The sequence below is a fragment of the Hyla sarda genome, chromosome 2, assembly GCF_029499605.1.
Source record: "Hyla sarda isolate aHylSar1 chromosome 2, aHylSar1.hap1, whole genome shotgun sequence".
Classification (NCBI taxonomy): domain Eukaryota; kingdom Metazoa; phylum Chordata; class Amphibia; order Anura; family Hylidae; genus Hyla; species Hyla sarda.
In genome coordinates this window covers 165,653,198-165,797,376 of record NC_079190.1, presented here as the reverse complement: position 1 = coordinate 165,797,376, position 144,179 = coordinate 165,653,198, and the positions used below count along the sequence as shown (strand labels likewise).

Genomic DNA, 144,179 nt, shown 5'->3' with positions numbered 1-144,179 from the left:
TGAGTGTTATCTTTATACAGAGGATGAGGAGCGTCTGGCAGAGTGAGGAACCCATGATGTCCAGGCGTCAAACTTTACAGAGGAAGATGGAGCTGGAAGAAGACATCTGGACCAGATGAAGAAGAAAAGGAAAGTCAACAGAGAAGACGTCTCCTGTGAGTCATTTTATGTTTGTGTATTCTCCTGACGGTCCCATTAGATCTCTCGTTACTTCTAAGTTTTGCAGTAATAATGGATGACACTGTACCCCAATTTGAGGCTCCAGCTGTTACAAAACTACAACTCCTATAATGCCTGAAGCTCTCCAGACATAATGGGTGTTGTAGCTTTGCAACAGCTGGAAAGAGTGACTTGAACTGAAGTGATTTTAGACCATGCAGCCATTTTATTTTAACGGGGGACTGACTCCTGTGACACCCACCAAAAAAAAAGGGGGACATAGTCTAATATACCCAGGCCTATTTTTGGTCTCAGTCTGTGACAGGCCCGCAACAGGTCTCAGTGGAAGGGAAGGGGGACTATCGGGGGGAGGGGGGGCCGGGGGGGCCCATCATAATGAAGTGCTACGTCTTCCAGGCAGTCTTAATCTGGCCCTGATCACCACATATAGGCGGTTGTGTACCGATCATATGCGATACAGCTGCAGGGGAATTCGCTGACCACTTGTTGTTATGGTCACGTCTTCGGAGCGACAACATTACGACACATAGGCGGTGGTATACCCATTATACCCGCCACGTCTTCAGGGGGACCCATTGCATACTTGTTGTTACTGACACGTTTTCAGAGCAACAACATCACCACACATAGGCGGTTGTATACCGATCATATGCAATACAGCTGCAGGGGAATTCACTGAATTCACACAGTTATGAAAAGACCTGGTAAAGGTTCAGGCATGGTGGTTCTCGAATAGAACTACAGGTTCGAGGGTTACGTAAAGCACTGTCACGTTTACAGGCACGATGGATGTGAAGTTATCTGTCAATCGCGGCAGGACGTCACCCCGGGGTTCAGTTTTGAGGCAGAAGTTCGCAGTTTAAAGTTGGGTCAGGATGCAGGTTGGGGTTATTTGAGTGTAGTCGATGGCACGTAGGACCTCTCAGGTGGATAGGCACATTGTCTACGCATAGTCTTGCCCTGTCTACAGGTACGATGGCGATGCAAGGTTCGATTACCCGCAACAGGCAAATGCTTTGGAGTACAGTTGGTCGGTAGTTCATGGTATAGCTGTCGGTACAGTTCGGTTAGTCTTAAACGGGTATTCCAGGCCAAAACTTTTTTTATATATATCAACTGGCTCCGGAAAGTTAAACAGATTTGTAAATTACTTCTATTAGAAAATCTTAATCCTTCCAATAGTTATTAACTTCTGAAGTTGAGTTGTTGTTTCCTGTCCAACTGCTCTCTGTTGACTCACGTCCTGGGAGCTGTACAGTTCCTATGGGGATATTCTCCCATCATGCACAGCTCCCGGGACGTGACATCATCATTGAGCAGTTAGACAGAAAACTTCAGAAGCTAATAACTATTGTAAGGATTAAGATTTTTTAATAGAAGTAATTTACAAATCTGTTTAACTTTCCGGAGCCAGTTGAGATATATATATATATATATATATAAAAGGTTTTGCCTGGAATACCCCTTTAAGGTAAGTTTATCGAGCTTAGTTCTGGTTACAGGTAAATATGTACATTATGGTCAAGGTATGTCATGGGGTCAGGTTACTTGTGTGTCAGTTGAATAACAGTTTCCGTTTTTGGCCTCTAATATAGGGATCGGATGGTGTAGTTAGGCCTGACAGCCAGGTATTAGTTTCTCTTGGTTTAATGAAACATGACAGCATATTTAGCTTGTATGCTAGCATGGTCCAGAGTCAGTGCTGGCTTATTCTTCAGAGTAGGTATAGTGGTCATAGCCATCCATCACTAGGTAGAGCCTTTGTTCATAATTTGTTGGTTAATTCTTCTGTCATAGAGGCTGTATTAGGTTTTTCAGGGTCAGTGAAGTTAGGGGGTGGTGCTGTTTATTAGGGATCGACCGATTATCGGCTTGGCCGATAATATCGGCCGATATTAACGATTTTGGACATTATCAGTATCGGCAATTACCTTGCCGATATGCCGATGATGCCCTGCCCCCCTGCCTCGCCTCCCCAGCCAGAGACCACCACCCCCGCTGCCCCATTGCCTCCCCCATCCCTGGTTTTATAATGACCTGTTCCCGGGGCCCGGGGTCCGCGCTACTCCTGGCTCCTGAGACGTCCTGCGCGCTGTGCAGCACAATGACGAGTGACGTCCTCAATGCGACGTCACCGTCAGTGTGCACAGTGACAGCTCAGGACGCCGCCAGAGCCAGAAGTAGCACGCACCCTGGGCACCGGTAACAGGTAATTATAAAACCAGGGATGGGGGAGGCAATGGGGCAGCTGCGGTGGTGGTTGGACTAGGGAGAACCCCAGGACAGGCAGGGGGAAAGAAGCGGGTGGCAGCGGCCGTCTCTGACCCAGCAAAAGCCGCTGCAGTTCATTGATTTAAAGCGCCCGCTTTAAATCATTGATCTGCAGCGGCTTCTGTGGGGCCGGGTGGTAATAGCCGATAACTTATACCGGATTATCGGTATAAGTTATCGGCTATAGGCCAAAAAGGTCACAGATTATCCGTATAGGTATCGGCCCTAAAAAAAACTATATTGGTCAATCCCTACTGTTTATGAGGTTATGCATTCTACTACTTAACCTACCAGGTCAGGTGTTTTATCCTCTAAAGGCCTGCCCCCAGTAGCGGCGATGGGCACAGTTCAGCCGTTGTTGTTTGGTTTAACCTTCCATGCAGGTACGTAGAACGTTTCTGACGTGAACAGGATGGGAAGTTGCTCTAACCACGTCACAGTTCGTTTCTCACATAAGGTCATTGATCACCACTTTGGGAGGTAATCATCGGGAATTCTCAGGTCACTCTTTTTGCATTGGGGCAGCATCTCCACCATCACAACACAAGGTTCCACTGCACATTTTACAGGAGTTAGGCAGGTCGAAGTCAGGCTGCTATGCTACTTATGCCCCAAATCCCCACAACGAAATGACTGTTGTCTTCAGATACTTGGTATTGCAATTCCAATAAATTATTTTATTCCTGCATGGTTTTGTGTTTTTGCCCTCTAAAGGCTAACCCTCGGTCGTGGTTTTTGGGCACAGTTCAACCACTTTACTACAGTATACAGTGTTATGCACTGTGTTATTAGTTTCCTTACAGGAACCACTGAAGAAGAATTATCTACTGGTGTAGGTAAGTCTTGCCGGTCACGTGTGGAGCCCCAACCACAAGTGATAAGCCTATCAGGCTGTATTTGTGGGAGGGGCGTTGAATATTTAACGCATGCCCCAGTCACACAGGTGCGTGCATATTTATGGGAGGGGCGTTGTATATTTAACTCACGTCCCCCCCCCCCTGTCACACAGGTGCGTGCGTTTGGCAAAACCCACCTTCCCCCCTTTCTTTTCTTTATCAGTTAATCGGGTATGCCCTCTAAAGGCTAACCCTCGGTCGCGGTTTTTGGGCACAGTTCAACTGCTTTACTATACAGTGTTATGCATATGTGTTATTAGTTTCCTTACAGCACCAACTGAAGAAGTATTATCTAATGGTGTAGGTAAGTCTTGCAGGTCATATGTGGAGCCCCGACCACAAATACTGTTATTCAGTATGACATGCAGATTACAAGCATCGCTTTTAGAATCACTGCCGCAGAGCGGCACAATGACAGAGCCTGGAGGTGGCATTAGTATGAGGAGACCATATAGTGGCTGAATGACACAGCGTGGAGGTGTTGGCAGCATGAGGAGACCAAATAAAGGCTGAATGACACAACTTGGATGAGGCTGAAGCATGAAGAGACCATTTAGTGGATGAATGACAAAGCGTGGAGATGATGGCAACATGAGTAGACCATATAGTGGCTGAATGACACAGTGTGGAGGTGTTGGCAGCATGAAGAGACCATATAGTGGCTGAATGACACAGCCTGGAGCTGGCAGCAGCATGAGTAGACACTAGGGCTTCACAATCCCTAAGATTAAAAGATGAATTTTGACATTTAAATTGAAGATTTATGGTAGCTAGTGCTACCATAACAACATTTTTATTCCCAGACCCAGGCCCGGCAGCATCTGTAAACCATATATTTCCTGAATGACACAGCCTGGAGTGGGCTGAAGCATGAGGAGACCATATAGTGTCTGAATGGTACAGCCAGGAGTTGGCAGCAGCATGAGAATACACTAGGGCTTCACAATCCCTAAGATTAAAAGATGAATTCTGAAATTTTAACTGAAGATTTTGGGTAGCTATTGCTACCATAACAACATTTTTATTCCCAGACCCAGGCCCAGCAGCATCAGTAAACCATATATTGTGTGAATGACACAGCCTGGATTTGGCTGAAGCATGATGAGACCATATAGTGTCTGAATGGCACAGCCTGGAGTTGGCAGCAGCATGAGTAGACACCAGGGCTTCACAATCCCTAAGAATAAAAGACGAATTTTGAAATTTAAATTGAAGATTTAGGGTAGCTAGTGCTACCATAATAACATTTTAGGCCCAGACCCATGCCCAGCAGCATCAGTAAACCATATATTGGCTGAATGACACAGCCTGGAGTTGGCTAAAGCATGAGGAGACCATATAGTGTCTGAATGGCACAGCCTGGAGTTGGCAGAAGCATGAGGAGACCATTGAAATTTATGATTTTGACATTTAAATTTAACATTTAGAAATTTAAATTAAGGATTTTGAAATTTAAATTGAACTTGAAAAGATTGAAATTGAACTTTTAACTCCCAAGTGTTAGTGTCCCGGGTTACATGTAACATGGCAGCACAATGGTGGCATCAGTAGGAAGAGACCATATAGTGGCTGAATGACTGCGTGGAGTTTGTGGCAGCATGGGGAGACCATATAGTGTCTGAATGACACAGCCTGGAGTTGGCGGCAGATGAGGAGACAATATAGCCTTACAATCTCTAAGAATAAAATATGAATTTTGAAATTTCCATTGAAGATGTATGGTACCTAGTGCTACCATAAACATTTATAGGCAATGTCCTAGGCCCAGCAGCATCACTTAACCATGTAGTTGCTGAATAACACAGACTGGAGCTGGCTGAAGCATCAGTAAACCATATATTGGATGAATGGCACAGCCTGGAGGTGGCTGAAGCATGAGGAGACCATATAGTGGCTGAATGACACAGCCCGGAGTTTGCTGAAGCATGAGAAGAGACCCTATAGTGGCTGAATGAGACAGCCTGGAGGTGGCAGCAGCTAGTGTTGCTCGCGAATATTCGCAATTCGAATTTTATTCGCGAATATCGCATATTCGCGAATTCGCGAATATTCGCGAATATAGCGCTATATATTCGTAATTACGAATATTAGTTTTTTTTTTTTTTTCACAGTACACATCACAGTGATCACCCCTCTCTGCTTCCAGCTTATGTGGTGTAAGAAGGCTCTAATACTACTGTGTGAGACTGGCGTGCGAATTTTCGCATATGCGAAAATTTGCATATGCAAATTTTTGCATATACAAATTTTCGCTTATGCTAATTTTTGTATATGCAAATTTCCGCATATGTTAATTTTCGCACATGCGAATATTCGCATATGCGAAAATAAAACGAGAATATTACGAATATGCGAATATTCGCGAATATGACGAATATTCGTCCATATATTCACGAATATTCGCAAATTCGAATATGGCCTATGCCGCTCAACACTAGCAGCAGCATCAGGAGTCCTGAAAGTGACCCGGTGAAAGGGTAGTGCGGTGGGTTGTGATACCAGTACCCGGTGACAAAAGTGGGTGAAAAAAGGTCTGATGCAGAGGAATTTTTGTAACTGGGGAGCAGCGCCTTAAATCTGTTTGGCACAATCCATATTTGTTAAGTGTTGGTGTGGCGCCATGGTCAATCTACTCTCATGCTTCAGGCATTGGTGGTTGGAAATCCTGGATGATCCGTGCCTGATTCATCTTCATAAAGGTCAGTCCATCTTTTTCATGGACAGACAAGTTTTCCTTGGGGTGACTATGGCCCCCGCCGCACTAAACATCCGCCCTGATGGCACACTACTGGCTGGGCAGGACAGCTTTTCCAGGGCAAACTCTGCTAGTTGCGGCCACAAATCAAGTTTGGCTGCCCAGAAGTCCAGCGGATCTTCAAGGTGTGTTTGCATGGGCATGTCTGTTACATTATGCGCTCAGGCCGCACACGCTGGCCGTCAGCGCATGGTCCCGTTACCTGCTGCTGACGGCGGGGCTGGGACTCGCAAAGCGGGATGCGTCCGCATGCGAGCCCCAGGCCGTCACTAATCTCAATGGTGTAATTCACCTGAGGCTTATTGATAAATTCCTCCACCCTCCTCACTTCCCTACCGGATCTTTGTAGCCTGAAAGAAAGCATTCGTGAGAGTTGCGTACTGTGTATCGGATCCTTTGCTCTGTGACCTGACCTTGCTCCTCTTCCGCCTGCCTACTGACCTCCTGGTACGTCCTGGATACGCTACTTTGATGCCTGCCTTGACCTTCTGCTATCCTGACTACGAGCTGCCTTATGCCTCTTGTGCTTCGCATCTCCTCAGCCGCCTGTGTGGTTGAGCCGTGTCAGGGGTAGCGACCTGAGTGCCACCTGCCACAGCAAGTCCATCATGCTTTGCGGTGGGCTCTGGTGAAAACCAGTGGCACCATAGACTCCGCTCCCTGGTACGGTCCGAGTCATCTGCCACACAGGTCCAGCAGATCCCCATCCACCGGAGTTCCTGTCTTCTGAAACTTGAGTGTTACAATGTCAAGGTATGCCACCACCTGCTGGTTCAAGTCCTGCTCCAGGTGAACCTGCTGCTGATGAGTTGCTTCATTATGCGGGTGAAGAAAGCTACTCATCAGCGACTGTAAACTCAGGCTGCTGATGATGGAGCTGGTGCTGCTCCTGCCACCCCACCCTTCCCCAGCAGCCATGGCAGTGGAAGGTGAGCACAGGGCCCCCCCGATTAGGATCTACGTGAGGATGGACGATGGCGCCGATAGGCATCGGCCAACTGACTACAAAGGATGCCTCTGTAGTAGGTCATTTTGTCCTCCCTCTCAGTGGGTGTAAAAAAGGCCTATATTTTGTGGGGTAGCGAGGGTCCAATAAGGTGAAGATCCAGAAGTCTTCACACTGCCGAATGATGACAATTCGGCTGTCACTACGCAAGCAAGTGAACATGCATTGTGCCATTTGTGCAAGTGACTTGGAGAAACTCCCTGCCTCCATCTCCACTGCATACTGCCATGGTGTGCCTGGGTCCTCTGTCTCGCCTTCCTCATAACCCTCTAGCTCCTCTGGCTGCTCTTGCTCCTCCTCCCCTGTCAGATTACTAGAAAAACCGCCCATTTGGCGAAACCTAAACTGTGCTCCACTGTGCCCCTCCCCCTCATCCTCTTCCTCCAGTTCAGCCCCCACAGGGCTCATGTGGCTGTAAGATGTAGGCGCCATGTCTCCAGTGCCCTGACTAGCCATCATTTCCAACATGTGTTGAAAGAAATGAAGCAGTGGAATGATGACGTTCATCCTGTAATTCTGTCGCCTTACTAATAATGTGGTTTCCTCAAAGGGCCTGTGCAAACGGCAGGTGTCACGTATGAGCTGCCACTGGTTGACATTGAAGTTACACAGGGGAGTATCCCTATCCGCTTGTATCATCAAGAAATCGGTGATGACTTTTCTCTGTTCGTACAGTCAGTCCAACATAAAGAGGGTGGAATTCCAACGTGTGGCCACGTCACAAATCAGACTATGTTGGGGGATACTGTTCTGATGCCAAAATTCAAGGAGGGTGTACTTTGGAGTGTACGAGTGGCTGAAGTGCATGCTTACCATTGTTAGGAGGTCTTGCAAATGGGGGGAACACTTCAGTAACTGCTTCACAACCAGATTGAACACGTGTACCATGCAGGGCACATGGCTCAGCCTTTCCAGTTGCAGTGCATACAAGATGTTCTTCCCGGTGTCAGTCACCATGGTTCCCATTTCCAGTTTTCATGGAGTAAGCCATGCTCCGATTTCTTTACGAATTACTTTTAGAAGTTCCTCCCCTGTGTGAATCATGTGAAGAGCAGCGTGACACCACCGTTCCCTGCACACATGGTATGCTGAGACTGAGACTTGTCTGGGCAGTGGAGGCTGAGGACACGGTGAAGGATGAGGAGGCGGAGTCGCACACTGTCACAGGACCAACGGCTTGAGGGCGTGGAGGAAGCTGCGTGACCTGTCCAAGTTGGGGTTGTAGCTGTGCAGGAAACACATTCACGTCGGTGCTACCATGCTCTTTGGTACACATCGACAGGCTTAAGTACTGGACCACCTTCTCTTCCACAAAATTATGCAAGGCTGGTACTGCCTTCTTCACAAAGAAATCACAGCTTTGCACTCTCCACCTCGGCTCGGCACAAACCATCAGTTCTCTGAAAGGTGCAGATTCCACCACTTGAAAAGGGAGGGACTGCAGCACCAGCAACTTAGACTTGAGCACATTCAGCTTCTGCGCCGTTGGATGAGTGGGCACATACCGTTGTCTCTTGGGCATGGCTTTCACCGATCGATTGTTGGCAGAATGGCTGACTAAAAGTAGGAGAAGCAGGAGCATCTGGAGCTACAGAAGGAGGGTATGACACACAGCTCCCTTTGGCTGAGGTGGTGGAGCCTTGGCTGGCTGAAAGAGGGAGCGGCGTGCCACTGGGTGATGCAGAAGGTTGGACAACTACTTGGAGCCATGGTTCTCCCAGGCCGCTTTACGGTGGCGAAGCACATGTTGATGCAGGGCCATGGTGCCAACATTAGGACCTTGGCCACGCACCTTCTGCCGACATATCTTGCATGTGGCCATATAAACCTCAACTAAATACTTGATGAAAAACTGCCACACCGCCGAGTAGCTGATTTTCCCACCAACAGTCCGCACTAATTTACTACAGGTTTGACTCCAGAATTTCCACTTCTGCCACCATGCTAACTGCCAACCATGCTACCGCCTTGCTGGCTCAGCGGCTGCCTCATGGGCAACCTGCAACCCTCTTCTCCTGATGATGATGAAGCCCCTTCTGCACCTGGCTCCAAATTGGGATCAGCTTCATCATCATCAACAAGTGTCTGCACGTCACTGATGTCCTCCTCAGGTTCCTCAACAGTGTCTGCTTCAGGACCCTGAACCCTAGCAACACCGCCTCCCACGTCACTCTCCTCATCACTACTTGCCCACCTAGCGAAGGAAGCGGCGGATGTCTCCCCCAATTGTTGGCTGGGCAGTAGCTGCTGACTGTCCTCTATTAGATCGTCTTCAATGAATAGTGGAGCTGAACCCACAGCATAAGAAACTTTTGTAGGGGAGGAAACAGCATAGGAAGGAGGCAATTGGAGGAAAGACTGCTCCCGGGCCATGCCAACTGAGGGATGTGTCTGAGGAACCCACCGACTGTTGACTGGGGGTATCAGATATCACTTGTGATGAAGTGGATGACCGTGTTAACCAATCGATAACGTCAGATGGGTTGCTGGTTGAGACACAACCGCTAGAATAATGGGAGCTCAGGCCTCTTGCTGCGAATCCTGCTGCCACTCGCCCCTAGTCTGCTGCGACCTCTGTCTGAAGGATTCAGGCCTCTGCCACTCCTCTGTGCATATCCTGGCACTTCTTTAGTGTGTATATGATGTGAGTACAATATGCTTCACAACGCTTAAAACAGTATTTGTCTAGAACAGCAGCAGGTGTGCACTTTTGGCTGGCCTTTCACAGTATCTAGGCCCTTGACAGATTAACAGGTGCAAAATAGTACACTACTTAGATTTAGGTATGTGGTATTCACTGATGAGGGCAGAAAAATGCTCTACAGTACACTTAAAAAAGTATCTGACTAGAACATCAGCCGGTGACTACTTTTGCCTGTCCTTTCACAGTATGTAGTCCCCTGACAGATTAACAGGTACAAAATAGTACACTACTTGGATGTACATATGCGGTATGCACTTATGAGGGCAGAAAAATGTGGTACAGTACCCTTAAAAAAAAAACGTATTTTTGTAAAACACCAGAAATACACAACAGCGTTGCAGCCAAATAAAGCTGTGTAGTAAACACAAAATTGCACTCTGTCAAAGACTATTAGGAATGGACTGCTGTGTTTTATACCTTCTACAGACTAGTATAACCAGCAGATGATTTTTTGTTGGACAAAGACACTGAATTGCGCTGAAAAATTATTCCTGCCTCCTGTGCTAAGGTTTTTGAAGTTGAGGCAGCTTGTTGAAATGTGAGAGGCAACACACAGCTATCTGCCCCTCTCTGTAATACTATGCCAAATAAAAGTGACTGGGAGGTTAATGCTTGCAGCCAGTGGTGTAGCTATAGAGGTTGCAGAGGTCGCCATGGCCCCCCTTGCCATATTTGCATGATGGCCGCCTGTCGCCAACCTTACTAAGGAGTCAGTGCTGCTGCTAGACATTCCCGTCCGGCAGCAGCAGAGACCAGATAAGAGCAAGGACAGCGCAGCGCATAATGCCCTGACTGTCCACCCCTACCTTGCCCTTTTTTTTTTTTAAAGTGGCCCTGGCAGCTCTGATCTCCACGGGGCCCCCTTCTCTGGTGGCAATGAAGGGGGCCTCTCTCAGATCAGTCCCCCGGCCCAATGTAAAGTCAGCCAGGGCAGGGACACTGCCGCTTTAAGAGCAGCAGACGTCGCAAGTATGCACCTGACGTCACGGTCCCTGTCCAGGCTGCGCAGAAAGAGGAAGACGTCCCGCCACCGCCTACAGCTGTTTCATCTTCTCCGCAAGGTGAGGAGGTGGACGGAGGGTCAGAGGTGAGAGTGGCTGCACCGGGCGGGTCGGGCACGGCGGGGGGAGCATTTGCTGGTAACATGGAGGAGGACAGAGAAAGGGGGGTTCCAAAAGGAATATGGAGGAGGACAGAGAAAGAGGGGGTGGGGGTGGTGGTTGTAAAAGGAATATGGAGGAGGACAGAGAAAGAGGGGGTGGGGGTGGGGGTAGTAAAAGGAAAATGGAGGAGGACAGAGAAAGGGGGGTTGGAAAAGGAATATGGAGGAGGACAGAGAAAGAGGGGGTGGGGGGTTGGAAAAGGAATATTGAGGAGGACAGAGAAAGGGGGGTTGGAAAAGGAATATGGAGGAGGACAGAGAGAGAGGGGGTGGGGGGGTTGGAAAAGGAATATGGAGGAGGACAGAGAAAGTGGGGGTTGGAAAACAAATATGGAGGAGGACAGGGGGTCTGAAAACTAAAGAGTCTGGAGGAGGACTTAGCTCTTGTCCACACTGCGGACATTCTGCTGGCAGAATTCTGCTGCAGAAATCCGCTTGCAGCAGAGTACTATTGTTTTCAATGGGATTCTGCTGCTCTGTGCATACTATGGAGTCACTGCAGCGGAATTCTGCTGACGGAAATCTGCCCAAAGAATGAACATATTAATTCTGCCAGATTGCGTTGCTGTCTAAGAGACGGTGCGCATCCTGTGGTCCTAATGCTGATACTTTGGCGGTGCCTGCTGCAAGTGGACACTCTGCTTACTAAATGTCTGCAGTGCGGACAAGCCCTTAGGGGTCTAAAGGAGAGGAAAGATAGGTCTGAGGGGACTTAGAGGGTCATTTTCAGGGTTATGATATCTGGCAAGGAATATTTAGGGGGCGCAGTGTTTGACAGGGTTATAATAATTTTTGTTTTCATACAGAGAAAGAGGATCTGCTGACAAAGTGAGGATCCACTAATTTCCTGACATCAGACTTGGCAGAGGAAGAAGAAGTTCTGGCTTCTGGACCAGATGAAGAAGGAAAGGAAAGGAAAGAGACAGAGAAGATGTCTCCTGTGAGTCAAATCATTGTTTAGTCTGTCTGTTTCCCATCATTGTTGTAGTCACTTTAAGATTTGAAGAGTTATTTGTCAAGCTATACCCCAATCTGCGGCTTTCCAGTTGTTACAAAACTACAACTCCCATAATGTCTGAAGCTCTCCAGGCATGATGGGAGTTGTAGCTTTGCAACAGCTGGAAAGCCACTTGAACCAAGGGGATTTTAGACTATTCAGCCCATTTTATTTTGGTGGTGGTCTAACTGCTGGGACCCCCAAAAGACATGGGCTGCATAGTTTAATATGCCCAAGCCTATTTTTGGTCCCAGTCTGGCCCTGCTTACTACATTAAATGAGTGAAGAGGAGGAGGAGCAGGGCACACACAAGCCCCATCCAGGAACCACTGCCCTTCCTCCTCTAGTGTGTTGTGTGCCCTGCACTTGAGAATTCAACTGACATGACTCTTCATCCAAACCACAATCCTGGCCAGCCCGCCGCAGCTGGTATGGCCGCTTTTCCCTTAAAGGGAATCAATCAGCACATTTTAGCATATATAATGCTTGGCAATACGTTATATATGATTAAATCATTATCCTCACCTTCCCCAGGGATGCTAAAGATGTTATGTTGTAAAGTCCCCCAGGGCTGCCCGGCAAGTAGTCCCTTGGGCGGGGACTTTCACTTAACAGCTCTGTTGGCTGCGGCCGTGGCCCCGCTTTGATGGCTTGAATGATTGCTCGCGTCACAGCTCAGCTCCATCTGCTTAGGGAACAGAGTGGTGACGCGAGCTGTCATTCAAGCTGTCGGGGCGGGGCCACGGCCGCAGCCAATGGAGCTGGTATTACAACCTAATATCTTCTTCATCCCTGGGGGCAAAAACTTCCCCCGGTGATGGTGAGGATAATGATTTTAGCATATATAACACATTGCCAAGCATTATACAGTAGGGATCAAAAGTTTGGGCACCCCAGGTAAAAATTTGTATTAATGTGCATAAAGAAGCCAAGGAAAGATGGAAATATCTCCAAAAGGCATCAAATTACAGATTAGACATTCTTATATTATGTCAACAAAAGTTAGATTTTATTTCCATCTTTTACACTTTCAAAATAGCAGAAAACAAAAAAATGGCGTCTGCAAAAGTTTGGGCACCCTGCAGAGTTAATATCTTGTACTGTCCCCTTTGGCAAGTATCACAGCTTGTAAACTCTTTTTGTAGCCAACCAAGAGTCTTTCAATTCATGTTTGAGGTATCTTTGCCCATTCTTCCTTACAAAACTCTTCCAGTTCTTTGAGATTTCTGGGCTGTCTGTCACAAACTGCTCTTTTAAGGTCTATCCATAGATTTTCAATTATGTTGAGGTCAGGAGATTGTGAAGGCCATGGCAAAACCTTCAGTTTATGCCTCTTGATGTAATCCCTCGTGGATTTCGAGGTGTGTTTAGGATCATTATTAGTGTTGAGCGGCATTGGCCATATTCGAATTTGCGATATTTCGCGAATATATGAATGAATATTAATCATATATTCGCTAAATTCGCATATTCGTAATATTCGCATTTTATTTTCGCATATGCGAGAATGAGCATATACAAAAATTTGCATGTGCAAAAATTTGCATATGCAAAAATCAGCATAAGCGAAAATTCGCAGACGCGAAAATTAGCATATACAAATTTTTGCGTATGCGAAAATTTGTACGCCAGTCATGTACCAGCCTATCCTTAATTGACCTACCCCTTCAAAAAGTTATCGCTGGGCATGATGAAATACAATCTTGAAGATCCTGGTCACTACGCAGTATAGACCAATATTGTTTCAAAATATTTTTCACCCTCACTGATTGGTTATCATAAGTGCTAATTAATCTAACTATGTTATCCTCTACAGTCCTATTTTTTGGGGTCAACAAATTTTGTCGTTCTGACACTAAAGCCCTCTTAAATGATGTTGTTAGGGTCTCCAGGGAGTAACCTTGCTTCGTAAACCTATCCCTTAGATCCCTTGATTGCCTGTTGAACCCTTTCATCGACGAACAGTTCCTTCGTATCCGCAAAAATTGTCCAGTAGGGATACTTCTTCTCAGGGGTACAGGATGGAAACTGTCCAATCTAAGTAAACTATTCATCGATGTATGCTTCCTATATGTAGACTTCTCAATAAAACCACCCTCTCCTCTTCTAATAAGTATGTCCAAAAATGGCAGTTCGTCCCTATTGATCTCAAACGTAAATTTTCAACTAAGGGAGTTGTGAGTAAGACTTTCAACAAATTCTTTAAATAGACCTTCACTTCCGGACCAAACAACGAATACGTCATCAATATTCCTGCCCAAAAAAATAATATGTGGATTCCACCTACTGTCCTCCTCCCCAAAAACAATGGTACTCTCCCACCAGCCCAAGGTTAAATTTGCATACGAGGGAGACACTGGGCTCCCCATAGCAGTACCCCTGAGCTGGTGGTAGTACCGAGAATCGAAAATAAAATAATCATGGGTCAAAATGAATTCCAGCAGTTGGACGACGTATTCACTGTGGGTCCGGAAGTGAATGCCCCTAGTCTGTAAAAAATAGGAGAGAGCCCTCAATCCGTCTACATGCCGGATCGAACTGTAAAGGGCCTCTAAATCTATGGATGCAAGGAGCATATCAGAATCAAGTTGAATACCGTCTATCTTTTGTAGAAGGTCACTAGTGTCCCTTATATAAGTTACATAGTTACATAGTTACATAGTTAGTACGGTTGAAAAAAGACATACGTCCATCAAGTTCAACCAGGGAATTGAAGGATAGGGGTGTGGCGCGATATTGGGGAAGGGATGGGATTTTATATTTATTCATAAGCATTAACGTTATTTTGTTCCAGGAATATATCCAACCCTGCTTTAAAGCTGTTAATTTGTCCTGCTGTGACCAGTTCCTGAGGTAGACTGTTCCATAAGTTCACAGTTCTTATGGTAAAGAAGACGTATCGCCCCTTGAGACTAAACCTTTTCTTCTCCAGACGGAGGGAGTGCTCCCTCGTCCTTTGAAGGGGGGTTTAACCTGGAACAGTTTTTCTCCATATTTTTTGTATGGGTCATTAATATACTTATAGACATTTATCATATCCCCCCTTAAACGTCTCTTCTCAAGACTAAACAATTGTAACTCCTTTAATCGCTCCTCATAGCTAAGATGTTCCATGACCCATATTAGTTTAGTCGCGCGTCTCTGCACCCTTTCCAGCTCCACAGTGTCCCTTTTATGGACAGGTGACCAAAACTGAACATATTCCAGGTGAGGCCGTACCAATGCTTTATAAAGGGGCAGTATTATGTCCCTGTCCCTTGAGTCCATGCCTCTTTTTATACATGACAATATCCTGCCGGCCTTGGAAGCAGCAGCCTGACATTGCATGCTATTCTGTAGTCTGTGATCTACAAGTACACCCAGATCCTTCTCTACCAGTGACTCTGCCAGTTTAATCCCCCCTAGTACCCAGATGCATAACTTTACATTTACCCACATTGAACCTCATTTGCCAAGTGGATGCCCAGACACTCAATCTATCCAAGTCATCTTGTAGCCTATACACATCCTCTATAGACTGTACCGTGCTACAAAGCTTGGTGTCATCTGCAAAGATAGAAACAGAGCTGTTAATGCCATCCTCTATATCATTGATAAATAAATTAAACAACAGCGGTCCCAGTACAGAACCTTGGGGACCAATCAGAGTACGAATTATTGACCACCACTCTCTGGGTACGATCCATGAGCCAGTGTTCAATCCAGTTACAAACTAAAGTTTCCAAACCCAAAGACCTTCTTTGTCAGCTCCTTCTTCATTAGTATATACAGAACTAAAGAACCCATTCAGTAGCTCTGCTTTCTCTTTATCGCCTGTGACAACCTCCCCATTATCATTATTAACCCCTACAGGACCCATGACATAACGTTACGTCCCGACACCCTGGGTCTTAAGGACCAAAGACGTACAGTTACGTCATGGGCAGTTCGGGTCCAGGCCGTGCTCTGGGCAGGGATTGGACCGGGATGCCTGCTGAAATTATTCAGCAGGCATCCCGTGCAAATGCCCAGGGGGGTCATTAGACCCCCCGATGTCGGTGATCACGGCAAATCGCAAGTGAATTCACACTTGCGATTTGCGCAATTCCGGGTCATTACGGGTCTATAGTGACCCGGAATGTAAGGGGGATCGTGGGTGTCTAAGACACCCAGGATCCCCCTGAAGCGATAGGAGTGTGGTGGCAGGGGTGCCACCCCTCCTATCCCTGCTATTGGTGGTCTAGACGCGACCACCAATAGCAGATCGGGGTGGGGGGGTTAACTTTCATTTTCCCCGTCCTGCCCACCCACAATAGGCGGGGCAGGACAGGGAAACGACGGGGACCGGCGCCGAAGATCCACTTATCGATCCGGGCGGGCAGCGAAGGCTGCGGGCGACGGAGATCGGCGTGCGGCGATGACGTGCGGCTGGATCCGGCAGAAGCTGATGAGTTGCCTACCAACATCTGCAGGGTATAGTTTGAAACCATTATACAGTGGTCTCTAACTGTAGCCCTCCAGATGTTGCAGAACTACAACTCCCAGCATGCCCAGACAGCTGTTTGGGCATGCTGGAATATGTAGTTTTGCAACAGCTGGAGGGCTACAGTTTGAGACCACTATATAGTGACCCCTAAACTGTAGCCCTCCAGATCTTGCAAAACTACAACTCCTAGCATGCCCAAACAACTGTTTCCTGTCTGGGCATGCTGGGAATTGTAGTTTTGCAACAGCTGGAGGACCACAGTTTGGAGATCACTTTGCAGTGTTCTCTAAAACTGTAGCCCTCCAGATGTTGCAAAACTGCAAATCCCAGCATGTCCAAACAGCAATCAGCTGTCTCGGCATGCTGGGAGTTGTAGTTGCATACCTCCAGCTATTGCATAACTACATCTCCCATCATGCCCTTCGGCAATCAGTACATGCTGGGAGTTGAAGTTTTGCAACAGCTGGAGGCAGACTGGTTGGAAAATACTGAGTTAGGTAACAGAACCTAACTGAAGGTTTTCCAACCAGTGTGTCTCCAGCTGCTGCAAAAGTACAACTCACAGCATGCACGGTCTGTCAGTACATGCTGGGAGTTGTAGTTTTGAAACAGCTGGAGGTTTGCCCCCCCCCCCCCCCCCCCCATGTGAACGTACAGGGTACATTCACACAGGCAGGTTTACAGTAAGTTTCCTGCTTCAAGTTTGGGCTGCGGTAAATTTTTCGCAGCAGCTCAAACTCCTAGCGGGAAACTCACCGTAACACGCCAGTGCGAATGTACCCTAAAAACACTACTCTACCATATAATAAAGCGTAAAACACAACATATACACCCCCATACACTGTCCCCCCCCAATAAAAATGAAAACCATATTGTATGGCAGTGTTTCCAAAACGGAGCCTCCAGCTGTTGCAAAACAACAACTCCCAGCATTTCCGGACAGCCACTGACTGTCCAGGCATGCTAGGAATTTAGCAACAGCTGGAGGCACCCTGTTTGGAAATCACTGGTGTAGAATACCCCTATGTCCACCCTATGCGATCCCTAATTTAGTCCTCAAATGCGCATGGAGCTCTCTCACTTCGGAGCCCTGTCGTATTTCAAGGAAACAGTTTAGGGCCACATATGGGGTATCTCCGTACTCGGAAGAAATTGCACTACAAATTTTGGGGGGCTTTTTCTCCTTTTACCCCTTATGAAAAGGAAAAGTTGGGGCTACACCAGCTTGTTAGTGTAAAAAAAATAAAACATTTTAGACTAACATGCTGGTGTTGCCCTATACTTTTTATTATCACAAGCGTTAAAAGGAAAAAAAGACCCCCAAAATTTGTAACGCAATTTCTCCTGAGTAAAGAAATACCCCATATGTAGGCGTAAAATGCTCTGCAGGCGCACAACAAGGCTCAGGAGTGACAGTGCACCATGTGCATTTGAGGCCTAAATTGGTGATTTGCACAGGGGTGGCCGATTTTACAGCGGTTCTGACATAAACGCAAAAAAATAAATACCCACATGAGATCCCATTTTGGAAACTACACCCCTCACGTAATGTAATAAAGGGTACAGTGAGCATTTACGCCCCACAGGTGTCAGACAGATTTTTGGAACAGTGGTCCGTGAAAATGAAAAATTTTATTTTTCATTTGCACAGCCCACTGTTCCAAAGATCTGTCAAACGCCAGTGGGGTGTAAATACTACCTGCACCCCTTATTAAATTATGTGAGGGGTGTAGTTTCCAAAATAGGGTCACATGTGGGGGGGGTCCACTGTTCTGGCACTACGGGGGGCTTTGTAAACGCACATGGCCCCTGATTTCCATTCCCAAAATTTTTTCCAAAAGCTCAATGGCGCTCCTTCTCTACTGAGCATTGTAGTGCGCCAGCAGAGCACTTAACGTCCACACATGGGGTATTTCCATACTTAGAAGAGATGGGGTTACAAATTTTGGGGGGTCTTTTCTGCTATTAACCCTTGCAAAAATGTGAAATTTGGGGGGAAACACACATTTTAGTGAAAATTTTTTTTTTTTTACATATGCAAAAGTCGTGAAACCCCTGTGGGGTAATAAGGCTTACTTTATTCCTTGCTACGTTCCTCAAGGGGTCTAGTTTCCAAAATGGTATGCCATGTGTTTTTTTTTTTTGCTGTCCTGGCACCATAGGGGCTTCCTAAATGCGACATGCCCCCCGAGCAAAATTTGCTCTCAAAAAGCCAAATATGACTCCTTCTCTTCTGAGCATTGTAGTTCGCCCGTAGTGCACTTCAGGTCAACTTATGGGGTACCTCCATACTCAGAAGAGATGGGGTTACAAATTTTGGGGGGTATTTTCTTCTATTAACCCTTGCAAAAATGTGAAATTTGGGGGGTCAAGTTTCCAAAATGGTATGGCATGTGTTTTTTTTTTTTTTTTTTTGCTGTTCTGGCACCATAGGGGCTTCCTAAATGCAACATGCCCCCCTAAAACCATTTCAGAAAAACGTACTCTCCAAAATCCCCTTGTCGCTCCTTTGCTTCTAAGCCCTCTAGTGCACCCGCCGAACAATTTACATAGACATATGAGGTATGTACTTACTCGAGAGAAATTAGGCTACAACCATAAGTATACATTTTCTCCTTTTACCCCTTGTAAAAATTCAAAAATTGGGTCTACAAGAACATGCGAGTGTAAAAAATGAAGATTGTGAATTTTCTCCTTCACTTTGCTGCTATTCCTGTGAAACACCTAAAGGGTTAAAACGCTGACTGAATGTCATTTTGAATACTTTGGGGGGTGAAGTTTTTATAATGGGGTCATTTGTGGGGAATTTCTAAGATGAAGACCCTTCAAATACACTTCAAACCTGAACTGGTCCCTGAAAAATAGTGAGTTTGAAAATTTGGTGAAAAATTGGAAAATTGCTGCTGAACTTTGAAGCCCTCTGATGTCTTCCAAAAGTAAAAACACATCAATTTTATGATGCAAACATAAAGTAGACATATTGTATATGTGAATCAAAATTTTTTTGGGGAATATCCATTTTCCTTATAAGCAGAGAGCTTCAAAGTTAGAAAAATGCAAAATTTTCAATTGTTTCATCACATTTTGGGATTTTTCACCAAGGAAGGATACAAGTTACCACAAAACTTTACCACTATGTTAAAGTAGAATATGTCACGAAAAACTATCTCGGAATCAGAATGATAACTAAAAGCATTCCAGAGTTATTAATGTTTAAAGTGACAGTGGTCAGATGTGCAAAAAACGCTCTGGTCCTAAGGAGTAAAATGGCCTGGGCCTTAAGGGGTTAAGGGGTCCTACATGCTCTTTCCTTGGTTTTTTTGCATTTATATATCTAAAAAAATATTTAGGATTAGTTTTGCTTTCTTTGGCCACCTGTCTCTCATTTTGAATTTTGCAGTTTTTATTACATTTTTACAGATTTTATTAAGCTCCTTTGAACTGTTTAAATGTTATAGCTGACCAATCAGATTTGTATTTTTGAAGGCTATTTTTTTTTGTTTATTGCTCTTTTAACATCATCTGTCAGCCAAGTAGGATTTAGTTTTAATTGTTTATATTTGTTTCCCTTTGGTATATATTTAGCTGTATAGTTATTTAGAGTTGATTTAACCCCTTAAGGACGCAGGACGTAAATGTACATCCTGGTGAGGTGGTACTTAACGCACCAGGACGTACATTTACGTCCTGTGCATAACCGCGGGCATCGGAGCGATGCCCGTGTCATGCGCGGCTGATCCCGGCTGCTGATCGCAGCCAGGGACCCGCCGGCAATGGCCGACGCCCGCGATCTCGCGGGCGTCCGCCATTAACCACTCAGGTGCCGGGATCAATACAGATCCCGGCATCTGCGGCAGTGCGCGATTTGAATGAATGATCGGATCGCCCGCAGCTCTGCTGCGGGGATCTGATCATTCATAACGCCGCACGGAGGTCCCCTCTCCTTCCTCCGTCCGGCTCCCAGCATCTCCTGCTCTGGTCTGTGATCGAGCAGACCAGAGTAGAAGATGACCGATAATTCTGATCTGTTCTATGTCCTATACATAGAACAGATCAGTATTAGCAATCATGGTATTGCTATGAATAGTCCCCTATGGGGACTATTCAAGTGTAAAAAAAAATGTAAAAGTAAAAGTAAAAAAAGGTGAAAAATCCCCTCCCCCAATAAAAAAGTAAAACGTCTGTTTTTTCCTATTTTACCCCCAAAAAGCGTCAAAAACATTTTTTATAGACATATTTGGTATCGCTGCGTGCGTAAATGTCCGAACTATTAAAATAAAATGTTAATGATCCCGTACGGTGAACGGCGTGAACGGAAAAAAAAAAAAGTCCAAAATTCCTACTTTTTAATACATTTTATTAAAAAAAATTATAAAAAATGTATTAAAAGTTTTTTATATGCAAATGTGGTATCAAAAAAAAAGTAAAGATCATGGCGCAAAAAATTAGCCCCCATAATGCCGCTTATACGGAAAAATAAAAAGTTAGAGGTCATCAAAATAAAGGGATTATAAACGTACTAATTTGGTTAAAAAGTTTGTGATTTTTTTTAAGCGCAACAATAATATAAAAGTACGTAATAATGGGTATCATTTTAATTGTATTGACCCTCAGAATAAAGAACACACGTCATTTTTACCATAAATTGTACGGCGTGAAAACGAAACCTTCCAAAATTAGCAAAATTGCGTTTTTTGTTTTAATTTCCCCACAAAAATAGTGTTTTTTGGTTGCGCCATACATTTTATGATATAATGAGTGATGTCATTACAAAGGAAAACTGGTCGCGCAAAAAACAAGCCCCCATACTAGTCTGTGGATGAAAATATAAAAGAGTTATGATTTTTAGAAGGCGAGGAGGAAAAAATGAAAACGTAAAAATTAAATTGTCTGAGTCCTTAAGGCCAAACTGGGATGAGTCCTTAAGGGGTTAAAGATGTCCCATTTACCTTCTGTATCAGTATTTGAGAACACCTCCCCCCAGTCTATGTCCTGTAGTGCAGCTCTATGTCCTGTAGTGCAGAAATTTGCCTTTTTAAAGTTATATGTTTTTGCCTTCCCCGCCTGTCTTTGTTTTCTACATTTTAAGTCAAAAGTAACTATATTGTGGTCGCTATTACTAAGGTTTTCCCGCACAGTTACATTACCAACCAGCTCTGCATTGTTGGAAATAATCAGATCCAACAAGGCATCACTTCTTGTTGGGTCCTCCACAAACTGGCCCATAAAATGATCCTGCAATAAATTTAGGAATTGTCGCCCCTTTGTAGTTTTAGCCAACCCCGGACCCCATATCTACATCTTGATAGTTAAAATCTCCCATTATTACCACTGTACCTGCCTGGGCAGCCCTCTCTATTTGTTTATGCAGCTTACCTTCTATCTCCTCAGTGATGTTAGGGGGTCTGTAGATTACACCAAATATTATTTTTTCAGTATTTCCCTCCTTTTGTAATTCTACCCACAGTGATTCCACATCCTCAGAATCATCACACACTATGGCATCGTTCACACTGACTTTCATACCACTTCTTACATACAGACAGACTCCACCACCTTTTCTGTTCATTCTATCCTTGCGAAACAATGTAAACCCCTGCAGATTAACGGCCCAGTCATGCGAGGAGTCCAGCCATGTCTCAGTGACCCCAACTATATCAATATGTTCCTCCAGTATCAAGGCCTCAAGCTCCCCCATTTTATTTGCTAGGCTTCTGGCATTTGTGAACATACACTTTACATTTCCATCCTTTATGTTATTGGGGTTAATAGGATTCAAGGGTGTAAGTTTTATTTTCCTATAAAGCCTATTCCTATTAACTATTCTAACCCCTCCCTCTGCTCCACCCCCAGGTACATTTATAATTCCCACCTCTTTATCTGCACTATCTTCCCCCTCTATGTTGTAGATTCCCTCCCCCCAGTCCCTAGTTTAAACACTCCTCCACCCTTCTAGCCATCTTCTCCCCAAGCACAGCTGCACCCTCCCCATTGAGGTGCAGTCCGTCCCTACGGTAGAGCCGGTAACTGACAGCGAAGTCAGCCCAGTTCTCCATGAACCCAAACCCCTCCTTCCTACACCAGCTTCTGAGCCACTTGTTTACCTCCCTAATCTCCCGCTGCCTCTCTGGTGTGGCTCATGGTACAGGTAATATTTCAGAAAATATTACCTTGGAGGTCCTTGCCTTAAGCGTGTGGCATAAGTCCCTGAAATAATTTTTAAGGACACTCCACCTACCGCTTACTTTGTCATTGGTGCCAATATGTACCATGACTGCTGGGTCCTCTCCAGCCCCACCCAGCAACCTGTCAACCCGATCCGCAATAATCCGAATTTGAGCGCCAGGAAGACAACACACTGTTCGGCGATCCTGGTCTTTGTGACAGATCGCCCTGTCTGTCCCCCTAATAATTGAGTCCCCCACTACCAGTACCTGTCTAGCCTGCCCTGCACTCCTCCCTCTCCCTCCTTACTGGAGCAGACCCCCCCCCCCCCAGGCGGTCAGAGGCAGAGTCCTGCTGCAGTACTGCTAGCTCTGGAATGACATCCCCCTCATCTGCCAATCGGGCAAACTTGTTGGGGTGTGCCAGTTCAGGACTAGCCTCCCTGACACTCTTCCCTCTACCCCGTTTTCTAACTGTAACCCAGCTAACTGCCTGACTGTCCTGCACCTCCATCCCATTATCCTCCCCCACCTCTACCCCAGAGATTACTTGCTCAGTGAGCAGGAGACTCCTCTCCATGTTTTCACTGCATCTCAGTGTTGCCAGTTGCTCCTCTAGATCCAGGATCTGGGCTTCCAAATGAACAACTCGCACACACCCTGCACAACAATATGCACCCTCAAACTGCTGTTCAAGGATTGCATACATTGAGCAAGTTGGTAAAGTTGGTAAAGAAGACACATATTCTCACAATATCTGGTCTAAATAGATACCCGCATTCTGAGTAATGGAATTTACTCCTGAGACCATGGGTTGCCCTTTTAACGGGGACACCTCTGAATCTTCGGGAGTGCATAAAAGGTGGGAATCTGGGGGTTATTTGGGCACATGAAGCTACATTCTTGACCGGAGATCAACTGATGGTCCACGCCCCAAATCAGTACAGTATATACTCAAGTATTAGCCGTACCGAATATAAGCCGATGCCCCTAATTTCACCCCAAAAACCTAGGAAAAGTTATTGACTCGACTATAAGCCTAGGGTGGGAAATACATCATCCCGCCCATGTCATCATCCCCCCCCCATCATCATTCAGATCCCATCATCATCCCCCTCATCATCATCCCCCTCCTTCATCATCACCACCTGTCAATCCCTTCATCATCATTCAGACCCCCCCCCCCCTTTTGTTTTCTACTCACCTCCCCAGTTGTCGCTTTCTCGGTGGGAAGGAAGGGTGAGCTGGTCCGGTCCGTCCATCTTCAGCGATCTATGCTGCAGGGACCATCCGGTGGGGAGGGTTAGTCATTCTGGGCTTTCCATCTTCACCGGGAGGCCCTCTTCTCCGCTCGGGGCCGGCCACGGACTAGTGACATTGCATTGACGACAACACGCAGGGACGTCCGTGCACAGCAGACGTCCGTGATGTCCTTGCGCATGAGCGTCCCTGTGCGGTGGCATCAATGCAGCGTCACTAGTTTGGGGCCGGCCCGGATCAGAGAAGAGGGCCTCCCGGTAAAGATGGACAGCCCGGAACAACTAACCCTCCCCATCGGACGGTCTCTGCAGCATAGATGGCCGAAGATGGATGGCCTGGCCCATCCCCTCACATCTAAGCCAGAAGTGTTTTTTGTTCACTCGAGTATAAACCAAGGGGGGCGTTTTCAGCATGAAATATCGTGCTGAAAAACTCAGCTTATACTTGCGTATATACAGTAATTGTTCAAGTTCCTCCTTAAAGGAATCAGTGGGGTGCCTCAAGATGACATGATAGGATTCACGATCTTTAAGTAATGCCAATGTCATCTCCCTGTATCCACATGTGTCCAAAACCACCAGATTCCCACCTTTATCAGATGGTTTAATAATTATATTAGAATCTCGTTCTAATTGTTTAAGGGCAGTCAATTCTCTATCCAAAAGATTAGATGGAATTTGTTCATTCCATGAAGGTATCCTTTCAATTTCTCTAGTTACCATGTCCAGGAATATATCCAAATTAGATGATTCCATGAGGGGGAGGGCATCCTCGTGCTTTTACATCTCAAATTAGTAAAAGGTCCCTGACCAATACCCCTCTCATTTTCAGCCAAGAGATCTGTCATAATTCTAACATAGGGTAAATCTATTCAAGTGAATGATAGTACTGCTCTACAGTTCTGGTACGCAAGAGTCTGTAGTAAAGGATCACGGCTTAAGCCAGGCACATAAGCTTACGCAGAATGGTTACTGGTAGCTCTTGGCTAGTCTGCCAGGTGAATCTCTTGAACGTTAAAGTAAAACCTGCAAAACAATAGTGGTACTGCACAAAACAATGTTAGTCTCACGACTTAAATGGGCACTGTCACCAACTTTTATTTTTGATATGTTGTAGTACTTATGTATTACAACATATTTCTAATATAGTTTAATTTTTTTTTTTTTTTTTTTTTTTATTAACACTGTATTTTCCGTTTGAAAACCGGCCACTAGGGGTCTCCCTCCTAGTGGCCAGCTGCAGGCTAGCGTGACATCACGCCTGAATTCAGACTGATGCCGGCCAGGCATCGGTCCTAATTCCTTCATCCTGTGCTCGCTCCCTGCCTGGCAATCAGACAGGCGGGAGTGATCGCTGAGAACAGAAGAAGCGCGCATTGGCTCCCCTGCTCCCTGGCATTGCACGCCGGCCCTGCCATCCCTTCGCTGCTGTCCTGCACTTACTTTTCACGCCGGCCCCGTTGCTGCACTGTCCTGTTATGTTGGAGCGGGGGGATAGGAGCGGGTTGCGTGGCGGGGTTCAGGTAGCAGGGTTGGGGGGGGAGCGGGGTTCGGGTTGTGCCACGGCCATGTATTGTTTTTAACACAGGGTGCCTCCAGTTTTTTCCCCAATACAACTCCCAGCATGCCCTGACAGCCAATAGATGTCAGGGCAAGCTGGGAGTTGTGGTAGTGAAACAGCTGGAGGCACCCTGTGTAGATGAACTAAGGCTAAATCACTGACTGGTGCCTGCTGGGGAAGTCTGCTTGGTAGTGAGCACACTACCAGGCAGACAAAACTACATTTTTTATATAGTAAAAAAAAAAAATTAAAGGCAGGGAGGGGGTTAGGGATAGATGGGAAATAGGCAGGGACAGAGAGGGGGAAAAAAGGGATGGTGGGAGCTACCCTTTAATAGTAGGAAAAACAAGATTAACACCTGTGAGCTCTTCCCGAAAATTTGCCATCCCAGCCTCGCCTGTCAGGGTGCTTTTGAGGTTGGGACATGAAGCGGGGACCACGGGACTGTGCCACCTCTAAGGGACTGACTCATGTGTTCCAAGACACTTGAGAAAGCTTGGAATCAGTGATGGTGGGGCTCACTGTTACCACGATCTGTACCGCAGCAGCTTGCGCCACTGGGGGACAAAGTGTTGGTGTCTGTTGAGCAGGCCAAACCTCCTCAATGCTGGGCACATCTGTAGATGACTTCTTCTGGGTTTCTGGACGGTACTTAGGTGCCATGACTGGCGCCTCGGACAGGTACGCTTCCTCCATGTCTTGACCTCTGACTTGTGGAGGTAGTAAGCCGAAGGGATCCGACTCCCAATCTTCCGAGGGCAAGCAGACAAAGGAGAGCTGTGTGGGGTTCTTCAGTCTTGTCACAGCTGCCCCCCATTCTCCTCTTGCACTGCGTACTGGGGTGTACTCCACTATTTCCCTGCTCTCCAAGGAGTGTAGGTGTGTGGGGAGGTAGTCTCTCTTGACTGCCCGATGATTCACAAGGACGGTGCCCCCATGGTAGAAGTCCATTAAGGTTCCAAACCCCCAGACTCTGTCAAATTTAACCCCTTGGGGACCGAGCCCATTTCGACCCTAAGGACCAGAGCATTGCTTGCAATTCTGACAACTGTCCCTCAAAGCATTAATAACTCTGGGATGCTTTTACTTTTGAATTTGATTCCAAGATTCCAAATAAATTATATATTGATTCACATATACAATATGCCTACTTTATGTTTGCATCATAAAGTTGACATGTTTTTAATTTTTGAAGACATTAGAGGGCTTCAAAGTAAAGCAGCAATTTTCCAAATTTTCATGAAAAATTCAAAATATGATTTTTTCAGGGACCAGTTCAGTTTGAAGTGGATTTGAGGGCCTTTCTGTAAGAAACTCCAATTATGGACCCGTTATGAAAATTGCACCCCTTAAAGTATTCAAAATGACATTCAGAAAGTTTGTTAACCCTTTAAGTATTTCACAGGAATAGCAGCAAAGTGAGGGAGAAAATTCAAAATCAAATTTTTTTACACTAACATGTTCTTGTAGCCCCATTTTTTTTTTCATTTTTACACAGGGTAAAAGGTGAAAAATTCCCACAAAATTTGTAACCCAATTTCTCTTGAAAGCTCTGCGAAAGCACTACAGGCCTCAAAAGGGAAGGAGCGACAATGGGATTTTGGAGAGCAAATTTTGCTGTCATGGTTTTTGGGGGGCATGTCATATTTAGGAAGCCCCCATGGTGCCAGAACACTATTTTGGAAAATACACCCCTCAAGGAGCATTAAGGGAGGGGTAAAGTAAGCCTTAATACCCCACAGGTGATTGACAAACTTTCGTTAAAGTGGGACGTGAAAATGAAAAAAATTGATTTTTAACACTAAAATGTTACCCCAAACTTTTCATTTTTGCAAGGTGTAATAGGAGAAAATGATCCTCAAAATGTATAATGTCCTTTTCTCTCGAGTAAGGAAATACCTCATATGTGGCTATAAAGTGTTCTTTGGGTGTGCTAGAGCAGGGGTCCTCAAACTACGGCCCGCAGGCCACATGCGGCCCGCGGAGCGCATTTACCCGGCCTGCTGGGTGTTTTCGCCTTAGGACATCCCTGTGTTCCGAAAGATGCTTTCGGAACACAAGGATGCCTCTGTGAAGTCCCTGCGGCCCGCGTTTACTTTAAAAACATGGGAACCGCCGGGAGCAGGCGCACGCAGCGACGTCACTGACGTCCCATGCGTGCACCCATGGCAACCGAGCGCGGAGCAGCGGAGAAAAAAAGAAGAAGCAAGGATGCGCATGCTGGTAGTAGGTAAGTGTTTACCAGCGGTGCGTCCCTTTGGTGTTCTGACCACCGATCCTCCGGTCCTGCTATGGACGGAGCGGTGGTCGGAACACTGAAATGGGGCAGTACACAGGCATACAGCCTCCAGCCATACTTTATGGCTGGAGGCTGTATGCCTGTGGGGGAACATCCTGCCAACGTAATTTGGGGGACTATACTGCCAGCCTAATGTGGGGGAACATACTGCACCTAATGTGGGGGAACATACTGCCAGCCTAATGTGGGGGACTATACTGCACCTAATGTGGGGGAACTATACTGCCAACGTAATTTGGGGGACTATACTGCCAGCCTAATGTGGGGGACTATACTGCACCTAATGTGGGGGAACTATACTGCCAGCCTAATGTGGGGGACTATATTGCATCTAATGTGGGGGAACATACTGCCAACGTAATGTGGGGGACTATATTGCACCTAATGTAGGGGAACTATACTGCCAGCCTAATGTGGGGGACTATTTTGCACCTAATGTGGGGGAACATACTGCTAACGTAATGTTGGGGACTATATTGCACCTAATGTGGGGGAACTATACTGCCAGCCTAATGTGGGGGACTATATTGCACCTACTGTGGGAGAACTATACTGCCAGCCTAATGTGGGGGACTATATTGCACCTAATGTGGGAGAACTATACTCCCAGCCTAATGTGGGGGACTATATTGCACCTAATGTGGGGGAACTATACTGCCAGCCTAATGTGGGGGACTATATTGCACCTAATGTGGGGGAACTATACTGCCAGCCTAATGTGGGGGACTATATTGCACCTAATGTGGAGGAACTATACTGCCAACGTAATGTGGGGGACTATATTGCACCTAATGTGGGGGAACTATACTGCCAGCCTAATGTGGAGGACTATATTGCACCTAATGTGGGGGAACTATACTGCCAGCCTAATGTGGGGGACTATATTGCACCTAATGTGGGGGAACATACTGCCAACGTAATGTTGGGGACTATATTGCACCTAATGTGGGGGACTATATTGCACCTAATGTGGGGGAACATACTGCAAGCCTAATGTGGGGGACTATATTGCACCTAATCTGGGGGAACATACTGCAAGCCTAATGTGGGGGACTATGTTGCACCTAATGTGGGGGAACTATACTGCCAGCCTAATGTGGGGGACTATATTGCACCTAATGTGGGGGAACTATACTGCCAGCCTAATGTGAGGGACTATATTGCACCTAATGTGGGGGAACTATACTGCCAACGTAATGTGGGGGACTATATTGCACCTAATGTGGGAGAACTATACTGCCAGCTTAATGTGGGGGACTATATTGCACCTCATTTGGGGGAACATACTGCAAGCCTAATGTGGGGGACTATATTGCACCTAATGTGGTGGAACTACAACCTAATGTGGGTGAACTATACTGCACCTAATGGGGGGGGGGGGGAACTACAACCTAATGTAGGGGAACTACTACCTAATGTGGGGGACTTTACTGCCAACCTAATGTGGGGGAATTGTACTGCACCTAATGTGGGGAACTGTACTGCACCTAATGTGGGGGAATTGTACTGCACCTAATGTGGAGGAACTGTATTGCCAACCCTAATGTGGGGGGACTACAACTTAATGTGGGGGATCTATACTGCCAACCTAATGTGGGGGGAACTGTGCTGTGTACTTAAAGTGGTAGTCCACTAATAAGATATATAAGTGTGCATAGAAATTTATTCATGTTTTGTTATCTATAGTCCGGCCCTCCAACGGTCTGAGGGACCGTGAACTGGCCCCCCGTTTAAAAAGTTTGAGGACCCCTGCGCTAGAGGGTTCAGAAGGGAAGGAGTGACATTGGGCTTTTGGAGAGCGAATATTGCTGAAATTATTTTTGGGGGACATGTCGGATTTAGAAAGCCCCCATGCTGCCTAAACGGCAAATAAAAAAAAACACATGTCACACTATTTAGGAAACTACACCCCTCAAGGAACTTAACAAGGGGTACAGTGAGCCTTAACACCACACAGGTGATTGACAAACTTTCATTAAAGTGGGACGTGAAAATGCAAAAAAAAAATTTTTCAATAAAATGCTGGTGTTACCCCAAATTTTTGATTTTCACAAGGGGTAATTGGAGAAAAAGCCCCCAAAAAATTGTAACACCATTTCTTCTGAGTATGGAAATGCCCCATATGTGGATGTCAAGTGCTCTGCTACAATGCTCAGAAGAGAAGGAGCACCATTGAGCTTTTGGAGAAAAAATTTGGTTGAATGGAAGTCGGGGTCCATGTGCATTTACAAAGCCCCTGTGGTGCCAGAACAGTGGACCCCCCACATGTGACCCCATTTGGGAAACGACACCCTTCACAAAATATAATAAGGGGTGCAGTGAGCATTTACTGGTGTTTGACAGACCTTTGGAACAGTGGGCTGTGCAAATGAAAAATAAAACTTTTCATTTTTACGGACGACTGTTCAAAAAAACTGTCACACACCTGTGGGGTGTAAATGCTCACTGCACCCCTTATTACATTCCGTAAGGGGTTTAGTTTCCGAAATGGGGTCACATGTCAGGGGAGATCCACTGTTATGGCAGCACGGGGGCTTTGTAAATGCACATGGCTCCCAACTTCCATTTCAACCAAATTCTCTCTACAAAGCACTGACAGACTGTGCATGCTGGGAGTTGTAGTTATGCCACAGCTGTAGGCACACTGGTGACGGAACACAGAGGTAACAGACTTACTCAGTTTTTCCTCACCATTGAGCCTCTAGCTGTTGCAAAACTACAACTCCCAGCATGCACGGTCTGTCAATTCATACTGGAAGTTGTAGTTTTGCAACAGCTGGAGGCACCAGTGTTGGGAAAAAGACTCTAGCTCAGTGTTTCCCAACCAGTACACCTACAGTTGTTGCAAAACTACAACTCCCAGCATGCACTGACAGCCGAAAGGCCTGCTGGGAGTTGTGGTTATGCAACAACAGAAGAAGAACAGTTTGGAGACCACTGTGTAGTGGTTTTTAAACTGTGGCCCTCCAGATGTTGCAAAACTAAAACTCCAAGCATACCCAGACTGTCCAGGCATGCTGGGAGTTGTAGTTCGGCCACATCTGAAGGACCAGATGTTGCAGAACTACACCGCCCAGCTTGCCTGACTGTCTGGGCATGCTGAGAATTGTAGTTTTGCAACATCTGGAGGGCTACAATTTGGAGACTACAGTATAGTGGTCTCCAAACTGTGCCCCTTTAAATGTTGCAAGACTACAACTCCCAGCATGCCCAGAAGGGCCAGATGTTGCAGAACTGCAACTCCCAGCATGTCTGATAGTGGTCTTTAAACTATGGCCCTCCAGATGTTGCAAAACTACAACTCCCAGCAAGCCCAGACAGCCTTTGGAATTGAAGTTTTGTAACTTTGAGAAGGCCACAGTGAAGATCACTTATCATAGACCTTTACTGCAGTCTCTTCCACCGTCTGTGCCGCCACCCACCATCCATCCATGCTGCCCAGTAATCCGATTGTTCCCCCCTTGTCCCACTTCTTCTCCATGCCCCCCCCCCCAGCCCCCCCAACACTCTTCCATCTGTGGGCACAGAGGGGGGAAATTAACTTCCCCCCCCCCCCGCCCCCAACTGCCATTGGTCAGTCCTGACCGACCAATGGCAGGGGATAAGAGAAGGTGGCACCCCTGCCACCTCACTCCTATCCTTTAGGGTGATGGGGGCTGTGCCGCTTATTTTCCTCGTGATCGGGTCACCAGAGAACCGATCAGCCTGGAAAAAACGTGATTCACCAGACAGAATTGAATCAGGACCTACTTAGGAATTGCCACGAGATGCCTGCTGAATGATTTCAGCAGATATCCCGTTCCGATCACCACCCGGTGAGCGGCGGTGATCGGAAATGTGGGGGGTGTACAGGTACGCCCTCCGTCCTTAAATACCAGGACGTGAGTGCGTATCTTTATACCCTCCATACCCAACAGGTTGAAGGGGTACTCCCCTGGAAAACATTTTTTTTTAAATCAACTGGTGCCAGAAAGTTAAACAAATTTGCTTGTTTTTTTTTGTTTTTGTTTTTTTTTATTTATATTTTTTGGGGATCTTTTGTCCTCAGATCATCTATGGCTCACAAGGCGTAGTCTGCTTCTGCAGGTGCGGCAAAAGGCTTTATCCGTTGGAATGTCTCTAAAACGTCCAATGGTTTTATCACAGGCATCACAATGATAGGTGAACTTGTAGTTGATGACATAGTCATGGTACATTGTTACCTTTGGCAGCTCAGGATGTTTTCGGGTGTCTCTATCCGCATGGGCCTGCCAGAGGACACCATGACCGTCAGTTCTGCTGCCGTCTATAAGCCATGTGGCCGCATGGCACATCTCGTGAGCTAATACGTCCCTTACTCGGTCTGCAGAATCACAGATCTTGTCAGATAGTTCTATTCTGCTATATGGCTGGTCACCATAAATGCCGTGCAGGCACTGACCTACTGTGGACGTCAGTCTTTTATTCCATGTGATCTTGATGTCAGGAAGCTTATCGTCAAAGATGGATTTGTTATACAAACTAAAAAGTTTGCTTGCCAGCTCCATCTTGTTTTCTTCAAAATCAATGACATACTTGGATGTCGGCGATGTTATATATTGCAGAAAATTAGGTTTCTGCCTCTTCCTTTGATGGAACTCAGGTGAGTTCTCTTCTCCTCCTCTTACTCGCTTTCTTTTTGTCATTCTTTTCCAAAAGAAATCGCTCAGAACGGTCCTCGGTCTGCAAACTCCTACACACACTCTCAGCGTAACATTGGGTGATTGGAGTATTGGTAGTTTTCACCATTGTGACATCACACATGTGACATCATGATGACATTACTGGTCATGTGACTTCTTCTTTGTTAAGCTGTGACTTTAGTCTCCATTTGATAATATACATATCATTTAAACAGGCACATGGGTGATATTTGGCGTGATATAAGGTCATGTACACCATCACAAATAAACTTTTCATGGTTTCCATGGATATAGAAAGAAATATGATTTTTTTCCCAACTGATTTTTTTCTACAGCTCTTATGCAGGTCATGTGTCTCCATGTTATTAGACAACAAACTGTGTAGTCTGCTCCTGCAGCCATCTTCCCTTCTATCTGTCCTCTACATCTGGCCAACCCACCAAACATACTAGGGGGGAGATTCATCAAAACCAGTGTAGAGGGAGAGTGGTGCAGTTGCCCATAGCAACCAATCAGATCGCTTCTTTCATTTTTAACAAGGCCTTTGAAAAATGAAAGAAGCAATGTAATTGGTTGCTATGGGCAACTGGGCAACCTTTCCTCTGCACAGGTATTGATAAATCTCCCATTATATGTTAGCACAATGTAGGGGACACATAGAAGTGAACATGAGACAACAGGATTCTAAAGAGATGTTTATGTCTGTACCATGGAGACACATAGGCAGCAAAGACGCTATAGAAATAAGATTATAGGGAATTGTTCATTAAGATCTATTGTAAAGTTGTTTCATTCTTAGAGGTGGCCATATCCTTGTTTTTTCTTTTTATATATATTTTTCTTTACAAAAGTCATGGTAAAAAGACAATTTACCAAATTACATAAATACATATAAATACATGGTGGCATAGTAGGCCCTAGGCTACAAGGGGAAGCAAATCTGATGATGCATCAGATGGGTACAGCAGGAGAGTAGCCCCTATCTCCTTAAGGACCCATGACATCCTGGGACGTCATGGCACCCTGGGCTTTAACCCCTTAAGGACACATGACGTTCTCATACGTCTCCATTTCCGAGTCCTTAAGGACACATGACGTATGAGAACGTCATGTGTTTTACCGGCCCCCCGCAACCATCTGGAGCGGAGCCGGTCCCCGATGCCTGCTGAAATTGTTCAGCAGGCATCGGGGCATATCGCCCAGGGGGGTTATGACCCCCCATGTCGGCGATGGCCGCAGATCGCTGGACAATTCAGTCCAGCGATCTGCGGCGGATTCCGGGTCAATCGGGTCTCCAGTGACCCGGTGACCCGGAATTATTGGCTGATCGGGGCCGTCAGAGACGGCCCCGAACAGCCAGAGCCAGCAGGGGTGAGGTGGCACTGGTGCCACCTCACGATCACCCTGATTCGTCGGCCGGATTACCGGCCGACCAATCAGGGCGCCTGCTGCGGGTGTCACTCCCGCAACCCGCTCCGCCCCTCTTCCGGAGGACGTGAGCGGGTGCGGGACGTGCACCCCGGGTGCTGGGGACCCCGATCCCCGGCGCCCCTGTTGGGATCGGGGCCCCAGGAGCAGCGGCGGCGGAGACGACGAGGGACTGACCTGGTGCAGCGAGGATCGTTGGAGGTGAGTGACAGCCTCCTGCTGTTGCTTAGCAACAGCTCCCAGCATGCAAAAAGGGCATGCTGGGAGCTGTAGTTATGCAACAGCAGGAGGCAGACCACCACAACTCCCAGCATGCCCTTATGGGCATGCTGGGACTTGTAGTTTTGCAACAGCTGGAGGCACATTCTTTCTATGGAAAAGTGTACCTTCAGCTGTTGTGTAACTACAACTCCCAGCTTGCACAATCAGCTAAAGTGCATGCTGGGAGTTGTAGTGGTGCATCTGGTGGTTGCATAACTACAACTCCCAGCATGCCCGTTGGCTGTCGGTGACTGCTGAGAGTTGTAGTTTTGCAACAGCTGAAGGCACACTGAGTTAAGTAGCAAACCAGTGTGTCTCCAGCTGTTGCATAACTACAATCCCCAGCATCCCCAGCCAAAGTAGTATGCCTCCAGCTGTTGCATAACTACAAGACCCAGCATGCCCTTCCGCTGTCCGTACATGCTGGGGGTTGTAGCTTTTGCAACAGCTGAAGGCACACTGGTTGCAAAACACTGAGTTTGTTACCAAACTCGGTGTTTCACAACCAGTGTGCCTCCAGCTGTTGCAAAACTACAACTCCCAGCATGCACTGATAGACCGTACATGCTGGGAGTTGTAGTTTTGCAACAGCTGGATGTCCCCCCCCCCCCCCCCCAATGTGAACGTACAGGGTACACTCACATGGGCGGAGGATTACAGTAAGTATCCGGCTGCAAGTTTGAGGTTGAGGCAAAATTTCTGCCGCAGCTCAAACTGCCAGCGAGAAACTACTTTGAACCCCCCGCCCGTGTGACTGTACCCTAAAAACACTACACTACACTAACACACAATAAAATAAAAAGTAAAAAACACTACATATACACATACCCCTACACAGCCCCCCTCCCCTCCCCAATAAAAATGAAAAACGTCTGGTACGCCACTGTTTCCAAAATGGAGCCTCCAGCAGTTGCAAAACTACAACTCCCAGCATGCACTGATAGACCGTACATGCTGGGAGTTGTAGTTTTGCAACAGCTGGATTCCCCCCCCCCCCCCAATGTGAACGTACAGGGTACACTCACATGGGCGGAGGATTACAGTAAGTATCCGGCTGCAAGTTTGAGCTGCGTCAAATTTTCTGCCGTAGCTCAAACTGCCAGCGAGAAACTACTGTGAACCCCCGCCCGTGCGACTGTACCCTAAAAACACTACACTACACTAACACAAAATAAAATAAAAAGTAAAAAACACTACATATACACATACCCCTATACAACCCCCCTCCCCAATAAAAATGAAAAACGTCTGGTACGCCACTGTTTCCAAAACGGAGCCTCCAGCTGTTGCAAAACAACTACTCCCAGTATTACCAGATAGCCGTTGACTGTCCAGGCATGCTGGGAGTTTTACAACAGCTGGAGGCACCCTGTTTGGGAATCACTGGCGTAGAATACCCCTATGTCCACCCCTATGCAAGTCCCTAATTTAGGCCTCATGCGCATGGCGCTCTCACTTTGGAGCCCTGTCGTATTTCAAGGCAACAGTTTAGGGCCACATATGGGGTATCGCCGTACTCGGGAGAAATTGGGCTTCAAATTTTGGGGGGTATTTTCTGCTATTACCCTTTTTAAAAATGTAAAATTTTTGGGAAAACAAGCATTTTAGGTAAAAAAATATATATATTTTTTTACATATGCAAAAGTCGTGAAACACCTGTAGGGTATTAAGGTTCACATTAACCCTTGTTACGTTCCCCGAGGGGTCTAGTTTCCAAAATGGTATGCCATGTGGTTTTTTTTTGCTGTTCTGGCACCATAGGGGCTTCCTAAATGCGGCATGCCCCCAGAGCAAAATTTGCTTTCAAAAAGCCAAATGTGACTCCTTCTCTTCTGAGACCTGTAGTGCCCCAGCAGAGCACTTTTCACCCCCATGCGAGGTGTTTTCTGTATTGGGAGAAATTGGGCTTCAAATTTTGGGGGGTATTTTCTGCTATTACCCTTTTTAAAAATGTAAAATTTTTGGGAAACCAAGCATTTTAGGTAAAAAAAATATATATTTTTTTTACATATGCAAAAGTCGTGAATCACCTGTAGGGTATTGAAGGTTCACTTTACCCCTTGTTACGTTCCCTGAGGGGTCTAGTTTCCAAAATGGTATGCCATGTGTTTTTTTTTGCTGTCCTGGCACCATAGGGGCTTCCTAAATGCGGCATGCCCCCCAAAAACCATTTGTCGCTCCTTCCCTTCTGAGCCCTCTACTGCGCCCGCCGAACAATTAACATAGACATATGAGGTATGTCCTTACTCGAGAGAAATTGGGTTTCAAATACAAGTAAAAATTTTCTCCTTTTTATCCCTTGCAAAAATGCAAAAATTGGGTCTACAAGAACATGCGAGTGTAAAAAATGAAGATCATGGGGGACATGTATCAAAGATTTTACCCCTGTTTTGTGTGTATTTTTTTGCGCAAAATTTTGCGCAAGCCCTTTTTTTGCGCAATTTTTTTGCGCACGTTTTGGTAGAGCATGTCCTCCAGATGTGACCTAATCAGGGTACCTTGGAGTGACCTCTATAGTACACATGGATTTATTAACTGCGTACTTTTTTTTTACACCAAAAATTTTGCCGCAAGAGCTGTTTTTTTTTGCGCAAATATAAACCATCTTGGACTTAACGTAGCAAGATGCTCTAAATCATTGATTCTATTTTCCAAAGAGTGGATTTAGGAGATTACTATATTTACCCGCAATTTATGAAGCTCATTGCACTTGATTGATAAATTTAGCTCTTCTGCACATAATTTAGAATTCGGGAAAAGGGGTAAAATGCTTCTACCATACACAAATAATGATACATGTCCTCCTTTGAATTTTCTCCTTCACTTTGCTGCTATTCCTGTGAAACACCTAAAGGGTTAATACACTTACTGAATGTTTTTTTGAATACTTTAGGGGGTGTAGTTTTTATAGTGGGGTCTTTTATGGGGTATTTCTAATATGAAGACCCTTCAAATCCACTTCAAAACTGAACTGGTCCCTGAAAAATAGTGAGTTTGAAAATTTTGTGAAAAATTTCAAAATTGCTACTGAACTTTGAAGCCCTATGGTGTCTTCCAAAAGTAAAAACTCATAAATTTTATGATGCAAACATAAAGTAGACATATTGTATATGTGAACCCAAAAAAAATATATTTTGAATATCCATTTTCCTTACAAGCAGAGAGCTTCAAAGTTAGAAAAATGCAAAAGTTTCATTTTTTTCATCAAATTTTGGGATTTTTCACCAAGAAAGGATGCAAGTTACCATAAAATTTTACCACTAAGTTAAAGTAGAATATGTCACGAAAAAACAATCTCGGAATCAGAATGATAACTAAAAGCATTCCAGAGTTATTAATGTTTAAAGTGACAGTGGTCAGAATTGCAAAAAACGCTCCGGTCCTTAAGGTATAAAATGGCCTGGTCCTTAAGGGGTTAAGGACACATGAAGTACCCAGGACGTCATTGCATTTTCCGGTCCCTGCCGTGCGCCGGGCAGAGATCGGAAGCGGATCCCTGCTGAAATCCTTCAGCAGGGATCCAGGGCAAACGCAGAGGGGGACCATGTCGGCGGCGACAGGTGAGTTCCTCTTCAACCGCGGTCGGGCCCTTTACAGCAATGCACGTCGCCGTAAAGCGACATGCATTGCTGTATTGGGACCCTGTATACTAGTGTTGCTCGCAAATATTCGCAATGCAAATTTTATTCGCGAATATCGCATATTCGCGAATATTCACGAATATAGCGCTATATATTCGTAATTACGAATATTCGTATTTTTTTTTTCACAGTGCACATCACAGTGATCATCCCTCTCTGCTTTCAGCTTGTGTGGTTTAAAGAAGGCTCTAATATTACTGTGTGAGACTGGTGTGCGTATTTTCGCATATGCGAAAATTTGCATATGCAAATTTTCGCTTATACCAATTTTTGGATATGCTAATTTTGGCATACGCGAATTTTCGTATATGCGAAAATAAAACGAGAATATTATGACTATGCGAATATTCGCGAATATATGACGAATTTTGGTCCATATATTCGCGAATATTCGCGAATTCGAATATGGCCTATGCCGCTCAACACTACTGTATACTACAACTTCCAGCATGCCCAGACAGCCCTTGGTGTCTGAGCATGCTGGGAGTTGCAGTTTTGCAACATCTGGAGGTCCACAGTTTTAGGACCACTTTGCCCTTTCAGATGTTGCAAAACTACAACTCCCAGCTTGCCAAGACTGTCCAGGCATGCTGGGGGTTGTAGTTCTGTAACATCTGGCCCTTCAGATGTTGCAGAACTACAACTCCCAGCTTGTCTGGACAGTCTTGGCTTGCTGGGAGTTGTAGTTTTGCAACAGCTGGAGGCCCACTGGTTGCAAAAGTAACAAACTCTCAGTGTTTTGCAACCAGTGGGGCTCGAGCTTTTGCATCACTACAACCCCTAGCATGCACGGACAGCCAAAGGGCATGCTGGAAGTTGTAGTTTTGCAACAGCTGAAGGTCAAACTCCAGCGGGAAACTCGCTATGATCCCCCGCCCGTGTGACTGTACCCTAAAAACACTACACTACACTAACGCAAAATAAACACTACATATACACATACCCCTAAAAAACACTACATATACACATACCCCTACACAGCACCCCTCCCCAATAAAAATAAAAAATGTCTGGTACGCCACTGTTTCCAAAACAGAGCCTCCAGCTGTTGCAAAACAACTCCCAGTATTGTCGGACAGCCGCTGACTGTCCAGGCATGCTGGGAGTTTTGCAACAGCTGGAGGCACCCTGTTTGGGTATCACTGGCGTAGAATACCCCTATGTCCACCCCTATGCAAATCCCTAATTTAGGCCTTAAATGCACATGGCACTCTCACTTTGGAGCCCTGTTGTATTTCAAGGCAACAGTTTAGGGCCACATATGGGGTATTGCCGTACTCAGAAGAGATGGGGTTACAAATTTTGGGGGTCTTTTCTACTATTAACCATTGCAAAATGTGAAATTTGGGGGGAAACACACATTTTAGCGTTTTTTTTTTTTTTTTTTTACATATGCAAATGTCGTGAAACCCCTGTGGGGTATTAAGGCTCGCTTAATTCCTTGTTATGTTCCTCAAGGGGTCTAGTTTCCAAAATAGTATGCCATTTGTTTGTTTTTTGCTGTCTGGCACCATAGGGGCTTCCTAAATGCAACATGCCTCCCAAAAACCATTTCACAAAAACGTACTCTCCAAAATCCCCTTGTCGCTCCTTTGCTTCTGAGCCCTCTACTGCTCCCGCCGAACACTTTACATAGACATATGAGGTATGTGCTTACTCGAGAGAAATTGGGCTACAAATATAAGTATAAATTTTCTCCTTTTACCCCTTGTAAAAATTCAAAAATTGGGTCTACAAGAACATGCGAGTGTAAAAAATGAAGATTGTGAATTCTCTCCTTCACTTTGCTGCTATTCCTGTGAAACACCTAAAGGGTTAACATGCTGACTGAATGTCATTTTGAATACTTTGGGTAGTACAGATTAATGGGGTCATTTGTGGGGTATTTCTAATATGAAGACCCTTCAAATCCCCTTCCAACTTGAACTGGTCCCTGAAAAAAAGCGAGTATCAAAATTTTGTGAAAAATTGGAAAATTGCTGCTGAACTTTGAAGCCCTCTGATGTCTTCCAAAAGAAAAACTCGTCAATTTTATGATGCAATCATAAAGTAGACATATTGTATATGTGAATAAAAAAAAATAATTTGGTGTATCCATTTTCCTTACAAGCAGAGAGCTTCAAAGTTAGAAAAATGCAAAATGTTCAAATTTTTCATAAAATTTTGGGATTTTTCACCAAGAAAGGATGCAAGTTACCACAATCTCGGAATCAGAATGATAAGTAAAAGTATTTCAGAGTTATTAATGTTTAAAGTGACAGTGGTCAGAATTGCAAAAAATGCACTGGTTCTAAGGTGTAAAATGGCCTGGTCCTTAAGGAGCTATAGTAGGGGGTTAGACATAAATCGTACAGATCGCTTACACAATAATCAAACATGTGTTAGGTACAATGTGGCAACACCCGTGGGATTAACCAGGGGTGTGATATAGTATGCAGATGCCAGACACGGGCAGGTGTCCGTACAGTATGGTTACAGATATTTATATGTACATGTGGGTGAGACCAGAAATCCAACGTGTTTCGCTACTCTGTGTTCATACAGGTAGCTCCTCAGGGATTCAAAAGGAATACTAGGAGAAGGGTTACTAAAGACCCTACACACGGTTACTTAGTGTCATCACATGTATTGAAGCTTGAGAAAGTGCGTACATGTAGTAATCTTCAATGGTTGTGTATTATAGGTGACAGAGGTCTGGACAGTTCTGTTAAGGATAATAATCTAGAATAAAACATAGAGAGGTAGGTAAGGCACTGAGATTATAACTGACGTGCATTGAGAATGTATGGACGTTAAGAGCAATGCACAATGGACTCTTCCCCAGTTATTTGTTCACCAGCCCTGTGAAGGACATTCTCCAAATGCCCCAGGAACTGTTTGTGTTTTCTCCAGGCCTCAGTGGCCACTACCTGTCATCCGTCCTCCAGGACTGGGCACCAAGGACGGCTGTTTTGTGAAGAGGGGAAGTTTGTGGTGGCCCAGTACAGCAGTTGCACCCCAGTACCCTTTCTGCCCTGTCAGGCATAGTCCATCCAGTGACCCCTGGGCCCCTCTTCACCTGTGCCCTATGTATATTCCCTTAAAGGGGTACTCTGGTGGAAAACATGTTTTTTTTTTTAACTGGTGCCAGAAAGTTAAACAGATTTGTAAATTACTTCTATTAAAAAATCTTTATCCTTCCAGTACTTATTATCTGCTATATACTACAGAGAAAGTTATTTTGTTTTTGAATTTTTTTTTCTGTCCACTGTCTGTCCACAGTGCTCTCTGCTGACACCTCTGTCCGTATTAGGAACTGTCCAGAACAGGAGAAAATCCACATAGCAAACCTATGCTGCTCTGGACAGTTCCTGATACAGACAAATGTGTCAGCAGAGAGCACTGTGGACAGAAAAAAAATTCCAAAAACAAAAGAACTTTCTCTGTAATATACAGTGCATAGTGAAAGTATTCGTCCCCCTTGAACTTTTTGACCTTTTGCCACATTTCAGGCTTCAAACATAAAGATATAAAACTGTAATTTTTTGTGAAGAATCAACAACAAGTGGGACACAATCATGAAGTGGAACAAAATGTATTGGATATTTCAAACTTTGTTAACAAATAAAAAACTGAAAAATTGGGCGTGCAAAATTATTCAGCCCCTTTATTTTCAGTGCAGCAAACTCTCTTACAGAGGTTCGGTGAGGATCTCTGAATGATCCAATGTTGACCTAAATGACTAATGACGATAAATAGAATCCACCTGTGTGTAATCAAGTCTCCGTATAAATGCACCTGCACTGTGATAGTCTCAGAGGTCTGTTTAAAGTGCAAAGAGCATCATGAAGAACAAGGAACTCACCAGGCAGGTCCGAGATACTGTTGTGGAGAAGTGTAAAGCCGGATTTGGATACAAAAAGATTTCCCAAGCTTTAAACATCCCAAGGAGCACTGTGCAAGCAATGATATTGAAATGGAAGGAGTATCAGACCACTGCAAATCTACGAAGACCTGGCTTTCCCTCTAAACTTTCAGCTCATACAAGGAGAAGACAGATCAGAGATGCAGCCAAGAGGCCCATGATCAGTCTGGATGAACTGCAGAGATCTACAGCTGAGGAGGGAGACTCTGTCCATAGGACAATAATCAGTCGTATACTGCACAAATCTGGCCTTTATGGAAGAGTGGCAAGAAGAAAGCCATTTCTTAAAGATATCCGTAAAAAGTGTCGTTTAAAGTTTGCCACAAGCCACCTGGGAGACACACCAAACATGTGGCCTGACGAAGCGCTCCGGCGCAATAACGGCCCATCGCCACTAGCTACCCACGTGTCTCACCATCTCCCTCCCTCCACTGAATCCCGTTTTTTGTTCTGCCAAACGAATAAAGAAGTCTGGTACAGCAAATTGGGTGAGTGCTCCGTACTTTGGACTTATCTCTGTATATTCTATACCTGTTTACTACACGTATTAGCACCTGGACCCTGGCTGCATTCTTCTTAGGGAACCGTACCCAGCTGGAGATCATCCTTACGTGTTCACACACTCAACAGGTAGTGCCCGATACTCTTTGTTTCTGGACAAACATGTGGAAGAAGATGCTCTGGTCAGATGAAACCAAAATCGAGCTCATCACCCTGAACACAGCTCATCACCCTGAACACACCATCCCCACTGTCAAACATGGTGGTGGCAGCATCATGGTTTGGGCCTGCTTTTCTTCAGCAGGGACAAGGAATCTGGTTAAAATTGATGGAAAGATGGATGGAGCCAAATACAGGACCATTCTGGAAGAAAACCTGATGGAGTCTGCAAAAGACCTGAGACTGGGAAAGAGATTTGTCTTCCAACAAGACAATGATCCAAAACATAAATCAAAATCTACAATGGAATGGTGCACAAATAAACATATCCAGGTTTTAGAATGGCCAAGTCAAAGTCCAGACCTGTATCCAATCAAGAATCTGTGGAAAGAACTGAAAGCAAAAGCTCACAAAAGCTGAAAGCAAAAGCTCACAAAAGCTCTCCATCCAACCTCACTGAGCACGAGCTGTTTTGTAAGGAGGAATGGGCAAAAATTTAAGTCTTTGGATGTGCAAAACTGATAGAGACATACCCCAAGTGATTTACAGCTGCAATCACAGCAAAAGGTGGTGCTACAAAGTATTACCGTATTTATCGGCGTATAACACGCACTTTTTAGGCTAACATTTTTAGCCTAAAGTCTATGTGCGCGTTATACGCCGATACACCCCCAGGAAAGGCAGCGGGAGAGAGGCTGTCGCTGCCTGCTTCTCTCCCCCTGCCTTTCCTGGGGTCTAGAGCCCTGCTGCCGGCCCTTCTCTCCCCCTGGCTATCGGTGCCGCTGCCCGTTCTGTCCCCCTGACTATCGGTGCCGGCGCCCCATTGCCGGCGCTGATAGCGAGGGGGAGAGAAGCGGCGCCGACAGCCAGGGGGAGAGAAGGGGCAGCGGCACCCATTGCCGGCGCCGCTGCCCTGTTGCCTCCCCCCATCCCCGGTTGCATAATTACCTGTTGCCGGGGTCGGGTCCGCGCTGCTTCAGGCCTCCGGTGTGCGTCCCCTGCGTCGTTGCTATGCGCTGCACGGCGTGGCGCATGACGTCAGTGCGCCGCGCCATGCAGTGCATAGCAACGACGCAGGGGACGCACACCGGAGGCCTGAAGCAGCGCGGACCCGACCCCAGCAACAGTCAATTATGCAACCGGGGATGGGGGAGGCAATGGGGCAGCGGCGCGGGCAATGGGTGCCGCTGCCCCTTCTCTCCCCCTGGCTATCGGCGCCGGCAATGGGGCGCCGGCACCGATAGTCATTGGGACAGAACGGGCAGCGGCGCCGATAGCCAGGGGGAGAGAAGGGCCGGCAGCAGGGCTCTAGACCCCAGGAAAGGCAGGGGGAGAGAAGCGGGCAGCGACGGCCTCTCTCCCCCTGCCTTTCCTGGGGGTGTATCGGGGTATACACACGCACCCTCATTTTACCATGGATATTTCGGTAAAAAACTTTTTTTACCCAAATTTCCTTGGTAAAATGAGGGTGCGTGTTATAGGCCGGTGCGTGGTATACCCCGATAAATACGGTAACTTAAGGGGGCTGAAAAATTTTGCATGCCCAATTTTTCAGTTTTTTATTTGTGAAAAAAGTTTGAAATATCCAATAAATTTTGTTCTACTTCATGATTGGGTCCCACTTGTTGATTCTACACAAAAAATTACAGTTTTATATCTTTATGTTTGAAGCCTGAAATGTGGCAAAAGGTCCAAAAGTTCAAGGGGGCCGAATACTTTCACTATGCACTGTACAGCCACTAATAAGTACTGGAAGGAAAAAGATTTTTTAGTAGAAGTAATTTACAAATCTGTTTAACTTTCTGGCACCGGTTGATTAAATGAAAAATATTTTCCACCGGAATACCCCTTTAAAGGGGTACTCCGGTGAAAACCTTTTTTCTTTTAAATCAACTGGTGCCAGAAAGTTAAACATATTTGTAAATGACTTCTATTAAAAAATCTTAATCCTTCAAGTACTTATTAGCTGCTGAATGCTACGGAGGAAATTCCTTTCTTTTTGGAACACTGATGACATCACGAGCACAGTGCTCTCTACTGACATCTCTGTCCATTTTGGCAACTGTGCATAGCAGATGTATGCTAAGGGCAGCATGGTGGCTCAGTGGTTAGCACTGCTGCCTTGCAGTGCTGGGGACTTGGGTTCAAATCCCACTAAGGACAACAATAAATAAAGCGTTATTATTATAATGACGTCAGCAAAGAGCACTGTGCTCGTGATGTCATCAGAGAGAATTCCAAAAAGAAAAGAATTTCCTCTGTAGTATTCAGCAGCTAATAAGTACAGGAAGGATTAAGATTTTTTAATAGAAGTAATTTAGAAATCTGTTTAACTTTCTGGCACCAGTTGATTTAAAAGAAAAAAGGTTTTCACCGGAGTACCCCTTTAAGTGCCTATTTTATCCAGTTTATTGTACATAAAATGGGTTATGCCTTTAAGTAATGTTGCTGTCTGGAGGGTGACCTATGGGACCCCTCCAGAGTCTCCCCATATAAGCCCTTGGTGGAGCTTGCTCAGTCTCTTGTGCTCTTTTCCTGCTTAGCTGAGTTGCAGGGATGACAAGTCCTAGGAGTGTTTCTGGAGTTCAGAGGAGGCCCAAAGTCTACCACTACCCCCCAGGTCCAAGTCCAAGCCTAGTAAGCTACAAAAGAAGTCATAGTCAGTCCCAGTCTAGTCAGTCAAAGTCAATTTATATTAAGTCAGCGTGGCTTTTCATCAAATTGTCCAAGTCCACCATAAGTCCCAGCAAGCCCTGAGGTCTCTGAAGTTACTGGTCACCTCCATGGGCCTAGCCAAACTGTAAAGACTGTTATACCTGTCTGACTCAGTAAAGCTGCCGTTGTTCCGTAACTTGGCATCTGAGTCATTATTTGCCCCTGGGCCTAGCCCAGGATCCAACGGCCTACCTTTGGGTGGTGAAGCAGTTAAACCAGGCCCTGACGTCACGAACACAAGGGGTTAATGCCATCTGCCCCTAGGGTAATTCCATCTGCTCTACATCATCACACCCTCACCACACAGACATTTTTTGCTTCTCACTTTTGCAAGAGATCCTTACCCTGTATACCAAGAAAAGCTCTGTAACTTCTAAATATGAAACTGCTATACCCTGTGCTGAGCACCGTGCCCCGAAAATTCATTGTAACGTACACTATTCATTTTAACACACACTGTGCCCCTAAAATAAATTATAATATATAGTATGCTCTCTGAAAGTGAAGGAGTTATACAGTATCATAAAACTTATTCCCTTTTTGCAGGGGATCGTCGGGGGTCCGACAGGATAGGGGATAAGTTTTAGACCGTGAGGGGTCTGACCGCTGTGGCCCCCAACCCCCCCCCCCCCCCCCCGCAATCTCCTGTATATGGAGCCCCGGTCTCTCCCAGAGCGGCATGTCACAAACCTCACCCGAAGTCTCCTCCATATATCTCTATGGGAGAGCTGAAGATAGCCGAACAGCTCTCCCATATATGGAGGGGGTATGGCTGCCACTGCTTCGGATTGGGGTCGTGTAATATTGATAATAGATGACATAGGAATTCTCTCCTATGGTAGGGTCACACATTGTATTTTGCTGAGTACTTTCTGCAGTTGATTTTGCTACCCATTGACTTCAATGGGTAGGAAAATATGCCGCAGCAAATGCACAGTAATATAAGGCATTATAATTGTGTGACCTTACTTTTAATGTGCAACTGTCACCTCCGTATGAGGAATGGAGGTGCCAGCACCATTAGTTAAGGCATAGAGAGATTAAACAGACAGTACCTTAGTTTCCTTGTAAACTTATATCTGCACTGTCTTGTACTTTGGCCAAACAGTGAGAGAAGCCAACCGACTCTTGCAGGGGCACGTTTGCTCAGGTGCCTCTGTGACACAGCTTGCCCCTAAAACTGGTCGAAATACAAAACATCCGCAGATATAACTGTCGCCAACTCTCATACCCCATGTCGTCTGATCCTTCTGCTCCCCTGCATGTGAACCCGACTGTCTTGAACAACAATAAAGAAGCCCCTGATACACATCCCAGGTGAGTGCTCCACATCTTTCTTATATATAGCCGCGGATATAACTTTGCAACTGCAGGCAAAAAAAAAGAAGGTACCGTATGTTTAATCTTCCCATGCCCTAAGTATAAGGGGGCCTGCACCTCTGTACCTTGTTGGAAGGTGACAGTTGCATGTTAAAGGGGGATTCCAGGAAAAAACTTTTTTATATATATCAACTGGCTCCAGAAAGTTAAACAGATTTGTAAATTACTTCCATTAAAAAATCTTAATCCTTCCAATAATTGTCAGCTGCTGAAGTTGAATTGTTCTTTTCTGTATGACAACAGTGCTGTCTGCTGACATCTCTGGTTGTCTCGGGAACTGTACAGAGCAGAAGAGGTTTGCTATGGGAATTTGCTTCTACTCTGGACAGCACCCGAGATACGTGTTATCAGAGGGCACTTAGACAGAAAAGAAAAACTCAACTTCAGCAGCTCATAAGTACGGAAAGGATTAAGATTTTTTAATAGAAGTAATTTACAAATCTAGGTAAAGAAAAAATAGGTTTGTGAGATGTACTCTATCTGTTTGTGGTGACTGAGAACTTCAGTCAAGGTATAATCTCTTATATACCCAAATGGCAATTAGTACGAGAAAGGAAAAAAGGTGACTGGTTCTCTAGGTCTATGGGGATTACTGTAGTGGTTTTCTGGTGAGATTGGGTGGTGGAGTGGTAGGGTGTTGTCAGTGTGTCTGTATATATGGGATGATGGTTATGGTAGTGTGTTATATATTGTGAATGTGATATGTATGGTGATGAATGTACTAGAGTGTATGGCGGTGTATGAGATGCGTTGAAAATGTATGACAGTGTGTGTGAGTGTGTGTGTATGATGTGTGTATGGCTGAGGCGTGTATGTTAGTGTAGCTGTGATAGAGGTTAGGTGTGATGGATGAATGTGAAGAGGACAAAGAGGAAAAAAAAAAATAAATAAATAAATAAAAAATATAATAATAAAAAATAAATTAAAAAATAAATAAATTAAAAAAGTACTGTGCCCTAGCACTTATGTTTTCCAATACACAATAAAAAATAATAATCAATAAAAAACAAATTAATAAATATAGTACTACACTGATAATACCAAGTCAAATAATTATACCCTAGAGTCAGTATTCAATAGCCATAAAGTCAATAGTTTAAAGCACTGGACAGAAGCTCTGCTTCTCAAGTAACTGATGTTAATATTCACGTATATTGTCCAGTATGTCCCACTGGACCATGTACCCAATTGGCCAATGTACAGTATCGGTGCTGCGACCGAAAAGAAGTTAGTAAGTTATCCACCGTACTGCGACCGTACTTATGCAGTGTCTTTAATGCACAGGTGAAATAAACAATCAATTGTAAAGTGAAACAAAGTTATGGATATAGCGGTACTGCGACCGTGGGGACAATCTCGTCCCGTAGAAACACTGTATCCAGTAAAGCAATATTGCGGCTGTCATATGAGAAGGATTCAAGCCTGTAGTAGTATAGCTGTTGGCGGTGCTGCGACCGTGCTGGATACAGCAGAGCGGGAAAGCCGCAGCATGTGCTGCGGTCCCGTGGTGGGACAGACAGAGGAGGCTCCAGCAGTTGCAAATATAGGTAAGCAGATAAGGGGGAGAAGATGTCAGGTACTATGTACCGCTCACCCGGTGCTTCCTGTAGCTTCTGCGGTGTCCGCCCTCTCTGCAGGTGAAGAAATTATGCTGTACCGGCCAGCGGTGACCAGAGCTGGTGGTGATGGGCGTGTGTGTGGTCCCGTGCGTGCTTGGATGTTTTCCTTGGTCTGTGCTTAGCCTCAGGGTTAGATTAGTTGTTGCAGTGCTTGAGAGTAGTAGTGCTTGACTTGTTATGCTAGGACTAGACGCGTTTCGGACCTGCTAGGTCCATCCTCAGTAGTCTAATGATCTGCTGCCATGATGGGCCTTAAATACAGTCCAAGTACAATTTTGGAGGGAAACAGAAAAAACAGGGAGGCGGATCCAATTTTGGAAAAACCGACATGGATCCAGGCTCAGGATAGAGAAATGGTGGGAAACAGTAGGCAAAGAGAATAGGAAGTAAAGATACACAAAAAAAATAAAAAATTGGGAGGGAAACAGGGAAACAGAAAAAACAGGGAGGCGGATCCAATTTTGGAAAAACCGGCATGGATCCAGGCTCAGGATAGAGAAATGGTGGAAAACAGTAGGCAAAGAGAATAGGAAGTAAAGAGACATTGGGAATTGCTACAACAAGACAAAGCCTTAAATCCATTTTTAACAGACAAACCTAAATTTAACAGACAAATCTAAAATGGTCACCGCAAGCCGGTACAGCATAATTTCTTCACCTGCAGCGAGGACGGACACCGCAGAAGCTACAGGAAGCACCGGGTGAGCGGTACATAGTACCTGACATCTTCTCCCCCTTATCTGCTTACTTATATTTGCAACTGCTGGAGCCTCCTCTGTCTATCCCACCACGGGACCGCAGCACATGCTGCGGCTTTCCCGCTCTGCTGTATCCAGCACGGTCGCAGCACCGCCAACAGCTATACTACTACAGGCTTGTATCCTTCTCATATGACAGCCGCAATATTGCTTTATCGGATACAGTGTTTCTACGGGACGAGATTGTCCCCACGGTCGCAGTACCGCTATATCCATAACTTTGTTTCACTTTACAATTGATTGTTTATTTCACCTGTGCATTAAAGACACTGCATAAGTACGGTCGCAGTACCGTGGATAACTTACTAACTTATTTTCGGTCGCAGCACCGATACTGTGCATTGGCCAATTGGGTACATGGTCCAGTGGGAAATACTGGCCAATATACGTGAATATTAACATCAGTTACTTGAGAAGCAGAGCTTCTGTCCAGTGCTTTGAACTATTGACTTTATGGCTATTGAATACTGACTCTAGGGTATAATTATTTGACTTGGTATTATCAGTGTAGTACTATATTTATTAATTTGTTTTATATTGATTATTATTTTTTATTGTGTATTGGAAAACATAAGTGCTAGGGCCCAGTACTTTTTCCATATATTGTATGTCATTTTATAACAAATAAATTGTTTAAGCATCCAAGTACAAACCATTCCACTTTTCCTTCTTTCTCTCTCCACCTTTTTTTTTTTTTTTTTTTTTTTTATTTATTTATTATTATATATATATTTTTTTCCTCTTTGTCCTCTTCACATTCATCCATCACACCTAACCTCTATCACAGCTACACTAACATACACGCCTCAGCCATACACACATCATACACACACACTCACACACACTGTCATACATTTTCAACGCATCTCATACACCGCCATACACTCTAGTACATTCATCACCATACATATCACATTCACAATATATAACACACTACCATAACCATCATCCCATATATACAGACACACTGACAACACCCTACCACTCCACCACCCAATCTCACCAGAAAACCACTACAGTAATCCCCATAGACCTAGAGAACCAGTCACCTTTTTTCCTTTCTCGTACTAATTTACAAATCTGTTTAACTTTCTGGAGCCAGTTGATATATAAAAAAAGTTTTTATCCCTGGATAACCCCTTTAAGATGCATATAAACATGAGATAATGGTAGAACCAAATGGACAATTCTGCCTGACCTTAGTCTGCAAATGTCAAGCAAACTATCGTTTACAATGGCCGACAGCAGACTACTGTTTGCCAAACACATGATCAGCCACATCTGATTTTTATGCTTGTGTCAGCTAAAAAAAACTATTACATGGCATAATTTTAGTTTTTTGCAAGTTACATTATTGCACATTATTTTTTATTTTTTTTTGCAAGTTACAGGCAGAATTATTCATACAAACAATCCCATGGGACTTGTATTAGCTATGTTGTGGCTGATGCATACGGCCAGCCTCAGCTGTTCTTTGAACATGTTTTGCCTGTAGCGTTTCCCTTAGATATAATATAATTTCCGCAGTCATCTCAGCTGTAGGCCTCTGTTACATATGTAAATTGGTTATCCTCCATAAGGATGAAATCTGTATTTCTAGTGCCACCTATTGGAGGGTACTGGTTGGTTGGGTAAGGCCTTTGATGTAGCTCCTGCAGGGTAGGACCCTGCCATGTACAATTAACCCAAGAGTTTAAACAGCTGTATACAGAGGGATGGTTCTTTCTTTGGGGGGGGTGGGGGGGGAGAGGTAGGGTTGGTAGTCTTCTTATGTAGTTAAGGGGTCCTGGGGTCCCCACAGGCACAAGGGCCTGGGTGCAACTGCTACCTATACACCCCTATACAGTCCTACCGACAATCCCTTATCATGTTTTAAAGCAATTTTGTGGATCAGTTTTTGACTTTCAGGAAAGATGCATCCATACTTGATGCTGTGCTAGAGACACATCATTCTCCCTTGTGCACGCAGGGCCGCTGTCAGGGGAATACAGTCAGTTCCTAGAGGGCCCGGGCCTCCTGCTGCAACCACCTGCCAGTGCTTTTTTAAATTTTTCTTTTTTTTCTTTTTTAAATCTAAATTTACCTGCTGGTTCACACCATCCAGGTTCTGGTGGGTCTCATTCCATGTTTTTCTCAAGTTTGTTTCTGCAACATCATTTGCATTATATGACAGTATTAACCCCTTGGGGATGGAGCCCATTTTGACCCCAAGGACGGGAGCAACTTTTTTAGAAATCTGACCTCATTTTATTCATTAATAACTCTGGGATGCTTTTACTTATATATTTGATTCCGAGATAGTATTTTCGTGACATATTCTACTTTATGTTAGTGGTAAATTTTTGTCGATACTTGCTACATTTCTTCATGAAAAATTCCAAATTTTTGGGAAAAATGTCAAAATTTTGCATTTTTCTAACGTTGAAACTCTCTGCTTGTAAGGAAAATAGACATAACAAATAAATTATACACTGATTCACATATACAATATGTCTTCTTTATGTTGGCATCATAAAGTTGACATGTTTTTACTTTTTGAAGACATCAGAGGGCTTCAAAATATAGCAGCAATTTTACATCTTTTCACAAAAATTTCAAAATGAGAATTTTTCAGGGACCAGTTCAGTTTTTAAGTGAATTTGAGGGTCTTTATGTTAGAAATCCCCTATAATGGACTCCCTTATGAAAACTTCACCCCTCAAAGTATTCAAAATGACATTCAGAAAGTTTGTTAACTCTTTAGGTGTTTCACAGGAATAGCAGCAAAGTGAGGGAAAAAAATCTCAATTTTTTACACTAACATATTCTTGTAGCCCCATTTGTTTCATTTTTACAAGGGGTAACAGGTGAAAAAGTCCAACAAAACTTGTAAATCAATTTCTCTCGAGTAAAGAAACACCTCATATGTGGATGTTAAATTCTCCGTGAGAGCACTACAGGCCTCAGAAGGGAAGGAGCGACAATGGGATTTTAGAGAATAAATTTTGCTGTCATGGTTTTTGGGGGGCATGTCACATTTAGGAAGCCCCCATGGTGCCAGAACAGGAAAAAAAACACATGGCACACTATTTTGGAAAGTACACCCCTCAAGGAACATAAAGTGAGGGGTAAAGTAAGCCTTAATACCCCACAGGTGATTGACGAACTTTCGTTAAAGTGGGACGTGAAAATGAAAAAAATGATTTTTAACACTAAAATGCTGGTGTTACCCCAAACTTTTCATTTTCGCAAGGTGTAATAGGAGAAAATGATCCTCAAAATTTATAACCCCATTTTTCTCGAGTAAGGAAATACCTCATATGTGGCTATAAAGTGTTCTTTGGGCGCGCTAGAGGGTTCAGAAGGGAAGGAGCGATATTGGGCTTTTGGAGAGTGAATATTGCTGAAATGATTTTTGGGGGACATGTCGGATTTAGGAAGCCCCCATGCTGCCTAAACGGCAAATAAAAAATAAAAACACATGTCACACTATTTGGGAAACTACACCCCTCAAGGAACTTAACAAGGGGTACAGTGAGCCTTAACACCCCACAGGTGATTGACAAACTTTTGTTAAAGTTGGACGTGAAAATGCAAAATTTTATTTTTTTATATAAAATGCTGGTGTTACCCCAAATTTTATATTTTCACAAGGGATAATAGGAGAAAAAGCCCCCCAAAAACTTGTAACACCATTTCTTCTGAGTATGGAAATGCCCCATATGTGGATGTCAAGTGCTCTGCTACAATGTTCAGAAGGGAAGGAGCGCCATTGAGCTTTTGGAGGGAAAATTCGGTTGAATGGAAGTTAGGGGCCATGTGCGTTTACAAAGCCCCCTGTGGTGCCAGAACAGTGGACCCCCCACATGTGACCCCATTTGGAAAACGACACCCTTCACGGAATGTAATAAGGGTTTAGTGAGCATTTACTGGTGTTGACTGACCTTTGGAACAGTGGGCTGTGCAAATGAATAATAAAACTTTTCATTTTTACGGACGGGTGTAAATGCTCACTGCACCCCTTATTACATTACGTGAGGGGTGTTGTTTCCTAAATGGGGTCACATGTCGGGGGATGGTTCACTGTTACGGCAGCACGGGGGCTTTGTAAATGCACATGACCCCCAACTTCCATTCCAACCAAATTCTCTCTCCAAAGCACTGACAGACCGTGCATGCTGGGAGTTGTAGTTATGCCACAGCTGTAGACACACTGATGAGGAAACACAGAGGTAACAGACTTACTCAGTTTTTCCTCACCAGTGGGCCTCTAGCTGTTCCAAAACTACAACTCCCAGCATGCAAGGTCTGTCAGTTCATACTGGGGTTGTAGTTTTACAACAGCTGGAGGCACACGGGTTGGGAAACAGACTCTAGATCAGTGTTTCCCAACCAGAATGCCTACAGCTGTTGCAAAACTACAACCCCCAGCATGCACTGACAGCCACGAAAGGCTACAATTTGGAGACTACAGTATAGTGGTCTCCAAACTGTGCCCCTTTAGATGTTGCAAGACTACAACTCCCAGCATGCCCAGACTGTCCAGGCATGCTTGGAGTTGTAGTTCTGAAACACCTGAAGGGCCAGATGTTACAGAACTACAACTCCCAGCATGTCTGGACAGTCTGTGCATGCTGGGAGTTGTAGTCTTGCAACATATGATGGACCACAGTTTGGAGACCACTACACAGTGGTCTTCAAACTGTGGCCCTCCAGATGTTGCAAAACTACAACTCCCAGCAAGCCAGACCGCCTTTGGAATTGAAGTTTTGCAACTTTGAGAAGGCCACAGTGAAGATCACTTACCATAGATCTTTACTGCAGCCTCCTCCGCCGTCTATGCCGCCACCCACCATCCATCCATGCTGCCTGGTAATCCGATCGTTCCCCCCTTGTCCCACTTCTTCTCCACACACACACCCCCCCCCCCCCAGCCCCCCTATCGCTCTTCCCGGACTTCCATCGGTGGGCAGAGAGGAGGAAATAGACTTTCACCCCCGCCCCCAACTGCCATTGGTGGGTCAGTCCTGACCGACCAATGGCAGGGGATAGGAAAAGGTGGCACCCCTGGCACCTCACTCCTACCCTTTAGGGTGATCGAGGTTTTGTCGCTTATTTTCCGGGTGATCAAGTCACCAGAGAATCGATCAGCCCGGAAAAAACGTGATTCACCAGTCAGAATTGATTCAGGACCTCCTTAGGAATTACCACCGGATGCCTGCTGAATGATTTCAGCAGATATCCCGTTCCGATCACCACCCGGCGAGCGGCGGTGATCGGAAATGCGGGGGACAAACAGGTACGCCCTCCGTCCTTAAGTACCAGGACGCAAGGGCGTATCTTTACACCCTCCGTCCCCAACAGGTTGAAGGGGTACTCCCCTGGAAAACATTTTTTTTTATCAACTGGTGACAGAAAGTTAAACAAATGTGCTTTTTTTATTTTTTATTTTTTTATTTATATTTTTTTGGGTCTTTTGCCCTCAGATCATCTATGGCTCACAAGGCGTAGTCTGCTTCTGCAGGTGCGGCAAAAGGCTTTATCCGTTGGAATTTCTCTAAAACGTCCAAAGGTTTTATCACAGGCATCACAATGATAGGTGAACTTGTAGTTGATGACATAGTCATGGTACATTGTTACCTTTGGCAGCTCAGGGTGTTTTCGGGTGACTCTATCCGCATGGGCCTGCCAGAGGACACCATGACCGTCAGTTCTGCTGCCGTCTATAAGCCATGTGGCCGCATGGCACATCTCGTGAGCTAATACGTCCCTTACTCGGTCTGCAGAATCACAGATCTTGTCAGATAGTTCTATTCTGCTATATGGCTGGTCACCATAAATGCCGTGCAGGCACTGACCTACTGTGGACGTCAGTCTTTTATTCCATGTGATCTTGATATCAGAAAGCTTATTGTCAAAGATGGATTTGTTATACAAACTAAAAAGTTTGCTTGCCAGCTCCATCTTGTTTTCTTCAAAATCAATGACATACTTGGATGTCGGCGATGTTATATATTGCAGGAAATTAGGTTTCTGCCTCTTCCTTTGATGGAACTCAGGTAAGTCCTCTTCTCCTCCTCTTACTCGCTTTCTTTTTGTCATTGTTTTCCAAAAGAAATCGCTCAGAACGGTCCTCGCTCTGCAAACTCCTACACACACTCTCAGCGTAACATTGGGTGATTGGAGTATTGGTAGTTTTCACCATTGTGACATCACACATGTGACATCATGATGACATTACTGGTCATGTGACCTCTTCTTTGTCAAGCTGTGACTTTAGTCTCCATTTGATAATATACATATCATTTATACAGGCACATGGGTGATATTTGGAGTAATATAAGGTCATGTACACATTCACAAATAAACTTTTCCTGGTTTCCATGGATATAGAAAGAAATATGATTTTTTTCCCCAACTGATTTTTTCTACAGCTCTTATGCAGGTCATGTGTCTCCATGTTAACTGACAACAAACTGTGTAGTCTGCTCCTGCAGCCATCTTCCCTTCTATCTGTCCTCTACATCTGGCCAACCCACCAAACATACTATGGGGGAGATTCATCAAAACCAGTGTAGAGGAAGAGTGGTGCAGTTGCCCATAGCAACCAATCAGATCGCTTCTTTCATTTTTAACAAGGCCTTTGAAAAATGAAAGAAGCAATGTGATTGGTTGCTATGGGCAACTGGGCAACCTTTACTCTGCACAGGTATTGATAAATCTCCCATTATATGTTAGCACAATGTAGGGGACACATAGAAGTGAACATGAGACAACAGGATTCTAAAGAGATGTTTATGTCTGTACCATGGAGACACATAGGCAGCAAAGACGCTATAGAAATAAGATTATAGGGAATTGTTCATTAAGATCTATTGTAAAGTTGTTTCATTCTTAGAGGTGGCCATATCCTTGTTTTTTTCTTTTTATATATATTTTTCTTTAGAAAATTCATGGTAAAAAGACAAATTACCCAAATTACATAAATACATATAAATACATGGTAGTATAACATCACTTGTTTTATATACACTTTAATACAAGGTGTCCCAGTGATTCAACTTCACAATAATACTTATTGCTGCATATACTTGTGCAAAACAGTAAACAATATATTACTCACTTTAAAGGAGTAGTCTAGTGCAGACTACTCCTTTTCCATCCTGACCGGGCTGCAAAAAAATTGAAAATAAACATTCACTTACCTTCCTGCGTTCCCCAAGAGCTCTGCTGCAGCTGATCGGTCGGCTGGACTATGATGAACACTAGTGTTGAGCTGCATAGGCCATATTCGAATTTGCGATATTTCACGAATATATGGATGAATATTCGTCATATATTCGCTAAATTTGCATATTCGTAATAATCGCTTTTTATTTTTGCATATTTTCGAAAACTAGCATATGCCAAAATTCACATATGCGAAAATTTGTTTAAGCATATGCAAATTTTCACGTATGCAAAAATTCCTACGCCAGTCTCACACAGTAGTATTAGAGCCTTCCTTACACCACACAAGCTGGAAGCAGAGAGGGATGATCACTGTGATGTGTACTGTGAAAAAAAACTGAATATTCGTAATTGCGAATATATAGTGCTACATTCGTGAATATGCGATATTCGCGAATAAAATTCGCATTGCGAATATTCGCGAGCAACACTAATCATTTTCCATTTGTAGAAGCCATCCTCTCTTTAACTTCAGCTTTTTCACAGATGGCATCAAATTAGCATCCAAAATTTGTAGAAATGTTATTGAATCCATTTTTCCTTCTACTTGTGAGATATTCCCTGTGCCACTGGCTGCAATACAACCCCAAAGCATGATCGATCCACCCCCCCCCCCCTGCTTAACAGTTGGACAGAGGTTCTTTTCATTAAATTCTTTTCCCCTTCTTCTCCAAACGTACCTTTGCTCATTCTGGCCAAAAAGTTCAGTTTTAACCTCATCGGTCCACAGAACTTGTTTTCAAAATGCATCAGGCTTGTCTATATGTTCTTTTGCAAAGTTCAAACACTGATTTTTGTGGTGAGGACGTAGAAGAGGTTTTCTTCTGATGACTCTTCCATGAAGACCATATTTGTACAAGTATCTCTTTATAGTGGAACAGTGTACCACAACTCCAGTGTCTGCCAGATCTTTCTGGAGGGATTGTGCAGTCAAATGTGGGTTTTGAATTGTTTTTCTCACAATCCTGTGAGCTGTTCTGGCTGTTCTTGCTTTAACTTCCACTGTTCCTGATGACTGCCATTCCGAACAGAGGATATTGACATCTGAAAACGTTTTACTATATTCTTATAGCCTTCTCCAGCTTTGTGAGCATCAACTATTTTCAATTTCAGATTTCTAGACAACTGCTTAGAAGAACCCATGGTGCTGATTGTTGGGGCAAGGTCAGATGAGTCTGGGCATTTAAAACCTTTGAGATTGACATCACCTGGTCTTCCCAGATGATGATTGAGAACAATCCATGACACTGGCAGGTCTCAGCTTTGCAAAAGGGGCAGTGCATGCTATGAATTCTGCAGGGTGCCCAAACTTTTGCAGATTCCATTTTTTTGTTTTCTGTTATTTTGAATTATGGCTGATGATGATATAGGGCTGTGAAATCACAGGGTGACTGGCTGCTGATAGGCTGCATCCTGCATGTGATTCAGGGTCATCCCGCCTACTTCTCTTCCCGCCTTGCCTTCTCGCCTTGTACTGACATGTGGATCCGCCATTTTAGATGCCCTGGAGCCTGCTCCGCAGTAAATGGAGTTTAATGAAGTGATTTGCGCGATATACTCACGGCTATATTCGCATTCATTGCAAATCGAATTTTTGCAGAAATTCATAATGAATTCATAATGAATTCAGGTTCATCAGCTTCAATTCACTAATCTTTTGTTATCATCATTGTCACTGTATCGACAGGTTAGTGCACTGACACTGATGACAGATTTCCTTTAATATTATATCCATTGGCTCAAACTTATCAATCTGCCCTAAACCAAAACTGGCTGGATTTTCCCATAGCAACCAATCCCAGCTCAGCTTTTATTTAAAGAGCTGCGTTATATGAGCTGTGGTTGATTGCTATAGGCAAAACCAGTCAGTTTTGGTTTTGGGCAGATTGAAAAATGTTGGCCATTGTTCTTATGATTCTGTCCTACGCTTCACATATATATCAGTAACCTGTAAAACGGCATGCCGACATATATATGCATGTCTCATTAAATTTTATAGCCAAAACATGGTCAACTATTGTCTACATTTAGGCTAATTTTCATGCATATACATGCTTTATTTGGGACTCAGCACACAGTAGACCACACTACTGGGTCCTGGAAAATACATGTATAAGTTAGTCAATAGATGACTATGTTTGGGTTAATAAGGCAAATGGGATGGCTTCCAGTACATACAGAAAAGGGCAGAATTGTGGAATAAATAAGCCCTAACAGATCTGGAAAAAAGTGCAATATCACTTATCCCCTATCCGAAGGACAGGGGATAAGTTATAGATCGCGGGGGGTCCGAGCACTGGGGCCCCCCAGGATCTCCTGGACGGGGCTGTGGCAGTATGCTGGAAAGGGTGCGTCCCCTCCCTGCATGAAGCAGTGGCCAACACGCCCCCTCCATGTACCCCATAGAGATACATGGAGGGGGCATGTCTGCTGCAGCTTTCTGCTGTGGACGAAACTGCAGACTGCCGCGGCCCCGTCCAGGAGATTGCGGGGGCCCCAGCGCTCGGACCACTCACGATCTTTAACTTATCCCCTATCCTTTGGATAGGGGATAAGTTATGTTGCACTGGAGTTCTCTTTTAATACAATGTCAGTAAGTGTCCTGTAAAGAAACAAGAGGATAAATGGAAGGGGGTAAACATGACTGTTGTATAAGACCACACACAGATGATATGTACTGCAACTATGAAGATGCCTAAGCCTCCATAAGAGCTGTTAACAAAGAATGATTATATATTTCTAATAAAGACTACTTTCAGACCGGGCCGCTGTCAGGGGGGTACAGCCAGTACTCCAGTAAGGGGTCCAGGCCCCCTCTGCACCCCCTGCAGCCGTCATACCACAGAAGCAGAGGACCTCCGTTTAAACAGCGGTCTCCTGCTTCCAGGTCAGGCTGGTCAAGGACATATTAAATTATAAGCGCATCTTATAGATTCACCTATAGTTCAATCTGGCGCTTTTGTTCGGCTGATTGACAAAGCAAAGGGGCAATTGGCTCCTCGCCCTGTTAATCACTCTTGTGGCCTGCCCACAATATGCAGACACCACCAAGAGGCCCAGGTGTCCTTCCTCTGCGCTCCAGCACCTGAATAACTTCATCATCATGCGCCAAGCACAAACCAGAGAAGACAGGAGAGAATCTATTGTTACCTAAGGGGGCTGCTGACAATTACGACACAAGGGGCTACTGATTACTACCTAAGGGGGCTGCTGATTAATACCTTTGGAGCCCTTGAGCTGTATAAGGGGCCCCAACATTTGTATTCGGTGTGCATGTTGTTTGTATTCGGTGTGCATGTTGTTTGTATTCGGTGTGCATGTTGTTTGTATTCGGTGTGCATGTTGTATCTTTAGTTAGTAGAATGGGGAAGAATAAATGGGTCATTAAGTCCTGAATCGCTTAGTGATCTGTTACTATATATTTCTTAGTTATTTTCTGTACATTTATTATTTTGTGACTATATACAGTAGTTTTTAAAAATCCACCAGATACAGCTTTTTTAATGCTAACTTTCAGCCATCACTTTAAAACGCATTGTAGGTATTTTTAGATGCTATTTTTCATTTCATAGATTTACTGCCATTGTTATGCACTACTGAAATAACAGGGCTTGTTATAGTTTTACAGTTTTTACTTTATACACTTCTAATTTGCTCTAGTAACAACATGAAGGTCATACTGCATACAATAGATGCATTCAAGTGAAAGAAAGATTAATGTCTACTGCAGCCAGTGACTATTTATATTGACAGCTTTACCATAGTAAACTTCTTCATGGCAATACACGTGGAAAATGAACCTTTAATCATCAGATAGATTGAATGGATCATTATTATTTATTAGAAATAACAGTCTTAAAAATAAATTGTTCCTATTGTAATGTTGCTACATACAGTATAAATGGCCACATTACTATATATACTATATATATATATATATATATATATATATATATATATATTATTTTTTTTAAATAAAAAATGGCTATTATAAAAGACTGATGTGTCTTCCTGTATTTAGTTAAACCAATACTATATATAAACTATTCTAATAACACTATGTGATCAAGAGAAGTCTATCTATCTACTTACAAAAAAAAAAAACTACAAAAAACATACACTCCACACATACCGTATATGCCGGCGTATAAGACGACTGGGCGTATAAGACGACCCCCAACTTTTACAGTTAAAATATAGAGCTTGAGATATACTACCGTAGCGTATAAGACTACCCCTCCTACCGCGATGTACAGTACCTTGTAGTTCCCCCATATTAAGTAGGCAGCATGTTCCCCCACAATAGTAGGCAGCTCCCCCACATTAAGTCAGCAGCTCCCACACATTAGGTCAGCAGCTCCCACACATTAGGTCAGCAGCTCCCCCACATTAGGTCAGCAGTTCCCACACATTAGGTCAGCAGTTCCCACACATTAGGTTGTCACGATGCCGGCTGGCAGGAGGTGGATCCTCTGTGCCAGAGAGGGATTGGCGTGGACCGTGCTAGTGGACCGGTTCTAAGTCACTACTGGTGTTCACCAGAGCCCGCCGCAAAGCGGGATGGTCTTGCTGCGGTGGTAGTAACCAGGTCGTATCCACTAGCAACGGCTCAACCTCTCTGACTGCTGAAGATAGGCGCGGTACAAGGGAGTAGACAAAAGCAAGGTCGGACGTAGCAGAAGGTCGGGGCAGGCAGCAGGGATCGTAGTCAGGGGCAACGGCAGGAGGTCTGGAACACAGGCTAGGAACACACAAGGAAACGCTTTCACTGGCACGATGGCAACAAGATCCGGCGAGGGAGTGCAGGGGAAGTGAGGTATACATAGGGAGTGCACAGGTGAACACACTAATTAGAACCACTGCGCCAATCAGCGGCGCAGTGGCCCTTTAAATCGCAGAGACTCGGCGCGCGCGCGCCCTAGGGAGCGGGGCCGCGCGCGCCGGGACAGGACCGACGGAGAGCGAGTCAGGTACGGGAGACGGGGTGCGCATCGCGAGCGGGCACCACCCGCATCGCGAATCGCATCCCGGCTGGAGGCGGTATCGCAGTGCACCCGGTCAGTGGATCTGACCGGGGCGCTGCGGGAGCGAGAGTGTACAGAGCGCTCCGGGGAGGAGCGGGGACCCGGAGCGCTCGGCGTAACAGTACCCCCCCCTTGGGTCTCCCCCTCTTCTTGGAGCCTGAGAACCTGAGGACCAGACTTTTGTCTAGGATATTGTCCTCAGGTTCCCAGGATCTCTCTTCAGGACCACAGCCCTCCCAATCGACCAAAAAAAAGGTTTTCCCTCTGACCTTCTTGGAGGCCAGTATCTCCTTTACGGAGAAGATGTCCGAAGAGCCGGAAACGGGAGTGGGAGAAACAAGTTTGGGAGAGAAACGGTTGATGATGAGTGGTTTAAGAAGAGAAACGTGAAAGGCATTAGGAATACGAAGAGAAGGAGGAAGAAGAAGTTTGTAAGAGACAGGATTAATCTGGCACAAAATTTTGAAAGGACCAAGATAGCGTGGTCCCAATTTGTAGCTGGGAACACGGAAGCGGACATATTTAGCGGAGAGCCATACCTTGTCTCCGAGAGAAAAAATGGGGGGAGCTCTTCTTTTCTTATCAGCAAACTTCTTCATGCGTGATGAAGCCTGTAAGAGAGAATTTTGGGTTTCTTTCCATATGGTGGAAAGATCACGAGTTATTTCATCCACAGCGGGCAAACCAGAGGGCAAGGGAGTAGGGAGGGGGGGAAGAGGGTGACGGCCGTACACCACAAAAAATGGGGATTTGGAAGAAGATTCAGAGACTCTGAAGTTATACGAGAATTCGGCCCATGGTAGAAGATCTGCCCAGTCATCCTGGCGGTGTTCTTCTAGGTTGGCAGAAAAAATCAGAATATCGTCCAGATACACAACAACACAGGAATATAAGAGATCACGAAAAATTTCATTAACAAAGTCTTGGAAGACGGCAGGGGCGTTGCACAGGCCAAAGGGCGTGACCAGATAGTCAAAGTGTCCATCTCTAGTGTTAAATGCCGTTTTCCATTCATCCCCCTCCCTGATGCGGATGAGATTATAAGCACCTCTTAAGTCCAGTTTGGTAAAGATGTGGGCACCTTGGAGGCGATCAAAGAGTTCAGAGATAAGAGGTAGGGGGTAGCGGTTCTTTACCGTGATTTTATTAAGTCCGCGGTAGTCAATGCAAGGACGTAGGGAGCCATCTTTTTTGGACACAAAGAAAAATCCAGCTCCGGCAGGAGAGGAGGATTTGCGGATAAAGCCCTTTTTTAAATTTTCCTGGATGTACTCAGACATAGCAAGAGTCTCTGGGGCGGACAGAGGATAAATTCTGCCCCGGGGTGGAGTAGTGCCCGGGAGGAGGTCAATAGGACAGTCATAAGGCCTGTGAGGAGGTAGAGTCTCAGCTTGTTTTTTGCAAAATACGTCAGCATAGTCCATATAGGCCTTAGGGAGACCGGTTACAGGGGGAACCACAGGGTCACGGCAGGGAGTACTGGGAACCGGTTTAAGGCAGTCCTTGAAACAAGAGGTACCCCAGCTCTTGATCTCCCCTGTGGACCAATCCAGGGTTGGGGAATGGTGTTGAAGCCATGGTAGTCCAGGGAGAATTTCGGAAGTGCAATTGGGGAGGACCAAAAACTCAATTTTTTCTTCATGAGGTCCGATGCACATTAGGAGGGGCTCAGTGCGGTAACGTATGGTACAGTCCAATCTTTCATTGTTAACACAATTGATGTAGAGGGGTCTGGCGAGACTGGTCACCGGGATGTTGAACCTGTTGATGAGAGAGGCCAAAATAAAATTTCCTGCAGATCCGGAATCCAAGAAGGCCATAGTAGAGAAGGAGAAGGTAGAGGCAGATATCCGCACAGGCACAGTAAGACGTGGAGAAGCAGAGTTGACATCAAGGACTGTCTCACTTTTGTGCGGAGTCAGCGTACGTCTTTCCAGGCGGGGAGGACGGATAGGACAATCCTTCAGGAAGTGTTCGGTACCGGCACAGTACAGGCAGAGATTCTCCATGCGGCGTCGTGTCCTCTCTTGAGGTGTCAGGCGAGACCGGTCAACTTGCATAGCCTCCACGGCGGGAGGCACAGGAACGGATTGCAGAGGACCAGAGGAGAGAGGAGCCGGGGAGAAAAAACGCCTCGTGCGAACAAAGTCCATATCCTGGCGGAGCTCCTGACGCCTTTCGGAAAAACGCATGTCAATGCGAGTGGCTAGATGAATGAGTTCATGTAGGTTAGCAGGGATTTCTCGTGCGGCCAGAACATCTTTAATGTTGCTGGATAGGCCTTTTTTAAAGGTCGCGCAGAGGGCCTCATTATTCCAGGATAGTTCTGAAGCAAGAGTACGGAATTGTACGGCGTACTCGCCAACGGAAGAATTACCCTGGACCAGGTTCAGCAGGGCAGTCTCAGCAGAAGAGGCTCGGGCAGGTTCCTCAAAGACACTTCGAATTTCCGAGAAGAAGGAGTGTACAGAGGCAGTGACGGGGTCATTGCGGTCCCAGAGCGGTGTGGCCCATGACAGAGCTTTTCCAGACAGAAGGCTGACTACGAAAGCCACCTTAGACCTTTCAGTAAGAAACTGGTCCGACATCATCTCCAAGTGCAGGGAACATTGTGAAAGAAAGCCACGGCAAAACTTAGAGTCCCCATCAAATTTATCCGGCAAGGATAGTCGTAGGCCTGAAGCGGCCACTCGCTGCGGAGGAGGTGCAGGAGCTGGCGGAGGAGAAGCTGTGGTAGTAGCTGCTGTAGCATCACGGTCAGTTGAGACAGCTGGTGGCCTTGTTGCGCTATCTGTTGTGACTGCTGGGCGACCACCGTGGTGAGGTCGGCGACAACTGGCAGAGGAACTTCAGCGGGATCCATGGCCGGATCTACTGTCACGATGCCGGCTGGCAGGAGGTGGATCCTCTGTGCCAGAGAGGGATTGGCGTGGACCGTGCTAGTGGACCGGTTCTAAGTCACTACTGGTGTTCACCAGAGCCCGCCGCAAAGCGGGATGGTCTTGCTGCGGCGGTAGTAACCAGGTCGTATCCACTAGCAACGGCTCAACCTCTCTGACTGCTGAAGATAGGCGCGGTACAAGGGAGTAGACAAAAGCAAGGTCGGACGTAGCAGAAGGTCGGGGCAGGCAGCAGGGATCGTAGTCAGGGGCAACGGCAGGAGGTCTGGAACACAGGCTAGGAACACACAAGGAAACGCTTTCACTGGCACGATGGAACAAGATCCGGCGAGGGAGTGCAGGGGAAGTGAGGTATACATAGGGAGTGCACAGGTGAACACACTAATTAGAACCACTGCGCCAATCAGGGGCGCAGTGGCCCTTTAAATCGCAGAGACCCGGCGCGCGCGCGCCCTAGGGAGCGGGGCCGCGCGCGCCGGGACAGGACCGACGGAGAGCAAGTCAGGTACGGGAGCCGGGGTGCGCATCGCGAGCGGGCACCACCCGCATCGCGAATCGCATCCCGGCTGGAGGCGGTATCGCAGCGCACCCGGTCAGTGGATCTGACCGGGGCGCTGCGGGAGCGAGAGTGTAGCGAGCGCTCCGGGGAGGAGCGGGGACCCGGAGCGCTCGGCGTAACATAGGTCAGCAGCTCCCCCACATTAGGTCGGCAGTTCCCCCCCACAATAGTAGGCAGCTCCCCCACAATAGTCGGCAGCTCCCCCCACAATATTAGGCAGCTCCCCCCCCCACAATAGTCGGCAGCTCCCCCCACAATAGTAGGCAGCACCCCCCACAATAGTAGGCAGCTCCCCCCCACAATAGTAGGCAGCTCCCTCCCCCACAATAGTAGGCAGCTCCCTCCCCCACAATAGTAGGCAGCTCCCTCCCCCACAATAGTAGGCAGCTCCCCCCACATTAGTAGGCAGATCCCCCCACAGACATACAACTTCCAGCCATATAGAGTGTATGGCTGGAGGCTGTATGTCTGTGTACTGCCCCTACAGTGTTCCGGTCACCGCTCCTCCGACCCGGGGTCACAATCTACTGCTATGGACCATAGCAGCAGTCCCGGGACCGGAGGAGCGGTGATCGGAACACTGTAGATGACGCGCCGCCGGTCACTCACCAGGCCCCGGCCGGCGCTCGTCCTCCTGCGGCCCTCCTGCGCCTCTATGGTTGTAAGCACGGGACGTCACTGACGTCCTGTGCGTACAACCATAGAGAGGTGGAGAAGCGCAGAAAGACCGGAGGAAGACCACAGGAGGACCAGAGGAGGGCGCTCGGCGGTCGGGGAATGGTTAGTGACCCGCGGACATCCTTATGTCCCGAAAAGATTTTTCGGGACACAGGGATGTCCGGCATAGGAATACTTATGATTATCTGTCCGGTGTGCGGCTGTAGGCGGGGGGCGGCCAGAGCATGTAAAAACTAATTAATGTATACTAAAAACCAGGGTGCCTCCAGCTGTTGTGAAACTACAACTACCAGCATGCCCGGACAGCCTTTGCCGGTCCGGGCATGCTGGGAGTTGTAGTTTCACAACAGATGGAGGCACCCTGGTTTTTAAGTATACAGTTATTAGTTTGTACATACTCTGGCCGGCCCCCGCCTGCAGCCGCACACAGGAGCCGGGCGGGCAGATAATCATAAGTATTCCTGTGCCGGACCCAGTACCCAGCGTATAAGATGACCCCCGACTTTTCAGAACAAAATTCGGGGTTAAAATGTCGTCTTATACGCTGGGATATACGGCACTTAATTATGTATCAATATACACTGCTCAAAAAAATAAAGGAAACACTTAATCCCTTAAGGACTGAGGGTTTTTCCGTTTTTGCACTTTCATTTTTTCCTCCTTACATTTAAAAAATCATAATTCTTTCAATTTTGCACCTAAAAAATTCATATGATGGCTTATTTTTTGCGCCTCCAATTCTACTTTGAGATGACATCAGTAATTTTACCCCAAAATCTACGGCAAAACGCAAAAATTTGGTCAAAATTACAGATTATCCTGTAGGTCCATACGGTTAAAATGATATCCTACTTATATAGATTTGATTTGGATGTACTTTCAAAAAAATCATAACTACATGCAGGAAAATTTATACGTTTAAAATTGTCATGTTCTGACCTCTATAACTTTTTATTTTTCCGCGTAGGGTTTGGTATGAGGACTCATTTTTTGCGCCGTGATCTGAAGTTTTTAGAGGTACCATTTTTGTATTGATCAGACTTCTTGACCGCTTTTTTTCATTTTACCATTATAAAAAAAGTTACCAAAAATACGCTATTTTGGACTTTGGAAGTTTTTTACACATACGCCATTTACTGTGCGGTTTAATTAAAAATATATTTTTATAATTCAGATATTTAAACACGCGGCAATACCACATATTTTTATTTTTATTTACACAGTTTGTTTTTTTTATGGGAAAAGGGGGTGATTCAAACTTTTATTAGGGAAGGGGTTAAATGATCTTCATGAACTTTTTTTTTTTTACACTTTTTTTTTTTTTGCAGTGCTATAGCCCCCTCTAGTGTCTATAATACTGCACTTACTGATCTTTTACAATGATCAATGGTGTCTCTTAGGATAACATTGATTGATGATTCTGCCGCTTGACTGCTCATGCGTGGATCTCAGGCACTGAGCAGTCATTCGGCGATCGGCAATGCAGGAGGTAGGTAAGGACCCTCCTTGTGTGCCAGCTGTTCGGGATGCCGCAATTTCATTGTGAGGGTCCCGAACAGCCGGCTGAGTTAGTCGGAGCAGTAAACTTTCACTTTAGACGTGGCGATCAACTTTGAACGCTGCATCTAAAGGGTTAATAGCGCACGGCATCGTGATCAGTGCTGCACGCTATTAGCCACGGGTCCCATGGCCCCATGTTATAGAAAGGGAGAAGACTGAGGGCGCACAGGTATGCCCTTCGTCCTTAAGGGGTTAAATAACACAATGTAGCTCCAAGTCAATCACACTTCTGTGAAATCACACTGTCCACTCAGGAAGCAACACTGATTGACAATCAATTTCACATGCTGTTGTGCAAATTGAACAGACAACAGGTGGAAATTATAGGCAATTACCACGACACCCCCAGTAAAGGAGTGGTTCTGCAGATTGTGACCACAGACCACTTCTAAGTTCCTATGCTTCCTGGCTGATGTTTTGGTCACTTTTGAATGCTGGCGGTGCTTTCACTCTAGCGGCTCAGGTAGTGCAGCTCATCCAGGATGGCACATCAATGCGAGCTGTGGCAAGAAGGTTTGCTGTGTCTTGTCTGTCAGTGTAGTGTCCAGAGCATGGAGGTGCTACCAGGAGACAGGCCAGTACATCAGGTGACGTGGAGGAGGCCGTAGGAGGCCACAAGCAGGACCGCTACCTCCGCCTTTGTGCAAGGAGGAGCAGGGGGAGCACTGCCAGAGCCCTGCAAAATTACCTCCAGCAGGCCACAAATGTGCATGTGTCCACTCAAACAGTCAGAAACAGACTCCATGAGGGTGGTATGAGGGCCTAACGTCCACAGGTGGGGGTTGTGCTTACAGCCCAACACCATGCAGGACATTTGTAATTTGCTAGAGAACACCAAGATTGGCTAATTCGCCACAGACGCCCTGTGCTCTTCACAGATTTGTCACACTGAGCACATGTGACAAATGTGACAGTCTGGAGATGCCGTGGAAAATGTTCTGCTGCCTGCAACATCCTCCAGCATGACCGGTTTGGCGGTGGATCAGTAATGGTGTGGGGTGGCATTTCTTTGGGGGGCCGCACAGCCCTCCAAGTGCTTGCCAGAGGTAGCCTGACTGCCATTAGGTACCGAGATAAGATCCACAAACCCATTGTGAGACCACATACTGGTGCAGTTGACCCTGGGTTTCTCCTAATGCAAGACAATGCTAGACCTCATGTGACTGGAGTGTGTCAGCAGTTCCTGTAAGAGGAAGGCATTGATGCTATGGACTGGCCCGCCCGTTCCCCAGACCTGAATTCCGATTGAGCACATCTGGGACACCATGCCTCATTCCATCCACCAACGCCACACTGCACCACAGACTCTCCAGGAGTTGGCGGATGCTTTAGTCCAGGTCTGGTAGGACATCCCATCCCCACCTCATCAGGAGCGTGCCCAGGCGTTGTAGGGAGGTCAAACGGCACATGGAGGCCACACACACTACTGAGCCTCATTTTGACTTGTTTTATAGTGTTGCTCGCGAAAATTCGCAATTCGAATTTTATTCGCGAATATCGCATATTTGCGAATTCACGAATATTCGCGAATATAGCACTATACATTCGAAATTACGAATATTCGCTCTTTTTTTTTTTTCACAGTACACATCACAGGGATCATCCCTCTCTGCTTCCAGCTTGTGTGGTCTAAAGAAGGCTCTAATACTACTGTGCGAGACTGCCGGGCGAATATTCGCAAATATTGATCCCTCCTTTCTGCTGCTTCTATCTAGTTACACTGGTATACTTGCTATAAAGTTCATAAATTTTCGCATATGCTGGAAAAAACGGTGAATATTACGAATATGCGAATTTAGCGAATATATGACGAATATTCATCCATATATTCGCTAAATATCGCAAATTCGAATACGGCCTATGCCGCTCAACACTATTGTTTTAAGGACATTACATCAAAGTTGGATCATCCTGTAGTGTGGTTTTCCACTTGAATTCACACTTCTGCGTCAATCACACTTCTGTGAAATCACACTGTCCACTCAGGAAACAACACTGATTGACAATCAATTTCACATGCTGTTGTGCAAATGGTACAGACAACATGTGCAAATTATAGGCAATTAGCAAGACACACCCATAAAGGAGTGGTTCTGCAGGTGGTGACCACAGACCACTTCTTAGTTCCTATGCTTCCTGGCTGATGTTTTGGTCACTTTTGAATGCTGGCGATGCTTTCACTCTAGTGGTAGCATGAGACAGAGTCTACAACCCACACAAGGGGCTCAGGTAGTGCAGCTCATCCAGGATGGCACTTCAATGTGCGCTGTGGCAAGAGGGTTTGCTGTGTCTGTCAGCGTAGTGTCCAGAGCATGGAGGCGCTACCTGGAGACAGGCCAGTACATCAGGAGACATTGGGGAGGCCATAGGAGGGAACAACCCAGCAGCAGGACAGCTACCTTCACATTTGTGCAAGGAGGAGCACTGCCAGAGCCCTGCAAAAATTACCTCCAGCAGGCCACAAATGTGCATGTGTCCATTCAAACAGTCAGAAACAGGCTCCATGAGGGTGGTATGAGGGTCCAACGTCCACAGGTGGGGGTTGGGCTTACAGCCCAACAACATCCAGGACGTTTGGCATTTGCCAGAGAACACCAAGATTGGCAAATGTGACAGACGTAGAAGAGTCTGAAGACGCTGTGGAGAACATTCTGCTGCCAGCAACATCCTCCAGCATGACCGGTTTGGCGGTGGGTTGTAATGGTGTGGGGTGGCATTTCTTTGGGGGGCCACACAACCCTCCTTGTGCTTGCCAGAGGTAGCCTGACTGCCATTAGGTACCGAGATGAGATCCTCAGACCCCTTGTGAGCCCATATGCTGGTGTGGTTGGCCCTGAGTTCCTCCTAATGCAAGACAATGCTAGACCTCATGTGGCTGGAGTGTGTCAGCAATTCCTGCAAGAGGAAGGCATTGATGCTATCGACCGGCTTATTCGTTCCCTAGACCTGAACCTGAATCTGATTGAGCACATCTGGCATATCATGTCTCGCTCCATCCACCAACGCCATGTTGCATCACAGACTGTCCATACCTCATCAGAAGAATGCCCAGGTGTTTTAGGAATGTCATATGGGCACGTGGAGGCCACACACACAACTGAGCCTTATTTTGACTTGTTTTATGGACATTACATCAAAGTTGGATCAGCCTGTAGTGTGGTTTTCCACTTTGATTTTGAGTATGACTCCATATCCAGACCTCCATGGGTTGATAAATTTGATTTCCATTGATAATTTTTGTGTGATTTTGTTGTCAGCACATTCAACTATGTAAAGACAAAAGTATTTAATACAATAGTTCATTCATTCAGATCTAGGATGTGTTATCTTTGTATTTTTTTTTGAGCAGTATATATTCTTCAATAATTGGAAATCCAAAAAAGACATATTTTAAATAAACTCTCAGTGAGTACAAAATAAGAGGCAGGAGGGTAAAATTATCTGAGTATCATAGATATACTGTACAGTATAAACAGCAGTGTATTTGAAGCTATGCAACTCTAAGGGCTTGTTCATACAATAACATTTCCATGCAGAATTCTGTATTAGAATTCTGCAAGGAGATTTGGCAGCAGCAGAGTCCCATTGATATCAATGGTATTCTGCTGTGCTGTGCACATGGTGGAATTTCCAAGGAAAATGTTTCTGCTATGGAAATCCCAATTCCAAAGTCCGCAGAAACAATAGCCATGTCTATTCTTTCTGCGGATTCCACATGGAAATGCATTGTCATCTATAAGACGGCTCATTTGCAAGAGATCCTAGCTGTCCGCTGTCAGGGTATTGTCTGCACGGAAATCTTTCAAGCAGAGATTGCCCGTACAAACATAGCCTAAAAGTAACATACACTGTAAATTGAATAATAAAAATAATAGAACAGTTCATGATATCAATAAATAAACTGCAAGTGCTAAAGAATTAGCCAAGAAACTATGCTAAAATCATACTAGTAAGTAAGCTACTACTACATCATATATTTGCAAAACAATGTGTGGTGTCCCGGTACCGTATTGCATCCAGTACCTAGTGTAGAGGTCCCCAAAGTCAGAGTAAATATGTTCAGGTAGGGTTCCTCAGGTGGGACAGCCCCTAGTCGCCTCTCCTTAATTCTAACTTTCATGTTCATATATGTATATATTAGTAATTGTATATATAATTGTATACTAATGTATAGAAATGTATAGTACTTACCTTGTTTAGCATCGCAGGACCTTCGGTCATGTGACCAAGCTAGTAACCTCTATGGTATGTTGCAGGACCTTAGAAGGTCCTTGGGTCACGTGATACACAGCATTCTCTGTAATGGGGATTGACATCCGTATTAGCTTTAGTCCAGCCCCTGCCCATATAAGGGAGCTGCGTCCGATTATCGCTCTCTTGAGTTGCTGCTCTCGTGGATGCCGGACTAACAGGAAGGTGTGCTACGCAACTTTCAGCGACATGCTAGGCCTCAAAACCTACGGCCTCAGCAGAACCAAAAATCGTGAGTCTTATACTAATTCCTGCTAATACTAGCCTGACTACTGGACCGCAACTAATTCTCCAAATCCAGTGGAGTAGCGCAATAGTCTAGAGACTCTTAAAGCTAAAGTCCCAACCATTGTCAATCTCCAAAAGGAATCTGTATTGATGAGAGACTGTTATGTTGTTGAAGTATACAGAAAATCTTCAATAAAGTTAACGCTGTTTACAGAAGCTTTCCGGTTGTGGACAATCCATTATTACTATCTACTTAAACTCATTATCATCTACCTCCCTATCGTTCCTGGGAAGGGTGGCGGTAGGAAAAGCTTTATTGAGGAGCCCCCACCCTGGTGTCCCGAATTGCAAGGGTTAACAAACACCCTTTATTACCTGCACAGCTACACTCCCCATACCCTACACCCCAAGCTACCACAAATGCCTAATACAACAGGCAACTAGTTTTACCTAGAAGTAAAATAGTATACCGTCCATACAATAAAAACACCACAGTGTAGAACCACCCGATGCATGTTTTGCTGTCGCTACTTTCAATATCAACCCACTGATCTGAACAAATATAAGGAAGACTCTGAGCATCACATGTCAGTAGAAAGTATGATATTACCACATCCGCATCACATAACCCAGAGGTGGAGGGGAAGAATGATATTTCCTAGACTGTAATTCAGCAAAAGTAAAGAAAGAAGCCAAAAAATCACCCACACTACATCCCTCTCTCCCTGCTTCTCTTTAAAAGAACTGTGGCCTACGGGGAAAGTGGTCAAGCATGTATGGAAAAGGGTCTGACCTTAAGGCTAGGTTCAGACTACGGAATCTCCGGGCAGAAAATTTCCACCCGGAGATTCCGAGTGCGGCCAGCGCTGACTGAATCAGTCGGCGCTAGGACCGCGCGGACACTGCAGTCTCCAATAGACTGCAATGTGTTCCGCGCTGATTTCCGCCTGAAGAAAGAGCAACGCCTTTCTTCAGGCGGAAATTTCCAAGCGGATTTTCCGTTCACAAATTCCGCTTCACAAATTCCGAAGTGTGAATTTGTGAATGGAAAACCATTCACTACACTATGCATTTTAGCAAGCGAAATTTCCGCCTGCAATTTCAAAGCGAAATTGCAGGCGGAATATCTGTAGTCTGAACCTAGCCTAAATGTCAGCAATGTGCCAAAATAATAACACTTTTGGCTTCAGCAATGTGCCGCCTTGGCCAGTAAAAGGCTGAGCTGCAGTATGATGTATTGAGCTCAGACTTCCGTCCTTCTTCCCGGTGCCCGTGCCCAATATGTCACACTTCCGCTCAACCTACCACCAGGGGATTAGCTGAGCGACAAGAGCTGAAAGAATAAAACCTTTCAAAGGAGTACACCTTTAAAATCTGAAACAGATTACTCCTGATACTGTATGTGCCAAAACAGTTTTTTTATGAGTTGCACTACATTTTCAACGTGTTGTAGATTATTTTAGGCATTTTTGCATCCTTGACAACAGCATGTGTATTTATTTATTTATTTTTGGCATTAAATAAGACAACTAATAGATGCTCTAAACCTACATTTTAAAGATGTGACAAACGGCCTGAGCCACTGTGAAGTTTACACGGTCCAGACAATTAGCCAGTTTTTACTCTTCTGACCCACATTATTCATATTTACATTGCAAAGTTAGTTCTTTCAAACTATTTGAGGTCTTAAAAGTATATTTCACACTCTAATTCATCCAGCAGCCCAGAATATCACACTTCGATAACTTGCTGAAATTGTTATGTTAGAACTTTGGCAAAAAAAATAAAATCACTCACTACTTACTTTGCAAGCTGTACCTTTTCTGAGGCATTGAAGCATCATCTGCCTGGAAGCAAAGGTGTATCTTATCTAAGGAAAGTTTCCCTGCATGAACGGTACCATGGCTCGGATTGAACATGACAGACTCAGCTGCACATCAACAGGATTCAAGAGTCAGCTGCTAGGAAAAAAGAGTCTACAGCAAATCCTACAGTAAGATGCTGCGAGTAAATCAAAGCTCTTAAAAGTGGAACTAAGCACGCAAAATATTTTTATACAACATTTTGCAGAATAAGGTGAACTGATTCCTTTGCTTTTTTTTCTTAAACCAGCTGTTTTATAAATAAGGATTTGTATTAAAGTCATTTCTGCATTTGCTGCAAATTTGCCTTTTTGTTACTATGGAGTCTAGGAGTATAGTCAAATACTTTTTAATTTCAGCCAGATGATATTAGGGCTACATTGGAATGACAGCATCTAATACTGACAACAGTTACTTTAAAGGTTAAGATTTAATAGATGCATGAACTATATGTCGTTTATCAATGGATTGCCAGTAGGTCGTTCTCCCCGTGGGCACTGGTGTCGCGGCGGTGGTGGTCGCCGCCCAGTGCTACGCCATTTTATGCTAGGGACGTTAGGGACCCACTCAAATTAGGTGGCCTTGACGTGGCGAGTGGGCTTGTACCTTTTGATCAAAATGTATACTAACAACCTGTTAGTTTTTGAATTTATGCTGAGAAGCAATTAGATCAAAATGCAATATGTAGATGTGCGACCATGTCTGTTTCTTCTACCTGAATTATCAATGGATTATAGTTACTTTCTGCAGTATATGTTCCACATATTGTAATTCTAGGAGTTTCTCTGCCATGTTAGCCACATCTTAAAGGGGTACTCCGGAACTGAGCATTCGGAACAAATAGTTCCGAAAGCTGAGAGCCGGCGCCGGGGCTGGTGATGTCACGGCCCCGCGGCTTCGTGATGTCACGCCCTGCCCCCTCAATGTAAGTCTATTGGAGGGAGCGTGGCCAATGTTTTAATGTACTTAATTTACGTACATATGCATTTTTCATGTATTTTGTACATTTTCACATGTTTGTATTTGTAGTACTTCTGATTATTCAGCGGTGGCAGTTCTGCTAACGCAACTAACCATAGCACTTGTGTGGGTTATGTTCACAGACTTTCAACTTAGAATGGTATCATGGTTAAAGCGGTACTCCGGTGGAAAACATACATTTTTTTTAATGAACTGGTACCAGAAATTTTACCCCTTGGGGAGGGAGGGTTTTTTCGTTTTTGCACTTTCGTTTTTTCCTCCTTACATTTAAAAAATCATAACCCTTTCAATTTTGCACCTAAAAATCCATATGAAGGCTTATTTTTTGCGCCACCAATTCTACTTTGTAATGACATCAGTCATTTTACCCAAATATCTATGGCAAAACACCATTATGTGACAAAATTGAAGAAAAAAGGCCATTTTGTAAGTTTTGGGGGCTTCCGTTTCTACGCAGTACATTTTTCGATAAAAAGGACACCTTGTCATTATTTTGTAGGTCCAGACGATTAAAATGATACCCTACTTATACAGGTTTGATTTTGTCCTACTTCTGGAAAAAATCATAACTGCATGCAAGAAAATGTATACGTTTAAAATTGTCATCTTCTGACCCTTATAACGGCCCTCCCATAGACATGAATGGAGGGGGCGTGGTGTGACGTCACGTCCCCAGTCTCGGAAACCTGGAGGTTTCCGAAATAGGAGACTCAGCACGCGCATAGAATGCGGGTGCTGCAGGGAGATCGCGGGGGGTCTCAGCAGCGGGCTCCCCACGATCAGACATCGTATCGCATACAGGTACGCCCCCCAACAGGTTGAAAAGATTTGTAAATTAGTTCTATTTAGGTTTGCTATGGGGATTTGCTTCTAATTTGTATTAGAATGTTCTTAGCTGTAGAAAGTAAGGCTAAGTTTCCACCTGTTTTTTTTTGGGGGGGGGGGGGAAACGACAAGAAAAACGCCAACTCTGCCGCATGGCGTTTTTTCGGCAAAAAAACGCTGAGGCCAGATGTTAGCTGTAAATCAATGAGAAATCGCAAAATTTTTTTTCCACTTTGTGTTTTTCAGTTTAGCATTTTCTAAAATCCTTTTGGCTTTTTTTTTTTTTTACTTTTTTTTTGCGTTTTTCAGCTCCTTGGTGGTTTTGCAAAGTCACAGCATGTTGAGCATATGGCATTTATTTCCCTGAAATAATGTTTTTTTTTTCTCCCATAGAAGTCTAAAAAAAAAAAAACAACAAGAAAAACAACATGTGGGTTTTAACTCTGGCATTTCTGCAGGTGGTTTTTATTCTTCTTTTGGACTTTAGCATCCCAAAAAGTGATGGAGATACCTTTTTTAATAAAATTTTGTAGGGTACCATTAAAAAATAATAATAAAAAAAGATAGAGTAGTAATGAAAAAAATTTATTTAACGACATTTTTCTTTTTTATAACAACATTTTTATAAATTTTTAAACAGGGATAAATTTATGTGTATGGGCAGGGCACTAAAAATGTAGCCGACAATAATAAAAATGTAGTGTGCGTGTGTATCTGTGTTTTTCACATTTTACTTTTATTTTTTAGGTACTACTCCAGTATAAAACACACTGTTCCATGATGAGAGTATTAGTACCTGTACTAATTGGCAGATCCCCCCAGGTGTCACTCCTGACACCTGCTGCGATCGTCCTTCATCCCTGAGATGCGGAGCAGCTTTCTCCTGCTCTTGCATCTCTGCACTATACTCCGGCCGGCCACTCACTCATTCATATTTCCTTCTGAGAAATCACCACTCTGGACAGAAAATATGAATGAGAATTTCTATTCACATCACTGGCCAACCGGAGTATAGTGCAGAGATGCTAGAGCTGTATAGAGCCGCTCCGCATCTCTGCTTTATTATGGAGGATCACATCGGGTGTCAGGAGTGACACCAGGGGCGATCTGTCTATTAGTACAGGAACTACTACTCCCATTGTGGAACAGTGTGTTCCATGCTGGGAGTAGTAGTACTACCTAAAAAATATAAAAAGAAAGAAAGAAAAAAAAACACTTTATTGAAAACATTATTAAAAGACATTACTAATAAAAATCTTACCAAAATTAATTATAAAAGATGTATGATTTTTACATTTAAATGGCCCCTTTCTACATTTTTATTATTGTTGGCTACATTTTTAGTTCCCTGCCCGCCCACATAAATTCATCCCTTTTTAAAAATCCATAAAAATGTTGTTATAAAAAATATGAATTTTGTAAAATAAAATTTTTTCCATCCCTACTGCATCCTTTTTTTCTTTCTCTTGGCACCCAGCAAAATTTTGAAAAAACGCCAAAGGGGCCAAAAATGCAATTTGCACACAAATAAGAAAAAGCCAGAAAATACACCAGCAAAAATGCCAAATACAGGAAATTGCACTGGCGTTTTTTTTTTCACACAAAAAACTCAAAAAACAAAGTGGAAACTTAACCTAACACTAGCAGCATAGAAGTGAGTGGGCTCTAGCTCTCTCCCCAGACCTGAATTAGCTGGTGGCTTCTCCAGTCCTGGAGCAGCTCTGCACCTGTTCATGCACTGACAGTGGGGAGGACAATCACACAACTTTTCTATCTGGCCACCCTGTAAAGACTGATAATAGAACTTTTATCTGCAGTAAAACATTGTGGCCCAGATTTATCAAAGAATGTCTATGGTAGAGCTATTTTCCGACGTTTATTTGGCGGTGGGTTTGACTAGCGTGCATCTTATTTATCAAGAAGGTGCAGCAGGATGATGAATTTTGCGCAGCTCTGCTGTGTTGGGAAAAGCTCTACCACATACACTTTTTCTAGACTTTTGTGAGGGAAGGAAGTAGACACTTTCCCGGGTCCTGAATTTGGTAGATTAGGTGTTTTTACTTACTTTCACAGAGCTGCCTGGACATTTTTACTTGCATTTTAGATGTTACAATCAAATTTGATTGCAGTGTCTAAGGGGTTAAAGCCAGGCATCACTGTTATCGGTGATGTCTGGCATTAAAGATGGGTATGGCATAGAGAGATGTCCTGAGCACGTGTCATAGAAGGGGAGTGGGATGCTGTCGTCCACAAGGGGTTAAAGGTTGAATTGTGGAAGGTAGAAATTATTCTCATGCCTACTGCTAGGAGGTGTAGCTTTGCGCCTAAAAAAGTACCTTTGTGCACAAATGATAAATACATGACTACTACATGGTCAAAAAGAGAAAGTTCTACGGGTAGGCAAAAAGAGTAAAACTGTCTTTATCAAAAGGCGCATAAAAGTCTCTAAATAGGCTGCACCTAAACATAGACAAAAAAAATGATCTAAAAGCAATGATAAATCTCCCTCTGTGTTCCCATTCTGCAGAGCTCATCTTTACATTCATAACCTCTCCGGCATCCCACATTTCTATCTGTCCTGTCTGTCTATTAGACTGTCTAACGCTAAGTGTCAATCATGCAAATAAATAAAAGGAGGTGTGGCTTTTATCTATTCTGATTGTTGGTCCAGAAGAAGGTGCAGCTTCTAACTACTGCAGCTTAGGAGGTGGGAGCTGTTATAATAAGTCTGAGCATTATGACAGCTTGTGATGGGAAGGCATGGAGCACGTCTGCTTTATCATACAGTTCTAGGTAATATCTGTATAAATATCACACATGACCTTTGTATAGTCAATGTACAGTATGTTTATTAGTGATAGTAATAGTATAGTAGTTAGCTGCCTGACACATAGCTTGTATACCTCAAGAGCCAGTTCAGCAGAATGTTTGCAAATGGGAATGGTGTTTTTGCTGTGGAAAAAGTGCAGGGATGATGTCCCATGGGTCAAGCACTGTATAGTTGGAATAATTCATATAGGAATCATTGATCTCCATGGCAGCATCTCAAACCTCATAAAGTTCAGATAATCTAATAATCTAGTCAGTGAGGAAAGGTGTTTCCATGAAAGAATCCATTATTTCTGTAGCAGATGCAGTTTCTTAGCAGACAGCTGGGAATACAGTATGTATGGTCAATGCACTGGGAATGAAACAACATCTGGCCCATCTATATAAATAAAAGCAGAACATATCTGATCCCAGTCTGTGAAATGACACATTAAGATGCAGTTATCTAGTCTAAGCAATATGAAAACTCCAGCTCATTTTTGGTCCATATCTGATTAAATATTGTTTATATTAATTTTATTTTTGCATTTCCATTTGCTTATTTTTGCCTTCTAAAAATCACAAGAAAAGAAAACCACAATTTTGCAAATTATGGAAGGTTTCATTTTCACGCTGTACACTTTACAATATAAAATATGTTTTATTTTTTCTATTGGTAAATACGATTAAAATGATGCCCAAAATATGTTTAAAATTGCCATATTGTGACCACCTGTAATTTTCACATTTTTCCATATACGAGGCTGTATGATGGCTCATTTTTTGTGCCGTCACCTGTAGTTTTTTAGTGGTTTCACTTTTGCCTATATAAGACTTCTTATTTGATTTTATTTTTTTAATAGGATGTGACAAAAAAACAGCAATTATGGACTTTTACTTTTTTTACGCATATGCCGTTCACCGTACAGGATAATTAACATTATATTATGATAGTTCAGGCATTTACACACAATTAATAAGTGCTATTTCATTGAATATAAAACAGTCCGTACAAACATATACATATAATTTATATTTATACACTGCTTATATGTAGCTACACAAAGTACCAATCATGAAACTCATAAGAAGACATGTTATTTTAACATTTGATGGCATTTCAAAATAGCACAATAGTGTTGTTATTCTATTGTTTTCATAGATATTCCTTGCATTAGATAATCACATCATGTATATCGAGGCCTAGCATTGAATACTTAAAGTCTGTGATAGCATAAAGGGCAGCCATGTTGAGTAAATCTTCTCAAATATTCTATATACTAGCTGAGTACCCGGCGTGGCCCGGTTTTTCCTACCTAATCCTTGTGGGGGAGGAAAATAAACATAGGAGGAAGTACTTGTCCTCATATCCCATCCTCGTACTCTGAACTCATTCCAACCTCATCTCCCAACCCCATATCTCATCCTCATATCCCTTTCCTCATATCCCGTCCTCATATCCAGACCTCATATCTCGTACTCATATCCCGAACCCATATACCGATCTCATATCCTGACCTCATATCCCATCCTTATCTCCCACTCTCATATCCTGTCCTCATATCTCATCCTCATATCCTGTACTCAGATGGGGCTGAGTTGTTTTGAAGAAATTGTAGGCTGAAAATAGAAGGCGTGGTTTTATGGAAGTGGGCATAACTTGCAAGTCGGACCAATGCACAAATAAACAAAATACCCAACCCTCAGAAACTGAGGTGGGTAAGGGTTAATTTATCTAGCCTATGTTTGTAGTTGACATATAAGTAACATGTATACCAAGTTTTATCAAAATATATTCAGCCGTTTAAAAGTGATGCTGGAACATACACATATACATACACACACATATACACACATGGGGGAAATGTATCATTGGTTTTACGTACGCTATCATTGGTCCCTGCCCATCCTGGTAACGTCAGGTTGTTGCTGCTTGGTTGGTATCTGGCTGATATTGAAAATAGGGGAAACCCTAGTTGTTTTTCTTTTCATAAAAAACATGTATGGTTTCCCCAGATTTTTTGTATCAGCCAGTCACCAATCAAGCAGCAACAGCCTGACGTTACCAGGGTGGGTGAGGACCATTGTTACTGACCCGCCCCAGCCTAAATAACACCAGCCTGTTACCGCCTAGGCCCAGGAGCGTCATATTTGACACTCCTGGCCTGCAGACAGCTTCCACTACTAAGCCTAAAAATTCAATTATAAAAAACACGAGGCCAATCATAGCCCCGGGCAGGGAATATAAAATTACTGTGCTATAGTGTTATATTCATGGTAACCAGTCTGGGAGCAGAGCTTGTCACCTGCATGCACCACACAACTACAACTCCTAGCATGTCCTTACTGTAAGGGCATGCTGGGAGTTGTAGTCATGTGGCGCAAAAGGTTGGGAGATGTGCTTCCCTGTCACCCGTCCGCACATCTCCCACCAGCCCGCACCGCATAACTACAACTCCCAGCATGCCTTTACAGTGAGGACATGCTGGGAGTTGTAGTCATGCGGCGCAGGCAGGTGGGAGATAAGCGGGCTTCCCTGGCTATTCCTATACTACAACTCCCCAAAAAAAAATACCACATGTTTAAAAAAAAATGATTCCCAAAAACATTCCACCACAAGCCCTCGTTAACCATTTTATTAATATTAAACAAAAAAAATGCTGGTCACCATAGTCCAAAGTAGTCCTTTGCATAGAAGGAACTGAGATGAGAAAAAAAAGTCATTGTTTTTGCTTATGTGAGCCAAATTTATCAACCCCCCTGTGATAGTATGATAAATATGTCACACGTAAGAAACACTTACTACATGGAAAATAGTATACGTAAGTCATGTACAAAAGCACAGCTTGATAAATTGCCCCCATTGAGTTTTATATATATATATATATATATATATATATATATATATATACCTATATACTAGCTGAGTACCCAGGGCTGCCCGGTTTTTCCTACCTGATCCTTGTGGGGGAGGAAAAGCAACAAAGGAGGAAGCTTTTGTCCTCATATCCCATCCTTAAATCCTGACCCCATATCCTCTTCTCATATCCCGACCCCTGTCTTAAGATCTCAGCCTAATATCCCGTCTTCCTGTCCCCATACCCTGTTCCCATATCCCAACCTCATATACCGTCCTCATATCTAATCCTCATTTATAATCCTCATATCTCGTCCTCAGATGGGGCTGAGTTGTGATGAAGATATTGTAAACTGAAAATAAAAGGGGTGTGGCTTAAAGGGGGCATGTCTTTGCTAGATGGGGCATGGAATGCGAGGGGGGGGGTGACTTGCCAGCCGGACTGACGCATTTACCAGGAGATGCAGAGCGGAGCATGTGGAGTATGGTACTGGAAGTTTCATATACTTACATGGGAATTGAAACAAAAACCCCATCCTTCACATAAGGGGGTAGATTAGGGTTAATTTAACTATTATACATTTTTATTTGACATCTAACAAGTGACCAAGTACTAGCGCAATATCTCCAGCCATATGGAAGTTATGCTGGAACATACATTTCCCATTGATTTGCATTGGACTTTAAACAAAAAACCCCGACCCTCGTAAATGGGGGTAGGTTAGGGTTAAATGAACTATCCTATATATTTAGTGGACATATACAGTAAGTAATATGTGACCAAGTATTATCAAAATATCTCCAGCTGTTTGGAAGTTATGCCGTAACATATATTTCCCATAGACTTGTATGGGACTTTAAACAAAAACCCTGACCCTCGCAAATAGGGGTGGGTAAGGGTTAAATTACCTATCTTATGTATGTAGTTGACATATGCAACATGTGTACCAAGTTTCATGTAAATGGGGGACATTTATCATTCAATATAGACGTTTTTTCCGTCTATCCTTGGCGCTTGAAAGTCGCAGTTATATAAATTTAGCGACTTATATGCGACTTTTTGAATAGAAGTTTCTTAGCGTTTTGCGTAGCAGTACACCGTTTTCTGATTTAGACATGCACTGCACCCTTATTTATCATATGCGACATTTGCAATAAGTCGCAAAATATTGCGCTAACCCCGATTTCTAGGCGCAAAAGTACGCATACCAAAAGCACACGTACAAAACCTCTCTACCCTGCGCAAAACAAACAAACGTGCACAGCCGTGGGGAATTCATTATCCATGGTAGACACAGATGATAAATTACACGCTGCTAAGCAAAAAGTTAGAAGGAAAAAAAAACGGTAAAAAAAGAGTAGGGTACACTTTTAATGATAAATGTCCCCCAATATCTTTAGCCATTTGGAAGTGATACTGAAACATACACACATACATACATACATATACGCATTGGGAGAGATTTATGAAAACCTGTGTAGAGGAGGAGTGGTGCCATTGCCCATAGCAACCAATCAGATCGCTTCTTTAATTTTTCACAGACCTCTTTAAAAATGAAAAAAGCAAGCTGATTGGTTGCTATGGGAAACTGCACCACTCTTGCTCTGCACAGGTTTTGATAAATCTCCCCCATTGATATTTATATATACAGATATAGATTTAGTTGGTTGAATGCAGCTATAACACAATAACAAGTTGATGTTCTGAAGAAGAGTACATTATATCTACTATGTTTATATTATTCTATCTAGAAATGTCTAGAAATGTCCTTCATAGTCAGACAACAAGCATTCTCGAGCAACTCAATTTACATCCAGGGCTAGTCATTGAAACAGATGAGAAAGCACAATAGTAGCCAAAACTTAAAGGATTACGCCGCTCACAGACATCATATCCCCTATCCAGGATAGGGGATAAAATGTCTGATCACGGGGGGGGGGGGGGGGTGCACCACTGGGACCGCCTTTGATCTTTGTGCAGCACCCGTGCCATACCCAGCATTCTAAACAGTAGGTTTAGAACGCTGGGTTTCCGTGGCCGCGGAAACCCAGCGTTCTAATCTTACTGGAGATCTTGCATAGAGGATAAGATGTCTGTGGGCAGAGTACCTCTTTAACTATAAAATGCATAAAAAGATAAATTATCAGATTTATCATGTATAGTATATATTTTTTACGATGGGGTCTGGTCTTGTAATGCTGGGGGGTGCCAGTGCTTTGTGAGGTGTACATACAAGATGCTTAGTCACCTGCCTGATCAGCCTGGTGCACTACACACTATCATGTAACTGGCACCCTTTGTATGCCTTATCTATGTGCAATTATAATACAAAGCAGCTACTCCCCTCATGAATAGTAGGCGTCTAATGGTTGTTCATCAGTATTTTGCACCTGTGCAACCTTCCCATATAGCATTGTGGCTGGTCTACATCATGGTGGTAATAGGTGTCTAAGCTGCCCTTGTACCAGCAACCAATAAGTATGGCCTATTTCTGTTATTTTTGAGTAATTTTTCTCCCATTTTCTGGAATTAAATTAATAAGACCAATAACATCATTCATATTGAACCTGTAATTATATTCTGACACAGTAGCCCAATGTACATTTCTTCAGTTCAGAAATCCAGAAAAATATTTCTTATCTTTTGAACTTCTTGTGAATTATCATGTTGTTTTTGCTTATATGTGGTGGAAATAAGGTCCATAACTAGATTCGTGTTGGAACAGGTACGATTAGACGTAAGATTGCAGGAAAAGCTTGCTGTTCTGCATATGGCATTCAAACAAAGCATAATATGTGTAATCAGACAGCTATCTGGGTACAATACATTAAAAAGCAATCTCTTCGGATGTGTGCTATGAGATACAGGTGACATAAATTGTATCTGAGCTGCTCAAAGTAATACTGTACAATGAGGTTTGTGCAAGAAGAATGTGAAGCTTTAAAAATGGTATCTCACTATTTCCTACATTCTATTTTCAACGACAGGCGATTTATCTTGTGAGTTTAGCAGGGGAATTATTAGACTTTGGCCAAGATTATGTCTAAGTAAGAGGTATTGCCGATTTTTTATGCCTAAGAAATAATTTGCGCAAAAGTCATGGACAAAAGTAATTTTAAAGAAAATTGCTCATCTCAAAGGAATAATGAAGACCAATAAATTGTATTTAGAGTTCCTAAAATGGCAGGTTATTGTTTCACTAGAGAAAAGGCATTTAGAGAGATACAAGGCTGTAAGCTCTCAGGTTCTTGTCTCAGAAGGGAAACGAAAGGGCAAGTGTTCAAGGCATCATTTAAAAAAGGTAAATCTTATACTTTATAATTGTAGCAGGGGTAGATTTCTTTTTTTTTTTTTTAGATATGATATTGTTTTTCTATTCCTAGTCTTTTCTAATAGCATTGCTGAAAATAACTTTACACAGAAAATAAAGTGTTACAGAATTTCATGTATTGTCCTTAAAGGAGTATTCCTCTTTTTTCTTTTGTTTTGTTTCAAGTTTTTTCATCAGAATAGGACATTATATGTCCATTTAGTACCGCTATAGTTAAAATTCTGCTCACATTCCTTTTTTTTTTTATTAGCACAATTAACCCTGTCTTCACAGTAGAATCATATACCTCATGAATCAGTACCATATCAAGAGAAACATAGAAACACAGAATGTGTCGGCAGATAAGAACCATTTGGCCCATCTAGTCTGCCCAATTTTCTGATACTATTAATATTCTCTGGCCATATGCTATATGAAGGACACACTTATACCAATCTCTATTTTATATGAAGGATAGCCTTATGCCTATCCCATGCATGCTTGAACTCCTTTACAGCATTTGCAGCTACCACTTCTGCAGGAAGGCTATTCCATGCATCAACTACTCTCCTTTACTGTGCTGATTCCCTTTATGTATGTAAAAGTTTCTGTCATAACCCCTCTGTCTCATCTTTCTTCCAAGCTATACATGAGCTAATTTAAAGAGTACCTGTCATCAAACCATATTTTCTAAACTAACTCAGATTATATTTCCTAACTACTCCTAACACCCCTCCTGCCCTAAAAATTTCCGAGCTCTAACACGCTGTGTATATTACCATAAGGAGCAATATGGTAAAAGTTTAGTTTGGTGACAGGTACACATTAATAGAACTAAAGATGGTGTCAGCCATCCTGGTACTCAGTTAGCAACAGGGTTACTAACATAACATGTGCTGAGCCAAGCCGCAATCATGGGACCATGAATAGAAATATGACTTCTGTTGGGATCACACTGCATTTTTGCTAAAGATCATTGTATATCTTTTATACACTTGAAAAGGAAGAGAAAGTGTATGGTAACAGATACTGAAAATAGATTCTGTTGTATGCCTAAGGGCTCAATCACACTTATGTATGAAAATGTGTAAGTGCAATACCGTTTTTTTTTTGTTTGTTTTTTCTTTATTAAAGAACAATGTTGTTGTTTTTTTGCTGCTTTTGTAGGGTTGCTGAAGTACAAATGTAAGGAAACAAGGAATATGCGCATGTTAACTGTGCAAAAATGGAACAAATTTTTTGTGCAAAAGCAGGAAGCTATGTGTTCTGACTGTGGATAACAACTAGGACCCACTGGGTATGAAGCAAGCTCAGCTCCTGGCTTCATACAATGGGAGCTGGATGAGGGTGTACATTTAAACCCAATGTCCTGAATGAGTTAAAGGGGTACTCCGCCCCTAGACATCTTATCCCCTATCCAAAGGATAGGGGATAAGATGTCTGATCGCGGGGGTCCCGCCGCTGGGGACCCCCGCGATCTCCAGCCCCCGTATCACCCGTCATCAGACACGGAGCAAAGTTTGCTCCGTGCAGCAGATGACATGGGGTGCTGCAGGAGAGATTGCGGGGGTTCCCATCGGCGGGACCCCCATGATCAGACATCTTATCCCCTATCCTTTGGCCATGCGGTGTACCGAGCGGTCCCGGCGCGAGTGGCGTCCTCAAGGCGGTCCCGGAGGTGGTGCGTCCCGGCGGTGAGTTTGCAGCAGCAGGGCGGCATCTTCATTGGCAGCAGTGAGATCGCCGTAAAGCGATCTCACCGCTGCCTCTGGGAGTTTCAAAACTGCAACTCCCAGCATGCCCAGACAGCCTTTGGCTTTCTGTGCATGCTGGGAGTTGTAGTTTTGCAACATCTGGAGGTCCACAGTTTGGAGATCACTGGTCTCTAATCTGTGCTCTTCCAGATGTTGCAAAACTGCAAATCTCAGCATGCTCAGTCTGTCCAGGCATGCTGGGAGTTGTAGTTCTGTAACATCTGGAAGAGCACAGATTGGAGACCATTATACAGTGGTCTCCAAACTGTGGGCCTCCAGATGTTGCAAAACTACAACTCCCAGCATACCAGACTGCCCAAGCATGCTGGAAGTTGTAGTTTGGCAACATCTGATCCTTCAGATATTGCCGAACTACAACTTCCAGCATGCCTGGGCAGTCTGGGCATGCTGGGAGTTGTAGTTTTGCAACAACTGGAGGCACACTAGTTGGGAAACATTGTCCGTTTCCTACCTCAGTGCCTCCAGCTGTTGCAATTGTTTCAAAACTATAACTCCCAGCATGCACTGACAGACCATGCATGCTGGGAGTTGTAGTTTTGCAACAGCTGGAGGCACACTGGTTTGGAAACACTAAGTTAAGTAATACACTTTCAAGTGTTTTGCAACCAGTGTGCCTTCAGCTGTTAGATAACTACAACCCCCAGCATGCACGGACAGCCAAAGGGCATGCTGGGAGTTGTAGCAGTATGCCTCTAGCTGTTGCATAATTACAAGTCCCAGCATGCCCTTTTGCTGTAACTGCATGCTGAATTTGTAGTTTTTGCAACAGCTGAAGGCACACTGGTTGCAAAACACCAGTTTGTTATCTAACTCCGTGTTTCGCAACCAGTGTGCCTCCAGCTGTTGCAAAACTACAACTTCCAGCATGCACGGACAGCCAAAGGGCATGCTCGGAGTTGTAGTTTTGCAACAGCTGGATGTTTGCCCCCCCCCTCTCCCCCCAATGTGAATGTACAGGGTACACTCACATGGGCGGAGGTTTACAGTGAGTGCTGCAAGTTTGAGATGGCGCAAATTTTGCGCTGCAGCTCAAACTCCCAGCGGCAAACTGGCTGTGAACCTCTGCCCATGTGACTGTACCCTAAAAACACTACACTACACTTACACTAACCTAAAATAAGAAGTAAAAAACACTACATATACACATACCCCTACACAGCCCCCCTCTCCTCCCCAATAAAAATGAAAAACGTCTGGTACGCTACTGTTTCCAAAACGGAGCCTCCAGCTGTTGCAAAGCTGGGCTTTTTCTTCTTTAACCCCTATGAAAAGGTGAAGTTGGGGTCTACACCAGCATGTTAGTGTATAAAAAATAATTTTTTTACACTGACATGCTGGTGTTGCCGCATACTTTTCATTTTTGAAAATTTGTAATGCAATTTCTCCCGAGTACGGAGATACCCCATATGTGGGTGCAAAGTGCTCTGGGGGCACACAACAAGGCCCAGAAGGGAGAGTGCGCCATGTACATTTGAGGTGATTTGCACAGGGGTTGCTGATTGTTACAGCAGTTCTGACATAAACGCAAAACAATAAATATCCATATGTCACCCCATTTTGGAAACTACACCCCTCATGGAATTTAGTAAGGGGTACAGTGAGCATTTACACCCCACTGGTGTATGACAGATTTTTGGAACAGTGGTCTGTGAAAATGAAAAATAAAATTTTTCATTTGCACAGTTCACTGATTCAAATATCTGTCAAACGCCAGTGGGGTGTAAATGCTCACTGCACCCCTTATTAAATTCCATGAGGGGTGTAGTTTCCAAAATGGGGTCACATGTGGGGGGTCCACTGTTCTGGCACCATAGGGGCTTCCTAAATGGGACATGCCCCCCCCAAAAAACATTTCAGAAAAACTCACTCTCCAAAATCCCATTATCGCTCCTTCCGTTCTGAGCCCTCAACTGCGCCCGCCAAACACTTTACATACACATATAAGGTGTTTACTTACTTGAGAGAAATTGGGTTACACATTTTAGGGTGACTTTTCTCCTTTTAACCCTTGTAAAAACTAAAAAATTGTGTCTACAAGAACATGCGAGTGTAAAAAATGAAGATTTTGAATTTTCTCCTTCACTTTGCTGCTATTCCTGTGAAACACAAGGGTTAAAACACTTACTGAATGTCATTTTGAATACTTTGAGGGGTGCAGTTTTTATGATGGGGTCATTTATGGGGTATTTCTAATATGAAGACCCTTAAAATCCACTTCCAACTTGAACTGTTCCCTGAAAAAGTACGATTTTGAAAATCTTGAGAAAAATTGGAAAATTGCTGCGGAACTTTGAATCCCTCTGATGTCTTCCAAAAGTAAAAACATGTAAATTTTTTGATGCAAACATAAAGTAGACATATTGTATATGTGAATCAATATATAATTTATTTGGAATATCCATTTTCCTTACAAGCAGAGAGTTTCAAAGTTAGAAAAATGCTAAATTTTCAAAATATTCATGACATTTTTTTATTTTTTACCAAGAAAGGATGCAAATATCAGTGAAATTTTACCAATAACATAAAGTAGAATATGTCACAAAAAAACAATCTCGGAATCAGAATGATAACTAAAAGCATTCCAGAGTTATTAATGTTTAAAATAACAGTGGACAGATGTTCAAAAAATGCCCAGGTCCTGAAGGTGAAAATGGGCTGGGTCATGAAGGGGTTAAATTGTTGGTATTGTGTTTCACAATGGGGTTCATGTATTAGTAAATTTGTCTTAATTACAAAGTATGTGCAATAAACCCCATCTTCATGAAAGTTTCATGCAGTTTTTGCAGATACAAGCAACTTTTTTTTTGTATAAAGAAGAAGAGGTCCATCTGACGTTATCTGACATGTTTCTAAAATAAAATTTGTTGTGGTTCCCCAACAAACAAACTCAGGGTTGGGAAATACAACCCTCACTAAGCTGCTTCTCAGCTTCATTCAGTTAATAGGAAACTTGTTTTTATGTAATTTAGGTTAATTTCATGCCCAACTTAATTATACAAAAACAAGTTTCCTCGTACCCTGAGACCAATAGTGGTGGGTATAGACTCCCTCTTGGAGAGACTGTGAGCATGGCTGGACAGTCTTCTTCAACAATTAGTATCCTGCACGATGGGTTTTATAAAGGTCACTAAATCTTTGTTACAGGCGATTAAAAATATTGATTGGTCTGAGAATCAAATGTGGATGTCATGTGACATTGTTGCATTATATACCTGCATTCCCCACAATAGGGCCATTCTTGCCACCTCTTACCATGTAGAAAATGATAGTAAATATAGAAGTAATTTGAAGGAATAAATATTGCAAGTTTTGCAGTTTTTGTTGCAGAACATTTTTTTTCTGTTTTAATGACAGTTTACTTTTTTTATTTTTTATTTTTTTACAGATAACGGTTTGCCCTATGGGCTCAAAATTCTCTCCATCTTTGGTCAACTTATATATGGCTCACAGGGAGGAGGTCGTACTGTGTTCGCCAGCCAACCCAATTTACCATCTTATTGGGTGGTATGGGCGTTACATATATGACCTCCTCCTAGTGTGGAAGGGCACCTGTACACGAGCTGACAATTTTCCTGCTTTCTTCAATAATAATGATTTTTCGTTGTCTTTCACCAAGGCTCTAAATAATAATTGTATTGATTTTTTTGGATGTTACCTTGATTGGTTTATTGCTGAAAATCGTGTAAACACGAAACTATACTGCAAACCCTGTGCAGGGAATAGTTTACTACACATCCATAGTTATCATCCTAGACATGCAGTTCATTCATTTACCTATAAGGGAATTTGTTCGGGGTAGAAGGGCATGTACAGATTACTTAGCCTATGATAATACTTGTAGGGAAATTAAAGGGGTACTCCGGTGAAAACATTTTTTCTTTTAAATCAACTGTTGGCAGAAAGTTAAACATATTTGTAAATTACTTCTATTAAAACATCTTAATCCTTCCAGTACTTAGCTGCTGAATGCTACAGAGGAAATTCCTTCCTTTTTGGAACACTGATGACATCACGAGCACAGTGCTCTCTGCTGACATCTCTGTCCATTTTAGCAACCATGCATAGCAGATGTATGCTAAGGGCAGCATGGTGGCTCAGTGGTCAGCACTGCTGCCTTGCATTGCTGGGGACTTGGGTTCAAATCCCACTAAGGACAACAATAAAGAAAGCGTTATTATTATTATAATAACGTCAGCAGAGAGAACTGTGCTTGTGATGTCATCAGAGAGCATTCCAAAAAGAAAAGAATTTCCTCTGTAGTATTCAGCAGCTAATAAGTACAGGAAGGATTAAGATTTTTTAATAGAAGTAATTTACAAATATGTTTAACTTTCTGCCACCAGTTGATTTAAAAGAAAAAAGGTTTTCACCGGAGTACCCCTTTAAGTCTCGTCGATGCAACAGAGGCTATAACTCCCATTTAATAGCTAGAGAAGAAGGAACAGTAAATTCCAAACTAGAAGGATATTACCTTCACTCATATGAAAAAGACATATCCGATGGTGGTGCTCTACATATTGTGTATTATACACTGTCTGTGCTGTATTCATCTATACTTATTTTATGTATTTTTGAAGTAAAGGTTACGTTTTACTATATACATTACCTCATTGGTGTATTTCTTATGTGATACATTTTGTACATAAAATCACCAATGGTGATTTGCATTAAAAGGTTCAGGGTACCTACTATTTACCCTTTGACATTGGAATTTAGGTGCGAAGTATGCAAATATATGTCTAATTCCTCTACCTTTGAGTCTTGTAAAACATAACATAAAAAGTTTTATAAATTGTCAGTCAACAGACATTGTATTTATTATCACTTGTGAGAAACGTAATTTGCAATGTGTTGGGTGCACCACTAGAAAGTTAAAAACGAGGATACACGAGCACCTAAATATACCAAATATAATTAAAGCAAATGCTAAATCTATGTCAGGTTATACTAAGTATGTTGTAGATGTTCATTTGTGAGTGATCCCCAGGAGTAAGGTTTCTGGTATAGAAAGGGTGTCTCTGCCATACATAGGAGGGGATTAGAATAGATGGGAGGCGTTTTGGATATTATGCCTCGAGACACGTTTTTTTGTCTGGTCTAAATTACAGAAATGATATAACATATATTTATTAAAAACTTTTATGGTGAGTATAAGGTATTTGTAAATATTGTTGTGGTGTCCCGGTACTGGACCTGGTCCCGTACCTTAGTCGTGGGTCCCCATAGTCAGAGTTCTTCCGTACTGATAGGGCTCTCTTAGTGGATTAACCTCTAGTCGCCTCCTAATGTCGTAAAACTGTATATATTTAATATATTTTATTATAGTATAATTAATGTACAGGACCTTACGTCATGTGATATTTAATAATTCTGTTATGCTGAGGTTAAGGACCTTTGGGTCATGTAATATGTCATGTGATATACCATAATGCTTTGTACTAGGACTGACAGGTTTGGGGAACCAATAAGCTTTGATCCTGCCCCTTCTGTATTTAAGGGTGCTGTATCCAATAATCTCTATCTTAGTTTCGGACTACCAGACTGAGCAGATCTGTTATTGCAGTGACAAGACAATCTAGGCCTGAAGCCTTCCACTTCAGCCGCATGCTAAACCGTGAGTTAATCCAACTCCATCCTACCAAATTCTACGTGACTAGTGAACCTAAACATACCCCTAAATTCAGTGGAACAGCGTACAAAAGGAATCAAAGCTTATTTCCTACAAAGTCCCAGCCAACCTGTGAGGAGCCTAAATCCCGGTCCTCTTGTAAAGACCGTTGTTAATTGCATCCTGCATAAAATCTGAAGTAAAGTTGTTTCAAGTTCATTACAATTCCGGCTGTGGACAATCCTTTATTCCTCCCTATCGCTCTTGGGACGGGTGGCGGTAGGACATATATAGCTAGAGGAAGCCCCCACCCTGGCGTCACGACAATCAAGAGTTAAACCTATACTCAGCAACACTACATTGCAACACCCCTGTTCAACCCTACACCCCCCAAGCTACCACATTGTAAAAGTAGTTTTTGTTATGATGCATTTCTGTTGAATAAGTAGCTGTTGTGAGGATGTCATATGGGCGTGTGTGACTTGTTAGGTGAAGTATATAAATGGGGTTAGATATTGTATATGAGTGCCATGACTAAGACTTGTTAACAAGTCGAAACGTATTGGCATTTCGTTTGCAGTTTTATTCTGATCCTTTTTTCATCATGTTTGATCGACTTGTAATATTTTAATGTTAGAAATAAAGGATATTTTTTCCTTCAAATTGTGAGCTGGACATCCACCTGTTTGTTCGCTACAGATTACTACACCTGGAGACTCGGTTTCACTGCAAGATTCCAGGCTTCCAAATGAGATGAGTGCGGCTGCTGCATGAATTCACACGTGTGCAGGTGAGCTGACCACTTTGTACACTAAGACAATGAGCCTTATTTACTAAGAGTGTAGGGTTTTTACTAGTGTGAAATGTTTTTTCAGACTTGTAGGATTCCACTCTATTTACTATGGGGATCACAGATGTACAAGTCGGGAACATTTTCTGACCAGCTTTTTCTAGGTAGAAATTTCCAGCCATTTATCCACAGGATTTTCTGTGAATTCAATAGTAAATAGGTAGGATTGTAAAACCACGCCCCCTTTTTGAACAATCACGCCCCCTTTGAAACAGACCACACCCTTTTTTTGGCTTTTAACAATGCAATGTCAGGTTAGTTGGATTTTCCTGGTGCACACTGTCACACACTGTCTGAGACATATCTCAGACAGTCTCAGATATGTCTCAGACAATATGCACCAAAATAACTTGGAAAAATCCCACAAAAACTAATGGGTTTTAGCTTAGTAAATGAGGGCCAATGTTTTTATTTCAGTGTTTTTTTTTTTTCTTATTTTTGAAATCTTTCCAACATTTTTCTCAACATAGTTAATATAAATAGTATTCGAACCATGGATGAGGCATCCAAGTGCAGCCAAGTGCATCTCATTTATTAAAGATTTCCTATGTATTTTCTACTAAGAACAGCGTTGGAAAACATGAGTGTAAGCAATTGCTCCTATAATGTAATTGTTCCATAAAATACATTCCGCAGAGGTTTTTTATTTTTCTTGAAATACAAATAAGCAGTGCTGACTGAATGTCTTTAGATTTGCGATCAATACAAGAAGTTAATTATTTTGTATTGAACACAAAAATAAACAGAATCTTATGTAACTCAAGTAAAAATTAATAATGGGACTCAGGATTAGAAATCCTCTCACATCTTTCAGATTGATTGTCTGCATCTGCAATATAGGAAAGGTCACATGCTCCAAATAGTGTTAAGATCTATTGGCCCTAATAAGTTAGAGGAAAAAAAGAAAGAAACATCAACAACTTTCTGTATGAACTTAATGTAAAATACAAGTAACTTCCTAAAGTGATCCTTAGGGGTTATGTACACAGCAGAGCCATGTGTAAAGTGCATGTATGGAACGCCTGGGGTCCCAGGACCAGAAGCACTCTTAGTGACTTTCTGTCACTTCCGTCACATTGGGCAGGGAAAAGTGCACCCTGAGCCTACCCAGAATCCCTTTCCCTGCCTATTTGCATAACCGCCCTAAGCAGCAGCTCAACAACTTGGTGCCAGTCCCTCCACTGGACTAAAGTGCAGGGGTGACATGAGTCAAAACAATAAACAGAACTGTACAAGTTTGAGGATACGGGGCCAGATATGAAAGGTTAACAAGCTATAACAAACATACAGGGAACCAGGATACTAAACACTGACAAGAGTAGTACAAAGTAGTAACAAAATAGATATCAGGAAAACATAGCAGCATGTGTATGTAGCGCACTGACCAACAGCTTCAGAACAAAGACAATAAATGGCAATAAAAGACAATAGTATGAAAAAAACTGGATAACAAGAAATATAGCAGCAATATAGAGGTACTGAATAACAAGGCTAAACATAGGAACACACCAAGCATAAGCACAAAGACAAAAGAGGTCTGAATACAGTCAAGATACAGGTTCAGGTTAAACAAGTATTTACACAATCTAAATACAGAAATAAACCAGACTTCAGGTCAGTGGCAAAACAACAAGCTATGGATCAGGACCCAACTAAGGAGGAAAATACAAAGGCAAACAGGTCTGGATAAAGGTCACATAACAGATAAAAGCCAAACAAATGGATCAGAAGAACAAAAATATGGCTAAACAAAGTTACATGTATGAACAGACACAAACAGGAGCAATATTGAAACAAAAGTTAAACTAAAAAATCAAGAGCACAGTTAGAAGGCTGAGGAGGATACAAATACCCCTCCTCAAGTGCTGATTGGCCCAGGCCTGTAACTTATAAGTGACCCGAGAACAACATGCACAACCTGGTCAGATACGATCATTACAGCCTTCAGTTGGTTTAACTGTAGTATCAGTCTGAAGTTTCAAGGAGACAGGGATTCTCCAGTAGGCCAGCCCCTTCCCACTCACTACAATGCTCCATAGCACCCCCACCCCCTCTAATGCTATGGAGCACTGTAGTGAGTGGGAAGGGACTGGCCTACTGGAGAGTCACTGTTTCCCTGAAGCTTCAGTCTGACACTATGTTGAACCCACTGGAGACACTAACAGAATAGAAGCCCTGGTCACTGGCAAATACTTTATGGTAATCCCACTGGCTATTTTTGAATATACCCTGTCATATATATATATGCTTCACTACTGGCAGGACCCATACATATCCTCTCTCTCCCACACTTTTCTGCAATGTCATAACATCTAAGTTTTTTACTATAAAAGAGTACAGGATTGCTCTGTAGTACATGTGTACCTTGTATATGTGTGTGACTCTCATATTGTTCTAAGCCAACTCACAAGCTTAAAATGTATGATGTAATCAAAGGGTATAGTCACACGTTTGTAGTAATAACTCTCATTCATATGCTGAATTGGACAATTGAGAAAAGATTCTGCAATAAAACTGTTGCATGAGAATTCATCCTAAAAGATTTTGACAGGCCTAAACATAGTGCTTGGTGAGATATCCGTAAAAGCTGAGCTGTGATTGGTTGCTGTGGGCAAATCATTCCACTTTTTCTCTTATATTGAAAGAAGTCAGATAATATTACCTAAGGACATATATAAGTGGATACAAATAAGTTATTGTAAAAAGTGCAATGATTTCATTTCACCTCGCCCTGGAATATCTGGATGAGACAAAAGTGCTGTTGCAGCACATGCTCCAACTCATTGCTTATTTTCAGACGCTTGCATAAAAGTTCTGATCAGAACCTCAGGATATTTCCAACATACATTTTTCTGTTTCAAAACACATCAATGTTTAACCTTGTGAAGGGAATGTCAGTCAAGACAATGAAGAATCGTAAAGCAGAAAGCTGGAATTAAAACCAAAGTAACTTTGCCTCATCTCGCCATCTGCAAAATGCAAGCGGCTTTAAATGTCATATAGTGTTATTTTTTTTTTTTTTTTAAAGAACACAGTTTTCACAAGGAAAATGAGACATATTGTTGTTATTGAAATCCCCTTTAGCATTTCTGTAAAAAGGGCTTTGTGATAAATTTCACATTCCTGCATTCATACCAATATACCCAAATCCATAATTGAAAGCTGGAAAAATACATGTATTGCTTTTACGCCTTTGTTCAAAAAATATGTTTTAACCATTTCTTGCAAGTTTTTGTGTATCTTTTAAATTGTGTGTAAGCACAGCACTTAATACTGACTATGGTGTACACTAAGGCCTCGTTCACACTACCAAATTTCCGTGCAGAATTTTCATAGATGCTGCTTGCAGTAGAATCTCATTAATCTTAATGGAATTTTGCTGCTCAGTTCACACTAAGGATGTTCCATGGCACTTACTGTCTATGGCAGATTGATGCGGACATGCGCTGATTCTGAAGGAGGCTGCTGTAAGTGAAATCCACCTGGAATTTCCTCATGGGTGGGGCCTATCCATTTTATGACACGGAGTTCATGGGGATTTAGCAAATAAAATGCTGCATCAATAGGTTACATTACAGTTTGTGTGATGATGGGGGCTTCTTTCATGAGGTAAGCTGCGTGACTCTTCTTTGGGGGCAACACCTAGCATTACAAGGGGGCAACACAAGCAAGGGAAGATTATATTGAGGAAAGTCTGGGCTACTGCCCCATTATAATCCACTTTTATGGAATCCAGGACACTTGCCTTAGATCCCCAGGCAAGTGAGTGCCACATTCAACTATATTTGCATATACACATATAGCTGAAAGCTGTCAGTGTAAGCCACATACAGCATCCAATATGTGTCCCGCACTGAGAGCAGATGTGACCTCTGCCCCAACACAGGGCAGGCATGCACTGCAGAGGAGAAAGGAGGCAGGCCAGCTGCTCTGTACAGGAGATCTCTGGGTGGGAAAGTAGGTGAGTATGTTTTTTTTTTTCTTCCGGCTGGAGCTGCTTGCCTACTGGGGGGGGGGGGGGGGGATTTCCCTGCATACTTGAGAGGGGGTACATACCTGTGCACATGGATACCTGGACATACATTGTTACCTACCTAAGGACACCAATGGGTATATTCACACAGCAGAATTTCCGTACATCCGCACCGATTCTGTGTCCGCATTAATTTGGGTGGTTTCTGGCTTGTGCGGATTTCATGTAGATTCCGTGCGGAATCCATACGGAATCCGCATGCTAAAATCCTGAATTGTGAATGGGAGTGCCGAATCCCATTGAAGTCTCCTGGGCTTTAATTTGATGTGTAATCCACAATTCTGTGCCGAATTCCGCATGCGAAAATTCTGCTGTGTGAATATAGCTACATTTCGCAAACTGTAGGTGCTGACATCAACATGCCGGCGCTAGGACCACACAGGAATGCGCCGTCTCATGGACGGCTATGCATTCCATGCAGATTCTGCACAAAGAATGAACACGTTCATTCTTTGTACGGAAATGGAAAATGGAATTTCTGTGCCGGAAACATCTGGCACAGAAATTCCACTGTGTGCTCAGTGCAGGCGAATCTGCTGCAGCGGAATCTCTGTTTTGGATTCCAATGCGGAATGCAGCATGGAAATTCTGACATGTAAACATGGTCTTATTGTGATGGTAATTGACAAGCCTGCCCCTTTCAAAAACCCACGGAAAGCCTGCCCCTTTCAAAAACCTACGGAAAGCCTGCCCCTTTCAAAAACCTACGGAAACCTGCCCCTTTTAAATCCGCTGCAAGTTTGAAACAAAATCCACTCGTGTGAACACACCCTAAGACTATATTACAGTGCTTTCATAGCTGCTTTAATATGTGACATGTTGCCTATTAATGTGGCTACAAAAAGGAATCCACTTTCCCATAAACCATAAATTGATGTAAAAATTGCAGATGCAATTTGTCCACAATTTTGGAAACTTTTTTACAAAAGAAATACATCTCAAAAAACATTGTGTAAACCTAGTCTAAGCCTTATTAGCAAAAAAGTTTTAATCTTAAAGCATGCCTGTCAGATCCCACAAAAAAAACCTTAAATGTTACCCAGAGTAAATGAGCACACCGACAGCTCACCTCCCCCCCAGCACCTGTGCACGGAGCCGGCCAGCAGCGTCTCCAGCCCAATAGGTATGGAAAGAGAAACAGATGATCCAGCCCAGTAGTGCAGATAAAAGCAGGTTTTCTTTATTGGGTCAAATACGCTGACACGTTTCGGACCTATGCACGGTCCTTAGTCATGGCATACAAGATTATAAAAATACATACATTATATATAAAATCTTAAGGTCATGTGACCATTCATTTGCATGATGAGAAAAAGCTGGAAAACCTGGAATGGATCTTACACTGGACATCACAAAGCTACCTATTGTAAAACCTGGACTGTCAGACTTCTTCTATTTTTGTTTACTCAATTTTTTCTGAATTATTATATATATATTATCATATTGTATTTTTTGTTATTATTATGTATTGTTCTTAGAAGATAGACACTATTGCTTGTATGTTTGTTTAAATATGGGCTAGACAGTTAAATAAAAATAAAAGAAAAACTATGGACAGTTGGAATATCCAAAAGGACTCACGATTTAAGAGGGCCCTGCGATGATCTCCTCCTCTGGTATGTCAATGTACTTTTTCTATTCCCATCACTCTCAAGGAACCTACATCCCCTCCATGGATGTCTCTAAAGTGCCGTGATAGAGAGGACACATTAAAGTTAAGTCCCTTGGCGTCCGAAATGTGTCTTCTAATACGGCATTCTAAGGAATAGCATCTTATCCTTTATATATTTTACTGTGGTAATATTTAAAATTAATATGAATTTTTCAAATACTTAGTGGTGGAAATACTCACCATGCCTGTAGTGTGATGACTTTTGTAAGCATATATACTACAACTGTCTACCAAGTTCAGTGCATTGCTATAGTAATAGAACCAAACTTAATGCATAGGTACTGTAACAGAAGCGTTCCTTATACAGAGATGTTTTACCTTATACACTTCATAGGCACACTACTAAGTTTATGGACAAAACTAACCCCATAGATATGGTATCAGAAGCAAGACCATTACAAAGGTACTACAATGGAAGCAATATAACAACATAACACTGGGGACCAGAACCAGTCTTGGTTCATATGAGCAGTAGCAGAACCAAGCTTACTGCTTAAATAGAGAACTGAACTATTAGTTAACATTAGTTAACTAAATTACTGCTTTATTATGGTACCAAGACCAAGCTTACTGCATGCCATGCAGACTACAATAGAAACAAGCATTCTGTATAGATATTGTAACTGAAGCAAGCTTACTGTATAAATATAGTACCAAGCTAACTGTGTAGGTAATGTAGACTAGCCAAGCTTACTAAATAGATACTGTGTTAAAGGCAAGATTATTGCAAATATACAGTAACTGGATCAAGTTAACTGTATAAATATTTTAGAAAACCATGTTACTGCAAGACCAAGACTAAGCTTACTGAATAAAGTATAATCTCAAAGCTTAGGTATAATTGGACACCAGCAGTCTCACTTATCTCTGCAGCCAACATTTTTCTATTTGTCTCAAATCCCTCCTTTCCCACCAGTTTCTCCACTGAGACACACACCATGTAACAGCTAGGTCAAGTGCACATCAAATAGTAAGTGCTAATGGTGAGTGCCTCTAATTGTGGAAACCTCTTCAAAACGCATGCAACAAAGTTGCTTGGATCCTGTTTATTTGTGAGGGTGTTTATTGTTTGCCGTGCATTTGACAAGAGCTGTATTCTGAATCTGGCGGCTCTGACCTCGGTTCTGTGCCATTAAAATTCTACATATCAACTCTTTTATGCAGAGTTATTTTAAAAAAAATATGTTTTCTACCTGACATGACAGATGCCTTGGGGAGTAGCACACTGCAGAAAATTATTTCTACTCTAATAATCAAATAAACCTATTGTCAAGTAAGGTTAACACACTAAAGAAGTTTTAAAATGTTTAACTACAGCTCCCACTATGACCTGATCAATAATAAGGCTATGCTGAAAGTTGTTTTACTTTCAATTGCAGCATACATGCATGCTACCTGTGATTTGTCTTACTGGCAGTTTTTTGCTTTTCATGCGGTTTTATTGGATCATCATTTACCACTGGCTACTTCTACTATTTTTCATTGCAGCATACCTTACAACTGAACAGTACTGATGGGTCACAACCAGACTACACAGTGATATGTGACTCACAGGTGACATTTTCTCTGTAGTCGTTCCTTTTCTTTTCCATTCGGTCCATATTGCTGTGAATTCTTCCAGCTATGTCTGCCCTTTGCAAAATTTCATACTTCATAATGTTGAAAAAAGACCGGGGTCCATCAAGTTCCACCTATATCCTTATTGAGTCCCTGCTGAGTTGATCTAGAGAAAGGCAGAAAAAAACTCATACTAGAGGTAAAAATTCCTTCCCAACTCCAAATATGGCAGTCAGAATAAATCCCTGGATCATCATTCTGACCCTATAAATCTATTATCCATAACCTGTAATGTTATTACTCACCAGATATGCATCCAGGCCCCCTTTAAACTCTTTTATAGAGTTCACCATGATCACCTCCCCTGGAAGAGAATTCCAAAGTCTCACTGCTCTTACAGTAAAGAACCCCCATCTGTGCTGGTGTAGAAACCTTCTTTCCTCTAAACGTAGAGGATGCCCCCTTGTTATAGATACAGTCCTGTGTATCAATAGATCATGGCAGGGATCTCTGTACTGACCCTGATATATTTATACATAGTTATTAGGTCGTCCCTAAGCCTTCTTTTTTCTAAACTTAATAACCCTAATTCTGATTTCTGTGTACTGTAGTTCTCCCATTCCCTTATTACTCTGGTTGCCCATCTTTGAACACTGTCCAACTCCCCTATATCTTTCTTGTACACTGGTGCCCAGTATTGTACACAGTATTCCATATTGCGATGACTCGCTCTTGCAGACAGGTGTGGTTGCAGTATAGAGGCACGAAAACAGGACTTTTCAACTTAAAGATCAGTGTTTTATTCCCACTTGGCAAACAGAAAACAGTCTTTAAATGCAGAACAAAGGAAAACATAACAAAAGTCCACCTGTATTCCTTAGGTGTTTGTTCACACCTGAGTCCATGCCATGCGGCATCAAGCAAGTCTTTTCCAAGCCTCCAGGCAGTCTGTTGACCAGCTACAAACTCTCAGGGAAGAACTCCACACTCAGCTCTCTCTGGCAGTGTGAGCTGCAACTAGAAATACCCCTCAGCTGGTGAGGCAGCCTAGCTTTAAGGCCAATAAAATACGGCCTGGATTATGGGGAATGGCCCCCACCCTACACTTGATCATTCCCAGTAAGAGTCGTCCTGGATTGGCCTTCCAGCCATACTACGGCCACAGTGTCAGTCTGCATCGCAGCACAAACACTGAATAAATACCGGCTCTTACTTCACCAAGGCCAGGAGCCTTGGTGACACATATTGACCATCCACTATTATCCCTTTCACCTCCTCACATAACTCCCCCCTTTGTTCAACCCTGAGGGGGTGGACACATGCGCAACAGTGGACCCGTGACAGGGCATCGGCGTTGCCTAGCAACCGACCAGCCCTGTGTTCAACCGTGAACTTAAAGTTTTGTAAGGACAAAAACCACCAGGTGACCCTGGTATTTTTGTCCTTAGCCTGGCACATCCACTTGAGAGGGGAATGATCCATCAGGAGACAAAACTTCCTCCCCAACAAATTATAGCGGAGAGAATAGAGTGCCCACTTAAAGGCCAGGCCCTCTCTCCACTATACTATACCTGGTCTCGGCCGGGGTCAATTTGCAGCTGAGAAAGACAATGGGATGCTCTTCCCCATTGACTTCCTGGGAGAGTTCAGCACCGTGACCTACCTCAGAGGCATAGGTCTGAAAACACCTGCTCTGCCTGTTCGTTCGAACGTACCATTGCAGACTTGCGTCCCTTCAGGAGGTCTGTTAAGGGTGCAGCCATAGTAGCAAAATGGGGGATGAACCTAATATAGTGACCCACCATTCCTAGGAACGACTTCCCCTGTCGGGTAATGACAGGTCAGGGCTAATTCCGGATGGCCTCTATTTTGTTTACCTGGGGTTTGACAACTCCATGCCCAATGACATACCCCAGGTATTTGGTCTCTTCCAACCCTATAGCAAATTTTTTTGGGGTTAGCAGTTAACCCGGCCTTCCTAAGAGAGTCTACCACTGCCTGAACTTTTGGAAGGTGACTTTCCCAGTCTGTACTGTGAATAATGATGTGGTGGGGGCACCATGTAAACCAAAGGGTAACACCTTGTACTGGAATAAACCTTGGTGGGGGCACCATGTGGTGGGGGCACCATGTAAACCAAAGGGTAACACCTTGTACTGGAATAAACCTTCTGGTATGACAAAGGCTGTTTTCTCTTTGTCAGCCTTCATCAAGGGTACCTGCCAGTACCCTTTTGTGAGGTCCAAAATAGAAAAATACCGAGCCTGTCCTGGCCTCTCAATAAGCTCATCAATTCGGGGCATGGGAGATGCATCAAACTTGGAAACCTCATTAAGTTTGCGGAAATCGTTACAGAACCACAACGTACCATCTGGTTTGGGTATTAAGACTATCGGACTGGCCCACTCCCTTGTTATACTTGTTCCGAGATGGCTTGTCTCTGCAACTCAGGTACCCGGTATGGTTTCAACCGTATTTTAACCTGGGGTCTGAAAACACATCGATGTTCCTATTGACAAACTCCCTGGCCTCCTGAGTCTGTGCCAAAGAAAGGCTGTCAGCAATTTTTACTGTGGCAACTGCTTTCTTCATACCAGATTGAGGGATGGGAAACCCCACCCCTAACAAACCTGGCCGGGGGCTGTCATCCACACTAGTCTCCCTATCTTTCCAAGGTTTCAACAAGTTTACATGGTACACTTGCTCTGGCTTCCTCCGCCCGAGGTGGTGTACCCTGTACGTCACCTCCCTTACCTTTTTGATCACTTCGTATGGACCTTGCCACCTAGCCAGAAACTTACTATCGACCGTTGGTACCAGAACCAAAACCTGATTTTGTGGACCACAAAACGGGGGTATACATTCTCGGCTCCCAGTTGTTGTGGTGCACCTTCTACAATTAATACATTTTCCCAGGTCCGAGATAGAGTCCGGTCTTGGTGCTATGCTGTACCAAAATTTTTCTCCTGAAACATTGAGGTCTGCCAACTCTGGCCCTGACGGCAGTTCCTCCACATCTCCTACCAAAATGCTCAGTGGAGACGATACCTCCTCACCCCAACTGGTGGTGCTTCTGACTCGGGATCCCAAGGTTCCGGGGTCACCCCTGAATAGGGCAAGTCTTTTGGGGATACCCCTGACTGCGGGCCAGGGGAACTCTTGTCTGGGGCCACAAAGACACGAACCCTGGAAATCCTCTCACAATTATCAGTTCATATGGTAGCTTTGTGGCAACGGCCACCTCATGACTCCACTTGCCGGCCACTGTGGACAAAGTCATTAGGGCATTGGGATAGTCCCTTAAGTCCCCATGAATACACAGGACCCCAGCTTTCCTGTCCATATACTCAGTGGGCTGCACCAGATCAGACTTCACCAAAGTAACCCCACCCCTAACAAACCTGGCCGGGGGCTGTCATCCACACTAGTCTCCCTATCTTTCCAAGGTTTCAACAACTCCAATGGGTTTACAGCGTGCTGCAACTCAATCGCTGACCTCACTGCGTTGCCCGCATCCTCCACCAAATGTGATGACTCGCTCTTGCAGACAGGTGCGGTTGCAGTATAGAGGCATGGAAACAGGATTTTTCAACCATTCCCAGTAAGAGCCGTCCCGGATTGGCCTTCAAGCCATACTACGGTCACAGTGTCAGTCTGCATCGTAGTACAGACACTGAATAAATACCGGCTCTTACTTCACCAAGGCCAGGAGCCTTGGTGACACATATCGACCGTCCCCTATTATCCTTTTCACCTTCTCACAATATGTGGTCTGACTAGTGATTTGTACAGTGGTAGGATTATTTCCTTGTTGTGAGCATCTATGCCCCTATTGATGCACCCCATGATTTTATTTGAATTGGCAGCAGCTGCTGGTCACTTCAGCTAAATTTACTGCTAACTAAAACTCCTAAATCCTTTTCCTTGTCAGTCGTCCCAAGTGTTCTCCCATTTAATACATAATCCCAGCCTGGATTTTTCCTCCCCATGTGCATTATCTAGTATTTATCAGTGTTGAACCTCATGTGCCACTTCTCAGCCCAAACCTCCAACCTATCCAGATCCATTTTTAATAGTGCACTGTCCTCTATAGTGTTTTCCGCTTTACAGAGTTTTGTATCATCTGCAAAGATTGCTACTTTGCTATTCAACCCCTCTACAAGGTCATGTAATGAATATATTAAATAGAATAGGACCCAAGACTGACCCCTGTGGTGCCCCACTGGTAACAGTCACCCAATCAGAATAAGTACCATTAATAACCACCCTCTGTTTCCTATCACTGAGCCAGTTACTTACCTGCTTACACACATTCTCCCCCAGCCCAATCCTTCTCATTTTATGCACCAACGCTTTATTTGGCTCAGTATCAAATGCTTTGGAAAAATGCAGATATACGACATCCAGACAGCAGGAGCGCTGAACCCATCACATATGGGTCTGGCATTCCCGCCCCCTAGACGAGGATATTTAAACCCTGCACTTGCCATCATGTGTACTCGTGATTGTGGTTTACTTCCTCACCAGCATTCTGTTCTGTGATATCTCTGCATGTATTTCCCTGACCTTTTTGCTTGTATTTGACCACTTTCTTGCCTGTATATTCTGTGACATGTAGTTCTCTGAGTTTTGTCTTTTCTGTTATTGTATTGAGTCTCTCTTGTAAACTTCTGTAATTCTCCTTGTTCTGACCTTGTCATGCTCACGTCCACTTTCTGTATTTGTCTGTCTTCTTATTTCCTCCCTGTTTGTATACCCTGGTCTGTTCCCTAATTAACCCCTTGTTTTCTGACATTATCCCCGACGTATTTGACTGCTGTTGTTTTGTGTTCGACCACGCTACATGCAGCACCCATTCAGAGTAGGAAACGTCAACTAGTTGAGGGTCCATCTCCTAGGGCATATTGTCAAGTAAGCAGGGACAGCGGCTATGGACACATTACCCTGCCCTACGTGAAACTTTTATTCCCAAGTCATATACATGTGTAGAAAAATTGAGAAATACAAAAATGGATACAATTTTTTTTTATAAAGATGACAAAAACATGTGGAAACGTACCACCATCTTTCTGACAGATACAATTTTAAGACATATCCAATTTTATTTTCTAAACACAATTTTTTTTAGCATTTTTTAAATTTCATACTATTTAAAGCTATCTGTTTTAACAATACATTTAACAGATGCAAAAGGAATGCACCCTTAACACCTTGGGGACCAAGGGCGTACCTGGTCCCACTCCCCTGCTATGATACAGGTTTACGGGCTTACCCCGCATCATAGCCAGGCGGTCACGGTGGGGAGGGTCCCTACCTACCTTCTCTCCATCCAATCGGCGATCTGCTGAGCAGGCATGTAGCAGCAGAGCACTGATAACACTGATCAGTATGCCCAATGCTATAGCATTGAACAGTATTAAAATAGTGATGTAGTCCTGCTCTCCACTATATAGGTGCCCGGACTGGATTTGGAATCATCCCACACCACAGTAGAAGAAAAACAGATGTCCAGCGCCAACTCATGAACAGAACTTCTTTATTTAGTTGCCATAGGAAACATCACATTAATTCAGGTAACGTGACGCATTTCGGCCTTGAAAGGCCTTAGTAGGGCCATTCAAGGCCGAAATGCATCACATTACCTGAGTTCATGTGATGTTTCCTATGGCAACTAAATAAAGAAGTTCTGTTCATGAGTTGGCGCTGGACATCTGCTTTTCTTCTACAGCATTGAACAGTGTATGCAATCAGAAGATTGCATGTAATAGTCTCCTACGGGGACTAAAACATGGTGTAAAAAAGTTTTTAAAAAGTTAATAAATGTGATTTAACCCCTTCCCTAATAAAAGTTTGAATCACCCTCCGTTTCCCATAAAAAAATATATGTAAACAAAAATAAACATAAACATGTGGTATCGCTGCGTGTGTAAATGTCCGAACTATAAAAATATAATGTTAATTAAACCGCAAGGTAAATGGCGTATATGTAAAAAAAAAAAAAAATCCAAAGTCCAAAATTGCATATTTTGGTCATTCTGCATGCCCTAAAAAAATAATAGAAAGTGATCAAAAAGTCCCATCAAAACAAAAATGGTACTGATAAAAACTTCAGATCACAGTGCAAAAAATTAGCCTTCATACATCCCCATTTGCAGAAAACTAAAAAAAAGTTATAGGGGTCAGAAGATGACAATTTTAAACATACTAATTTTGGTGCATGTAGCATGTAGTAAAATAAAATAAAACCTATATAAATTAGGTATCCTTGCAACCATATGGACCTACAGAATAAAGATAAGGTATCATTTTTACAGAAAAAGGCACTGCGTAGAATCGGAAGCCCCCAAATGTTACAAAATGGGGGTTTTTTTCTCAATTTTGCACCACAAATATTTTTTTATGATTTCGCCATAGATTTTGTGGTGAAATGATTGATGTCATTACAAAGTAAAATTGGTGGCGCAAAAAAAGCGCCCTCATATGGATCTGTAGGTGGAGAATTGAAAATTTAAAAAAATCTAAAACAAAAGTGCAAAAATTAAAAATGGCCCGGTCCTTAAAGGGGTACTCCGGTGAAAACCTTTTTTCTTTTAAATCAACTGATGGCAGAAAGTTAAACATATTTGTAAATTACTTCTATTAAAGAATCTTAATCCTCCCTGTACTTATTAGCTGCTGAGTACTACAGAGGAAATTCTTTTCTTTTTGGAATGCTCTCTGATGACATCACGACCACATTGCTTTCTGCTGACGTTATTATAATAATAATAGTTTTTATTTACGGATGTCCTTAGTGGGATTTGAACCCAAGTCCCCAGCACTGCAAGGCAGCAGTGCTAACCACTGAGCCACCATGCTGCCCTTAGCATACATCTGCTATGCACGGATGCTAAAATGGACAGAGAGAGCACTGTGCTCGTGATGTCATCAGTGTTCCAAAATGAAAGGAATTTCCTCTGTAGCATTCAGCAGCTAATAAGTACTGGAAGGATTAAGATTTTTTAATAGAAGTAATTTACAGATATGTTTAACTTTCTTCCACCAGTTGATTTAAAAGAAAAAAGGTTTTCACCGGAGTACCCCTTTAACCCCTTAAGGACCAAGGACGTACCGGTACGTCCTTGGTCCTGCTCTTCCGATATAACGCGGGGTTACACAGTAACCCCGCGTCATATCATGGCGGGCCCGGCGTCATAGTGAAGCCGGGACCCGCCTCTAATAGCGCGCAGCGCCGATCGCGGCGCCGCGCGATATTAACCCTTTAGCCGCGCGCTCAAAGCTGAGCCGCGCGGCTAAAAGTGAAAGTGAAAGTTCCCGGCTAGCTCAGTCGGGCTGTTCGGGATAGCCGCGGCTAATCGCGGCATCCCGAACAGCTGACAGGACAGCGGGAGGGCCCCTTCCTGCCTCCTCGCTGTCCGATCGCCGAATGACTGCTCAGTGCCTGAGATCCAGGCATGAGCAGTCATCCGACAGAATCGTTGATCACTGGTTTCTTATGAGAAACCAGTGATCAACATAGAAGATCAGTGTGTGCAGTGTTATAGGTCCCTATGGGACCTATAACACTGCAAAAAAAAAGTGAAAAAAAAAAGTGAATAAAGATCATTTAACTCCTCCCCTATTAAAAGTTTGAATCACCCCCCTTTTCCAATAAAAAAAAAAAACACAGTGTAAATAAAAATAAAAATAAACATATGTGGTATCACCGCGTGCGGAAATGTCCAAATTATAAAAATATATCATTAATTAAACCGCTCGGTCAATGGCGTGCGCGCAAAAAAATTCCAAAGTCCAAAATAGTGCATTTTTGGTCACTTTTTATATCATTTAAAAATGAATAAAAAGTGATCAATAAGTCCTATCAATGCAAAAATTGTACCGTTAAAAACTTCAGATCACGGCGCAAAAAATGAGCCCTCATACCGCCCCATACACGGAAAAATAAAAAAGTTATAGGGGTCAGAAGATGACAATTTTAAACGTATTAATTTTCCTGCATGTAGTTATGATTTTTTCCAGAAGTCCGACAAAATCAAACCTATATAAGTAGGGTATCATTTTAATTGTATGGACCTACATAATACATATCAGGTGTCATTTTTACCGAAAAATGTACTACGTAGAAACGGAAGCCCCCAAAAGTTACAAAACAGCGTTTTTTTTTCAATTTTGTCGCACAATGATTTTTTTTCCCGCTTCACCATAGATTTTTGGGCAAAATGACTGACGTCATTACAAAGTAGAATTGGTGGCGCAAAAAATAAGCTATCATATGGATTTTTAGGTGTAAATTTGAAAGAGTTATGATTTTTTAAAGGCAAGGAGCAAAAAACGAAAATGCAAAAACGGAAAAACCTCCGGTCCTTAAGGGGTTAAGGGTTAACTAAGAAGCTTCATGCTTCTTATTGGTTTAGTTCCTCATCTTTATACTTTTTTCAGTTTTTTTCTAAGAACTAGTGCCCAGAACTGCATATTTCAGATAAGGTTGCACCAATGTTTTGTGTTGTGTTATTGAGAACATGAGAAAAAAAAAAAAGTGTGATGAGGATTGAAAAAATTCCATGATGAAATCATTCATTTTATTTTTTGCTCAAATGCCATTGGCTTCCTGCCCCATCACTATTTGCTTTAGGCTGCATAATCTACTTAAAGGGTAGCTCCCACCATCCTATTTTTTTTTTTTTTTGCTAGCCCGTGAGTCACGTCCCGGGAGCTATGCATGATGGGAGAATATCCCCATAGGAACTGCACAGCTCCCGGGACGTGAGTCATCAGAGAGCAGTTAGACAGAAAATAACAACTCAACTTCAGAAGCTAATAACTATTGGAAGGATTAAGATTTTTTAATAGAAGTAATTTACAAATCTGTTTAACTTTCCGGAGCCAGTTGATATATAAAAAAAAAGTTTTGGCCTGGAATATCCCTTTAAACTTTGTGAGAGCAGAAAAGGGGGTAATATTGTTTCCGGGGCACAGATGGAGGTTAATTTCAGGGTAGAGGCATAGGGGGGAGCTTATACTGTGGGATAACTATAGAGAAGGGATGCAGAGGGGGGAATACCATGTGGTGGCACAGAGCAGGGTACAGAGGGGGTTAAATAATGAATGGTCACACAGTGAGGCTAACACTTTGTAGAGGCACCTTTTAAGATATTAATGGACATAGGTATTTTTTCAGCCATACTAACTATGTAACTTTCAGCCCAGGGCCTATGGTACAGTTAATCCATTGCTGGTAGCACCCTCAAAAGCAGCAGTAGCATAGAGTACAGAGCAGTACTGTGTGTGTGTGTGTGGTGTGTGTGGTGCGGTGTGTGTGGTGCGGTGTGTGTGGTGCGGTGGTGTGGTGTGTGGTGTGGTGTGTGGTGTGTGTGGTGTGTGTGGTGTGTGTGGTGTGTGTGGTGTGTGTGGTGTGTGTGGTGTGTGTGTGTGTCTCTTTTTCTCCTTCCCATAGACTTGTATAGAGAGCATAAAACCTTAGTGTGCTTATCCATTTCAAGATGAATCTTAGCAATAAGACATAATTCAAACTTTTTTTTTTAATCTGTTCATACCATTGATTTATGTAAAGTTTGTGAAATGGTTGGTGAACATTTATGCCTCAGATGAAGGGGATAGCAACCTTAAAGGGGTACTCCGCCCTTAGACATCTTATCCCCTTGTAGGGCATAAGATGTCTGATCACGGGGGTTTTGCCACTGGGACCCCCCCCCCCCCCCTGCTATCTTCTTCGGCACCCCAGCCGGCATTCTAAACGAATGCGGGGTGCTGCAGGGAGATCGTGGGAAGGGGGGGGGGTTCCAGTGTCGGGGATAAGATGTCTAGGGGCGGAGTACCCTTTTAATCTAAGAAAAAATTTATATCTGTAAGTTGTACTTCAGCACTCTGGTATACAATATAGTAAATCTTCCACATACAGTACATTGCATTCAGCAGTCTATGGGTTTGTAAATTTTGTGTTCATTATAAACAACAGTTGTTAAAAAATGACAATTCCAACAATTTGTGTGAAGTGTTTTGACTATACTGGAACAGAAAGACAGTAATAATAGTAGTAGTTAAGTACAAATATAATTTAACCATCAGTACACTGGTCATTTATATATTACTCTTTACTGTTCATTTAAAAGGTTAAAAGAAAAAGAAAAAGTGCTAATGAAATCAGAAGCAACATAGAAAACAGTATAAAAAGCTGTTAGGTTTTACAAGTTGTTTTGTTTCTGACATGTTTTTTTGTTTCACTGTTGTTTTTCACAGCTGTAGAATTCAGCACCATGCATTTTTGTAAATGTCATGTTCAAGTATCAAAAGATGAGTTCTTAATAGTGATGCTCTACTGCCCCCGCCTGGAAAGAAGTACAGCTTCTCTTTAAACTGTATTATGTTCGTGATTTGTAGAACACAAATAGCAGCTCTTTTTCCACCTTTCTCACCTCCATTAGAAATGAAATTAAGGTTAATCTAAGCCTAAAGTGCCAATACATATGGAGGACTGTGTCTATAGAAGAGTCTGGCTGCTTAAGTTATGTTGTACATCCCTGATAACTGGATTTGGTGTAAACTTGCAGTAATGAGAGCAATGTTAATGAGGTGACGGAACTTGATGGCTTTTTGTCACTACATAACGCTTGGTATACAGTTTGTATATGGGAGGTAACACAACAGTTTCCCTAAATCTACCATATGACCATGTTGGTCTTTAACATTATTTTCTTTAACTTTATTTTTCTTTATTACCAAAGGTGTTAGCTATGTCATTTGTTTGACCAGCTAGTTTTAAAAGCTCTGATAGACCCATTTCAGGGAATTCAGGGTTAATATGGTGTTCCTTTTTTTTTCAGACGGGGGATTGAAACAGGTAATGATAAATGTGCAGACAAATCAGAGCTCTTTATTTAAGGATACTTTTGACATACAGTGGTCCCTCAACATACAATGGTAATCCGTTCCAAATGGACCATCGTTTGTTGAGGGATCCGTGCAATGTAAAGTATAGGACAGTGGTCAACAACCTGCGGACCTCCAGATGTTGCAATACTACAACACCCAGCATGCCCGGACAGCCGTTGGCTGTCCGGGCATGCTGGGAGTTGTCGTTTTGCAACATCTGGAGGTCCGCAGGTTGAAGACCACTGGTATTGGAGGTTGTACTCACCTGTCCCCACCGATCCGGACCATCACCGCTGCCCTGGATGTCGCCGCCTCCCCGTGGTGTCCCCGACGCTCCGGCAAGGCCTCTGCTTCCCCAGCATCCTCGCTCTCCGTCGCCGCCATCACGTCGCTACGCACGCCGCTCCTATTGGATGACGGGACGGCGTGCGTATCGACGTGATGACGATGATGGAGAGCGCCGGCGATGGAGAGGGCCGGCGATGGAGGGGATCCTGAAGAGGACGCGCCGGAGCCCCTAGGACAGGTAGGAGACCATCACCGGAGCACACGGGGCACCGTAAACGGCTATCCAGTGGCAGCTGAAGCAGTCTGCGCTGCCGGATAGCCGTTTATGCGATGGCCCCGACATACAAAAGCATCGTATGTTGATGGTGTTGATGGTACACTGGGTTATATTGTGGGTGAACAGAATTCCATTGTGGGGTCACTAACTTATTTTCGTCCAATAGTTGCCAAGTTATTTGCCTGTAAAGTTCCACTGTTCAATTCCTGAATTGCGCGCTGGAGGTGGGTCCCCTGTGGGCTGGCCGCCTTTGTCTCCCTCTTTCAGCTCCCAAGCATGCCCCCACTATTTTAATATTCATTATCATCAACTCCACGTCCTAGTGACGTGGAGTCACAAGTCATGTGAGCACAGCGCTCTGTCTACAGAGCACTTGCGCGGGAAGATTTCACCCAGATTTCACATCCTGATTACGTGAGAGCTCTGCAAAAGGAGAGTGCTCTGCGCAGTAGACAGAGCGCTGCATTCATGTGACTTGTGACGCCATGTCACTAGGATGTGGAGTTGAAGATAATCAATATTCAAATAGAGGGCTTAGGAGCTGAAACAGGAAGACAGGAGGCAAGTCAGGGGCCCCACCTCCTGTGTGCAATTAAGGAATTGAGTTACAGGGATAAAACGCGGCAACCTGTGGATGAAAATAAGTAAGTGACCCCTCTACAGAATCCTGTTCACCCACACTATGACCCAGTGTATTGGGTTTAGTGTGAGTGAACAGGCAGACAGTTTTGCTTTAACTACCTGATAGTTGCAGCCAATAAGACAACCACATTAACTCAAAAGTCTGATTAGTCAAAGTACTGATAAGGAAGACAAGTCACAAAAGGGCCCCTGTGGCCCAGAGGGGGATAAAAGTCCTAATGGGCTACATCATCTACCGCAGTGCTTTATCACTGAGTACAGATGTGCTCTTTTTCCAAACTTCTCCCTAAACTTGCGCATTTAGTGGCGCATGGAGTGAAAACACCAGCCTTTCTAACCCAGCGCTCTTTATGTAAATTAAGCCTTTTGAACATGTTGTGATATCATGTTTAAAAGCTTTCATGAGGAATTTGAATCCTTAATTTAACTATAAAAAAAAAAGGTCATGGCGGGAACATTTGTACTTGCTTACATCTACTTTGCCTATATAGATAGATAGAGAGTGAGTCCGACTTACTTAAGGCCGCTGGCAGACAGCCATAATACCTGTGCTTTTTTGTGCCCATATTAAACATACATAACAATACCAGTTTATTAGAGCCCAAGTGCATCATAGGATCTTGTGGTGAGCCAACTCCAGCTCTGATGAACTGTGGGAGGCCCAAGTGTCTGTAATATGGGCACAAAAAAAGCACCCGTAGAAGTGCCATCTGAAACCAGAAAGATGAATGAAAATGTAATGATACTAACAGTCAGGGAAAGATCTGAGTTATTCATGATATTCAAGCAAAAGCTTTTGTCAGCACCATGTGAATGTTTCAGACACAGCACTTACAATCTTTAACAGAAAAGAGCAGGATTGATCGGTTTGATTGAACTGAGATTTCCCCACATTAGAAATGTTTGATGTCTCTCCTATACATGGTGGAACTGCGGGACATAGCTGTCTCCCTTGGATGTATGTGGCCAGCATTACACAAGTTGTGGAAAGTTTTTTTAGACATACATTTTACTGTACCGTAAAAATTTAGTGTAAGACAAAATTTGACATAAAAATATTTCTCTGCCGGCACAAGCAAACAAATGTAATGTTGAAATCAGCAGGTCATGAATAATTCATTTAACAAGAAATCAGGAAAGTTATATTAGCTGCATTCATCTCGGAGCCAGCAGAACACACCAAAAAGACTTCTAATTGCAATTAGCTGATGATTTAAATTTAATGTTATTAGCAGACAAGAAAAACAAGCTCACAGTCAGAATAAATAAAAGCTTTCCATTTTACACTTAACCATTTATAACCACTCTAACATTACGTGTACAGGAGTCCTAAATCAAGAGCAATCATAACTTTGTACAAACTTTTTCCAAGTATATGTTAGGCCTTGTTGATATTACGGAATCTCCACATGGAATTCTGATCAGAAATTCTGCTCGGAGAGTCCGCTGCAGTAATCTCGCATTGTTGTAAATCAGACTTCTGCTGAGCCATTTATACTGCAGAATTCAGTAGCGGAAAATGCAAATACGAATATTCGTTTTTTTTTTTCCACAGTACACATCACAGTGATCATCCCTCTCTGCTTCCAGCTTGTGTGGTGTAAAGAAGGCTCTAATACTGGCGTACTGGCATACGAATTTTCGCATATGGGAAAATTTGCATATGCTAATTTCTGCATATGCAAATTTCCACATATGCGAACATATAACGCAAATATTACGAATATGCGAATTTAGCGAATATATGACGAATATTCGTCCATATATTCGTGAAATATCGCGAATTCGAATATGGCCTATGCCACTCAACACTAAGAGATTCTGCCGTGTGAATATACCCTAACAATGTAAACCACTAGACTGTGTAACTGCAGTTACTAAGCTGTATATTGCTTGTGGCCTCCACTTTTTAACACTTGCTATATCACGTATTAAGTAGTCTGTAGCAATAATAATTAAGCAACACGACTGCCAAAACATTAATTTTAAAGAGAAGGGCCAAGATTTACTAAAATTGTTTCCTTTATAGACAGTGCAAAGTTAGACCAGACAGTTTTCATACATGCCAGCTTTATCAAAAAAAAAAGGTATCAAAAACACATAGTGGTAGAAGTCATATGAGATGGTTTATGGTGCTAATTGTGCCAAAACTGTACCAAAATGCTGCTGCATTTGTAATAGTAAATCTATGCCAATGTAACCTTATTGTAATAACCCGAAGGGTTAATCTGCCCTGAGAGCTTTTTATTTTATTTTGATTGCTAGGACTACACCTCTGTGCTTTTGGGTGTGATTCAGTTGCAGCCTATTAGAGTCCTCCATATATCACCTACACTCTCCTTCGGAAATTATATGTAGTCCTATAACACTAGGTAGCAACACTACCAAAGTATATAACCTACATTTGGTACCACAAAATTGTATACCAATACCATGTAATCCAAAAAAACGTTCTTTATTAATCATTAAGATACATCAAAATCAAAAAAGACAGACACCCTTAACCCATAAAAAACATGCATCCAATAAAGCTCTGGCATCCCCTGCCACATTAGCATAGATTAATAACAGGTAATACGCACATATAAAAAAGATCAACCCTGCATATATATGATAATCCGGGTAATGATTTCATCCAATTCAATAAAATGCAGTTGCATAATCAATATAATGCATTACCTGCTCCAGCGGCCATCTGGGGACCCTGTGCACGATTAATGGACATTGTTTTGTGGGCAACCCCACTTCGTCAGGAGGTAAATTAGTTATTCTCACCAGGCTATTTATGTCCTGCACTCTCCTATCGGCGCACGAACCGATTGCCGGAACTGGAAGCCCGACCCCGCTGTGTCATCGGGTCTCAGCTGTCATGTGACCATGACTGCTCCCGCCCTTACTAGACACATACTTACTAAACACATACATACTAGGCCCTTACTAGAGTCCTCCTGCTGGATGTACAGGTGTATTTAAGGAAGCCTTTTCCATTCAGACTTTGCCTGTGAAAATTCTTGTAACTGACCTGACCTTGTAACCTCTGTACTCATATTGTTTATTCTGGTTTTGTGACTCTTGGCTTGGCTTTTGACTACCTTTTGACAATCTGTTATTGCACTTCGTTCCCTCCTGGCTTGGACTCGGCTCGTTGACAGCCTATTTCTGTGTATGTGCGCATGTTTAGGTTTATTTCTGTTAGTTTGTGTGCCTCCAGCTGTTCCCGACCTTTGTCAGTTTTTTGTAGTTTGTTGTTTTGGCTACTGACTCCCATCACTTATATAGGAAGGGACCATCACTGTGGTTGTGGACCTGCTTCCTAGGGTGGGTACGCAAGTAGGCAGGGACAGAGGGAGTGGGAGAGTTCAGGGCTGCACTCTATCCCTGCCCTAAGTGACACTTAAGTTAAAGACTTTTCTAACTAATACATAGCATACCTAAACATATTGTTACCTAGCTTTACTAAACATAATTTAATGCTATTTTGTAACATAATTTTGGCCCGATATATTGCATTGACATTTTCTTTACAACGTGCAACTGGACATGTTCATTCATATAGTGCTGATACATTTGTATAAGTCACTGATCTCAGTGGGGCTCACAAGCTAACTCAATGTTTTGCTTTGTACACAGAGGAAAACCAAACAAACTTAGGGACAATATACAAACTCTATGCAGATGTTTCCCAGGTTGAATTTGAACCCAGGATCCCAATGATGGTGTTACACACGGCGCTCCGGCCACTTGCTGGCCATGAGCGCATTGCCCCGCTCTCCCCTGCTGCTGCCAGGGCTGGGATTTGCAAAGTGGGACGCACCTGCATGCGAATCCCAGCCCATTACTTACCATGCTCCTCCTTTACTGCGTCCCAGCTCCGGCGCGCATGTCCCCATCTCCTAGGGCACACGAGCGCCGAAGCTCTGAAATTGAAAGGGCCAGTACGCCCATAATTATGTGTAACACCTGACACACTTCTATAAGTCCCTGTACCTCCCACACTTCCCTGCCGGATCTTCAGTGCCCCTAGCCTGAGATTAAGCGTTCCCAATTGTCTGTTGCCTTGACTGTGTATTTTAACCCTTCCGCTTTGTTATTTGACTACGCACCTTTGCCGTCTGCCTTCACCTTCTGCTAAGTCTGACTACGCCTCTGCCACATCCTTCTGTACCTCGTCTTGCCCAGTTACCTGTGCGGTCGAGTCGTATCAGGGGGTAGCGACCTGGGTGTCGCCTGCCGCAGCAAACCCATCCTGCCTTGCGGGGGGCTCCGGTGAAGACCAGCGGCCTCTTAGATTCCGCTCCCTGATACGGCCCGTGTCATCAGCCACACAGGTCGGAAGATCCACATCCAGCAGCATTACTACTACTACCGTGAGTGTTACAGCAAGATCCGGCCATGGATTCCGCTGGGGTTCCTCTGCCCAATAATCTGGATCTCGCTTCTTTAGTGACTCTCCAGTTGCAGAAGTTGGCCCAGCAGGCGCAACAGTTAAGCCAGTTGTCCGCCATGATGCAGCAGCTGCTTTCTGCTCAACAACAACCGCAGCAGCCACAGCCTCCTCCTGCTCCAGTGTTGCCTCTCGCTCCTGCAGTCGTCTAGGGATCTAAGCTCTGTTTGTCTCTGCCTCTTGCTGTGGTTTCGTGACACAGTGCTACATTCACATAGAACTCATAGTGAAACAGTTCCCTACGGAATGAGCAAAGGTGGCTTTTGTCCTCAGTCTCTTAACTGGAAGGGCCCTGGCCTGGGCAACCCCGCTATGGGATCGCAGTGTTCCACTCACAACTAATCTCCAGGCTTTTCTGTCAGAATTCCGAGGAGTCTTTGAAGAACCGGCACGAGCTTCTTCCACTGAGATGGCTTTGTTGAATTGTTCTCAGGGCAACTCTTCTGTGGGCGAGTATGCCATCCAATTCCGTACCCTGGCATCGGAGCTATCTTGGAACAATGAAGCTCTTTGCGCCACTTTTAAGAGAGGACTTTCTAGCCATATCAAGGATTTCCTTGCTGCCCAGGAATTGCCTTCTACCCTGAATGAACTCATACAGTTGGCATCTCGGATTGATATCCGTTTTTCTGAACGAACTACGTCAACAAAGGGAGTCTGCACGACCTCTATGTTTTCCTCGCCTGGCACCTATCTTCCAGCAACCACCGCAACCTTCTATGTTGCCTCCCATAGTGGAGGCTATCCAGGTGGATCGGTCTCGCCTGACCCTGCAGGAAAGAACCCGCCAACGAGCTGAGAATCTTTCCCTCTACTGCGCCAATGCAGATAATTTCCTCAGACTTTGTCCTCTGCGTCCACAGTCACAGGGAAACTCTCGCACCTAGGGTTTGTGGGAGAGGTTACCCTAGGTGTGAATACCTCCTCTCCACGCTTGAATTTGACGGTCCAGCTATCTCTACCCTCCAAAGAGATTATTTCCGTTCTTGCCTTACTGGACTCTGGTTCAGCGGGAAACTTCATCGATGCCTCCTTAGTACATAGGTATTGTCTGACAGTATCCCGCCTTCTGAAGCCTTTGTACATCTCTTCAGTCAACTGAGAAAATCTGGACTGTACTGTGTTATTCTGCACGGAACCCTTATCTACGCAGTTTGGAGTTCTGCATAAGGAAAAATTGTCGTATGTACTTCCACATTGTACCTCCACTCTTCTACTTGGCCTTCCTTGGTTTCAACTACATGCCCCACATCTTGATTGGAAGACTGGAGAAGTACTTTGTTGGGGAACCTACTGCTATAACAACTGTTTTCATACTCTTCCGTCCAAGTTGGTGTCTCCTTCTACTCCTCTGCCCGGTCTGCCATCATTTCTTCAGGACTTTGCTGACGTCTTCAGCGAGAAACAAGCTGAATTTTTACCGCCACATCGTCCCTACGATTGTCCTATCGACTTATTGCCAGGACCACACCTCCTTGGAGCAGAATTTACCCTTTGCCTGTTCATGAAACCTAGGCCATGTCACCTAGGCCATGTCACCTCAATGCAAGTCTATGGGTGGGGGCGTGACGTCCGTCATGCCCCCTCCCATAGACTTGCATTTAGGTGACGGGGCATGACGTCACACAGGGGTGGAGTCCTGATGTCACAGACTTCCGTTCACGTGGTCGTGACCGAGACCCTTCAGCGCTTCCGGACAAGAAACAGGTGGGTGCCCCCGCGATCAGACATCTTATCCCCTATCCTTTGTATAGGGGATAAGATGTCTAGGGTGGGAGTACCCCTTTAACCGCTTTTCTAAAAAAAACATTTCTCCTACTCCCATTGCAGGTACTTCTGATGTTTACGTGGTTAAAGACATTTTGGATTCTAAGTTTATCAGAGGAAAAAAAATGTTCCTTGTGGATTGGGAAGGATTTGGGCCGGAGGAGAGGTCTTGGGAGCAAGGAAAACATCTTAGACCAAGACCTCATTCAGAAATTCTTGTCCTCCAAAAAGAGGGGAAGACCACGGCGCTCCGGCCACATGCGCTGCCCGTGAGTGCATTGCCCCGCTCTCCCCTGCTGCTGGCAGGGCTGGGATTCGCATCGCGGGACATGCCCGCATGCGAATCACAGCCCGTCACTTACCATGCTCCTCCTCCACTGCCTCTCAGCACCGGCATGTGTGTCCCCGTCTCCTAGGGCGCACGCGTGCTGGAGCTCTGCAATTGAAAGGGCCAGTACGCCCATAGTTATGTGCAACACCTGACACACTTCTATAAGTCCCTGTACCTCCCACACTTCCCTGCAGGATCTTCAATGCCCCTAGCCTGAGATTAAGTGTTCTCAATTGTCTGCTGCCTTGCCCATGTATTTTGACCCTTCTGTTTTGTTATTTGACTGCGCACCTTTGCAGCCTGCCTTGACCTTCTGCTAAGTCTCACTACGCCTCTGCCTCATCCTTCTGTACCTCTTCTTGCCCAGTTACCTGTGCAGTCGAGTAGTATCAAGGGTAGCGACCTGCCTTGTGGCGTGCTCTGGCGAAGACCGGTGGCACCTTTGACCTCCACAGGTCCGAGGATTCACATCCAGCAGCGTTACTACAACTACCGTGAGTGTTACAGATGGAAGGCAACAATACTAACCATTGAGCCACCAAGACATAAGGAAATAGTCTATTTAAGAGTGTTGTCAGTGTGCTCTGTGCAATATGCAAACAATAAAGAGGGTCTGTTTTCCCCCTAACCTTTGGTCTTTGGCGTGATTCCTTGTTAGCGTCTTTTGGCATTATAAGAGGTGTTACCTGCTTTCTGCATTTAATGATGACTGATGACCCTGCACCCAGTGTTCACAAGAAAAGCAGAAGAATGTAGAAAGTAGCATAAAAAATCTAAATAAACTGCCAACAAACTATGACATACATACTCATGATAGCTTTAAAACCAGCTGGGAGAGAGGCTTTGAGTTATTGGGGTGGGCCTAGTCAGCTTCTCCATGTCCCGGGTTTCATTAAGAGATCTCTCCCTGTATGGATGTAGGGAGAGACCTGTCAATCAAGTCACAATGACTCGAAGACCTGTTCCTGTCTGGTTTGAAATGTACTGTATGATTTGTCTTAAATGCCACGGCTTTTCAGAATAAGTCATGATTTGCTTTCCCTGTTTCTTGTTGCCTGTGGTTCAGGTCAGGCAGTGTGCTGTAATGTTGTTTACCACTCTCCTGCAGTTTGTTTTCCTATAGTCTAGTTGTCACTCTGAATCAATATCGGAATAACTCTGATCATATGTGTACTTCATTTCCATGTTTTAAATAGATAAGCATATGCCGATGACAAAATGAATCACTAAAATCTTACATCAGTGGCTTTAGTTCTATCATTGTAATATATATATATTTCTACATAACAGAAGTAACTTTGCTAAGATAAAATTTTCAGTCTGCAATTCTAAGCAATAGGAATTAATAGCAATTTCTAAAAGTTACTTGAACAACTAAGGATACTTACACATGAGGTGTTTTGGACCACCACCAGATATACTGTTAATAGGATCCTAACTTTTAAAGGCATGTGTGACCTAGTGGAATGACATCATGTATTGTTTCAAATGATTTTCATCTGACTTAACTCTATAAATGGGGGCTTTGATGCTTAAAAAGACCACTTTTATTCAATTTTCCATGTTCACGGTGGCAGAAAAACAGGAAAGCTCTGAGCAGATCAGAAATGTAACTATAATAAAGCATAAGCAGTCTTACTAGACTATCTTCAAAGACCTTGGCATCCCAGTTTAAAGAAGATTTCCTGCGGAAAAAATGTATCCCCCTATGAGAAGGATATGGAATAAGTGTCTGATCATGGGGGGGGGGGGTTCCAACATTATCGCAGCAGCAGATAAGGGGCCCCATAAGGGATATTGCACGGGGTCCCAGCAGTCAGACCCCCCACAATCAGACACTTATTCCCTATCCTGTAGATAAGTCACCTTCTACCTAGAAACAAGGGATCCTGGGAATTGAAGTTGGAGGAAAGGAACACAAACAGGAAATAGCGGGTTCACAGAAACAAGCCAGCAGCATTGTAAGAGACTCAAAATATGGTGCAATGAAAGTAGGAAAAGAATCTCCAGCTCACCTCCCACTGGTCTTGCACAGATCCTCAGCCTGGCTCAGCTTGATACGTAGTATAGCAAAGAAATGTGTTCTGGATGACGGTGATCAAGAGCGCGCATGCATCCATGATGCAGTGTATCACTGGCTAGGTGGTGTGTCGTGAGTGCTATCTTGAAAGATTTTTAACACTGTGGATTACAAATAAAGATTGATGTTTTACGGAATTGCTGGATCCAGAACACATTTCTTTGCTATACTCAGAACATGGCCCTTTAACACCAACACAAGCACAAATCTTTGCTAAGCATGTCTATTACTGTCTGGCAGGTAAGTACTAAAGTCACCTTATGTTTGATAACCCCTTTAGGGCCAAAATTGGCTGAGTCTTAAGGGGTTAAAGGATCTACTGCAAATGTCTTAACACCAGAAACCACAGGACATACACAGTAGTATACTTTTCTCTTACAAGTTGTGAGTTGTGTGTAGTTCTAAACTACCTATTCTCATATTTCCAGGTCAACTAAAACTTATAGCCGTTTTCCATTATTGTACCCACCCTTCAGAGTCTTGTTTAGTAAAAGTATAAAAATCCTGACCTTTACATTTCATTATATTAGAAAAATACATTATGACACACAATTTTGTGTGAATAATTTCTCTGTCTAGAATATTCTCAGTATCTGTTTGGAAAGCTGAAATCTAATTTATTTCTTGAGTTTCATGTCCAGATTTACAAGACACAGAAGACAGACTGCAAATATTGTATAATACTATTGATTGCAAAGCCATTTGGAACCTTTCAAAGCAATGCATGCTCTGAAGATGATATTTAGTGCACAGGATGCAGACTCTGCTATCTATTTATGGACTTTTCACACTGTGATATTGACCTTCCAACTATTAAGTTGCTTATTTAGATGACAGCTACATTATTTCCTAGCATCTGGCATACTCTAGCAAGAAAATGTTACTAAAAAAGTTAACTGTGAGTGTGCTGGTTACAATGAAGCCACTGGCCACCCTCCCCCTCAATACACCTCCTTGGCTTATGAATATGTGTGTGGCATTAACTAGATGTTAGTTTTTAGAGTTGAGCAAGCTTTTAAACCATTTGGGGACACAGGGCGTGCAGGTATACCCCGTTCCCGATTCCTTAAGTACTCGGGGCATACCTGTACTTCCTGAGTCCTGATAACGCGGTTTCAACCATTCTCACGAGCGGAGAATGGGTTAAACCAGCAGCCAGGACCCACGGCCAATGCCCAGCCTTAACACTTTAGACGCCATGATCAAAGCTGAACGTGGCATCTAAAGTGAAAGTAAAACTATCCCGGCAGCTCAGCGGAGCTGATCGGAACTATCGCAACAAGATCGCGATGTCCCGATCAGCTTACTGGACGACGGGAGGGTCCTCATCTGCCTCCTTGTCGTTCGATGGGTGATCTACTGCAGGCTGGACCAGCAGAGCACTGATAACACTGATCAATGCTATGCTATGGCATAGCATTAATCAGTGTATGCGCTCAAAAGATTGCATGGTATAGCCCCCTAATGGGCCAAAAAAAAGTAAAAAGTGTCAACAAGTCCCCCCTCCTAATATAAGTTTGAATCACCCCCTTTTCCTATTTTTTTTAAATAAAATAATGTAATAAAAAAATGATATGTGGTACCTTCGCGTCCGAACTATTAAAATATAAGGTGAGCTAAACCGCACGGTCGATTTTTTTTTTTTAAATAAGTAATGTCATTACAAAGTACAATTGGTGACGCAAAAAACAAGCCCTTATATGGGTCCGTAGGTGCAAAATTGAACGCGTTATGATTTTTAGATGAGGAGGAAAAAACGAAAGAGCAAAAGCGAAGATTGTTTTGAGTCCTGAAGGTTAAAATGGGCTGAGTCCTTAAGGGGTTTAAAAGCTTGGATAGCAGGGGTGGTAGTACTAACCCTTCAGTGGCATCTGGCACAGGAATTTTAAAATCCTCATTGATCTCTGTCTGAGCTTTTCCATGTTGCTCTCAGACCATCTTGTAAACTCAGGGGAGATGCCGCTTGCCACGCTGAACACTCTCTTTGATGCTACACTAGAGGGTGGACAAGACAAAACACCCATGAAAGACTGGGCAAATTCGGACAAATTGTCTAACCTGGTGACACGGAAGTCCATGGGGTTTGGGCTCATGGTGTCTATCAGAGAAAGGGCTCTGCTGATATATACATCAACCTGGTCATTCAGGTGGTAGTGTACATCCCTTGGGTGAAGAATAGTGGATACTGGATGTAAAAAAGTTTGTCATCATGTACTAAATGGGAAGATGTTGCTGTTTAATTAAACCCAAAAAATCAGACAACATTTACCCAAAAGTTATGAGCGAGACCGGGTTCTCCTTGTTTAGCTTGCGCATCTCTATTCATGTAATTCTCACCACTTTGTGTTTTGTAATCATTCTACACACTTTTCTAGATATCCCCACCTCATCCTCCTGTTGAGGTGCTATGGACTGTAAAGAATTATACACAGGAGCCACTCTAAAGGGGCAAGGAGAAGGGAAAAAGAAGCAGTCTGAAACATGCCGAAAAAGAAGGATGATTTCAGACTACCTACAGGTATTGTAGCTAAGCTGTACAGATCACACCTATTTCTTTATGGAGATGAGCTAGTAGCATGGGTTTTGGACTCTGTCCTAGCGATTGTTTTCCAATAAAAAAAAGACAAGTGCAGACAAGTAAAATCCAAATGAGAACATTTCCTGAATGTTTTCACAGTGTAGTTGCAAATCTTAACTCCTTTCTGGCCTTGAGGACACAGCTATTTTTCATTTCTGTGTATTCATTTTTTCCTCCTCTCCTTTTAAGGGCCATAACTTTTTTATTTTTCATCCACAGACCCATATGAATGCTTATTTTTGTATGACCAATTGTACTTTGTAATGACCTTTCATTTTATCATAAACTGCATGGCAAAACCCAAAAAATTATTATTTGTGGTGGAAAATTGATAAGAAAACTGCACTTATGGAACTATTGGGGGTTTGGTTTTTACACTTTCTGATAAAAATTACCGTATTTATCGGCGTATAACACGCACTTTTTAGGATAAAATTTTTAGCCTAAAGTCTACCTGCGTGTTATACGTCGATAAGCCGCTGCAGTTCAATGATTTAAAGCGGGCGCTTTAAATCAATGAACTGCAGCGGCTTTGCAGGTGCAGAGACCTGCCGTCGCTGCCGGCTTCTCTGCCCCTGCCTGTCCTGGGGTCTAGAGCCCTGCTGCCGCTGCCCCATTGCCGCCGCCGATAGCCAGGGGGAGAGAAGCGGGGCCGGCAGACAAGGGGAGAGAAGGGGCAGCGGCACCCATTGCCGGCGCCGCTGCCCCATTGCCTCCCCCATCCTCGGTTGTATAATTACCTGTTGCCGGGGTCGGGTCCGCGCTGCTTCAGGCCTCCGGTGTGCGTCCCCTGCATCGTTGCTATGCGCTGCGAGACACAATGACGTAACTTGTCATTGCACCGCACTGTGCAGTGCATAGCAACGACGCAGGGGACGCACACCGGAGGCCTGAAGCAGCGCGGACCTGACCCCGGCAACAGGTAATTATACAACCGGGGATGGGGGAAGCAATGGGGCAGTGGCGCCGACAATGGGTGCCGCTGCCCCTTCTCTCCCCCTGGCTATCGGCGGCGCTTCTCTCCCCCTGGCTATCGGTGCCGGCACCGATAGTCAGGGGGAGAGAACGGGCAGCAGCGCAGACAGCCAGCGGGAGAGAAGCGGCGGCAGCAGGGCTCTAGAACCCAGGAAAGGCAGGGGGAGAGAAGCGGGCAGCAACGGCCTCTCTCCCCCTGCCTTTCCTGTGGGCTTGTGCGGGGTCAGAAACAGTGTATCGGGGTGTACACATGCACGCACACGCACCCTCATTTTACCAAGGATCTTTGGGTAAAAAACTTTTTTTACCCAAATATCCTTGGTAAAATGAGGGTGCGTCTTATAGGCTGGTGCGTGGTATACCCTGATAAATACAGTATGTGTTCTGTAGGTCAATGCGATTAAAAAATACCTAATTCATATAGATTTCTGTTATTGCATTACTTTAAAAAGAGAAAAATTGTCCTTTTCTGTTCTCTATAACTTTTTTATTTTTTGTATACAGGTATAAATGAGGACTCATTTTTTTGCAATGTGATCTGTAGTTTTTATCAGAATCATTTTATGACTTTTTTAATCGCTTTTTATTATTTTTTTTCTTATATATGATGTGATAAAAAAAATCTGTATTTTTGGTGTTTGGTATTTTTTTACATTTAGGCCCTTTACCGTGCAGGACCATAAACATTGTGCATGTACAAGTACATTTAATAGTTCAGACAATTATGCACTCAGCAATAGCAAATATGTTTTTTATTAATTTATTATTATTATTATTTATATTTTTTTGTAAAATGGGAAATTAAGGGTTATTTTATAAATTATTTTATTTTTGATTCTACACTTTTAATGTCCCTATAGGGGACTTTTACATGCAATCATTAGATTGCAGTCACTGTTCAATGCTATGCTATTGCATATCATTGAACAGTGAGATTGATGCTCCACTGATACAGCCTGGCTCTCCCAAGCTGAATCACTGGAGAGGAGGCTGGTAAAGGGACACTCCACTGCCCTGTTAACTCATCAGAGTCCGATAAGACCCCTGAGCTAGTCAGGTTGTGTCATTTAATACTTAAGTCACAGTAATTGAAATGGATTGCAGTTCCTAAAGGGTTAATGAGGGGCAGCAGCAATCCTGTGTGGGCCCAGCCTTCATTAAACGGGAGTGTCCAGCTACTAATAGTAGCAAACACTCACTACTAAGAAGCAAGCACAGCTTCTGCACTCGCTTTTATGTTACTTAACAGTTCAGGGCGTACAGGTATGCACTGGTGCATTAAATGGATACAAGTAGAAACATTTCTTTGTGGTGGAACTGCCCGTCAATGATCAGTTTCACAACTCAATTGCTGGGGTTGAGAAGTATCAATATTTATTTTGACACATTAGAAAAAAAACATAAAAAGGATGACAGGGTGTAAGACGTGTTTTGGGAGCAACTTCTCCCTTTTTCAATTGCATGTGGAGCTGTCTGGTACAGTAGCTAACTTTTGTGATTTAAATACAGTTGTATCTGGCGCCGAATTGCAGGGTCAGAGGTCATCAAATGTTACTTCAATGATGCATACGTCATATACAAAACATAACACAGGGTATTTGACAAAAAGTGTGTATATATATATATATATATGTATATATTTGCATTAAGTTGCTCCGGTATATTGGAGCGAGGCTTGGGCATTCCATGATGAAGAAGAGGCTTGGATGGTACATCGTATGTTTTTGAAACGCCCACCAGTTCATTCATCAAAAAATATACTCCAATTGAGGGTGGAAGGCCGAGGAGAAGTCCAGTTTGATGTACAGACGGTTACAAAGTGCTTGCCAGAACTTAGAGACAAACTGCACACCACGATCCGAAACGATATGCTGAGGAAGACCATGTAGACGAATGACATGCAGCAAGAAGTACCAGCTGTGGAGCAGAAGGAAGACCTGGTAGAGGAATGAAATGAGCCATCTTGGAAAACCGATCTACAACAACCCAAATGACAGTGTTATTATGAGATGGTGGCAAATCGGTAATGAAATCCATGGCAATATGGGACCAGGGAGTCTCCGAAATGGGTAAAGGCTGTAAGAGTCCTGCAGGTCTCTGTAGAGGGGGTTTGTCATGGGCACAAGTTTCACAGGAACGAACAAAATCAGAAACATCACGTTCAAGATGGGGCCACCAGTGTTTCTGGGAGATTAGAAGTAGAGTCTTGCATATTCGAGGATGTCCTGCTGTCAAGGAGGAATGACCCCATTTCAGTACCTCGCGTCTCAATCTGGCGCGCACAAAGGATTTTCCCGGAGGAACTTGCTGAATTTCAGCAGGAGTGGCAGGAATCAAACGGTCAGGAGGAATAATATGCCTAGGCATGGAGTCCAAACGAATGACGTCAGAGGACCTGGAGAGAGCATCTGCTCTGATGTTCTTGTCTGCTGGACGGAAGTGGATGAAGAAACTGAACCTAGAAAAGAACAGTGACCACCTTGCCTGGCAGGGGTTCAAATGCTGAGCAGACTGAAGATATAGAAGATTCTTATGGTCGGAGTAGATGCTGACTGGATGAGAAGAACCTTCTAATAAATGTCGCCATTCCTCCAAACTAGCTTGATAGCAAGGAGTTCCCGATCTCCAATGGAATAATTCCTCTCAGCAGGAAAGAAGGTCTTGGAGAAGAACCCAAAAGTTACAGTCTTGCGCTTGGTGTTTTTCTGAGTAAAAATGGCACCCATTCTAATAGATGAGGCATCAATCTCCGAAGCAAGGGGCCTCTCCGGATCAGGTCTTGTAAGCACGGGAGCAGAGGCAAATGCGGACTTTAAATGGGAGAAGGCCTCTTCAGCCTCTTGAGGCCAAGACTTAGGATCTGAAGCCTTCTTCGTGAGAGCCACAATTGGAGCAACCAAGGACGAAAAATGTGGGATAAATTGACACTAATAGCGAATCCCAGAAAGCGTTGAATAGCACGTAGGCCCGAAGGACGAGGCCAATCCAACACTGCAGACAATTTATCTGGATCCATCTGCAGGCCCCAATGAGAGACAATGTAGCCAAGAAATGGAAGACTAGACTTCTCGAACAGACATTTCTCCAGTTTGGTGTAGAGATGATTCTTCCGTAGAACCAAGCTGAAGAACCAAACATGAGTACGATGCTCCTCTAAGTTGGAAGAAAAGATCAGGATGTCATCTAGGTATACGACAACACAGGTGTAGAGAAGATCACGGAAGATACCATTAACAAACTCTTGAAAAACGTCTGGAACAATGCAGAGACCAAAAGGCATTACGAGATACTCAAAATGTCCGTCACGGGTATTGAAGGCTGTTTTCCATTCATCTCCCTTGCGGATACGAATGAGGTTATATGCTCCACGTAGACGGTCAAAAAGTTCTGAGATAAGAGGTAGAGGGCAACGGTTCTTGACCGTGATTTTGCTAAGTCCCCTGTATACAATGCATGGACACTCCATCCTTCTTCCCTACAAAGAAGAAACCAGCTCCAGCAGGAGAAGAGGACTTACGGATAAATCCCTTTTGGAGATTCTCCTGGATATATTCAGCCATGGTTTTGGTCTCAGGAACCAATAGAGGGTATATCCTTCCACGAGGAGGAGTGGTACCAGGCAGAAGATCAATAGGGCAGTCATAAGGACGATGTGGAGGCAGAGACTCAGCCTGTTTCTTGCAGAATACGTCAGAGAAATCTTGGTAAGGTGGTGGCAGACCAAGCAAAGGAGGAGGACAAGAAACAACTTTAGGCTGGACTGGACTGAGACAAAGATTTTAACAGAACTGTCCCCAGCGAATAATTTCTCCAGTTCTCCTATCTAGTTGCAGAGAGTGACATTTGAGCCACGGAAGGCCAAGAAGAAGCTTACAAGTACAGTGAGGCAGTACATAGAATTCAATGTTTTCTTTATGCAAGACACCCACTTGCATGATGAGTGGCTCAGTATGGAATAGCACCTTACAGTCCAAATCTTGTCCATTATCAGAGGAGATGAACAAAGCCTTGGCAAGTCGAGTAACAGGAAGATGATATTTGTGGACGAAAGAAGCATCAATAAAGTCACCTGCAGATCCAGAATCTAAAAATGCTGTAGCGCTAAAGGAAGACTTGGCAGAAGCGAAGACTTGTACAGAAATAGTCAAGCGAGGAAAGGTGGTATTCACACCAAGGGACGCCTCTCCCACGTGCCCTAGGTACGAGCGTTTTCCCAAATGCTGTGGACGAACAGAACAGTCTTTGAGGAAGTGCTCTGGGCTAGCACAATACAAACGCAAATTCTCACTGCGTCGTTGTGACCTCTCCTGTTGCGTAAGACGGAAACAATCATCTTGCATAGCCTCTTCAGCAAGAGGCGCGGGAAACCGTAGAGGTGGACGTTGAAACACTGGTCAGCCCTTTTTTGAATGTGGCACACAAGGCCTCCTCATTCCATGCAAGTTCTGAGGCTAGAGTGCGGAATTGAACCGCGTAGTCACCAACGGAAGAATTCCCTTGACAGAGGTTCAGCAAAGCTGTCTCAGCAGAAGAGGCACGTGCGGGTTCTTCAAAGACACAGCGAAATTCTGCCAGAAAAGCCATCAAGTTGGAAGCTACCGGATCACCGTGGTCCCAAAGGGGTGTGGCCCAGGCCAGGGCTTTTCCGGACAGTAGGCTAATAACAAAGGCCACCTTAGCACGTTCTGTTGGAAACAGTTCAGACATAAGCTCCAAATGCATGGAGCACTGTGTAACGAAGCCTCTGCATAACTTGGAATCACCGTCATATTTAGAGTTTAATGGTAGACATAGCTGAGAGCCAGAAGACACTGCAGGAGCTGGAGGAGGGAGTGCGACAGGATGCGGGTGCTGCTGCTGTTGCAAGGCCAAAAGCTGTTGTATCATAGCAGACAGTTGGGTAAGTTGCTGCGCCTGTCGCACCAATTGCAGAGACTGACGTACAACAAAGGTGGGAAGATCCGCAACCTCAGGAAGGGGTACCTCAGTGGGATCCATGGCCGGATCTTACTGTAATACTCACGTTTCAGAAGACAGGAACTCCGGTGGATGTGGATCCGCAGGACCTGTGTGGCAGATGACCAGGGAGCGGAGTCTAAGGTGCCCCTGGTTTTCACTAGAGCCCGTCGCAAAGCGGGATGGACTTGCTGCGGCAGGCGGTACCCAGGTCGCTACCCCTTGCACGGCTCGACCACACAGACGGCTGAGGAGATGCGAGGCACAGGAGGGATAGGGCAGCTCGTAGTCAGAATAGCAGAAGGTCAAGGCAGGCGGCACAGTAGTGTAGTCAGGATGTAAATTCACCGACAAGGACCTCACTATTCAGCAAATGACATAACAACCATTTAAACGTAACCTTTACTTAATTCATTAAAAGGTAGTAATATAATGTAGAAAATGAAAAATGAAAAACACCTATGTAGTGATAAAACCCTTGGAGCCCTGTGGAGTGCACAGCCATAGAATAGGATATAGGTAGAGAGACCACTAGTAGATGTTGAGTCTCGGGATTCCAAAGTACTTGATGATATTTGGATGGATAATAACTGTGGGAGGGGGAATGGTGCCCTCTAGTTGGTAGTTGCCCGTCCCTCTGACCCTGCCTTTTGAGGGACCCACCTCCTTAACAGGGTGGCCTCAACCACGGTGACGGACCCTACTCTACTTCTAAGTGAGGGAAAAAATTATTTATAATTTATTTTTTCCCTCACTTAGAAGTGGAGTAGGGTCCGTCACCGTGGTTGAGGCCACCCTGTTAAGGAGGTGGGTCCCTCAAAAGGCAGGGTCAGAGGGACGGGCAACTACAAACCAGAGGGCACCATTCCCCCTCCCACAGTTATTATCCATCCAAATATCATCAAGTACTTTGGAATCCCGAGACTCAACATCTGCTAGTGGTCTCACTACCTATATCCTATTCTATGGCTGTGCACTCCACAGGGCTCCAAGGGTTCCAAGGGTTTTATCACTACATAGATGTTTTTCATTTTTCATTATCTACATTATATTACCACCTTTTAATGAATTAAGTAAAGGTTACATTTTAATGGTTGTTATATCATTTGCTGAATTTTGAGGTCCTTGTCGGTGAATTAATGTCAATATACCTCTCCTTTGCTTTATCATATTATCTATTTTTTGGTCGGTGACTTTGTAGTCAGGACGTAGCAAGAGGTCAATAGGCAGGGGGCAGAGGAGCAATATCAAGTCACAGAGCAAAGGATCAGATACACAGCAAGGCAACTCTCAGGAATGCTTTCACTCAGGCACAAGGCAACAAAGATCCGGCAGGGAAGTGAGGAGGGTGGAGGAATTTATCAATGAGCTACAGGGGAATTACATTAATGAGCGCAATGGCCCTTTAAATCTTAAAGCTCCGGCGTGCGCGTGCCCTAGGGGACGGGGACACACACGTGCCGGAGCAGAATGGCAGAGGAGGGGGCAGGAGAACCACCAGGTGAGTGATGGACTGGGGCTCGCTCGAGGGCGCATCCTGCGATACGAGTCCCAGCCCCACCTGCCGCAGCAGGTAACGGGACCATGCGCTCGCGGCCAGCGTGTGTGGCTGTAGCGCATTACGTAACACCTGATCCTCTTTGCCCCTTTCTCTAGCTGGCAGGATTAATATCTTTAAAATGATATATTTAACTAAGTTTTTGTATCTTTTCCATCTTTCTTCTGTGATTCCCCCTAAGAAGTATTTTGTGAAGCTGAATGGCGCTTTGAGATCCTTCTATTGGCAGGATAAACCGCCACGATTGGGTCAGGCGCTGCTCCAGGCGTCCAAACAGCAGAGTGGCTTGGCTGCTCCTAACATGTACGATTACTTTTTTAGCATCTCAATTGGTGTATGCTGCCTGGTGGATCGACCTGGATCTGGCAAATTCATCTACTGCCCTAGTGGGAGCTGTCATGGGTTTGTATGAAAGCTTCACTAATACCCTGTATAGATACACTTCTACTTCTCGGTTGTTGGCCCCTATTAAAACTGTGGCTGAGATGTGATCGGTGGTCTCAAGGCACATTCCATTGCCGGTCATGTCTCCTAGAGCACCTCTGTGGGGAGCACTCATTTTGAGCACCTGCAGGAGTTGGAGGCTGCCGGCTCCTGGAGTGATCAATGAGTCAAATTCACCATGCATTTGTTTGGGAAATTCCCTTCTTTCCCCTCTTTCTCAGAATTATGAGAACGCTTTACTCTCCCTCGTGGTGCTCAATTTTGGTACCTCCAGCTGAGACCTGCGGTAATGGCACAGTTTGGCTCTCTTGATGTGACCCCAGTTTTCTCCGATGTGGAGCTCCTTCTGGGTACCACTAACCTTCCTAAACCTTTGACTCAGGCATATGCATTACTTCAATCGGTGGGCCCTAACCCGTTTGACTTGGCTTTTGCAAAGTCGGTGGCTGATATTCGTGATCTGTTGGAGGACCAGTGGCGAGAAGTTACTAAAACCTATTACCTTACAGTGGTCAGTCCTAGGGATATGCTTATCCAAGCTAGGTTAATCCTACCTTTATATTACACTCCACCTAAGCTGTTCCGTATTGGTGTTTCTTCTTCAGATTCTTGTTTTAGGTCTCAAGCGGTTATGGGCTCTCATATACATGCTATGTGGATTTGCCCCTCTGTGGAACACTTTTGGAGAAAGGTGATGCAGTTCTTGACAGATCACTTAGAGTTTCCCTTCGTGTTTTCCCCTGTTGTATGTCTGTTGGGTGATATTAATGATCTTGCCTCAGGCCCCCATAAGCGCCTACTCATTCGGTTTCTATTGTTCTGTGCCCGTAAGGTTCTGATTATGGCCTGGAAGGATACCTCTCATCCTCCCATCAGGCAGTGGTTCAATCTGGTTAATAAATATGTACCGATGTATAGGACTCTTTATATTAGTCGAAAATTCCCTAAAAAATTTGATAAAGTTTGGATTCCTTGGTTACTGATAGGGGAATCGGTGGTGCCCCCAGAACGAGTGAGTTCTCCTTGGTAGTGCGTTTGTTTCTTGCTCAACCTGTGAGGTGAGGGGTTGCTCCGGGAGCGTGTGTGTATGTGCGTTTTGTTGATGTGTCTGTCTTTTGTCTTGATGTTTGTCTGGGCGCAGATCATCTTGATTTTCTATTCCTGTGATGCTTCACTGTCTTGAATTTTCCCCCTGTTATTGTGGGAAGTCGGGGTGCTCTGTGCTCGAGCTACATGTCTATTGCATGTTTATGTTTCTTTTTACACCAAAAAGTTAAAAATAAATACTTTTAAAAAAATATGTTAATAAATTACCATCGAAGCAAGAAATATGGCACTCCCCACTTTCTTGGTGCTCAAGTAGGTTTCCAAAGCGTTATCTCAAAGTAGAAAAAACTTGGCACTCAAGATAGGGGAAATATAGGTGAATTTTTATTGGCAATCTTTTATATATACAAGCCGACGTTTCGGTCCAATCCACAGACCTTCCTCAGAGCTCTAGGAATTTAAAAGATATATAAAAGTGAGTTTGACAAAAGCATAATAATTTTTAGAAATGCCGCTTACATATATTTCACAAATAGGCTATGAGAATATAATCAAAATTATATTATATAATCTTGATCAAAAAGTACCCTAAGAGCCTCCATTTTGTTGATCAAGTGTGCTGCTGCCATTTTCTTTTTTTACATGTTTTTTTCTACTTGCCACAGCAGTGTGCACCCGTGTATTGGGTTTAGGTGCTGGCTACATGTTTGTTTTTTTGTTTTTGCTGTGCAACTTGGGGGGAGTGGCTCCCTCTGTAGCCATGCATCCCCACCCCTATTTCACAGGAGGTGGTTTGGATTGATAGTGGATCCAACATGTCACCCAGTCAGAGTCTGTATGCCCAGCAGAGGTGAGTTAGTGTTAGGGTCCCATCCGATATGAGGCCACCTCCGCGTGGTGGATGGGGGGACACGTTTTGATCAAAACGTGCGCTAAGAGCCTCCATTTTGTTGACCAAGTGTGCTGCTGCCATTTTCTTTTTTTACATGTTTTGTACGAGAATATAAGCATTGCAGACATGGGATGCCGAAGGCAAACAAAAATTAATAGTAAGAAATCTTATACCAGCATTGATTTGTGTATATAGGAGCATACGGAGTTCACCATATCTCACATGGGCATAATGTATATCACATTGGTATACGGTGAGTTGGTATAAAATGTGCACAGAAAACTTGAAAAACGTAAATAATAAAATAATGGTAGAGCAAAGAAAGTATATACAATATAAAGTGTGAGCTCCCATCCGTCTACGGGAGTTCAAGTAGGACACATGATCCAGAGTAGAGTACAGCCACAAGGTAGATTTACATTCATCTGGTAAGTTTATAAGGAAGGCAGGTAATGCAGTGAATCAAATACTGAGTGTAGATGGTCAATGTATGCTGTCCAAACAGGGTTAACAATGCATCATATACTAACATATTGTGGGAGCATAAGAACGACGCACAGCCAGGAATAAGGTGCTGAGAAGCGCAGTCTATGACTGCTGGATGATGTGCAGCTATAGCGGAGGTTCTGTCTTTAAAGGAAAACTGTCACATATTCACTCCCGCACTAACCCCAGGTACTGATGGATAGTGCGGGGGACGCTGATTAATATGATCCCTACCTTGCCCGGATCCATCCGGCTGTTTGCCCACAATCTTAGTCTTTCCATATATATACAAATATTGCTGTAATTGGAACGGGCAGGGTTTTCAGTAGCCTAGTGGCTTTGTAATGTCAGCGCTTCCCATCCATAGCGCCGCCTGCTTATGTATATTCATCCCCCCGCTGCTCCTAACTGGTCTTTACTGCGCATCTGCCCCTTCCTGACATGCACAGTGAAGACCAGTTAGGAGTGGCGGGGAGAGGGAGAGCCGGAGGGAGGGGGGAAGAATATTCATAAGCGGGCGGCGCTGTGGAGGGGGCGGCGCTGACACCACAGTGCCACTAGGCTACTGAAAACCACGCCCGTGCCAGTTACAGCCACATTTGCATGTATAGAAAAACTAAGATAATGGCCGGATGGATCCCGGGAAAGGTTGGGATCATATGAATCAGCACCCCCCCCCGCACTATCCGTCAGTACCTGTGGTTAGTGCGGGAGTGAATATGTGACAGTTTTCCTTTAAGAAGTCCCAGGCTAAAGGTGCGGGAGTCCCATTTCCGGCATTAGCCAGGACACATACTAATAGAAAAGAGGTGAAAAATAGTATAGAGCATAAGAACAGATAATGGATAGAAGGAGAGAGGATAGAAACTAAATAATGAATAGGAAAAGTGTGTAGTTTAGTGTATGTGTGTAATGGAACGCATCATGCGTGTCATATTGAGCAGGTGGTGGAGTTGGACGTAATGTGGAATGCAACGTGCGTTCCAGTAGGGGGAGAATGTAAAGTGTATGGCAATATGGTCACTATGTTGGATACTATGATTAAAGGAAAATGAATTATGGGGAATCTGTATATAGGACCCATATTGCCAATGTATATAAGGTCATAAACGGAAATGAGGGTCTGCATGGAAATATGATAAATGTATTAACAGTGAATGATAAATGAATGAACAATGGAAGTATGAAATATAAGTGTATTGACAGCAAATAGATGTGTAGTAGGAGATAAAAAGGAATATATGTGCATCAGAAGAATAAAGGATGAAGGGGTAAAGAAGAATTGAGACGGGAAAATGAGGGAAAAAATGGGATAGATAATAGAAATAGAACCTACCTTGTGGCTGGACGCTCCTGGATCATGTGTGCTACTTGAACTCCCGTGGATGGATGGGAGCTCACACTTTATATTGTATATACTGTCTTTTGTTCTACCAGTATTTTATTGTTTATGTTTTTCACATTTTCTGTGCACATTTTACACCACCTTACCGTATACCAATGTGATATACATTATGCCTATGTGAGATATAGTGAACAAAACCGTGTGCTCCTATATACACAAATCAATACTGGTATTAAATTTCTTACTATTATTTGTGTTTGCCTTCGGCATCCCATCTCTGCAATGCTTATATTCTCATAGCCTATTTGTGACATATATGTAAGTGGCACTTCTAAAAATTAGTATGCTTTTGTCACACTCACTTTTGTATATCTGTTAAATTTCTAGAGCTCTTAGGAAGGTCCGCGGATTGGACCGAAACGTCAGCTTGAATATATAAAAGATTGGAAATAAAAATTCACCTATATTTAACCCTTCTTGAGTGCCAAGTTTTCTTCTACTTTGAACAAATTACCATCATACACCCATGATACCAGCAATTTCATGTCCGCCATATCTGACCTTGAATGGCAAAATCACTATTCTTTTTTAACTATGGATATCTCATCCCTCTACACAATTATTCAACACGACTAAGGCATCGCAGCAGTATCACATTACCTACACTCCGACCAGCAAATGCCTGAACCACAACAACAATTTTTTCTTGATGCAATAAAATTAATCTTGGAACATAATTTCTTTTAATTTAATGGCAAGATCTACTGGCAGCACTGTGGGACAGCGATGGGGATGCGGTTTGCTAACTTTTTCATGGGCGCATTTGAAGAACAACTGCTGTACCATGATCCCCTGTTCCATCACTGCATTACGTACCGGAGGTATATAGATGATAAATTCATTATTTGGGACAGTAACACAAGTGACCTCAATAACTTTGTTTCATCTCTCAACAATAACACATGGAATGCACATTTCACACACAATCATTACCAAAACTACGTGGAATTTCTGGACGTCATGATATCACATGACATAGATAGTCGATGGGAATAGCTTTTTAGATTACTCTAGCTGCCATTTTTATTAATGGATTAACAATGTCCCATACAGACAGTACAAGCGTATACGCCGCAACTGTACGTCAACAAAAGACTTTAATGATCAGAGTAAAATATTGGATAAGACATTCAAGGCAAAGGGCTACCTGAAATCACTTATCAGAAACAGCAAACTGAAAGCCAGTCATCTGGACCAAAAAACTTGCCTACAACCTAAAGTAAAGTATCAGGAAGAACCTGGAGCAGAAAATAAACTATACTCCTATAACTTCCTTATCACATATTCCACGAATCATAAAGCGGTCAAATATTAAAAGGACCTTGGAATATTCTCCTGATGGATCCATTCCTGAAAGATATACTACCACCACGACCTCAAATCAGTTTCAGAAAAAATAGATCTTCAAAAAAAATTTTTGCTCCCAGCAAGCTTAAAACGTCTAAAAAAAAAACACCCTTCTAAGTGAAGGAATAGAAGGTTCTTTCCGATGTGGCTCTACAAACTGCAGGTGCTGCATAAGTATTCAAAACCGCTGTAAGGAGTTCAAGTCTAGAATAACTGGAGAAACTCACCAGATCAAAATCTTGATGACATGTAAATCCTCGTATGTAATATTCCTACTGGAGTGTTCTTGTGGTGTCCAATATATGGGACGGACCATTCAGACCCTAAGCGCGAGACTAAACAAACATTGTTTTAATGTGAAAACAGGATACCAACTACTCAGAATATCGCTTCATGCTTCTCTCCTGCACAACTGTGACTTTTCACACTTTTCTGTAGTACCCATAGAACAGATTCCCACTACCTGCAGTCGTCTGGATACATAACTTTGCAGAAGGGAAAACTACTAGATTTTTTAATTGAAAACTTTGGTTCCCCTAGGGTTAAATTAATGCATTGAAAACACTCTCTAGTCCTGTATGGTATAAAGGAAAAAGAAGGAGAAAAAACAACAGGGCAATCCCTAGAGTAGTATTTCTAGAATGGAAAGTAAATAGTGCAAATACCCACCAACAGCACCCAAGGTGACGCACTGACCATGAGTCGATGTGTAGAGAGGTCAGTGGGGCCTCTGATGTGTGGTTAAGGGTATGCAAAGATAGGATTGTCACAGCCTGGTGCTCTCACCCCTTTTTCCGGTGTTCCCAAGGGAGACGGACAACAAGGTAATGTGGAGGGTACAAAAAAAACAGGTTTTTTTTTAGAGCGCTACTGTATCTCGATGGGAGTTAAATGAAACAGAGATCAAGCCAGCACTTACGCAGGACTAACTTTTATTGGTAACAGAAGTCAAAAGTAAAACAGGACTTGTCTTTTTCGCATAAATGCAAAATTTCCTAAAGAAATATATTGATAAGTACATTTCAGTACAAACATTTCACTACCGCATATAAGACTTAAGATATGTTTTATATGCCCGTTCTTTCAAATACCACAAATGTACTATTTTTAAATTCCTACGTAATCCATTCATCACGTAGGCAATGATCCGATTGGCTGAAGCCTAACATCAGCTCCGCACACTGACCAAGCCAGCCAATTCCATTGGCCAAAACAAAGCGTGTGTTTTTTAAAATCACAGCGCAACATTTACCATCATCTGATGAAATACACGCTGATTGGCTGTAGATCTCCTCGGGTATACCCGATTGGTCGCCTAGAAACCATGGGGGAGATTTATCAAAACCTGTCCAGAGGAAAAGTTGCCCAGTTGCCCATAGCAACCAATCAGCTCGCTTCTTTCATTTTTAACAAGGCCTCTGCAAAATGAAAGAAGCGATCTGATTGGTTGCTATGGGCAACAGGTCAACTTTTCCTCTGGACAGGTTTTGATAAATCTCCCCCCATGTGACTATTTAAATAAGAAAACTTCCCCATCCATTGGAATACACAATGTCACTACTATTCAATTCTTATTGGTCTCTCTTTTTTTAATGAATGAATTGGCAGGCGTTTCAAAACATACAATGTACCATCCAAACCTTGTCTTCATCATGGAATACCCAAGCCTCGCTCCAATATACCGGAGCAACTTTATATATATTGTAGGGAACAGCTCACACGGTGAGGTCAGCAATGACAGTATTCACACAGGCAGCAGGTTTCGAATGTCCAAGACGATGTTTATTTAAATGATTTTAGGGACAAAGCACAGTGCAAACAAAACAACAAAACCTAAGTCTGCCCGGCTCTAACTAAACATCAGGATACCTCACTATCCTACTGTGTCCCTAATGTCTGATCCTAAACGCATTGGTGACTGTTCCTGTGTGTATCCAGGTGATCCGAAATAAAGAGTTCCTGATTTTATTCAATATACTGCGCTGGACATTCCTTTTTGTTGTTGCTAGAAACTTACTTTCGACGGTGGGCACTAAAACCAGGACCCTGTCCCCAGGATTAAAGGCCGTCATCCTAGCAGATCTGTTATAAATTTTGTTCTGGGCCTCTTGAGCTCTCTGCAGATGCTCTTTGACTATAGGCATCACCGTCACTATCCAGTCCTGCATTTGGGCCACATGTTCAATAATACTTTTATATGGGGGGGCCTCGGTCTCCCAGGTTTCTTTGGCAACATCTAATAAACCCCTTGGATGCCAGCCATAGACTAACTCAAAAGGCGAAAATCCTGTAGACGCCTGGGGCACCTCCCTGATAGAGAACATGAGGTAGGGTAATAGACAGTCCCAGTCCCGGTCATCTTTTTCTGCTATCTTTTTTAACAAATGTTTTAGGGTTTTGTTAAACCTCTCTACTAACCCGTCCGTTTGAGGATGGTACACTGAGGTACGGATGAGAGTGATTTTAAACAACTTGCATAGTTCTTTCATGACCTTTGACATAAAGGGTGTAACCTGGTCAGTAAGGATTTCTTTAGGGATCCCTGTGCAAGAGAACATGTAAAACAATTCCCTAGCAATACTTTTGGGGGCCAAATTTCTTAAGAGTACGCCTCCGGGTACCGGGTAGCATAATCCCCTAGCAGATTTGACAATGGGCCTCACCAGATCCATGGAAATTCTCTCAAAGGGTACTTCAATAATGGAAAGTGGCACCAAGGGGCTACGGAAGTGTAGTGTTGGGGCACTTAATTGGCATGTGAGGCATGACTCACAGTACCTTTTCACTTCTTCATACACCCCAGGCCCAAAAAAACTTTGGAGGACCCTCTCTTGTGTTGTGTTAGTCCCCAAATGCCCCCTAAACACATGGATATGAGCTATGTCCAGCACAATGTGGCAGTAGGCTTTAGGCACCAGAAGCTGTTCCACACTTTCATTGTTAACCTTGGTGATCCGACACACGAGATCCCCATTCATGGCAAAATGTGGAAATTTCTGGTCAGCTTCTGGTTCATGTGGTACACCATTTACAACCGTGACATTTGCCCGTGCAGTTCCCAGAGTGGGGTCTCTCAATTACTCGGTCCCAAAGTTACCCAGATACACTTCTAGATTTAAGACCTGTTGGCCAGGTAGGGAAGTTTCTTCTTCTTCCCCAGATAACACCTGCAAAGGAAAAAAGGTCATCACTGCACATTTCAGGTGGACCCACATTTCCATTTTGCCCCTCATTGTTACCATTGTTTTCATTGGTTGTCTCACATGACCCATTATTAACAAGGAAAGGTACAGATTCTGACAGAGTTTCTTCCCCAGCTGTAGAAGTACCACCCCTTTTCCACAACTCCCAGAACAATGGGAAATCATGGCCTAATATAACAGTATACATAAGTCATTTTAAGACCCCGACTTCGTAGATCACAGTTCCAGATGGAGTCAACAACTTAACAGGGGCCACAGGATATGCTACAATATCTCCGTGGATGCATAGCACTCTTAGGTGTTTGTTCAGCACATAGTGCCTAGCCATAAGGCTGGCCCAAACCAAAGATACCAGGCTACCCGAGTCCAAAAGGGCCTTCACGGAGCCATCATTTCTCTTTACCATACATATATGTGGCTTAGTCTCTGACCCTGGAACGGCTGGACAAGCAGGTTCTGCAAACAGCAACTGTCGCCGGCAAGCATCACACACCATGGGTTCTGGAAAAAGAGGGCAATAGACGGCTATGTTTCCCCATTCATGACACCTCCAAACACTAGGGGGTCCCTGGCCTCTTTAGCATGGAGTCCTTTTTAGGACTGGGAAGCCCCTGGGGTTCAGAATAAGTCTTTTGCCCTCGCCCAAACTCTAGCACCCTGCTCCCTTTCACACTTTTGTACACACCTCCAGCTGTAACTCTCTTACCCACAGATGTCACGGTTTTGAGGGTTCTGGAAGGTATTGGTGCTGCAGGGACATCACGGTGGTAGTCCTAAGTTGCTATGAACCTTTCCACCATGTTGACGAGCTGCTAAGCAGTCTGGGGGTCTCCTTGAGCAACCCACCGTTGTAGCTCTGCTGGGAGGTTCCTGAAGTAATTGTCCGCTACAATCTTTTCCATGATCTGGGCGGGTGTAGAGAATTCTGGTTCCAGCCACTTTTGTACTAGATGAATAAGATCATATAACTGTGACCGGGCGGGTTTGTCCTTGGCGTAGCTCCAACTGTGGACTCTCCTGGCACGAACAGCTGACGTAACACCAAGGTGAGCAATGATCTCCATTTTTAGTTTAGCATAGTCCAGGACATCATGCTCCCTAAGGTCATAGTAGGCCTTTTGCAGTTCACCTATCAGAAAGGGCGCAATCACTTCTGCCCACTTTGCAAGTGGCAGTCTCTCTCCGCCATTCTCTCAAATACGGTGAGGTAGGCCTCAATGTCATCATCAGGTGTCTTTTTTTTTTTTAAGACTAAGACCCGCTGAACGGCCCTCCTCACATTCACAGTTTATGGGGGGCTTCTCTCCACTTGTGGATGTCTTAGCCAGAACAGTCTCTCTGAGCGCAGCAGTCTGCTCCATTAACAAGCAATTTGTTTCCTGCTGTTGTGCCATGGACTGCTAATGTCTCAGGTTAGCCTGCATCAGCTGCTTTATCACCTCTTCCATTGTGCTGGATTGGTCTTGCAATGCAGCAGCTTTCACCCAGGACATATGTTTCTGGCCCTTTAAATGTCCACAAAATTCAAATGCAGCATTTAGCCATGCTGTTGCCCCTAGCAACAGGTTGCCCGCATCCTCCAGCAATTGTAGGGAACAGCTCACACAGTGGGGTGGGCAATGACAGTATTCACACAGGCAGCAGGTTTTAAACATCCAAGAGGAAGTTTATTTAAATTATTTGAGGCACAAAGCACAGTGCAAACTAAACAAAAAAGCTAAGCCTGTCCGGCTCTAACTAAACATCAGAATACCTCACTATCCTACTGTGGGCCTAATGTCTGGCCCCAAGCAACTCCCAAAATGTCCATAGAGGAAGGTTCAACCCTGGTAGGTTTGAACAACTTATCTGCTATCCTAAGGTAGGGGATAAGTTTCAGATTGCGGGGGGTCTGACCGCTCCCCCCCTCCGTGATCTCCTGCACGGGCCCCAGCTCGCTGTCCAGAGAGCCGGGGCAATTAGGATAGGGGATAAGTTGTTCTAAACTGGACTACTCCTTTAACGCAGAGGCGGCAAGGGCGTACCTGTACGCCAGATTTCCCGAATGGATTAATAGAGGTTTATAGGCTTAATGTTTTTTTCCAACAATATTCAGCACTTCAACTAATTTGATTTCTGTTAACTTCTTGTGACATCACGTCACGGGAGCATCGCCCGGCACAGAATGTCGGGTTCTGTGTGGAAATTGTGGAGGTCCCAGCGGCAGGACCCTTACAATAAGACATTTTATCCCCTATGCTTTGGATAGGGGATAAGATGTCTAAGATCGTAATACCCCTTTAAAGCTCTGATGTCATTCATCACTGACTTAATAATAAATCAATAGAAATACCAACGAGTATCTGAGTACTAAATTTTGAGTTTACCCCACCAGTGAAGTGTTGTGAAGAGTTAGAGCTGTTGATAGAAGTAAGATCCTCCATATCAGCCATAAATCACACGCATTTCATTTTCCCATCAGTGAATTCCTCAACTGGACTAAAGCCCGTGACCTTCAGAGCATGGTATTTCACCTTCTGCTTTTTTGGAGAGCTGTTTTGTACAATTGTTACTTTTTTGTTTACACGTCTCTTAGTAACCACTTGAACATATATTTAAAGAGCACTAGCACAGCATGTTGTACTACCCGATGCTTCAATAATGAAAAAGAAGACTTTTTAACCCGGTGAGTGCCACAATCTGTTTCTTCTGCTTATCTGTGAGCATCCTTCTGAGATTTGCCGACTCCATAGACGGAAATGCATTTCTGAGCAGTGCCCTGACATCATCAGTCTCCATGCTTACCACTGTAAATGAAGAGCAGATAGTCCTAAGCAGTTATATGGATGTTCTGGGGATAGGCCATCAATATTAGATTGGGGACCAATGCTCAGCACCTTCAACAATATGCTGTTTAATTTGGCCATGGAACCCTAGCACTCAATACAGTCTTTTTTAATTGTGTACTTTGGATTATGCAATATTCATACTTTTTACATTATGTTGCGACTGTGATATTTATTAATGCTATGTCCCATTTACGTGAGGAGCAAATATTTGGACTGCCCTCCACACAATATTAATGACCTATCCCAAGCATGTGACATCCATTTTAAAAAGCTAGACAACTCCTTAAAACTAACATTTATTAAATGCTAAATAGTAGCTTCATAAATAAATGACGAGTGAAGAAAGGTTTTGACTTTGTCTACCTTTGTATTCATAGCATCATACTTCTACTTTTTGAATGATTTATAATCCATGTCTCTTTTCATTCAAACATGAATTTAAGTTTATTGTCACTTGTCAGAAACCAGTGACTGGAGCACAAATAAAATAGAGATAGACTACCCTTAAATATACAATATGCACATGTAGATATATATAGAGAGAGAGAGAGAGAGAAAGAGAGGGAAAAAAAGTTGTATTTCTCTGTATTGTAGCAGGTGTTCCCGTGGTGTGGTCCAATGAAGTTTACATTGACGTTATCTTCTCAGATCTTCTCAGTCACTCAGGTGAGCAGAAGGGACCCTGAAACAAGTCAAAACACAACGGACACTGCCAGGTCCCGACAGACCCCATTCACTTAAATGGAGTCCGTCAGGGACCTGGTAGTGTAGTGCATGCACTAACGTTTTTCTATGCTAAGCTCCCGTTGTTCTGACGGAATTGTCGATGGCACTCCGAATAGCAATCCAATGGCAATATGAACAATGCCTAAGATAAATATTTTTCATTCAGATAGTGTCAAGTATGTGTGGCTAGTATGTGGCTCACATCACCCTTGCAACGCACAAAACTCTCCTAGCATGCTCTGACTGTGAAGACATGCTGGGGAATGTAGTTTTGCAGTAGCACGGTCAGCCTGTGTAACATCTTCCCTCTCCCTGCTAGCATTAGCAAAACTACAACTCCCAGCATGCACTGACAGTGAGGATTTTCTGGGGGTTGTAGTTTTGCCACAGCTGGGGAGTTATAGATTGAGGATAGCTGTATCCTAACAAAGGTATAAATGTCTGATCTTTAAAAACAGAATGTTTATTATCCCACATGGTGAATGGAGTAAACTTTAAAAAATGCCAAATGCCAAAATTGATGATTTATGGTCACATCACATCACAGAATAAAAAATGTAATAAAAAGTGGATCAAAAAGTCAGAACGGCACTGATACTATTAAAAACTACAATTCATGGCGCAAATAATAAACCCTAACACAGCTCCATAGTGTCAGGGACCGACCGGGGAACAGGGAGAGTGAGCCCTAAACTGACCCAAAAACCGCTTTCCCTCCCTACTTGCCCATCCACCCTAAATGGTGGATCGACAACTGGGCACTGGTCCCTCCCTGAACTTAAATGCAGGGGCCTAATAAAAACATACTAATAAACAGTCAGTCACAAACCAGAAACATAACAGGAACATAGAACTCTATAACAGATTAAGTTCAGAGGACACTATATCAGCGGACATGAACAGAGGACTCAGTGGTTGTGAACAGAGGACACTATAGATAAGCAGTCATGAACAGAACTCCAAAGATCTGAATGAAGAACTAATAAACATATAGCGTTAAAAACACCAGACAGGAAAACCGATAAGTCTGAACACACTCCAGAACAAAACAGGAATAAGCTTAATCCCCTAGAAAAACCTCCGGTAGACATAGGAATAACAATACCCTCTGAGTCCCCACGGACAGGTAAACAGGATCAATCACTAGACAGGAATATTCGCAATCCCACATAAAACATCCAATAGACACGGAGTCCCCACGGACAGGTAACAGGGATGCCAGATAGGACACTGTTCACACTGGACACACAAACTGGACACTCCACTCCACTAACGAAGTAGCCATTAATAATAAATCCAAATAGACTACTGGCCAGTGGCACAATCCACAGTGTGATCAGAACCTGACCCAGTAGGAAAACAGAAATATAAAACACAGAACTTCGTATAAACGGATATAAGAGAAAACACAGTGTGAACAGACACACAGCAGAAAAGATATACAAATCCTCAAACCGACTTTACAAACACAGATTAAATTCCACTAACCATGCCACCTAACCATGGCTAAAAATAGAAAATACAAAGTGCATGCTAATACAGAGATAATAGATTAAAAGCACAAATAAAGAGTGCTTCACCAAGTGCTCCCAGCAGCATGTCCAGCATCTTAACAAGTCAGGATATAATTAAGTCAATCACCAGCCCAGAGGCTAGACTGGGCTGGCATTAAATAGACACACCCTAGGAGCTATTGGCTCCTAGGGTGTGACCAAGGAACA

The 144,179-nt window shown here is 43.7% G+C and overlaps 1 long non-coding RNA gene across 1 annotated transcript; it reads left to right on the top strand.

Annotated features, from left to right (window-relative positions):
- Nucleotides 1-40,293: 40,293 nt before the first annotated feature.
- Nucleotides 40,294-122,525, top strand: LOC130357754 (uncharacterized). Its single transcript, XR_008889245.1, has 3 exons — nt 40,294-40,451; nt 91,882-91,972; nt 122,389-122,525. It is a non-coding gene; the product is annotated as an uncharacterized LOC130357754 (long non-coding RNA).
- The last annotated feature ends 21,654 nt before the right edge of the window (nt 122,526-144,179 follow it).